The 141,579-nt window shown below is 48.5% G+C and overlaps 4 protein-coding genes and 3 long non-coding RNA genes across 10 annotated transcripts; 4 read left to right on the forward strand and 3 right to left on the reverse strand.

Annotated features, from left to right (window-relative positions):
* Positions 1-160: 160 nt before the first annotated feature.
* Positions 161-2,180, forward strand: LOC142069354 (peroxisomal membrane protein 2-like). Its single transcript, XM_075120179.1, has 3 exons — positions 161-575; positions 1,142-1,261; positions 1,713-2,180. Exons 1-3 carry the CDS (start codon positions 381-383, stop codon positions 1,782-1,784), a joined length of 387 nt encoding a protein of 128 aa, XP_074976280.1. The 5' UTR covers positions 161-380; the 3' UTR covers positions 1,785-2,180.
* Positions 2,181-10,073: 7,893 nt separating this feature from the next.
* LOC142069353 (peroxisomal membrane protein 2-like) lies at positions 10,074-12,093 on the forward strand. Its single transcript, XM_075120178.1, has 3 exons — positions 10,074-10,488; positions 11,055-11,174; positions 11,626-12,093. The coding sequence occupies exons 1-3, from the start codon at positions 10,294-10,296 to the stop codon at positions 11,695-11,697; spliced, it is 387 nt and encodes a 128-aa protein (XP_074976279.1). The 5' UTR covers positions 10,074-10,293; the 3' UTR covers positions 11,698-12,093.
* Positions 12,094-19,796: 7,703 nt separating this feature from the next.
* LOC142069355 (peroxisomal membrane protein 2-like) lies at positions 19,797-21,817 on the forward strand. Its single transcript, XM_075120180.1, has 3 exons — positions 19,797-20,212; positions 20,779-20,898; positions 21,350-21,817. Exons 1-3 carry the CDS (start codon positions 20,018-20,020, stop codon positions 21,419-21,421), a joined length of 387 nt encoding a protein of 128 aa, XP_074976281.1. The 5' UTR covers positions 19,797-20,017; the 3' UTR covers positions 21,422-21,817.
* Positions 21,818-24,983: 3,166 nt separating this feature from the next.
* On the reverse strand, positions 24,984-36,114 carry LOC142069356 (uncharacterized). The gene is made up of 4 exons (XR_012665146.1): positions 35,968-36,114; positions 31,399-31,540; positions 28,790-28,831; positions 24,984-25,208 (listed from the first exon to the last, which is right to left on the reverse strand). It is a non-coding gene; the product is annotated as an uncharacterized LOC142069356 (long non-coding RNA).
* Positions 36,115-51,550: 15,436 nt separating this feature from the next.
* On the reverse strand, positions 51,551-84,834 carry LOC125622874 (caspase recruitment domain-containing protein 8-like). Of its 4 annotated transcripts, XM_048821418.2 has the most exons (12): positions 82,601-84,834; positions 81,720-81,816; positions 79,698-79,721; positions 79,126-79,218; positions 77,823-77,899; positions 63,247-63,308; positions 62,944-63,164; positions 61,385-61,644; positions 59,944-60,069; positions 59,509-59,650; positions 57,737-57,778; positions 51,551-51,928 (listed from the first exon to the last, which is right to left on the reverse strand). In XM_048821418.2, the coding sequence occupies exons 1-12, from the start codon at positions 82,640-82,642 to the stop codon at positions 51,657-51,659; spliced, it is 1,458 nt and encodes a 485-aa protein (XP_048677375.1). In that variant the 5' UTR covers positions 82,643-84,834; the 3' UTR covers positions 51,551-51,656. The 4 variants fall into 4 exon arrangements, with proteins under 4 accessions (XP_048677375.1, XP_048677374.2, XP_048677373.2 ...); XM_048821417.2 differs by lacking the exon at positions 82,601-84,834 and having other exon boundaries at positions 59,509-59,647; positions 81,720-82,423; XM_048821416.2 differs by lacking the exon at positions 82,601-84,834 and having other exon boundaries at positions 81,720-82,420.
* A 4,454-nt stretch (positions 84,835-89,288) lies between these two features.
* Positions 89,289-95,973, forward strand: LOC125622876 (uncharacterized). The gene is made up of 2 exons (XR_012665147.1): positions 89,289-91,121; positions 93,542-95,973. It is a non-coding gene; the product is annotated as an uncharacterized LOC125622876 (long non-coding RNA).
* Positions 95,974-102,465: 6,492 nt separating this feature from the next.
* Positions 102,466-108,511, reverse strand: LOC142069358 (uncharacterized). The gene is made up of 3 exons (XR_012665149.1): positions 107,889-108,511; positions 104,344-104,372; positions 102,466-103,917 (listed from the first exon to the last, which is right to left on the reverse strand). It is a non-coding gene; the product is annotated as an uncharacterized LOC142069358 (long non-coding RNA).
* Between the last annotated feature and the right edge of the window lie 33,068 nt (positions 108,512-141,579).

A 141,579-nucleotide genomic window follows, 5' to 3' on the forward strand; every position in this document is an offset into this window, starting at 1 on the left:
GACATGCACTTCCTCTGTCCCCAACACCCTCCTCTCCTGGAGGGGTGTGAGAAGCAGGATACGCTGCTTTGCAAAGTGCTTCCCCCCTCACTGTTATGGCACCATTAGCATCTCTCTCTGGAGCAAGAGAAAGGATGGTCTGGTTAGAGCAGTAGCACAGTACTTCCTGCCACAGACTTCCTTTGTGACCTTGGGCAAGTCACTTGTCTCTCGGGACCTCAGTTCCCATCTGTACAAATGGGATAAGAGCCCTGCACACAGGGGTGGTGTGAGGATAAACACATTTAAGATTGTGAGGTGCTCAGATACTTTGGTAATGGGGCCAGCTAAGAACCTAAGCTGGAGCTGGATGGAAGCCTGGGGAAGGCTGGAGGACAGTGATGAAGCACAGTCATGCCCTCTGGTTTGCCAGGTTCCTGTTCACAGGGCCACTCAGTCACTATTTCTACCTGTACCTGGAGCAGCTGATCCCATCGAATGTCCCTTTTGCCATGGTCAAGAGGCTTCTGCTGGACCGTCTGGTTGTTGCTCCACCCTTCCTGCTGCTCTTCTTCTTCGTCATGAACCTGCTGGAGGTAGGTGCCTATCTCCAGTGTGTGCTGAAGTCAGGCTGTAGGGTTTGGTGTGTGGTTCTGGATACTGCTACAGATAGCTAAGTTAGACGTAACTGTGTGTTTATGTGCCTGGACGGAATCTAGCTCCTGGTCACCGATGATCTAGGACAGGCCCTGTTGGTCAGAGCAGGGGACCTTCTTACTTTGCTGCTGTCTTCCTGTGAGCTCTGAAATAGCTCACTCAGCTGCTTTGAGCCTTGGCTTGCCCTGCTATACAGTGGGGATGCTCGTGTTTAACATCAGCCTGGGGTTTGTGATCTCCTGAGCGTGCTGCATGGCCGGTTGCTCTGTTCCCCTCTGCTGGAATGGCCAGCTTTGGCTAGTGTGATACACCTCTGGCACATCGTGTGCACCTGGGTCTCACAGGTGGTGAGTGCTTCTCTCTGGCTGCGCTCTGTTAGGATCTGTGTCTTTGTAACCCCTTTGCCCACATGGCTTAGGGCTCTGTAAGGGCGAGAGTCGGGGCCTCTTCCTCTGGAGTTTAGGCCTGGCCTCCCTGGCCATCACCGGTGTTCCTTGTGTTCCAGGGGAAGGATCTGTCTGCGTTTGCTGAGAAGATAAAGAGTGGTTACTGGGTAGCACTCAAAATGAACTGGAAAGTGTGGACCCCAGTCCAGTTCATTAATGTCAATTACGTCCCTATGCAGGTAAGTCTCTGCCTGCTCACATGATGTCCTTGCCTGGGAATTCTGACCACTCTTGCAGCCCTACATCCAGGTTTATAGCGTGGGCTTTTTTCCCCACTAGTATAATGTCCAGGGTCCCCTTATTGATCGCCCTAAGATCCCCTTCCTTTAATATTTCTGTCCTCCATGCTAGCAACCCCCACAGTTGCTCTTGTGCCTGAATCTGTTACTGCTCCTCAGCTAGTTGCAGAGCTGAGGGCCCCATTGCCCGCAATCAGTTGTTCAGGTGTGAAGGACTGCACAAATCCAGACAGACGCTGACACTTTTGTCAGTAAGACACAGGCACTCACATCTGTATCCAAAGGGGGTGTCGCGTCCCAGTGCAGTAAGTGACCCAGTTCTGTCCCAGGAACTGCAGTTAGGGGACTGTCAGCCCCAGGCCGGTCTGTATCTTGACACTTCTCTCCACAGTTTCGGGTGTTGTTTGGAAACCTCGTTTCTCTCTTCTGGTTTGCCTACCTGGCCTCCATCAAGAAGCGATAGCATCACAGCTGTAATTTTGGGCTGGCCTGCATCGCCTGTTGAGGCGATTGCCGTTGGTGCTCTGAAAGTCCGCAGCCCCCGCTTCGATCTGGGAGCATCTGCAAGAACTGACACCACTGCAAATCCTCTGGGATTCAACACTGTGCATGCTGCCCTAGTGCCGACAGTGCCTGCAACAATGAGTAAGGCGCCTATCCCTGACCAGGAGCCCTGGGCACTCTCCTAATACAAATAATACTTTGATTCTTTTCTGACTAAGACCTTGAATTAACTGCTTTCTAATGGTGCTTAACAATAACCATAAAATCAACTGGTAGGATAAGAAACCAGCACAAAGTGTTCTGGGTCTTTTACTCTTCATTTTTGAGTATAATAAAATTGCTGTTTCACTCCTTTCTTGCAAAGTTTTATCTTTACTCTGGTGATTTGCTGGTTATGTTGGAGATCTGTGACAGATCCATGCAGAAGTGGACAGTCTTCTTAGTTGCAGGAAGGAATAAGATAAATCTCATATGCAATAGAGAGACAAAGGAAAATACAGGTCCCCTACGTAGCGGGAAGGAGAGCTAATAACTGACTCCATCAAAAAGGCTGATGTGCTTAATGCTTATTTTGCTTCAGTCTTGACTGAAAAGGTTAATGGTGACCAGCTACTCAATACATTAATATTAGCAACAAGGAGGAAGGAATGCAAGCCAAAATACGGAAAGACCAGGTTAAAGCATATTTAAGTAAGTTGGATGTGTTCAAGTTGGCAGAGCCTGATGAAATTCATCCTAGGGTATTTAAGGAACTAACTGCAAAAATCTCAGAACTATTAGCAATTATCTTCGAGAACTCCTGGAGGATGGGTAAGATGCCAGAGGACTGGAGAAGGGCCAACGCAGTACCTATCTTTAAAAGGGAACAGAGGACCTGGGGAGTTATAGACCTGTCAGCCTAACTTCAATAGCTGCAAAGATACGGGGACAAATTATTTAACAGTCAATTTGCAAGTGGTCCCACATGACATTCTCATAAGCAAACTAGGGAAACGTGGTCTAGATGAAATTAGTAAAAAATTGTTGACAAAGCAATAGCACCTGGCAGGCTCTACAAGGATACTAAAGGCTGATCTACACTATGGGGGGAGATGGATCTAAGTTACGTAACTTCAGCTACGTGAATAACGTAGCTGAAGTCAGTGTACTTAGATCTACTTACCGTGGTGTCTTCACTGTGGTGTGTCAACGGGAGATGCTCTTCCGTTGATTCCCCTTGCGCTTCTCGTTGAGGTGGAGTACTGGAGTTGACGCTAGAGCAATCAGTGGTCGATTTATCGCGTTTATACTAGACACGATAAATCGACCCCCACTGGATCGATTGCTGCCCGTCGATCCGGCCATTAGTGTAGACATGCCCTAAGACATGTATGCCCATGACAATGGATGCAGCTCAGTCAGACTTTCCACTGCCCCTAGGCTGGATGAAGGGTTAAGGTGAGGGATCCCAATATTTATAGACTGGGATAAACAATTTACGTATTTCTGTACGCGTTTCTTGACATGTTTACCTCCCCTTGTATTTTCCTCCTGATGTTCCAGACAAAACATTTCTATTCGCCACCTGGCTTTGTACTTTCACTCCTGATGTTTCAGACAAAATATCACCATTCATCACTTTTGTCACACCATTTTATCGTCTGCTAGCTTGGGGTGTTCTTGTGCTGGCCTGCTGGGATGTGTTTACGTATCCGGTGTGTTTTAGCTATGCCAGCAACACTGGTGCCGAGTTCGTGTACCGGACACTGGCCTGCAGGGGAGCATCTGCTTTCGACAGGGCCTGACTTGCTCAGAGCGTAACTTCTGCTGACTTTGGTTCAGGCCTCAGGCCTTGCACCAGGCCCATGCTTCAGGCTCTTTCTTTCTTCTACAGTGCCCTTAAACAATTCCCAATTGTCATTCACATTTTTCTGATTGACTTTTTTTCTCCCAGCTGATTTGGCTCATAATTGTTTTCAGCTTTGTGAAACTGGCCCTTTTGAAGCACCATCATTGGTCTGGACTTTATTCTGTTTGTACATTGTAAGTGTGATCAAGTCATGATCACTTGTATGTAAGTTACCATTAATTTTTAGTTCTGTGATCAGTCCCTCTTTATCTGTCAAGATGAGGTCTAATATAGAATTCCCCTGTGCTGGGGGCCACACTTCCTTAGTTGCACAGGTTTGAGTTCAGCCTGGCCCCTAAGGACCAGTCTGGGGTGGGAGATCAGCAAAGGAGGCACTTCCTGTGTTGAGGCTTTGAGCTGCTGGGAACCAGCTGAAGAGTTCTTGTTAGGGGGCAAGGATGGTGTCAGGGCTGATTCCCCTCTCTGGCACTTGGAGTGTCGAAGGTGGGGGCCTGCAAGGATTCTAAAAATTAATACTGGCCACTCCAGGCTGGTATTAAACTCCCAAGGTTACAGCTTCTCTCTGACCTTGGATGGGTAGATGCTGCCACCACCCAAGTGCAAAAACCCCTTTGAGAACCCAGGAAGGTGCATTTGGGGATTCCTTCCTGTGCGGCACCCTCAAGCCCTTTCACTTCCCCTCCGGGGAAGAGCTGAGAAAGAAAACAAAGGAAATCAGCTGTTGCCACCAGCTAATTAAACAACGTGCACAAACCTCTTAGGACACAAAATCCAATCCTGTTCTTAAAAAAGATCAATTTTCTTACAAACAAAAAGAAAGAAAATACATTTGAAAACTCGGGCTATTGCTAGTTTTTAAAAACCCACTTACAAGAATTAAGCATCAAGAATAACCTTCTTGAGGTCCAGCTTAAAGGTTACAAGCAAAACAAAAGAATTTGGGGTTAGCACAGAGGAGTCCACAAGGCATAAAGAAATAAATAGAGATAAACCTAATCACGTCTTCCTAGACATTCCTGATCTACTTACATATCTGGGGTTTCAAATTAGTAGTTTCTAGGTATGATTCAGATGATTTTCATACCTGGCCCAAGCTTCGTACAGCATAGTTCCAGCCCTGGCTCTGCTTCTCCCTGAGAACAACAGACAGACAAAGGGGACGTTTTTTTCCCAATTTTAAAAAGTTCTAGCCTTCCCATTGACTCTTTTGGTCAGGTGCCCACTCCCTTCCTTTTACCTATGCAGGGAGACTTTTTAACTCTTTACAGGTAAAGCAAGTAGCTAACTGGCTGGCTGGATGTCCATAAAAGGGAGCTATCCCCCCTTAATTTATCACAGATGGTTTATCGGTGAAGGCTCTGGACTAGGAGTCAGGGCTGCTCTTAGTTGGGCCTGGTTGCGGCAGGCCCCCGGGGCCGTTGTGAGTGGGGTCAGAGAGTCAGCTATTATGGGGAATCCCCAGCTTGAATGGTCAGCCAGCTTTCCAGCTCCTTTGCACTGCTAGTGTGGCACAGAGTGGTGAGACGTAGGCCCAGCGGCTGTGTCAGAAGGCTTGAAAAGCTCACGTGATGTAAATCATATTGCTCCGTGATGCCTGACAATGGCACGGCCAGGAGAACAGTGGCAGTTAGCAGAATCTCCAGGCCCTAGCTGGATTGCTCCAAGTCCTGTACAAGGTAAGGGTCCGTCTCTCTGAGAGTCTGGTAGAGTTCTTCTTGGGCCCGAGCTCCTTTCCTCTCAACCAGTTGCAGTAAGGCATCGTTCATCATTCGACTTGTCTGTTCACTTCTCACCTCTTCCTCTCCTTCACTGCTAAGTAGCTGGGCCACCCGTAAGCGCACCAGCACAGGCTGGATCTGTCCCATTCGATCACTGTGCTTCCCCACAAAGGCTGCACCTAATGGAGACACCAGCCCTGTATTACTCTGCTGCACATGGGAGATAAAACCCTGCGTTAGTCTTCCTCCCCTGTGCCATTCTGGGTTGCAGGGACTTGCTCCCACCCCGTACATGAGACTCTTCTAGCCCAAAGCACACAGCCTTTGCAGAAAGGTTATAAAGTCACTTACAGTTGCATATGGTAGGTAAGGGACTCCTCCATTTTGACTTCAGACACTGACAAAGGGTTGCTGAACAACCCTGAGGTTCTGGTGCAACAGCCAACACTGCTACACATTCCAGGCCCTCCCAGCAGCCTCTCCCATGGTGGGGTGCAGCTAGCGATGTGATCATTAATGAGCAGGGGAATGTTTATGATGTACACCATGAATCATAAAAAGAAAAGGAGTACTTGTGGCACCTTAGAGACTAACGAATTTATTTGAGCATGAGCTTTCGTGAGCTACAGCTCACACGAAAGCTCATGCTCAAATAAATTCGTTAGTCTCTAAGGTGCCACAAGTACTCCTTTTCTTTTTGCGAATACAGACTAACACGGCTGTTCCTCTGAAACCATGAATCATAGAATATCAGGGTTGGAAGGGACCTCAGGAGGTCATCTAGTCCAACCCCCTGCTCAAAGCAGGGCCAATCTCCAATTTTCTCCCCAGATCCCTAAATGGTCCCTTCAAGGATTGAGCTCACAACGCTGGGTTTAGCAGGCCAATGCTCAAACCACTGAGCTATTCCTCCCCCCAAACCATGAAACCAGTTCTTAGCAGGGGCATCGTTAAATTGCAGACTAGTCTCCCTAGCGGAGGAAAGATTGTACAGTGGTTCAGGCACTAGCCTGAGACCTGGGTTCAAGTCCTTGCTCTGCCAGAGATTCCTGGCATGGCCTTGGGCAAGTCACTCAGCCTCTCTACACCTCCGTGCCATCTGTACAACGGCGATCCTAGCTCTGCCCTGCTTCACAGGAGTGTTGGAGGATAAATACAGTAAAGATTGTGAGGGGCTCCGGTTCTAAGGTCATATGAGTAATGAAGCTAGCTAGCTAGGGGACTGGTGACATGTCACCGCACTGCACACAGCGCTGCAGAATGGTAAATGCAAGAAGCAAACCAAAAAATGTCAGGGTTTGAAAATAAACCCAAGGCCAGAGAGTTCCAGAGTGTCTATAAATCCGGTTCCCATTTGCTAACTGGCCAATATCTGCTCTCCCATTCACCACTGTAAGCCCAGGGTCACCCCACTGAGGAGAACTGAGTTATTCCAGATTCATGCCAGCGTGACTGATAACCTAATGTGACAGAAATCAGGGGAAGTCTTACCATTGGTTTTCATGGGATTTGGACTGGGCCCTGTGTGATGTTGCACTCCATATGCTTTATGGAAATATACTTATGAATATGACATAACTGGAATATGTTTTACGCTAAATACCCCATGTATGGTGTCATTAGAAAGCTTGTAATCTACTAAGTGTGTTCATCCTACTCGGTTGCAAGTATTATTTCTATATCTGGAGTTAGGAGAATATGATATAGACTTGTATCAATGATGTAAACATATTAAGTGGAGGCCATTAAGGGTGCTCCAGAAACAATCAGTTGTAAATGGCCTTAGTTACTTGAAAGCCTTCCTGTGTACGTGTGGGCCAGCCCATAGGGAATAGAGACTAGGGGTCTTACAGTGACATGTGACCATGTCACCTGATAATGAAATGCATCTTAAATCTGGTACTTTTCCATTTAGAAGGAGGGGTGGGGACCCAGAGAGACAAAAGATTCCCACCTTATGCCAAAGATATAAAAAGGGGTGGAGCAGGACAAAGGCTGCCAGTCATGAGAAAACCCCTGCTTACCACCAGAGATGTCTGCTGGATCTTACAAAGGCTGTACCAGGTGAAAGGATTGGGCCCAGATTAGGAAGGAGTCTAGTCTGTGAAAGAAGCTTATTGGAACATCTCTGAGGGTGAGATATTATCTGTAATCAGTTTCTTAATGTATTAAGCTTAGACTTGCATGTTTTTGATTTATTTTGCTTAGTGACTTACTTTGTTCTGTCTGGTTTCAGAGTAGCAGCCATGTTAGTCTGTATTCGTAAAAAGAAAAAGAGTACTTGTGGCACCTTAGAGACTAACAAATTTATTGCTCATATAAATTTGTTAGTCTCTAAGGTGCTACAAGTACTCCTTTTCTTTTTGTTCTGTCTGTTATGACTTGAAACCATTTAAATCCTACTTTTTATACTTAATAAAATCACTTTTGTTTATTAATAAACCCAGAGTAAGTGATCAATACCTGGGGGAGCTAACAGCTGTGCATATCTCTCTATCAAAGTATTATAGAAGGTGGACAATTTATGAATTTACCCTGTATAAGCTTTATACAGAGTAAAACGGATTTATTTGGGGTTTGGATCCCACTGGGAGCTGGGTGTCTGGGTGCTGGAGACAGGTGCCGAGTGGTTTTTAGTTAAGTCTCCAGCTTTGGGGACGTGGACCAGACCCTAGGTCTGTGTTGCAGCAGGTTAGTGTGCCTGGCTCAATAAGGCAGGGTTCTGGAATCCCAAGCTGGCAGGGAAAATGGGCTCAGAGGTAATTTCAGCACATCAGGTGACAGTCCCAAGGGGGGTCTCTGTGACCGAACCCGTCACAAAGTAGTGTAATGCAATCTCTTTGTCGGGGCGGGGATTCAGTGGAATGGGGGCAGAGCAGGGGTGGGAAGAGGTGGGGTGGGGGTGGAGCATGGGTGGGAAGAGACGGGGCAGGGGTTTGGAGGAAGGGGTGGAGCGGGAGCAGGGTGAGGGGCGGAGCGGGAAGAGACAGGGCGGGCTGGGGCTGCATCGCTCACTGCTGCCAGTGCCAGACCCCCCGCTACCTCCCCAGGCCGTCCTGGAGCCCGGGTTCCCCTGAAGCGCAGGGCTCTCCAAAGCGTGGGGCTCAGGGTGGTTGCCTCGATCTGTCCTATGGATGGGACGGCTCTGAAAATATAAGCCCAAACGTTGGTGGAGCCAGGCCCATGTTCCTGAATATTGGCGCATGGGGACCACAGGCCCATATAACTTGCCGCCTCTGAGCAAGCTTGTCACAGCCAGCCCTGTTAGGGGTTGGGTGGGCAGGGGCGGAAAGGTTGTTTTAATTGCAGAAACCAATTTCTAAGTCATGTATTTTCTAGCTCTCCCAGTCCTGACTGATACAACAAAAGCAATTCAACAGGTCAGAATAAAGGGTATGGTAGCACACATGGCAGAGTTAAGGTTAGGATTGGGTAATTATCAAGAACTTTGAACACTTTGTTTTTTTTAATAATCTTAAAACTTTAACTTAGAATTTTTTGGCTTTCAGGTTTTTTGGTTTTTTTACAACTCTTGACATTCTGATAAGATTTCAGCAGAGCACTGGGAATTGATATGTCTTTGCAACCTTAACTCTAGCTTACAGGGATTTTGGTCAGAGAGTCGTCACAGCGATGGAGAAGGTGACCTAGTAGGTCTTTTTCCATCTCCAGTGTCTGTGTGTCAAGCAGGAGGACTGGATGTGCCAACAGAATGGATTCAGACTATGGAAACTCAAAGCTCTGTAAAAATCAGACTGACCTGTGAGCGTTTGGGAGGACAAAGCAGAAAGACTAACATCCCCTAGAAGAGAAAAGAAAGGAATCAGTCAAGCAGCCAGTTGATTCTCTCATTTGTGGGAGGCCTGGATAACACTGGAGACTATCAGAGGCTAAGGGCAATCTGAGAGGCTCTGCATTCCAAGAGCCCCTTGGCTAGCCAGGTGTCTGACCTGTCACTAAAGCTGTACTGGATAGCTCCCTTCACACACAGAATCTTCAAAGAGTTGGTTAATTTCCTGAAGATAATTTCTGGAATCTCAGGAGGAACCAGCATCAAAATATTCTGGGGGTGTTGCAGACCATGCCTCTGGAGTAGTGGTTCTCAACCAGGGGTACATGTATTTCTGGGGGTACGCAGATGTTTTCCAGGGGCACATCAACTCAGCTAGATATTTGCCTAGATTTACAACAGGCTACATGAAAAGCACTAGTGAAGTCAGTACAACCTAAAATTTCATACAGACAATGACTCGTTTATACTGCTATACATACGATACGCTGAAATGTAAGTACAATATTTATATTCCAATTGATTTATTTTATAATTATATGGTAAAATGAGCAAGTCAGCAATTTTTCAGTAATAGTGTGCTAGGACACTTTTGTATTTGTATGTCTGATTTTGTAAGCAAGTAGTTTTTAAGGGAGGTGAAACTTGGGGGTATGTTAGACAAATCTGAAAGGAATACAGTAGTCTGGAAGGGTTGAGAGCCACTGTTCCAGATCACCCCATGGGGTGGGGACATGCACTTCCTCTGTCCCCAACACCCTCCTCTCCTGGAGGGGTGTGAGAAGCAGGATACGCTGCTTTGCAAAGTGCTTCCCCCCTCACTGTTATGGCACCATTAGCATCTCTCTCTGGAGCAAGAGAAAGGATGGTCTGGTTAGAGCAGTAGCACAGTACTTCCTGCCACAGACTTCCTTTGTGACCTTGGGCAAGTCACTTGTCTCTCGGGACCTCAGTTCCCATCTGTACAAATGGGATAAGAGCCCTGCACACAGGGGTGGTGTGAGGATAAACACATTTAAGATTGTGAGGTGCTCAGATACTTTGGTAATGGGGCCAGCTAAGAACCTAAGCTGGAGCTGGATGGAAGCCTGGGGAAGGCTGGAGGACAGTGATGAAGCACAGTCATGCCCTCTGGTTTGCCAGGTTCCTGTTCACAGGGCCACTCAGTCACTATTTCTACCTGTACCTGGAGCAGCTGATCCCATCGAATGTCCCTTTTGCCATGGTCAAGAGGCTTCTGCTGGACCGTCTGGTTGTTGCTCCACCCTTCCTGCTGCTCTTCTTCTTCGTCATGAACCTGCTGGAGGTAGGTGCCTATCTCCAGTGTGTGCTGAAGTCAGGCTGTAGGGTTTGGTGTGTGGTTCTGGATACTGCTACAGATAGCTAAGTTAGACGTAACTGTGTGTTTATGTGCCTGGACGGAATCTAGCTCCTGGTCACCGATGATCTAGGACAGGCCCTGTTGGTCAGAGCAGGGGACCTTCTTACTTTGCTGCTGTCTTCCTGTGAGCTCTGAAATAGCTCACTCAGCTGCTTTGAGCCTTGGCTTGCCCTGCTATACAGTGGGGATGCTCGTGTTTAACATCAGCCTGGGGTTTGTGATCTCCTGAGCGTGCTGCATGGCCGGTTGCTCTGTTCCCCTCTGCTGGAATGGCCAGCTTTGGCTAGTGTGATACACCTCTGGCACATCGTGTGCACCTGGGTCTCACAGGTGGTGAGTGCTTCTCTCTGGCTGCGCTCTGTTAGGATCTGTGTCTTTGTAACCCCTTTGCCCACATGGCTTAGGGCTCTGTAAGGGCGAGAGTCGGGGCCTCTTCCTCTGGAGTTTAGGCCTGGCCTCCCTGGCCATCACCGGTGTTCCTTGTGTTCCAGGGGAAGGATCTGTCTGCGTTTGCTGAGAAGATAAAGAGTGGTTACTGGGTAGCACTCAAAATGAACTGGAAAGTGTGGACCCCAGTCCAGTTCATTAATGTCAATTACGTCCCTATGCAGGTAAGTCTCTGCCTGCTCACATGATGTCCTTGCCTGGGAATTCTGACCACTCTTGCAGCCCTACATCCAGGTTTATAGCGTGGGCTTTTTTCCCCACTAGTATAATGTCCAGGGTCCCCTTATTGATCGCCCTAAGATCCCCTTCCTTTAATATTTCTGTCCTCCATGCTAGCAACCCCCACAGTTGCTCTTGTGCCTGAATCTGTTACTGCTCCTCAGCTAGTTGCAGAGCTGAGGGCCCCATTGCCCGCAATCAGTTGTTCAGGTGTGAAGGACTGCACAAATCCAGACAGACGCTGACACTTTTGTCAGTAAGACACAGGCACTCACATCTGTATCCAAAGGGGGTGTCGCGTCCCAGTGCAGTAAGTGACCCAGTTCTGTCCCAGGAACTGCAGTTAGGGGACTGTCAGCCCCAGGCCGGTCTGTATCTTGACACTTCTCTCCACAGTTTCGGGTGTTGTTTGGAAACCTCGTTTCTCTCTTCTGGTTTGCCTACCTGGCCTCCATCAAGAAGCGATAGCATCACAGCTGTAATTTTGGGCTGGCCTGCATCGCCTGTTGAGGCGATTGCCGTTGGTGCTCTGAAAGTCCGCAGCCCCCGCTTCGATCTGGGAGCATCTGCAAGAACTGACACCACTGCAAATCCTCTGGGATTCAACACTGTGCATGCTGCCCTAGTGCCGACAGTGCCTGCAACAATGAGTAAGGCGCCTATCCCTGACCAGGAGCCCTGGGCACTCTCCTAATACAAATAATACTTTGATTCTTTTCTGACTAAGACCTTGAATTAACTGCTTTCTAATGGTGCTTAACAATAACCATAAAATCAACTGGTAGGATAAGAAACCAGCACAAAGTGTTCTGGGTCTTTTACTCTTCATTTTTGAGTATAATAAAATTGCTGTTTCACTCCTTTCTTGCAAAGTTTTATCTTTACTCTGGTGATTTGCTGGTTATGTTGGAGATCTGTGACAGATCCATGCAGAAGTGGACAGTCTTCTTAGTTGCAGGAAGGAATAAGATAAATCTCATATGCAATAGAGAGACAAAGGAAAATACAGGTCCCCTACGTAGCGGGAAGGAGAGCTAATAACTGACTCCATCAAAAAGGCTGATGTGCTTAATGCTTATTTTGCTTCAGTCTTGACTGAAAAGGTTAATGGTGACCAGCTACTCAATACATTAATATTAGCAACAAGGAGGAAGGAATGCAAGCCAAAATACGGAAAGACCAGGTTAAAGCATATTTAAGTAAGTTGGATGTGTTCAAGTTGGCAGAGCCTGATGAAATTCATCCTAGGGTATTTAAGGAACTAACTGCAAAAATCTCAGAACTATTAGCAATTATCTTCGAGAACTCCTGGAGGATGGGTAAGATGCCAGAGGACTGGAGAAGGGCCAACGCAGTACCTATCTTTAAAAGGGAACAGAGGACCTGGGGAGTTATAGACCTGTCAGCCTAACTTCAATAGCTGCAAAGATACGGGGACAAATTATTTAACAGTCAATTTGCAAGTGGTCCCACATGACATTCTCATAAGCAAACTAGGGAAACGTGGTCTAGATGAAATTAGTAAAAAATTGTTGACAAAGCAATAGCACCTGGCAGGCTCTACAAGGATACTAAAGGCTGATCTACACTATGGGGGGAGATGGATCTAAGTTACGTAACTTCAGCTACGTGAATAACGTAGCTGAAGTCAGTGTACTTAGATCTACTTACCGTGGTGTCTTCACTGTGGTGTGTCAACGGGAGATGCTCTTCCGTTGATTCCCCTTGCGCTTCTCGTTGAGGTGGAGTACTGGAGTTGACGCTAGAGCAATCAGTGGTCGATTTATCGCGTTTATACTAGACACGATAAATCGACCCCCACTGGATCGATTGCTGCCCGTCGATCCGGCCATTAGTGTAGACATGCCCTAAGACATGTATGCCCATGACAATGGATGCAGCTCAGTCAGACTTTCCACTGCCCCTAGGCTGGATGAAGGGTTAAGGTGAGGGATCCCAATATTTATAGACTGGGATAAACAATTTACGTATTTCTGTACGCGTTTCTTGACATGTTTACCTCCCCTTGTATTTTCCTCCTGATGTTCCAGACAAAACATTTCTATTCGCCACCTGGCTTTGTACTTTCACTCCTGATGTTTCAGACAAAATATCACCATTCATCACTTTTGTCACACCATTTTATCGTCTGCTAGCTTGGGGTGTTCTTGTGCTGGCCTGCTGGGATGTGTTTACGTATCCGGTGTGTTTTAGCTATGCCAGCAACACTGGTGCCGAGTTCGTGTACCGGACACTGGCCTGCAGGGGAGCATCTGCTTTCGACAGGGCCTGACTTGCTCAGAGCGTAACTTCTGCTGACTTTGGTTCAGGCCTCAGGCCTTGCACCAGGCCCATGCTTCAGGCTCTTTCTTTCTTCTACAGTGCCCTTAAACAATTCCCAATTGTCATTCACATTTTTCTGATTGACTTTTTTTCTCCCAGCTGATTTGGCTCATAATTGTTTTCAGCTTTGTGAAACTGGCCCTTTTGAAGCACCATCATTGGTCTGGACTTTATTCTGTTTGTACATTGTAAGTGTGATCAAGTCATGATCACTTGTATGTAAGTTACCATTAATTTTTAGTTCTGTGATCAGTCCCTCTTTATCTGTCAAGATGAGGTCTAATATAGAATTCCCCTGTGCTGGGGGCCACACTTCCTTAGTTGCACAGGTTTGAGTTCAGCCTGGCCCCTAAGGACCAGTCTGGGGTGGGAGATCAGCAAAGGAGGCACTTCCTGTGTTGAGGCTTTGAGCTGCTGGGAACCAGCTGAAGAGTTCTTGTTAGGGGGCAAGGATGGTGTCAGGGCTGATTCCCCTCTCTGGCACTTGGAGTGTCGAAGGTGGGGGCCTGCAAGGATTCTAAAAATTAATACTGGCCACTCCAGGCTGGTATTAAACTCCCAAGGTTACAGCTTCTCTCTGACCTTGGATGGGTAGATGCTGCCACCACCCAAGTGCAAAAACCCCTTTGAGAACCCAGGAAGGTGCATTTGGGGATTCCTTCCTGTGCGGCACCCTCAAGCCCTTTCACTTCCCCTCCGGGGAAGAGCTGAGAAAGAAAACAAAGGAAATCAGCTGTTGCCACCAGCTAATTAAACAACGTGCACAAACCTCTTAGGACACAAAATCCAATCCTGTTCTTAAAAAAGATCAATTTTCTTACAAACAAAAAGAAAGAAAATACATTTGAAAACTCGGGCTATTGCTAGTTTTTAAAAACCCACTTACAAGAATTAAGCATCAAGAATAACCTTCTTGAGGTCCAGCTTAAAGGTTACAAGCAAAACAAAAGAATTTGGGGTTAGCACAGAGGAGTCCACAAGGCATAAAGAAATAAATAGAGATAAACCTAATCACGTCTTCCTAGACATTCCTGATCTACTTACATATCTGGGGTTTCAAATTAGTAGTTTCTAGGTATGATTCAGATGATTTTCATACCTGGCCCAAGCTTCGTACAGCATAGTTCCAGCCCTGGCTCTGCTTCTCCCTGAGAACAACAGACAGACAAAGGGGACGTTTTTTTCCCAATTTTAAAAAGTTCTAGCCTTCCCATTGACTCTTTTGGTCAGGTGCCCACTCCCTTCCTTTTACCTATGCAGGGAGACTTTTTAACTCTTTACAGGTAAAGCAAGTAGCTAACTGGCTGGCTGGATGTCCATAAAAGGGAGCTATCCCCCCTTAATTTATCACAGATGGTTTATCGGTGAAGGCTCTGGACTAGGAGTCAGGGCTGCTCTTAGTTGGGCCTGGTTGCGGCAGGCCCCCGGGGCCGTTGTGAGTGGGGTCAGAGAGTCAGCTATTATGGGGAATCCCCAGCTTGAATGGTCAGCCAGCTTTCCAGCTCCTTTGCACTGCTAGTGTGGCACAGAGTGGTGAGACGTAGGCCCAGCGGCTGTGTCAGAAGGCTTGAAAAGCTCACGTGATGTAAATCATATTGCTCCGTGATGCCTGACAATGGCACGGCCAGGAGAACAGTGGCAGTTAGCAGAATCTCCAGGCCCTAGCTGGATTGCTCCAAGTCCTGTACAAGGTAAGGGTCCGTCTCTCTGAGAGTCTGGTAGAGTTCTTCTTGGGCCCGAGCTCCTTTCCTCTCAACCAGTTGCAGTAAGGCATCGTTCATCATTCGACTTGTCTGTTCACTTCTCACCTCTTCCTCTCCTTCACTGCTAAGTAGCTGGGCCACCCGTAAGCGCACCAGCACAGGCTGGATCTGTCCCATTCGATCACTGTGCTTCCCCACAAAGGCTGCACCTAATGGAGACACCAGCCCTGTATTACTCTGCTGCACATGGGAGATAAAACCCTGCGTTAGTCTTCCTCCCCTGTGCCATTCTGGGTTGCAGGGACTTGCTCCCACCCCGTACATGAGACTCTTCTAGCCCAAAGCACACAGCCTTTGCAGAAAGGTTATAAAGTCACTTACAGTTGCATATGGTAGGTAAGGGACTCCTCCATTTTGACTTCAGACACTGACAAAGGGTTGCTGAACAACCCTGAGGTTCTGGTGCAACAGCCAACACTGCTACACATTCCAGGCCCTCCCAGCAGCCTCTCCCATGGTGGGGTGCAGCTAGCGATGTGATCATTAATGAGCAGGGGAATGTTTATGATGTACACCATGAATCATAGAATATCAGGGTTGGAAGGGACCTCAGGAGGTCATCTAGTCCAACCCCCTGCTCAAAGCAGGGCCAATCTCCAATTTTCTCCCCAGATCCCTAAATGGTCCCTTCAAGGATTGAGCTCACAACGCTGGGTTTAGCAGGCCAATGCTCAAACCACTGAGCTATTCCTCCCCCCAAACCATGAAACCAGTTCTTAGCAGGGGCATCGTTAAATTGCAGACTAGTCTCCCTAGCGGAGGAAAGATTGTACAGTGGTTCAGGCACTAGCCTGAGACCTGGGTTCAAGTCCTTGCTCTGCCAGAGATTCCTGGCATGGCCTTGGGCAAGTCACTCAGCCTCTCTACACCTCCGTGCCATCTGTACAACGGCGATCCTAGCTCTGCCCTGCTTCACAGGAGTGTTGGAGGATAAATACAGTAAAGATTGTGAGGGGCTCCGGTTCTAAGGTCATATGAGTAATGAAGCTAGCTAGCTAGGGGACTGGTGACATGTCACCGCACTGCACACAGCGCTGCAGAATGGTAAATGCAAGAAGCAAACCAAAAAATGTCAGGGTTTGAAAATAAACCCAAGGCCAGAGAGTTCCAGAGTGTCTATAAATCCGGTTCCCATTTGCTAACTGGCCAATATCTGCTCTCCCATTCACCACTGTAAGCCCAGGGTCACCCCACTGAGGAGAACTGAGTTATTCCAGATTCATGCCAGCGTGACTGATAACCTAATGTGACAGAAATCAGGGGAAGTCTTACCATTGGTTTTCATGGGATTTGGACTGGGCCCTGTGTGATGTTGCACTCCATATGCTTTATGGAAATATACTTATGAATATGACATAACTGGAATATGTTTTACGCTAAATACCCCATGTATGGTGTCATTAGAAAGCTTGTAATCTACTAAGTGTGTTCATCCTACTCGGTTGCAAGTATTATTTCTATATCTGGAGTTAGGAGAATATGATATAGACTTGTATCAATGATGTAAACATATTAAGTGGAGGCCATTAAGGGTGCTCCAGAAACAATCAGTTGTAAATGGCCTTAGTTACTTGAAAGCCTTCCTGTGTACGTGTGGGCCAGCCCATAGGGAATAGAGACTAGGGGTCTTACAGTGACATGTGACCATGTCACCTGATAATGAAATGCATCTTAAATCTGGTACTTTTCCATTTAGAAGGAGGGGTGGGGACCCAGAGAGACAAAAGATTCCCACCTTATGCCAAAGATATAAAAAGGGGTGGAGCAGGACAAAGGCTGCCAGTCATGAGAAAACCCCTGCTTACCACCAGAGATGTCTGCTGGATCTTACAAAGGCTGTACCAGGTGAAAGGATTGGGCCCAGATTAGGAAGGAGTCTAGTCTGTGAAAGAAGCTTATTGGAACATCTCTGAGGGTGAGATATTATCTGTAATCAGTTTCTTAATGTATTAAGCTTAGACTTGCATGTTTTTGATTTATTTTGCTTAGTGACTTACTTTGTTCTGTCTGGTTTCAGAGTAGCAGCCATGTTAGTCTGTATTCGTAAAAAGAAAAAGAGTACTTGTGGCACCTTAGAGACTAACAAATTTATTGCTCATATAAATTTGTTAGTCTCTAAGGTGCTACAAGTACTCCTTTTCTTTTTGTTCTGTCTGTTATGACTTGAAACCATTTAAATCCTACTTTTTATACTTAATAAAATCACTTTTGTTTATTAATAAACCCAGAGTAAGTGATCAATACCTGGGGGAGCTAACAGCTGTGCATATCTCTCTATCAAAGTATTATAGAAGGTGGACAATTTATGAATTTACCCTGTATAAGCTTTATACAGAGTAAAACGGATTTATTTGGGGTTTGGATCCCACTGGGAGCTGGGTGTCTGGGTGCTGGAGACAGGTGCCGAGTGGTTTTTAGTTAAGTCTCCAGCTTTGGGGACGTGGACCAGACCCTAGGTCTGTGTTGCAGCAGGTTAGTGTGCCTGGCTCAATAAGGCAGGGTTCTGGAATCCCAAGCTGGCAGGGAAAATGGGCTCAGAGGTAATTTCAGCACATCAGGTGACAGTCCCAAGGGGGGTCTCTGTGACCGAACCCGTCACAAAGTAGTGTAATGCAATCTCTTTGTCGGGGCGGGGATTCAGTGGAATGGGGGCAGAGCAGGGGTGGGAAGAGGTGGGGTGGGGGTGGAGCATGGGTGGGAAGAGACGGGGCAGGGGTTTGGAGGAAGGGGTGGAGCGGGAGCAGGGTGAGGGGCGGAGCGGGAAGAGACAGGGCGGGCTGGGGCTGCATCGCTCACTGCTGCCAGTGCCAGACCCCCCGCTACCTCCCCAGGCCGTCCTGGAGCCCGGGTTCCCCTGAAGCGCAGGGCTCTCCAAAGCGTGGGGCTCAGGGTGGTTGCCTCGATCTGTCCTATGGATGGGACGGCTCTGAAAATATAAGCCCAAACGTTGGTGGAGCCAGGCCCATGTTCCTGAATATTGGCGCATGGGGACCACAGGCCCATATAACTTGCCGCCTCTGAGCAAGCTTGTCACAGCCAGCCCTGTTAGGGGTTGGGTGGGCAGGGGCGGAAAGGTTGTTTTAATTGCAGAAACCAATTTCTAAGTCATGTATTTTCTAGCTCTCCCAGTCCTGACTGATACAACAAAAGCAATTCAACAGGTCAGAATAAAGGGTATGGTAGCACACATGGCAGAGTTAAGGTTAGGATTGGGTAATTATCAAGAACTTTGAACACTTTGTTTTTTTTAATAATCTTAAAACTTTAACTTAGAATTTTTTGGCTTTCAGGTTTTTTGGTTTTTTTACAACTCTTGACATTCTGATAAGATTTCAGCAGAGCACTGGGAATTGATATGTCTTTGCAACCTTAACTCTAGCTTACAGGGATTTTGGTCAGAGAGTCGTCACAGCGATGGAGAAGGTGACCTAGTAGGTCTTTTTCCATCTCCAGTGTCTGTGTGTCAAGCAGGAGGACTGGATGTGCCAACAGAATGGATTCAGACTATGGAAACTCAAAGCTCTGTAAAAATCAGACTGACCTGTGAGCGTTTGGGAGGACAAAGCAGAAAGACTAACATCCCCTAGAAGAGAAAAGAAAGGAATCAGTCAAGCAGCCAGTTGATTCTCTCATTTGTGGGAGGCCTGGATAACACTGGAGACTATCAGAGGCTAAGGGCAATCTGAGAGGCTCTGCATTCCAAGAGCCCCTTGGCTAGCCAGGTGTCTGACCTGTCACTAAAGCTGTACTGGATAGCTCCCTTCACACACAGAATCTTCAAAGAGTTGGTTAATTTCCTGAAGATAATTTCTGGAATCTCAGGAGGAACCAGCATCAAAATATTCTGGGGGTGTTGCAGACCATGCCTCTGGAGTAGTGGTTCTCAACCAGGGGTACATGTATTTCTGGGGGTACGCAGATGTTTTCCAGGGGCACATCAACTCAGCTAGATATTTGCCTAGATTTACAACAGGCTACATGAAAAGCACTAGTGAAGTCAGTACAACCTAAAATTTCATACAGACAATGACTCGTTTATACTGCTATACATACGATACGCTGAAATGTAAGTACAATATTTATATTCCAATTGATTTATTTTATAATTATATGGTAAAATGAGCAAGTCAGCAATTTTTCAGTAATAGTGTGCTAGGACACTTTTGTATTTGTATGTCTGATTTTGTAAGCAAGTAGTTTTTAAGGGAGGTGAAACTTGGGGGTATGTTAGACAAATCTGAAAGGAATACAGTAGTCTGGAAGGGTTGAGAGCCACTGTTCCAGATCACCCCATGGGGTGGGGACATGCACTTCCTCTGTCCCCAACACCCTCCTCTCCTGGAGGGGTGTGAGAAGCAGGATACGCTGCTTTGCAAAGTGCTTCCCCCCTCACTGTTATGGCACCATTAGCATCTCTCTCTGGAGCAAGAGAAAGGATGGTCTGGTTAGAGCAGTAGCACAGTACTTCCTGCCACAGACTTCCTTTGTGACCTTGGGCAAGTCACTTGTCTCTCGGGACCTCAGTTCCCATCTGTACAAATGGGATAAGAGCCCTGCACACAGGGGTGGTGTGAGGATAAACACATTTAAGATTGTGAGGTGCTCAGATACTTTGGTAATGGGGCCAGCTAAGAACCTAAGCTGGAGCTGGATGGAAGCCTGGGGAAGGCTGGAGGACAGTGATGAAGCACAGTCATGCCCTCTGGTTTGCCAGGTTCCTGTTCACAGGGCCACTCAGTCACTATTTCTACCTGTACCTGGAGCAGCTGATCCCATCGAATGTCCCTTTTGCCATGGTCAAGAGGCTTCTGCTGGACCGTCTGGTTGTTGCTCCACCCTTCCTGCTGCTCTTCTTCTTCGTCATGAACCTGCTGGAGGTAGGTGCCTATCTCCAGTGTGTGCTGAAGTCAGGCTGTAGGGTTTGGTGTGTGGTTCTGGATACTGCTACAGATAGCTAAGTTAGACGTAACTGTGTGTTTATGTGCCTGGACGGAATCTAGCTCCTGGTCACCGATGATCTAGGACAGGCCCTGTTGGTCAGAGCAGGGGACCTTCTTACTTTGCTGCTGTCTTCCTGTGAGCTCTGAAATAGCTCACTCAGCTGCTTTGAGCCTTGGCTTGCCCTGCTATACAGTGGGGATGCTCGTGTTTAACATCAGCCTGGGGTTTGTGATCTCCTGAGCGTGCTGCATGGCCGGTTGCTCTGTTCCCCTCTGCTGGAATGGCCAGCTTTGGCTAGTGTGATACACCTCTGGCACATCGTGTGCACCTGGGTCTCACAGGTGGTGAGTGCTTCTCTCTGGCTGCGCTCTGTTAGGATCTGTGTCTTTGTAACCCCTTTGCCCACATGGCTTAGGGCTCTGTAAGGGCGAGAGTCGGGGCCTCTTCCTCTGGAGTTTAGGCCTGGCCTCCCTGGCCATCACCGGTGTTCCTTGTGTTCCAGGGGAAGGATCTGTCTGCGTTTGCTGAGAAGATAAAGAGTGGTTACTGGGTAGCACTCAAAATGAACTGGAAAGTGTGGACCCCAGTCCAGTTCATTAATGTCAATTACGTCCCTATGCAGGTAAGTCTCTGCCTGCTCACATGATGTCCTTGCCTGGGAATTCTGACCACTCTTGCAGCCCTACATCCAGGTTTATAGCGTGGGCTTTTTTCCCCACTAGTATAATGTCCAGGGTCCCCTTATTGATCGCCCTAAGATCCCCTTCCTTTAATATTTCTGTCCTCCATGCTAGCAACCCCCACAGTTGCTCTTGTGCCTGAATCTGTTACTGCTCCTCAGCTAGTTGCAGAGCTGAGGGCCCCATTGCCCGCAATCAGTTGTTCAGGTGTGAAGGACTGCACAAATCCAGACAGACGCTGACACTTTTGTCAGTAAGACACAGGCACTCACATCTGTATCCAAAGGGGGTGTCGCGTCCCAGTGCAGTAAGTGACCCAGTTCTGTCCCAGGAACTGCAGTTAGGGGACTGTCAGCCCCAGGCCGGTCTGTATCTTGACACTTCTCTCCACAGTTTCGGGTGTTGTTTGGAAACCTCGTTTCTCTCTTCTGGTTTGCCTACCTGGCCTCCATCAAGAAGCGATAGCATCACAGCTGTAATTTTGGGCTGGCCTGCATCGCCTGTTGAGGCGATTGCCGTTGGTGCTCTGAAAGTCCGCAGCCCCCGCTTCGATCTGGGAGCATCTGCAAGAACTGACACCACTGCAAATCCTCTGGGATTCAACACTGTGCATGCTGCCCTAGTGCCGACAGTGCCTGCAACAATGAGTAAGGCGCCTATCCCTGACCAGGAGCCCTGGGCACTCTCCTAATACAAATAATACTTTGATTCTTTTCTGACTAAGACCTTGAATTAACTGCTTTCTAATGGTGCTTAACAATAACCATAAAATCAACTGGTAGGATAAGAAACCAGCACAAAGTGTTCTGGGTCTTTTACTCTTCATTTTTGAGTATAATAAAATTGCTGTTTCACTCCTTTCTTGCAAAGTTTTATCTTTACTCTGGTGATTTGCTGGTTATGTTGGAGATCTGTGACAGATCCATGCAGAAGTGGACAGTCTTCTTAGTTGCAGGAAGGAATAAGATAAATCTCATATGCAATAGAGAGACAAAGGAAAATACAGGTCCCCTACGTAGCGGGAAGGAGAGCTAATAACTGACTCCATCAAAAAGGCTGATGTGCTTAATGCTTATTTTGCTTCAGTCTTGACTGAAAAGGTTAATGGTGACCAGCTACTCAATACATTAATATTAGCAACAAGGAGGAAGGAATGCAAGCCAAAATACGGAAAGACCAGGTTAAAGCATATTTAAGTAAGTTGGATGTGTTCAAGTTGGCAGAGCCTGATGAAATTCATCCTAGGGTATTTAAGGAACTAACTGCAAAAATCTCAGAACTATTAGCAATTATCTTCGAGAACTCCTGGAGGATGGGTAAGATGCCAGAGGACTGGAGAAGGGCCAACGCAGTACCTATCTTTAAAAGGGAACAGAGGACCTGGGGAGTTATAGACCTGTCAGCCTAACTTCAATAGCTGCAAAGATACGGGGACAAATTATTTAACAGTCAATTTGCAAGTGGTCCCACATGACATTCTCATAAGCAAACTAGGGAAACGTGGTCTAGATGAAATTAGTAAAAAATTGTTGACAAAGCAATAGCACCTGGCAGGCTCTACAAGGATACTAAAGGCTGATCTACACTATGGGGGGAGATGGATCTAAGTTACGTAACTTCAGCTACGTGAATAACGTAGCTGAAGTCAGTGTACTTAGATCTACTTACCGTGGTGTCTTCACTGTGGTGTGTCAACGGGAGATGCTCTTCCGTTGATTCCCCTTGCGCTTCTCGTTGAGGTGGAGTACTGGAGTTGACGCTAGAGCAATCAGTGGTCGATTTATCGCGTTTATACTAGACACGATAAATCGACCCCCACTGGATCGATTGCTGCCCGTCGATCCGGCCATTAGTGTAGACATGCCCTAAGACATGTATGCCCATGACAATGGATGCAGCTCAGTCAGACTTTCCACTGCCCCTAGGCTGGATGAAGGGTTAAGGTGAGGGATCCCAATATTTATAGACTGGGATAAACAATTTACGTATTTCTGTACGCGTTTCTTGACATGTTTACCTCCCCTTGTATTTTCCTCCTGATGTTCCAGACAAAACATTTCTATTCGCCACCTGGCTTTGTACTTTCACTCCTGATGTTTCAGACAAAATATCACCATTCATCACTTTTGTCACACCATTTTATCGTCTGCTAGCTTGGGGTGTTCTTGTGCTGGCCTGCTGGGATGTGTTTACGTATCCGGTGTGTTTTAGCTATGCCAGCAACACTGGTGCCGAGTTCGTGTACCGGACACTGGCCTGCAGGGGAGCATCTGCTTTCGACAGGGCCTGACTTGCTCAGAGCGTAACTTCTGCTGACTTTGGTTCAGGCCTCAGGCCTTGCACCAGGCCCATGCTTCAGGCTCTTTCTTTCTTCTACAGTGCCCTTAAACAATTCCCAATTGTCATTCACATTTTTCTGATTGACTTTTTTTCTCCCAGCTGATTTGGCTCATAATTGTTTTCAGCTTTGTGAAACTGGCCCTTTTGAAGCACCATCATTGGTCTGGACTTTATTCTGTTTGTACATTGTAAGTGTGATCAAGTCATGATCACTTGTATGTAAGTTACCATTAATTTTTAGTTCTGTGATCAGTCCCTCTTTATCTGTCAAGATGAGGTCTAATATAGAATTCCCCTGTGCTGGGGGCCACACTTCCTTAGTTGCACAGGTTTGAGTTCAGCCTGGCCCCTAAGGACCAGTCTGGGGTGGGAGATCAGCAAAGGAGGCACTTCCTGTGTTGAGGCTTTGAGCTGCTGGGAACCAGCTGAAGAGTTCTTGTTAGGGGGCAAGGATGGTGTCAGGGCTGATTCCCCTCTCTGGCACTTGGAGTGTCGAAGGTGGGGGCCTGCAAGGATTCTAAAAATTAATACTGGCCACTCCAGGCTGGTATTAAACTCCCAAGGTTACAGCTTCTCTCTGACCTTGGATGGGTAGATGCTGCCACCACCCAAGTGCAAAAACCCCTTTGAGAACCCAGGAAGGTGCATTTGGGGATTCCTTCCTGTGCGGCACCCTCAAGCCCTTTCACTTCCCCTCCGGGGAAGAGCTGAGAAAGAAAACAAAGGAAATCAGCTGTTGCCACCAGCTAATTAAACAACGTGCACAAACCTCTTAGGACACAAAATCCAATCCTGTTCTTAAAAAAGATCAATTTTCTTACAAACAAAAAGAAAGAAAATACATTTGAAAACTCGGGCTATTGCTAGTTTTTAAAAACCCACTTACAAGAATTAAGCATCAAGAATAACCTTCTTGAGGTCCAGCTTAAAGGTTACAAGCAAAACAAAAGAATTTGGGGTTAGCACAGAGGAGTCCACAAGGCATAAAGAAATAAATAGAGATAAACCTAATCACGTCTTCCTAGACATTCCTGATCTACTTACATATCTGGGGTTTCAAATTAGTAGTTTCTAGGTATGATTCAGATGATTTTCATACCTGGCCCAAGCTTCGTACAGCATAGTTCCAGCCCTGGCTCTGCTTCTCCCTGAGAACAACAGACAGACAAAGGGGACGTTTTTTTCCCAATTTTAAAAAGTTCTAGCCTTCCCATTGACTCTTTTGGTCAGGTGCCCACTCCCTTCCTTTTACCTATGCAGGGAGACTTTTTAACTCTTTACAGGTAAAGCAAGTAGCTAACTGGCTGGCTGGATGTCCATAAAAGGGAGCTATCCCCCCTTAATTTATCACAGATGGTTTATCGGTGAAGGCTCTGGACTAGGAGTCAGGGCTGCTCTTAGTTGGGCCTGGTTGCGGCAGGCCCCCGGGGCCGTTGTGAGTGGGGTCAGAGAGTCAGCTATTATGGGGAATCCCCAGCTTGAATGGTCAGCCAGCTTTCCAGCTCCTTTGCACTGCTAGTGTGGCACAGAGTGGTGAGACGTAGGCCCAGCGGCTGTGTCAGAAGGCTTGAAAAGCTCACGTGATGTAAATCATATTGCTCCGTGATGCCTGACAATGGCACGGCCAGGAGAACAGTGGCAGTTAGCAGAATCTCCAGGCCCTAGCTGGATTGCTCCAAGTCCTGTACAAGGTAAGGGTCCGTCTCTCTGAGAGTCTGGTAGAGTTCTTCTTGGGCCCGAGCTCCTTTCCTCTCAACCAGTTGCAGTAAGGCATCGTTCATCATTCGACTTGTCTGTTCACTTCTCACCTCTTCCTCTCCTTCACTGCTAAGTAGCTGGGCCACCCGTAAGCGCACCAGCACAGGCTGGATCTGTCCCATTCGATCACTGTGCTTCCCCACAAAGGCTGCACCTAATGGAGACACCAGCCCTGTATTACTCTGCTGCACATGGGAGATAAAACCCTGCGTTAGTCTTCCTCCCCTGTGCCATTCTGGGTTGCAGGGACTTGCTCCCACCCCGTACATGAGACTCTTCTAGCCCAAAGCACACAGCCTTTGCAGAAAGGTTATAAAGTCACTTACAGTTGCATATGGTAGGTAAGGGACTCCTCCATTTTGACTTCAGACACTGACAAAGGGTTGCTGAACAACCCTGAGGTTCTGGTGCAACAGCCAACACTGCTACACATTCCAGGCCCTCCCAGCAGCCTCTCCCATGGTGGGGTGCAGCTAGCGATGTGATCATTAATGAGCAGGGGAATGTTTATGATGTACACCATGAATCATAAAAAGAAAAGGAGTACTTGTGGCACCTTAGAGACTAACGAATTTATTTGAGCATGAGCTTTCGTGAGCTACAGCTCACACGAAAGCTCATGCTCAAATAAATTCGTTAGTCTCTAAGGTGCCACAAGTACTCCTTTTCTTTTTGCGAATACAGACTAACACGGCTGTTCCTCTGAAACCATGAATCATAGAATATCAGGGTTGGAAGGGACCTCAGGAGGTCATCTAGTCCAACCCCCTGCTCAAAGCAGGGCCAATCTCCAATTTTCTCCCCAGATCCCTAAATGGTCCCTTCAAGGATTGAGCTCACAACGCTGGGTTTAGCAGGCCAATGCTCAAACCACTGAGCTATTCCTCCCCCCAAACCATGAAACCAGTTCTTAGCAGGGGCATCGTTAAATTGCAGACTAGTCTCCCTAGCGGAGGAAAGATTGTACAGTGGTTCAGGCACTAGCCTGAGACCTGGGTTCAAGTCCTTGCTCTGCCAGAGATTCCTGGCATGGCCTTGGGCAAGTCACTCAGCCTCTCTACACCTCCGTGCCATCTGTACAACGGCGATCCTAGCTCTGCCCTGCTTCACAGGAGTGTTGGAGGATAAATACAGTAAAGATTGTGAGGGGCTCCGGTTCTAAGGTCATATGAGTAATGAAGCTAGCTAGCTAGGGGACTGGTGACATGTCACCGCACTGCACACAGCGCTGCAGAATGGTAAATGCAAGAAGCAAACCAAAAAATGTCAGGGTTTGAAAATAAACCCAAGGCCAGAGAGTTCCAGAGTGTCTATAAATCCGGTTCCCATTTGCTAACTGGCCAATATCTGCTCTCCCATTCACCACTGTAAGCCCAGGGTCACCCCACTGAGGAGAACTGAGTTATTCCAGATTCATGCCAGCGTGACTGATAACCTAATGTGACAGAAATCAGGGGAAGTCTTACCATTGGTTTTCATGGGATTTGGACTGGGCCCTGTGTGATGTTGCACTCCATATGCTTTATGGAAATATGCTTATGAATATGACATAACTGGAATATGTTTTACGCTAAATACCCCATGTATGGTGTCATTAGAAAGCTTGTAATCTACTAAGTGTGTTCATCCTACTCGGTTGCAAGTATTATTTCTATATCTGGAGTTAGGAGAATATGATATAGACTTGTATCAATGATGTAAACATATTAAGTGGAGGCCATTAAGGGTGCTCCAGAAACAATCAGTTGTAAATGGCCTTAGTTACTTGAAAGCCTTCCTGTGTACGTGTGGGCCAGCCCATAGGGAATAGAGACTAGGGGTCTTACAGTGACATGTGACCATGTCACCTGATAATGAAATGCATCTTAAATCTGGTACTTTTCCATTTAGAAGGAGGGGTGGGGACCCAGAGAGACAAAAGATTCCCACCTTATGCCAAAGATATAAAAAGGGGTGGAGCAGGACAAAGGCTGCCAGTCATGAGAAAACCCCTGCTTACCACCAGAGATGTCTGCTGGATCTTACAAAGGCTGTACCAGGTGAAAGGATTGGGCCCAGATTAGGAAGGAGTCTAGTCTGTGAAAGAAGCTTATTGGAACATCTCTGAGGGTGAGATATTATCTGTAATCAGTTTCTTAATGTATTAAGCTTAGACTTGCATGTTTTTGATTTATTTTGCTTAGTGACTTACTTTGTTCTGTCTGGTTTCAGAGTAGCAGCCATGTTAGTCTGTATTCGTAAAAAGAAAAAGAGTACTTGTGGCACCTTAGAGACTAACAAATTTATTGCTCATATAAATTTGTTAGTCTCTAAGGTGCTACAAGTACTCCTTTTCTTTTTGTTCTGTCTGTTATGACTTGAAACCATTTAAATCCTACTTTTTATACTTAATAAAATCACTTTTGTTTATTAATAAACCCAGAGTAAGTGATCAATACCTGGGGGAGCTAACAGCTGTGCATATCTCTCTATCAAAGTATTATAGAAGGTGGACAATTTATGAATTTACCCTGTATAAGCTTTATACAGAGTAAAACGGATTTATTTGGGGTTTGGATCCCACTGGGAGCTGGGTGTCTGGGTGCTGGAGACAGGTGCCGAGTGGTTTTTAGTTAAGTCTCCAGCTTTGGGGACGTGGACCAGACCCTAGGTCTGTGTTGCAGCAGGTTAGTGTGCCTGGCTCAATAAGGCAGGGTTCTGGAATCCCAAGCTGGCAGGGAAAATGGGCTCAGAGGTAATTTCAGCACATCAGGTGACAGTCCCAAGGGGGGTCTCTGTGACCGAACCCGTCACAAAGTAGTGTAATGCAATCTCTTTGTCGGGGCGGGGATTCAGTGGAATGGGGGCAGAGCAGGGGTGGGAAGAGGTGGGGTGGGGGTGGAGCATGGGTGGGAAGAGACGGGGCAGGGGTTTGGAGGAAGGGGTGGAGCGGGAGCAGGGTGAGGGGCGGAGCGGGAAGAGACAGGGCGGGCTGGGGCTGCATCGCTCACTGCTGCCAGTGCCAGACCCCCCGCTACCTCCCCAGGCCGTCCTGGAGCCCGGGTTCCCCTGAAGCGCAGGGCTCTCCAAAGCGTGGGGCTCAGGGTGGTTGCCTCGATCTGTCCTATGGATGGGACGGCTCTGAAAATATAAGCCCAAACGTTGGTGGAGCCAGGCCCATGTTCCTGAATATTGGCGCATGGGGACCACAGGCCCATATAACTTGCCGCCTCTGAGCAAGCTTGTCACAGCCAGCCCTGTTAGGGGTTGGGTGGGCAGGGGCGGAAAGGTTGTTTTAATTGCAGAAACCAATTTCTAAGTCATGTATTTTCTAGCTCTCCCAGTCCTGACTGATACAACAAAAGCAATTCAACAGGTCAGAATAAAGGGTATGGTAGCACACATGGCAGAGTTAAGGTTAGGATTGGGTAATTATCAAGAACTTTGAACACTTTGTTTTTTTTAATAATCTTAAAACTTTAACTTAGAATTTTTTGGCTTTCAGGTTTTTTGGTTTTTTTACAACTCTTGACATTCTGATAAGATTTCAGCAGAGCACTGGGAATTGATATGTCTTTGCAACCTTAACTCTAGCTTACAGGGATTTTGGTCAGAGAGTCGTCACAGCGATGGAGAAGGTGACCTAGTAGGTCTTTTTCCATCTCCAGTGTCTGTGTGTCAAGCAGGAGGACTGGATGTGCCAACAGAATGGATTCAGACTATGGAAACTCAAAGCTCTGTAAAAATCAGACTGACCTGTGAGCGTTTGGGAGGACAAAGCAGAAAGACTAACATCCCCTAGAAGAGAAAAGAAAGGAATCAGTCAAGCAGCCAGTTGATTCTCTCATTTGTGGGAGGCCTGGATAACACTGGAGACTATCAGAGGCTAAGGGCAATCTGAGAGGCTCTGCATTCCAAGAGCCCCTTGGCTAGCCAGGTGTCTGACCTGTCACTAAAGCTGTACTGGATAGCTCCCTTCACACACAGAATCTTCAAAGAGTTGGTTAATTTCCTGAAGATAATTTCTGGAATCTCAGGAGGAACCAGCATCAAAATATTCTGGGGGTGTTGCAGACCATGCCTCTGGAGTAGTGGTTCTCAACCAGGGGTACATGTATTTCTGGGGGTACGCAGATGTTTTCCAGGGGCACATCAACTCAGCTAGATATTTGCCTAGATTTACAACAGGCTACATGAAAAGCACTAGTGAAGTCAGTACAACCTAAAATTTCATACAGACAATGACTCGTTTATACTGCTATACATACGATACGCTGAAATGTAAGTACAATATTTATATTCCAATTGATTTATTTTATAATTATATGGTAAAATGAGCAAGTCAGCAATTTTTCAGTAATAGTGTGCTAGGACACTTTTGTATTTGTATGTCTGATTTTGTAAGCAAGTAGTTTTTAAGGGAGGTGAAACTTGGGGGTATGTTAGACAAATCTGAAAGGAATACAGTAGTCTGGAAGGGTTGAGAGCCACTGTTCCAGATCACCCCATGGGGTGGGGACATGCACTTCCTCTGTCCCCAACACCCTTCTCTGGCTGCAAGTGTTACTATAATATTGGTCTGCCAAAGGACAATGGGCGGGGAATGTCCCTCTGGCTATGAGTCTCAGGGGTAGTTCCCCTGTTTCTGGGGCTTATCAGTAGTCTAAATGGAAAAGAGAACAATATAACCATCGCATTGTCTCTGTCAGCCTAAATTCACCCGCTGTCCTTGTAAGGTGAATGGAGTAACAGTCTCTGAGCAAGAGCTGGGTGGTAACGCCTTGTCAGTCTGAGGGGTCCAGGCTCAAAGAGAAAAACAAAAACCCCAAAGTTAAAAGGTCCCTCTACTTTTCTAGAGAGTCTAGGCAGCAGGATCCCCAGCTGCTCCTCTAGTGGGCAGTCCCTGCTTGGGCCAGGGGTTTGGGAGCTTTGCTGTGGAGCTCTGTTTCGCTCCGAGTGCCAACTCCCACTGCCCAAGGAGCCAGCCTTCTCCAGGCCGCAGAGGCCTCACAGGTGTATCGGGTTTGAGCTGAGTGTGCGCAGAGAAGCTCATTAATCCCCTCCTAGGTTGCATGGGAACTTGCCCCATCACAGGGATTTAGGACTTAACCATTATTCTGGGGGATACTAGAGCATCCTGTGAAATAAGTTACCCTCTCTCTGGGGGTGCAAGGTGGTGCTGTTTAGAGCTCGCTGGACTAACTTCCTTAGGGAGGATGCAAAGTGTGTGAGAGTCTCTTCACACTAACTGTACGATATTGAGAGGGTCAGCAGCTCTTGGCAGAGATACATAGAGATTAGGAACACAAAATCTTGTCTTACATTCTCAGCTGAATTTAACTGGAAGCCTTAATGAGTGCGGTCTCTCCAGATGTTTGAGCAGAGAATTCGTCCCCTCTTAACATCGCTCATCGCACATCAGCCACAAACACAGTGCTCTTCTCTTTGCAATTTTCGGTGACACTTTCCATCCCTAACAGTGTGTTTTCTTTCTCTCTTTTCTCATCCTATCCTGTCCTTTGAGTGCCTGTTCAGTGTGTGATACAAGTCTCTGAATTCCCTGCCTGGCATCACTTGCTAGTCGATGCTTTCTCTCCATTGAGTTAAAAAAGTGATGGAGAGTAGAATGGATGATTTTGGATTTTTTTAAAATGGGCCATGTACCGTAAAAGCTGGATATTTCTCTTATCTCTGCCTGTAGTGTGGAACTGCACTTTCCCCCTTGCACTGTGATGTGTATCCTGGTTATTTTATTTTAATTGGAAATTGAATTTAAAAGGTCAGATGCATTGCTATGTATGCACTGGGAACCTAGGAGACCAGCCGTGCAACACCCCCCCCACAGTTGGTTCCTCCCTCCCTCTCTCCTTTGGGAGGTCTTCACATTAAACTCAGGGATGGGACCTGACAAAATTAGGATTCCCTTTCGGGCTCCTTTTCCTTAGTGACAGACTGCTGCCCACATCTGCCCTCCCTGCAGGGACCGCAGCTGATCCCCACCACAGAGCAAGCATGGCTCCCCTCAATGGGTGCTGATCTCTGTGTTGGAGAATAAACTGCCCTGGTTAGAGGGGAAGGGGATTTAGTGGTGTTTGATCCACAGGATTCAGTTCAATTGAATAAGATTATTTGCCTCAGCGATGGAGATTGCAAATCTCTGACAGCTGATTTAGGGCCCCAGCCAAAATCCAATGAAGTCAATAGAAAGTCTCCCACAGATGTTAATGGGCTTTGGGTCGGGGCCTCTGTACCTTTCCCAGATCACTGTGCTTCCGGCATCAGCATGATTCACAATAACCACCCCATCTCCCCTGAAGTTCTGCTCAAAATGTCATCCACATGGAACTACCATCTGCTGATCCTACCTGGCCTCACCAAGGCCTACCAGACCAAGCTGCCATCATCTTGACCATTCACATGGAGCCTGATTTCCTTCTCCATCACCCTGGTGTAGATCTCAATATATGACTGCTGCTCCACTGGGCTCCAATAGCAGAAGTGCAGTTGCTGAAGCAAAGAGAGAAGGGGTTGGGAGAATCTCCCTCCTCAGCCAAGAGCAGGAATGAACAATCACATGCACCAGACCACATCTCCTCCCCAGAACAGCGAGAGAATTGCCAGGGGAACATACAGCTGCCAGGACTCGTAAGGGTCTGTCCGAGCTGAAGTACAGCCATGGCAGGGCACCTGGTTACAATGTGGTTGTTCTAGAAACTGTTAAAGCCAGGTTCCAATTGTTACAATAGATGGGATTCAACAGTAAATAGTAAAAGGTTCTACAGTCATATAAATAAGAAGAAAACAAAGAAAGAAGTGGGACCGCTAAACACTGAGGATAGAGTGGAGGTTAAGGATAATCTAGGCGTGGCCCAATATCTAAACAAATACTTTGCCTCAGTCTTTAATAAGGCTAATAGGATCTTAGGGATAATGGTAGCATGACAAATGGGAATGAGGATATGGAGGTAGACATTACCACATCCGAGGTAGAAGCGAAACTTGAACAGCTTAATGGGACTAAATCGGGGGGCCCAGATAATCTTCATCCAAGAATATTAAAGGAATTGGCACATGAAATTGCAAGCCCATTAGCAAGACTTTTTAATGAATCTGTAAACTCAGGGGTTGTACCATATGACTGGAGAATTGCTAACATAGTTCCTATCTTTAAGAAAGGAAAAAAAAGTGATCCAGGTAACTACAGGTCTGTTAGTTTGACATCTGTAGTATGCAAGGTCTTGGAAAAAAATTTGAAGGAGAAAATAGTTAAGGACATTGACGTCAATTGTAAATGGGACAAAATAAGACGTGGTTTTACAAAAGGTAGATCGTGCCAAACCAACCTGATCTCCTTCTTTGAGAAAGTAACAGACTTTTTAGACAAAGGAAATGCAGTGGATCTAATTTGCCTAGATTTCAGTATGGCTTTTGATATGATGCCACACGGGAAATTATTAGTTAAATTGGAAAAGATGGGGATCCATATGAAAATTGAAAAGTGGATAAGGAATTGGTTAAAAGGGAGACTACAGCGGGTCATAATGAAAGGTGAACTGTCAGGCTGGAGGGAGGTTACCAGTGGAGTTCCTTAGGGATTGATTTTGGGACCAATCTTATTTAATCTTTTTATTACTGACCTCAACACAAAAAGTGGGAGTGTGCTAATAAAGTTTGTGGACGATACAAAGCTGGGAGGTATTGCCAATTTAGAGAAGGACCGGGATGATATACAGGAGGATCTGGATGACCTTGTAAACTGGAGTAATAGTAATAGGATGAAATTTAATAATGAGAAGTGTAAAGTCATGCATTTAGGGATTAAGAAGAAGAATTTTAGTTATAAGCTGGGGACGCATCAATTAGAAGTGAAGGAGAAGGACCTTGGAGTATTGGTTGACCACAGGATGACTATGAGCCGCCAATGTGATATGGCCGTAAAAAAGGCTAATGTGGTCTTGGGATGCATCAGGCGAGGTATTTCCAGTAGGGATAAGGAGGTGTTAGTACCTTTATACAAGGCACTGGTGAGACCTCACCTGGAATACTGTGTGCAGTTCTGGTCTCCCATGTTTAAGAAGGATGAATTCGAACTGGAACAGGTACAGAGAAGGGCTACTAGGATGATCTGAGGAATGGAAAACCTGTCTTATGAAAGGAGACTCAAGGAGCTTGGCTTGTTTAGCCTAACCAAAAGAAGGCTGAGGGGAGATATGATTGCTCTCTATAAATATATCAGAGGGATAAATACCAGGGAGGGAGAGGAATTATTTAAGCTCAGTACCAATGTGGACACAAGAACAAATGGATATAAACTGGCCGTCGGGAAGTTTAGACTTGAAATTAGACAAAGGTTTCTAACCATCAGAGGAGTGAAGTTTTGGAATAGCCTTCCAAGGGAAGCAGTGGGGACAAAAGACCTATCTGGCTTCAAGATTAAACTCGATAAGTTTATGGAGGAGATGGTATGATGGGATAACATGATTTTGGCAATTAATTGATCTTTAACTATTCATGGTAAATAGGCCCAATGGCCTGTGATGGGATGTTAGATGGGGTGGGATCTGAGTTACTACAGAGAATTCTTTTCTGGGTATCTGGCTGGTGAATCTTGCCCACATGCTCAGGGTTCAGCTGATCGCCATATTTGGGGTTGGGAAGGAATTTTCCTCCAGGGCAGATTGGAAGAGACCCTGGGGGTTTTTTCACCTTCCTCTGCAGCATGGGGCACGGGTCACTTGCTGGAGGATTCTCTGCACGTTGAAGTCTTTAAACCATGATTTGAGGACTTCAATAGCTCAGACATAGGTGAGAGGTTTATTGCAGGAGTGGGTGGGTGAGTTTCTGTGGCCTGCATTGTGCAGGAGGTCAGACTAGATGATCATAATGGTCCCTTCTGACCTTAATATCTATCTATGAGTCTATGCGTGTCCCTGAGCTGTGCCAAAGCCTTGGACAATTTAGGGCTGCTGTACAATTCAGGGATATGGTTAAGATCATGTCTACACTGCAAAATAGAACCAGGCTTTAACTGTGTCAGGAAGAAACTTTTGTAACCAGTTCATGATATGGTAGCACTTGTATAGTAGGTGGGCCCTGACCGAGTACCTTCAGGAAATCACAAATCTCAGTATCAAAGGGTTAGACACGAGATATGACATGTGCCAAAGCCTCTGAAAGGCCAGCTGCTGCAGTTAGTCTGGGACCGAATGTAAAGGTCTATATGAAACCCAGCAGAGAAACACAGAACATCTCCCAGAGCTGATAGAGGGACACCCACAGCTGACTGTAGGGTCTGATCTCTGTCCAATGCTCCAGATAAAAGTGAACCCCACCTAGGTCCCTGTCAATATAGCTTTGGGACAAATTCCTTCTTGATCCCTGTGTGGGGTATACAAACCCCACACTGGGAAGGAAGGGGTTAAAGGACAATACTGGGCCCAGCTAGCCCCGCCCTGCCCCTCCAGCCCTGCAGAGCATGCTCCAGCTGGAGACAGGGTTGAAAAGGGAGCAGCCCGGGTCAGAAGAGGAAGGCTGGGACAGGGAGGAATGCAGACATGCTGGAGGCTCATGCAAAGATGTCAGAGACGCCTCCCTGACACCTCCAGGACTGTGTGCTGAGCCTGGTTGGGGCTGACAGTTTGGTTTCCCTTTTATATTTTCTTTCTCCTTGTCTGGGACCAGAAGTGGAGAGAGCAGTGGTAGGAAGCGATGCAGGGATGGTAACACAGGGGGTCCCCAACCCTCCTTGCTGCTGAGCCTCCTGGGTCAGAGCCCAGTGGAGTGGCTGGGCCCGGGCTCCCCTACCTCTACCCCACCCCCAGCTAAGTGGACACTAAGTACTAGGCCACCCAGCCCACTGATGACCCTACTACAATCCCAAACCTAATCAATTTAACCCTGTTCCTGGGGACAAGAATCACCAGTTAAGTATCTGATCCCATTAATACCTCACAACACAAATGACTGTCCCTGTTTACTCTGAATACTAGTAAGGTGGATTCTGACAGCAGCTCTGGGACAGAGAATCCCAGTGTTTCCTGCCTTAGTGCTAGCCCAGGACAGTCCCACTTTCTGTCGGGGTTATCTCAAGATCTGATGGCCCGGACACCTGGTACCAAGACCCAAAGTACAGAGGGTCAGTCTGAGGAGGCTTGGGCACATGCCTTGACTTCCAGTTAATTTTGTCTTCTTCAATGGCCTGTCAATTTAAAGCATTGTCATTTCTGAGAAGTATGAACAGGGATCATTGAACTGCAGCCAGCTCTCCGTTCACACAAAGCATCAGAAAGGGAAAAGACTACAGTCCACATAGCCCTTTGGTGAGTCTGTGTTACAAGTCCCCCACCATGGGGTATTACACACACACCAGTGGGCTACAGCCATATCTATTAACCCTCACACCTCCCAGTGTGTGACACAAGCAATTAAAATGGGTGAAACGTGACCGCAGTGTGGAAAAGCTGGGATTTCTTCTGTCAAGTTATAATTGACCATACGTTTTTAAACTATGAAACTGGTTTTTAAGGATGTTCTTACTCTGTGAATTAAACAATCCAGTTAAAAAAAATGGAAAAAGACTCCATCAGGTGCAGCCATAATGATCCCCACTGGGTCATCAGCAGGATTTGACCCTCTCGACCTTTCGCTCAAATATGACAGCGATGGGTGGCAGTATTGAACCCTCAGTGAGAGAGATTTCAGATCCCCTGCACAGACCACTACCACTGTTAGAGATGTTTTCTGGTTTCCTTAGTGGCAGTGGCTGGCAGGCAGGCCTCTCCCTTTCCCTCTCTGAGCAATGCATGGTGCTTGGCTTTTCAGTACTTTGCTTAGCTGTTTCAGTGTATTTATGTGGCTCATTTTCACTCTAACAGCTGGGCAGAGCCCAGCCATCTTGGCAGTGGGAGTGCTATATAAATCGGATTGTGTTTTACCTTACTCAGTGAGTGGTCGTTGGGTATCAGGTAGAGGTGGAGAGTTACATCTGCAGCACTGAGTGTCCAGTAGATCAGCACAAGGGAATGGATGGGAATAAATTTTATGGCCGAACGTATCTTTCTCCAAAGCACGCCGAGCTGGGAGAAGCTGGGATTCCCCAGTACAGCAAAGAAATTATTAATTCTAGTTGTCTGGGGTGTCACCCAGAAGCACAGCACAAGTTTGAAATCCAAGACAGTATAGAGTCAATATTTATAACTTTAAATACAAAAATGATACATGCACCCAGATAGCATAATCATAACCAGCAAACCATAACCTTGTCTTGGACACCGTATATGACCCCCTTTATAGAAGATTTGGTGCCACGACAGGACCTTGGTTGCAACAATGAACTATATGGTCCCAGTTTGTCAGTAACATCACACACCTCCCCTGCTTTAAATGAATCTAGATAATTGTGGGGCCCGTAACTCCAGGACCATCGTCTCAGCAGCCTTCCGGAGAGGACCCATATCTCTATTACCCCTCTATTCAATTGATTCCTTCCTTGATTCCAACATCAGCCATAGCTCCTGGGGCTACATGACTGAAAGTCCTGAAAAGTTGCAGGGCATCTGGAGTGGACCTAAAGGCCTGAGGTTTGGGCAGGTCTGGCTCCCAATAGCCCCTCACCCAAACACAGACAGGAGACAACATGGGGGTGGTTTTCCCTGCCCTTTGGGGCATTTCCATTGATAATGCTATGTCCCTTTAAGGCCACCATACTGCTGTAATTCAGAAATCCAGGTGGAGGATCCTCTGTGCATCTATTCTAATCAGGGCTCATACTGTGCTCATCACCACCTGAGCACCTTCCAGTGAGAGAGAAACAAGCAACTGGCTAATGGAACTTTCTTCCTTCTACGCCGAAGGAAGAAAGTAAAATTTCAAAAAGAGAGAAACGCTGATGGGCCTGTGCACTTATCAGTGCAGTGTGCTGAGCACATGGGTCAGACAGGGTGAGGGGTGTGGTGGTTCATGGCTACTGCAGGAATTGGTTCTACTGAATTGACCTGGCTCCCAAGCATGCTCTGGCTTCTGCACAAACAAGCTTCACCCTTGCAATGTGCAATTTGGTTGTGCCAAAGGAGCAGAGTGGTCGATGGTGCTTGATGTCCTTCACCTATTCTGGAGTACTGTCTGGAGTACTGTCATGGATGGTTATAAACTGTTCAGGAAGGACAGGCAGGGCAGAAAAGGTGGGGGAGTAGCACTGTATGTAAGGGAGCAGTATGACTGCTCAGAGCTCCGGTACGAAACTGCAGAAAAACCTGAGTGTCTCTGGATTAAGTTTAGAAGTGTGTGCAACAAGAGTGATGTAGTGGTGGGAGTCTGCTATAGACCACCGGACCAGGGGGATGAGGTAGATGAGGCTTTCTTCCGGCAGCTCACGGAAGCTACTGGATCGCATGCCCTGATTCTCATGGGTGACTTTAATTTTCCTGATATCTGCTGGGAGAGCAATACAGCGGTGCATAGACAATCCAGGAAGTTTTTGGAAAGCGTAGGGGACAATTTCCTGGCGCAAGTGCTCGAGGAGCCAACTAGGGGGGGCGCTTTTCTTGACCTGCTGCTCACAAACCGGGTAGAATTAGTGGGGGAAGCAAAAGTGGATGGGAATCTGGGGGGCAGTGACCATGAGTTGGTTGAGTTCAGGATCCTGACACAGGGAAGAAAGGTAAGCAGCACGATACGGACCCTGGACTTCAGGAAAGCAGACTTCGACTCCCTCAGGGAACGGATGGCCAGGATCCCCTGGGGGACTAACTTGAAGGGGAAAGGAGTCCAGGAGAGCTGGCTGTATTTCAAGGAATCCCTGTTGAGGTTACAGGGACAAACCATCCCGATGAGTCGAAAGAATAGTAAATATGGCAGGCGACCAGCTTGGCTTAATGGTGAAATCTTAGCGGATCTTAAACATAAAAAAGAAGCTTACAAGAAGTGGAAGGTTGGACATATGACCAGGGAAGAGTATAAAAATATTGCTAGGGCATGTAGGAATGTTATCAGGAGGGCCAAATCGCACCTGGAGCTGCAGCTAGCCAGAGATGTCAAGAGTAACAAGAAGGGTTTCTTCAGGTATGTTGGCAACAAGAAGAAAGCCAAGGAATGTGTGGGCCCCTTACTGAATGAGGGAGGCAAACTAGTGACAGAGGATGTGGAAAAAGCTAATGTACTCAATGCTTTTTTTGCCTCTGTTTTCACTAACAAGGTCAGCTCCCAGACTGCTACGCTGGGCATCACAAAATGGGGAAGAGATGGCCAGCCCTCTGTGGAGATAGAGGTGGTTAGGGACTTTTTAGAAAAGCTGGACGTGCACAAGTCCATGGGGCCGGACGAGTTGCATCCGAGAGTGCTGAAGGAACTGGCGGCTGTGATTGCAGAGCCATTGGCCATTATCTTTGAAAACTCGTGGCGAACCGGGGAAGTCCCGGATGACTGGAAAAAGGCTAATGTAGTGCCAATCTTTAAAAAAGGGAAGAAGGAGGATCCTGGGAACTACAGGCCAGTCAGCCTCACTTCAGTCCCTGGAAAAATCATGGAGCAGGTCCTCAAAGAATCAATCCTGAAGCACTTGCATGAGAGGAAAGTGATCAGGAACAGCCAGCATGGATTCACCAAGGGAAGGTCATGCCTGACTAATCTAATCGCCTTCTATGATGAGATTACTGGTTCTGTGGATGAAGGGAAAGCAATGGATGTATTGTTTCTTGACTTTAGCAAAGCTTTTGACACAGTCTCCCACAGTATTCTTGTCAGCAAGTTGAGGAAGTATGGGCTGGATGAATGCACTACAAGGTGGGTAGAAAGCTGGCTAGATTGTCGGGCTCAACGGGTAGTGATCAATGGCTCCATGTCTAGTTGGCAGCCGGTATCAAGTGGAGTGCCCCAAGGGTCGGTCCTGGGGCCGGTTTTGTTCAATATCTTCATAAATGATCTGGAGGATGGTGTGGATTGCACTCTCAGCAAATTTGCGGATGATACTAAACTGGGAGGAGTGGTAGATACACTGGAGGGGAGGGATAGGATACAGAAGGACCTAGACAAATTGGAGGATTGGGCCAAAAGAAATCTGATGAGGTTCAATAAGGATAAGTGCAGGGTCCTGCACTTAGGATGGAAGAACCCAATGCACAGCTACAGACTAGGGACCGAATGGCTAGGCAGCAGTTCTGCGGAAAAGGACCTAGGGGTGACAGTGGACGAGAAGCTGGATATGAGTCAGCAGTGTGCCCTTGTTGCCAAGAAGGCCAATGGCATTTTGGGATGTATAAGTAGGGGCATAGCGAGCAGATCGAGGGACGTGATCGTTCCCCTCTATTCGACATTGGTGAGGCCTCATCTGGAGTACTGTGTCCAGTTTTGGGCCCCACACTTCAAGAAGGATGTGGATAATTTGGAGAGAGTCCAGCGAAGGGCAACAAAAATGATTAGGGGTCTGGAACATATGAGTTATGAGGAGAGGCTGAGGGAGCTGGGATTGTTTAGCCTGCAGAAGAGAAGAATGAGGGGGGATTTGATAGCTGTTTTCAACTACCTGAAAGGGGGTTCCAAAGAGGATGGCTCTAGACTGTTCTCAATGGTATCAGATGACAGAACGAGGAGTAATGGTCTCAAGTTACAGTGGGGGAGGTTTAGATTGGATATTAGGAAAAACTTTTTCACTATGAGGGTGGTGAAACACTGGAATGCGTTACCTAGGGAGGTGGTAGAATCTCCTTCCTTAGAGGTTTTTAAGGTCAGGCTTGACAAAGCCCTGGCTGGGATGATTTAACTGGGAATTGGTCCTGCTTTGAGCAGGGGGTTGGACTAGATGACCTTCTGGGGTCCCTTCCAACCCTTATATTCTATGATTCTATGATTCTATGATTCTATTCGAAGCCATGACCATTTAGCACCTTTAAAATAAGGAGATCTTACACTCGACAGGGCATTGTGTCAGAAGACAATGGATTGAGTGTAGCACAGGCGTGATGTGCTTTTGAAATCCCATGTTGCTAAGCATTCTGTACCAGCTGTTGTAGCTTTTAGGCGCAGGTAGACAGCACTGCTCTAGTCCAGGGGGAAAATGTGACTGTTTGGGTATCTGCCTGTACAGTTTATGAATTCTGTGTGAGTTTATGAACTCTCAAAAAGAAAAGGAGTACTTGTGGCACCTTAGAGACTAACCAATTTATTTGAGCATGAGCTTTCATGAGCTACAGCTCACTTCATCGGATGCATACTGTGGAAACTGCAGCAGACTTTATATACACACAGAGAATATGAAACAATACCTCCTCCCACCCCACTGTCCTGCTGGTAATAACTTATCTAAAGTGCTCATCAGGTTGGGCCATTTCCAGCACAAATCCAGGTTTTCTCACCCTCCACCCCCCCACACAAATTCACTCTCCGAAGCCCTTGAGGAATTCCACCATGATTTCAACAATTTCCATCCCACCACCAACCTCAGCCTGGTCCAGTCCACATGAGAGATCCACTTCCTGGACACTACAGTGCTAATAAACAATGGTCACATAAACACCACCCTATACCGGAAACCTACTGACCGCTATTCCTACCTGCATGCCTCCAGCTTTCACCCTGACCACACCACACAATCCATCGTCTACAGCCAAGCTCTGCGATACAACCGCATTTGCTCCAACCCCTCAGACAGAGACAAACACCTACAAGATCTCTGTCAAGCTTTCTTACAACTACAATACCCACCTGCGGAAGTAAAGAAACAGATTGATAGAGCCAGAAGAGTTCCCAGAAGTTACCTACTACAGGACAGGCCTAACAAAGAAAATAACAGAACGCCACTAGCCGTCACCTTCAGCCCCCAACTAAAACCCCTCCAACGCATTATTAAGGATCTACAACCTATCCTAAAGGATGACCCAACACTCTCACAAATCTTGGGAGATAGGCCAGTCCTTGCCTACAGACAGCCCCGCAACCTGAAGCAAATACTCACCAACAACCACATACCACACAACAGAACCACTAACCCAGGAACTTACCCTTGCAACAAAGCCCGTTGCCAATTGTGCCCACATATCTATTCAGGGGACACCATCACAGGGCCTAATAACATCAGCCACACTATCAGAGGCTCGTTCACCTGCACATCCACCAATGTGATATATGCCATCATGTGCCAGCAATGCCCCTCTGCCATTTACATTGGTCAAACTGGACAGTCTCTACGTAAAAGAATAAATGGACACAAATCAGATGTCAAGAATTATAACATTCATAAACCAGTCGGAGAACACTTCAATCTCTCTGGTCACGCAATCACAGACATGAAGGTCGCTATCTTAAAACAAAAAAACTTCAAATCCAGACTCCAGCGAGAAACTGCTGAATTGGAATTCATTTGCAAATTGGATACTATTAATTTAGGCTTAAATAGAGACTGGGAGTGGCTAAGTCATTATGCAAGGTAGCCTATTTCCCCTTGTTTTTTCCTACCCCCCCCCCCCAGATGTTCTGGTTTTACTTGGATTTAAACTTGGAGAGTGGTCAGTTTAGATGAGCTATTACCAGCAGGAGAGTGAGTTTGTGTGTGTATGGGGGTGGGAGGGGTGTGTGAGAAAACCTGGATTTGTGCTGGAAATGGCCCACCTTGATTATCATGCACATTGTAGGGAGAGTGGTCACTTTGGATGAGCTATTACCAGCAGGATAGTGAGTTTGTGTGTGTGGTTTTTGGGAGGGGGGTGAGGGGGTGAGAGAACCTGGATTTGTGCAGGAAATGGCCCAACTTGATTATCATGCACATTGTGTAAAGAGTTGTCACTTTGGATGGGCTATCACCAGCAGGAGAGTGAATTTGTGTGGGGGGGTGGAGGGTGAGAAAACCTGGATTTGTGCTGGAAATGGCCCAACCTGATGATCACTTTAGATAAGCTATTACCAGCAGGACAGTGGGGTGGGAGGAGGTATTGTTTCATATTCTCTGTGTGTATATAAAGTCTGCTGCAGTTTCCACGGTATGCATCCGATGAAGTGAGCTGTAGCTCACGAAAGCTCATGCTCAAATAAATTGGTTAGTCTCTAAGGTGCCACAAGTACTCATTTTCTTTTTGCGAATACAGACTAACACGGCTGTTACTCTGAAACCTGTCTTTATGAACTCTGTATCTTTACCAAGCTGCAAACTGCATTTTGAATATGCAGCCCTTTGCATTCGCTGTGGTCCATTTGCCTCCATGTTGGGCTGAAATTGTAAAGGCTGGTGGGGAAAGATTAACAAGAGGGTCCTTGACTTAAAATGCTTGACCATTGAAATGTAATTGCTCTAAACAATAGCGTGCCCCACCTACCCCCATCAGAAGCAGGGCCGGATTAACTTTTTGTGGGCCTGGCACCAAACATATTTGTGGGCTCCCCTTGGGATTGAAGGGGCCAGGGGCAAGAGCACAGCAGGCAGGGTGCATTTGATTTAAATCATGATTTAAATCACTAGTCAGGAAGACTCTATTTAATCATAGAATCATAGAAAATTAGGGTTGGAAGGGACCTCAGGAGGTCATCTAGTCCAACCCCCTGCTCAAAGCAGGACCAACACCAACTAAATCATCCCAGTCAGGGCTTTGTCAAGCTTGACCTTAAAAAACTCTAAAGATGGAGATTCCACCACCTCCCTAAGGAACCCATTCCAGTGCTTCACCACCCTCCTAGTGAAATAGTGTTTCCTAATATCCAACCTAGACCTCCCCACTGCAACTTGAGACCATTGCTCCTTGTTCTGTCATCTGCCACCACTGAGAACAGCCAAGCTCCATCCTCTTTAGAACCCCCCTTCAGGTAATGGAAGGCTTCTATCAAATCCCCCCTCACTCTTCTCTTCTGCAGACTAAATAACCCCAGTTCCCTCAGCCTCTCCTTGTAAGTCATGTGCCCCAGCCCCCTAATTATTTTCTTTGCCCTCCGCTGGACTCTCTCCAATTTGTCCACATCCTTTTTGTAGTGGGAGGACCAAAACTGGACACAGTACTCCAGATGTGACCTCACCAGTGCCAAATAGAGGGGAATAATCACTTCCCTCGATCTGCTGGCAATGCTCCTGCTAATACAGCCCAATATGCCATTAGCTTTCTTGGCAACAAGGACACACAGCTGACTCATATCCAGCTTCTTGTCCACTGTAATCCCCAGGTTCTTTCTGCAGAACTGGGCTGAAGGATGCTCAGTGGGTTTCTCAGGGCTTTGGCCTGTATCTGTCAGTGAAGAATCTGCCTCCTTACCTCCCTCTTCTTCAGGAAAGAGTTGCAGATGTCTCCTGTTCCTCCAAAATGTATGCCCTGCAGGAGTTTGTACTTCATCTGATAGTGGGGCGACCATGAATCACTACTGGCCTCTGTGCCTGGCAAGAACTATCATGAATACATACTGCATTGCTGGGCTTCAACAGCTCCAACACACTAGAGCTGCTGTCATGATATATCTTTTGCTTACACTTACAATGTTCCTTATGGACACCTAAGTCAGTATTGCCATTAGGGTTCACAACTAAGTTAGGGAGTCTTGTTCTCAACTTCCTGCCCAACAATGTCTCTGCAGGTGACAGCCCACGATTCACTGATGCTGCTCTGTACCTGAGTCAGCGGTCTTTTTCAAAAGTCTTTTCACAATTTTCACGCCATTCACTACAAAACGGTTGGCTTGAGAATACCTGGGACTGGAAGTTACCTGCTTAAGCCCATACACTGCAGCCAATTATTTAAATTCATGTCTATCAAACTGTGGACCATTATCAGACATAATCACTTCATGGATTCCATGGCTGGAAAATATGGGTTTCATGCACATTATAACATTTTGATGTGGTATTTTCTAATGAAACAACCTTTGGAGAATGAGAATCATAATCATAGAATCATAGAGTCATAGAATATCAGGGTTGGAAGGGACCCCAGAAGGTCATCTAGTCCAACCCCCTGCTCGAAGCAGGACCAATTCCCAGTTAAATCATCCCAGCCAGGGCTTTGTCAAGCCTGACCTTAAAAACCTCTAAGGAAGGAGATTCTACCACCTCCCTAGGTAACGCATTCCAGTGTTTCACCACCCTCTTAGTGAAAAAGTTTTTCCTAATATCCGATCTAAACCTCCCCCACTGCAACTTGAGACCATTACTCCTCGTTCTGTCATCTGCTACCATTCAGAACAGTCTAGAGCCATCCTCTTTGGAACCCCCTTTCAGGTAGTTGAAAGCAGCTATCAAATCCCCCCTCATTCTTCTCTTCTGCAGACTAAACAATCCCAGCTCCCTCAGCCTCTCCTCATAAGTCATGTGTTCTAGACCCCTAATCATTTTTGTTGCCCTTCGCTGGACTCTCTCCAATTTATCCACATCCTTCTTGTAGTGTGGGGCCCAAAACTGGACACAGTACTCCAGATGAGGCCTCACCAATGTCGAATAGAGGGGAACGATCACGTCCCTTGATCTGCTCGCTCCAAAATCCAAACATAGACTTTACTGCATATGTAACTAAATCCACACCAACGTTGGACCATGCCCTTATCTGTTCATTGTATACCAGCATAGGCTCTTCTTTTCTGTTTAGGTTGGTACTGTTGACATGTTTCACACATTTTAACAGTTTTCTCCATCTCATTGTTCATTTGTGGCCAATACAGTATCTCTCCAGCTCTGCGGTTACATTTCTCCATGCCCAAGTGGCCTTCGTGTATTCTTGTGAGCATGTCAGCCTGTAACATCTTAGGCACTATTATTATTCTATTTTCTCTAAACACTGCACTATCAATGAGAGACAGTTCTGCTTTGAACTGGAAATGTGGACTTGATACATGATGTCCTGTCCACCCTGTGGTAATAGCCTTGATCACCCTCTGTAAAGTCTAGTCATTAGCTATAGTCCCAGCAAATTCATTCCACATCCTTTCTGAGCAGGGACAATTCTTTATCAAGTAGACATGCACTCTGTCTGACTTCACCTCTACTCCAGTTTGATCAAATGGTCTGGACAATGTGTGTGTATGAAGGTACTGAGAGATACCATTCCTCTGTGGTCAGAGGCCAGCACCTGGCTGGCTGATTAGCCCCGTCCACGGCACCTAGGGAAAAGAGCTGGCAATTAATTGGCTGATTCTCATAAAAGAGGGCAGCAGGATTTGGAGGGAGGGGGTCAGCAACACTTCCTAGAAAGCTGAGGGGTCACTGGTTTGGAGCAACTATATTATCGAAGCTCTAAGGGAAGAGGCAGGAACGTTTGGGTTGCTGAGCTTAGTGGTGTGACGGGCAGACTTGGGGAAGTGACTATTCAGCATGTGCAGGCTCTGAGGGAAGAGGCAGTGAAGTTTGATTTGTTTGTTAAAAAGCCTTGAAATAAATTAAAATAATACCTAACTCTGCTGGAAACTGCTTCCCTGGAGTCTGTGAGAGCTTCGATACAATGACCCCAGGGGGTGAGCTGGCTCAGCAAGAGCAACGCCTGGCTGGGTAGGAGGTGTGTCCTATAAGATAGGCCCCAATTCTTTACAGTGTGCTACCACATGCTTGGGCATGTAGGAATGTTATCAGGAGGGCCAAATCGCACCTGGAGCTGCAGCTAGCAAGAGATGTCAAGAGTAACAAGAAGGGTTTCTTCAGGTATGTTGGCAACAAGAAGAAAGCCAAGGAAAGTGTGGGCCCCTTACTGAATGAGGGAGGCAACCTAGTGACAGAGGATGTGGAAAAAGCTAATGTACTCAATGCTTTTTTTGCCTCCGTCTTCACAAACAATGTCAGCTCCCAGACTGCCGCACTGGGCAACACAACATGGGGAGTAGGTGGCCAGCCCTCTGTGGAGAAAGAGGTGGTTAGGGACTATTTAGAAAAGCTGGACGTGCACAAGTCCATGGGGCCAGATGTGTTGCATCTGAGAGTGCTAAAGGAGTTGGAGGCTGTGATTGCAGAGCCATTGGCCATTATCTTTGAAAACTCATGGCGATCAGGGGAAGTCCCGGACGACTGGAAAAAGGCTAATGTAGTGCCCATCTTTAAAAAAGGGAAGAAGGAGGATCCTGGGAACTACAGGCTAGTCAGCCTCACCTCAGTCCACGGAAAAATCATGGAGCAGGTTCTCAAGGAATCAATCCTGAGGCACTTACACGAGAGGAAAGTGATCAGGAGCAGTCAGCATGGATTCACCAAGGGAAGGTCATGCCTGACTAATCTAATCGCCTTCTATGATGAGATTACTGGTTCTGTGGATGAAGGGAAAGCAGTGGATGTATTGTTTCTTGACTTTAGCAAAGCTTTTGACACGGTCTCCCACAGTATTCTTGTCAGCAAGTTAAAGAAGTATGGGCTGGATGAATGTACAATAAGGTGGGTAGAAAGTTGGCTAGATTGTCAGGCTCAATGGGTAGTGATCCATGGCTCCATGTCTAGTTGGCAGCCGGTATCAAGTGGAGTGCCCCAAGGGTCAGTCCTGGAGCCGGTTTTGTTCAATATCTTCATAAATGATCTGGAGGATGGTGTAGATTGCACTCTCAGCAAATTTGCAGATGATACTAAACTAGGAGGAGTGGTAGATACGGTGGCAGGTAGGGTTAGGATACAGAGGGACCTAGACAAATTGGAGGATTGGGCCAAAAGAAATCTGATGAGGTTCAACAAGGATAAGTGCAGAGTCCTGCACTTAGGACAGAAGAATCTCATGCACCGCTACAGACTAGGGACCGAATGGCTAGGCAGCAGTTCTGCGGAAAAGGACCTAGGGGTGACAGTGGACGAGAAGCTGGATATGAGTCAGCAGTGTGCCCTTGTTGCCAAGAAGGCCAATGGCATTTTGGGATGTATAAGTAGGGGCATAGCCAGCAGATCGAGGGACGTGATCGTTCCCCTCTATTTGACATTGGCGAGGCCTCATCTGGAGTACTGTGTCCAGTTCTGGGCCCCACACTACAAGAAGGATGTGGAAAAATTGGAGAGAGTCCAGTGAAGGGCAACAAAAATGATTAGGGGTCTGGAACACATGACTTATGAGGAGAGGCTGAGGGAACTGGGATTGTTTAGTCTGCAGAAGAGAAGAATGAGGGGGGATTTGATAGCTGCTTTCAACTACCTGAGAGGTGGTTCCAAAGAGGATGGTTCTAGACTATTCTCAGTGGTAGAAGAGGACAGGACAAGGAGTAAAGGTCTCAAGTTACAGTGCGGGAGGTTTAGGTTGGATATTAGGAAAAACTTTTTCACTAGGAGGGTGGTGAAACACTGGAATGTGTTACCTAGGGAGATGGTAGAATCTCCTTCCTTAGAAGTTTTTAAGGTCAGGCTTGACGAAGCCCTGGCTGGGATGATTTAATTGGGGATTGGTCCTGCTTTGAGCAGGGGGTTGGACTAGATGACCTTGTGAGGTCCCTTCCAACCCTGATATTCTATGATTCAAATTCTATGATTCTACCTACTCTTTTCCTTGTTTTTAGACTATTTCTAAATCAGACAATTGGATCTGAAAACCAGTCATTGTAACCTGGGCAGAGTGTCCACTAGCCCTTCTTTGCCATTGATATCACAGGCTTATGGTCTATTTCTGCAACAACTCGTCTTCCATAAATGAACGAACGATCTTTGTATTACAACCATGTACCAGGGCTAAAGCTTCCTTTTCAATTTGGGCATAATGGCATTCTGTTTTTGTAAGACTGCTGGATGCATATGCCACCAGTCTCCAGGTGGTGCTCATATTTTGTAGCAATGGTTTTCTACATAAAAGTGCATTCTTGCTGGTTGTTATAACCTTAACACATATTCTTCACAACTCAGAGATAGATGTAGGTTTCATTTTTATACATTTTTAAACAGTGATTTCTTTTGAAAACTTTTCAGATGAGTTTTACAGCTATATCAGAAAATAAATGATTGTTTTATTATTTCATTTATGAAAGATAATTGAAGCAGATATTTAGGAAGTCATTGGGAAGTGAACTATCTCCAGTTCAACAGGTTAAACAATAATATTTGGAGGATTTTTTTGCCAGGCTGTATTAGGAGAACATCACCAGACGGACATTTAAATTGTTTTATTTAACTAAAACAACAACGTTAAGTATTCTGGATTTTCTTTTCTTCAACAGCAAACATAATATTTTAACAAAAAAGCTTATGTCCCTCGCTTCTCACATTTATCTCCAGACTTCTTCTACTTGTCCAGATCTATTCCGCCCCCAACAATCTTCTATTCATTGAACTTTTTGAAACTTTTCACTTTTAAAGAGAGGTAAGAGATTGACTCTGTGTACACAAATTTGCAGAGGGACAATAGAGTTGAGGTCTGTTATTTCTCACCTCTCTATATTTATTTATTTAAAAACATTTTTGCTGTTAAGAAGCATGTTACCTCTGGAGACACAAATCCACAGTTTGAGAACTGCAAAACTAAGCATTTCTGATGGTATCTTCTAGACTGAGCACTGAGTCCCACTGAGTAGATAGAAAGATTAACCTAAATAATCTACACAGAAGCCCCTAGCACCCCATAAGATTGGGTCCCTAATCCACGAACTATTAGAACTCATTTACAAAACTTTTCTTAAAGATTACATGAATATATTGTCTCACAGTATAGAATTAGAATTTATAATCCCTATTCCATGATGAGATACTTTTAATTAAGATAGGTTTTTTCCTCAAAAATCCGATTTAAATAAAAATCCGATTTTTTGATTGTTTTTTAAAAGTCATTGATTTTTATCCACCCTGACAGCGGGGCACAGTGCAGGGGAAGGATTGGTCTCCAGCTGGAGTGAGGCAGGGGCCAGGGGCAAGAGCACAGTGGGACATGGGGGGGAGGATTAGTCCCTGCTGACTGGAGCAAGACAGAGGCCGGGGGCAAAAGTACAGTGGGGCGGGAGCTAGGGTTGGTCCCTGAAGCACGGGAGGGGCCGGGGGTAAACTGCAAGCGCAGCAGGCTAGGGAGGGGGTAAGAAGGATCCCCCCCACACCTGCCAACATAGAGTGGGTACCTATCTTCTCCCTGGTTCTAGCCCATTCTCTTAGTCTCTCTCTGCACTGAGATGAGGGTGGGGGTGCATTGAGCACAGGGCTGGAGGTGCAGGGTCTGGGAGGGAGTTAGGGGGCAGGAGCAGGCTGGGGTGTAGGATCTGGCCAGGAACTAGGGTGAGGGAGGGGGCTCAGGGCTGGGGCAGGAGGTTGGGGTGTGGAGTGCTTACCTGGGGCAGCTCCCATTTGGTGCTCAGGTTGGGGGTGGGGATGTGGGGGGGTGCAGGAGTCAGGACTGGGGGCTGGGTGTGTGTGAGGGGGGTGCAGGAGTCAGGGCGTGGGGTGTGGGGGGACTGGGTATGTGTGGGGGGTGCAGGAGTCAGGACAGAGGGCTGGGGGTGTGGGCTGGGGTTGTGGGGGTGCTCCCTGCCCTGAGCAGCTCACAGCAGGGGGCTGGAAGGGTATGCCCCGATTCCACCCCCTTCCCCAAGGCCCCGGCCCTGCCCCTTCTCCGCCTCCTTCCCCGAGCGGCGAGCGCTGCGGCTCTGCTCCTCCCACTCTCTTGCACCGGCAAACAGCTGTTCGGCAGCAGGGGAATCGCAGGGAGGGGTAGGGGCGGGAACATGGCACGCTGGGGGAAGAGGTGGGGGAGGAGCTTGCCTGCCGGCGGAGCCTGCCCTGCTGCAGCAGGAGCCGGCAGGACCAAGCTCCTGCCCGCGGCCCCTGCAGGAGAGAGCAGGGGGCGGAGAAGAGCAGGCCAGGCTGGGGTGCCTTTGCAGCGTGGGCCCAGCGCCATGGTAAATCCGGTACTGACAGAAGAACTGGTTTAGCAGAGCAGTTGTCTTGCCAGGGGGCCTTTGGTCATGTGTTGAGGCTGGCAGGATGTCACCTGACAGAGATGAGTAAAATTTATACACAGGGAGGAGCTGATCTTCCTGGGGTCTTTGGTTCCTCACTAGCTCAAGAGGAGAGGGAGCAGCCACCCAACATGGAGAACTCTGATGAGGCGGGGGACACCCTACCTGCCTTCCGTCCTGAGCCTAGGTGGCCCCCAAGACTTCTAAGGGAAGGGTGAGCTAGGGAGGGGCATTGTGTGTAGGATAGTTGGTGTGTCTAAGTGATTTGTACTCTTTGTGCTTTATCTGTTGGGTATAAAACAGCAATTGTGTTAGGTGATTGTCCAAGTGTCTGTGTGTTTGCTTCACAACTGCCTGTATGCCGCTGAGAGAGAGAGAAAGTGTAAACCAGAAGCTTCCCGCCTTGGGGTGGAGTTCTGGGAAGAGGGTGTGTTTAAGTACAGGGGAGTCTGAAGGGTCAACACTGAGGCCAGAGGCGAGGCAGCTGGAGAGCAGGATCCAGTTCTGAGAAGGGAGCGTTAGACGGCAGATCTGCATGGCAGCAGCATGCCTACAGACCCCAAGACTGGGGCAGTGGCTGGACTCTGTTCAGGCTCTGGAGGCTTAAAACACCCCGGGATTCAGGGAGAGAGGGTTGGATTCCCTCACAGCAGAGCAGGGGGTGACTGGAAGGGGCAGCCCAATCGGAGCTGTGACAGAAGGTAATACAGGCGTGTGGCATTGATACCAGGTTATCTTGGGATTCCCTAGGACAAGAAAGCCCTGCCCTCTACAAGGTGAGGCTTCTCGGTATGAGGGTACCCCCACAGAGCATCCAGGGGTTACACTTTAGATGTAGGAGGGACAGACTCTGCTAACATTAATTTTAGGATGATTTTCTTACTGTAAACTAAACAGAAGAGGGATAGATATGTTTTTTGTGAAAGCTCTCCGGGGGAGACAGCCAGGCCTTAAAGGCCACAGGACAAACCCATCAAGGTGCAGCAAAGTGGCCATTAAAACACTCAGACAATAGTCCCAACCATCACCAGTGGCCTAGCCTAGTACCCCTCCGAGCTGGATGGGCTGGGTTTGGAGAGGAGCCAGCAGGATCTCTCCAGAGACGAAGGAGGACTGTGAAATAGGAAACTGAGTCTCTCCTTGGGTAAAAGGCCGTTTGCTCTACTGAAGAGTGACACTCTGAAAGGCATGGGGATGGTCCCACACAGCAGGGTGGGTGCTGAAAGACTTCTGGGCCAGACCAAGGAGGTCAGCTCTAGCCTAGGTTCTCTGGGGCAGGACATGGACAGAAGGCTAATCTGTCAGCTGGATCATGTCAGAACTTTCCTTGTCTTCCTCCTTTTCTGCAACGGAACAGGAAAAACACTTTTCTAAAATTTCAGCTAACATTTGGATATGAAAAAAATTATTTTTGTTTTTTTAAAAAATGTTCCTCTCTTTCATTCCAAATAGAGCTTGTTTAACTGAGAGATCTGCTGTATGTTTGAAAAGATTCAACCCGTTCTTCTGTCTCTGAGGAGAAAATGTGCAGAAACCTTGCACAAAGGGGTCTACAAGGTACTGATGGCCAGGAGCCTAAGACCCCTATTTTGTCTAGAGGGTAGAGGACAGAAGGATCTGCTCCCCCAGACTGTGAGTAGGACAAGATGAGAGCAGGTAGATCCCAAGAAGAAATGCTGAGAGACCAAGGAAGAGTGAGGTAGAGGTGGCCTAAAGGACACAGTGATGAAAAGCTCCTCGTATCAAACCAGCTTTATGTTGCTGCGTAAGTAACAAAGGTAAGACTATGTTCACACCCCAGACTGGCAGGAGCACAGGTAGCTGTTAGCGGGATCTCCAGGCCCTAGCTGGATTGCTCCAAGTCCTGTACAAGGTAAGGGTCAGTCTCTTTGAGACTCTGGTAGAGTTCTTCTTGGGCCTGAGCTCCTTTCCTCTCAACCAGCTGCAGTAAGGCATCGTTCATCACCTTTCGTCTGTTCTGCATACTAAGCAGCTCCTCTTCTTCATCACTGTTCATTGCCTCTATGTCCCGTAAGCGCGCCAGGATGGGATAGATCAATCCCATTCGGTTACGGAGCTCCTCCCGGTGCTTCTTCACAAAGGACACGCCTTGAGCTGAAGGAGACACCAGCCCTGCATTACTCTTCTGGGTACGGGAGGTACAACACTGGGTTATTACAGTCCCACTAAATTACCCCATGTCATTGTGGGGTGCAACAGCTTGCCCTGTACTGTAGGGCTGTTCTAGCTCAAAGTGTGGGGTCAGTTGCATGAAGTCATTCATGTTGGAATAGGGGGGTTTGTAAAGACCCATCCACGCTAACACCTGCAAGGGGCTGAGGCTCTGATGCAACAGCCCGCACTGCTACACATTCCAGACCATCCCACCAGCCTGTCCCGGGGGTATAGCGAGGGATAAGGAGATGACACTGAGGAAAGGAAAGCTTGGGATGGACCTCAGGAGAACAACTCTCAACAGTGACGTACAGAGGGATCCTTTTGTGAGGATGGGGTGGAATCTGTGCATCACTGCACTGGACAAAGGCAAACTTGAAGGTCTTTCTCCATGTCTAGTGTCTATGCTTCAAGCAGGAGGACCGGGCGTGTTAGAGAAGAAATGGAATCCAACTAAAGCTTGTCAACATTTTTCAAACTTTTTTCCAAGTGTTTTTTTTTAAATAAAAATTCAGTTTTTATTCTGAAATTGTCCGTTTTTTTTCAACAACCTCCTTCCCCCTTGAAATTAACAATCCAAAGGGTTTTCCCCCTTTGGTATTTTACTCATCCCCTCCCCACCCCCTGCCTTCCCTTCACTCAGCACCTATTTCTAATTTTCAAAAAAAAAAAGGAGTACTTGTGGCACCTTAGAGACTAACCAATTTATTTGAGCATGAGCTTTCGTGAGCTACAGCTCACTTCATCAGATGTATACCGTGGAAACTGCAGCAGACTTTATATACACACAGAGAATATGAAACAATACCTCCTCCCACCCCACTGTCCTGCTGGTAATATCTTATCTAAAATGATCAACAGGTGGGCCATTTCCAGCACAAATCCAGGTTTTCTCACCCTCCACCCCCCCACACAAATTCACTCTCCTGCTGGTGCTAGCCCATCCAAAGTGACAACTCTTTACATAATCAAGTCGGGCTATTTCCTGCATAGATCAAGGTTTTCTCACATCCCCCCCACCCCCATACACACACAAACTCACTCTCCTGCTGGTAATAGCTCATCTAAACTGACCACTCTCCAAGTTTAAATCCAAGTTAAACCAGAACATCTGGGGGGGGGGGGTAGGAAAAAACAAGAGGAAACAGGCTACCTTGCATAATGACTTAGCCACTCCCAGTCTCTATTTAAGCCTAAATTAATAGTATCCAATTTGCAAATGAATTCCAATTCAGCAGTTTCTCGCTGGAGTCTGGATTTGAAGTTTTTTTGTTTTAAGATAGCGACCTTCATGTCTGTGATTGCGTGACCAGAGAGATTGAAGTGTTCTCCGACTGGTTTATGAATGTTATAATTCTTGACATCTGATTTGTGTCCATTTATTCTTTTACGTAGAGACTGTCCAGTTTGACCAATGTACATGGCAGAGGGGCATTGCTGGCACATGATGGCATATATCACATTGGTGGATGTGCAGGTGAACGAGCCTCTGATAGTGTGGCTGATGTTATTAGGCCCTGTGATGGTGTCCCCTGAATAGATATGTGGGCACAATTGGCAACGGGCTTTGTTGCAAGGATAAGTTCCTGGGTTAGTGGTTCTGTTGTGTGGTATGTGGTTGTTGGTGAGTATTTGCTTCAGGTTGCGGGGCTGTCTGTAGGCAAGGACTGGCCTGTCTCCCAAGACTTGTGAGAGTGTTGGGTCATCCTTTAGGATAGGTTGTAGATCCTTAATAATGCGTTGGAGGGGTTTTAGTTGGGGGCTGAAGGTGACCGCTAGTGGCGTTCTGTTATTTTCTTTGTTAGGCCTGTCCTGTAGTAGGTAACTTCTGGGAACTCTTCTTGCTCTATCAATCTGTTTCTTTACTTCTGCAGGTGGGTATTGTAGTTGTAAGAAAGCTTGACAGAGATCTTGTAGGTGTTTGTCTCTGTCTGAGGGGTTGGAGCAAATGCGGTTGTATCGCAGAGCTTGGCTGTAGACGATGGATCGTGTGGTGTGGTCAGGGTGAAAGCTGGAGGCATGCAGGTAGGAATAGCGGTCAGTAGGTTTCCGGTATAGGGTGGTGTTTATGTGGCCATTGTTTATTAGCACTGTAGTGTCCAGGAAGTGGATCTCTTGTGTGGACTGGACCAGGCTGAGGTTGGTGGTGGGATGGAAATTGTTGAAATCATGGTGGAATTCCTCAAGGGCTTCTTTTCCATGGGTCCAGATGATGAAGATGTCATCAATATAGCGCAAGTAGAGTAGGGGCTTTAGGGGACGGGAGCTGAGGAAGCGTTGTTCTAAATCAGCCATAAAAATGTTGGCATACTGTGGGGCCATGCGGGTACCCATAGCAGTGCCGCTGATCTGAAGGTATACATTGTCCCCAAATGTGAAATAGTTATGGGTAAGGACAAAGTCACAAAGTTCAGCCACCAGGTTAGCCGTGACATTATCGGGGATAGTGTTCTTGACGGCTTGTAGTCCATCTTTGTGTGGAATGTTGGTGTAGAGGGCTTCTACATCCATAGTAGCCAGGATGGTGTTATCAGGAAGATCACCGATGGATTGAAGTTTCCTCAGGAAGTCAGTGGTGTCTCGAAGGTAGCTGGGAGTGCTGGTAGCGTAGGGCCTGAGGAGGGAGTCTACATAGCCAGACAATCCTGCTGTCAGGGTGCCAATGCCTGAGATGATGGGGCGCCCAGGATTGTTTCTGAGGCTGTGGATGGCATTGCGTTCCGCATGGCTGAGGTTATGGGGCAAGTGATGCTGCTTTTCCACAATTTCAGCCCGTGCACTTCGGCGGAAGCACTCTATGTAGAAGTCCAGTCTGCTGTTTCGACCTTCAGGAGGAGTCCATCTAGAATCCCTCTTTCTGTAGTGTTGGCAGGGAGACCTCTGTGGATTAGTATGTTGTTCAGAGGTATTTTGGAAATATTCCTTGAGACGGAGACGGAGACGGAGACGTCTCAAGGAATATTTCCAAAATACCTCTGAACAACATACTAATCCACAGAGGTCTCCCTGCCAACACTACAGAAAGAGGGATTCTAGATGGACTCCTCCTGAAGGTCGAAACAGCAGACTGGACTTCTACATAGAGTGCTTCCGCCGACGTGCACGGGCTGAAATTGTGGAAAAGCAGCATCACTTGCCCCATAACCTCAGCCATGCGGAACGCAATGCCATCCACAGCCTCAGAAACAACTCTGACATCATAATCAAAAAGGCTGACAAAGGAGGTGCTGTTGTCATCATGAATAGGTCGGAATATGAACAAGAGGCTGCTCGGCAGCTCTCCAACACGAGTTTCTACAAGCCATTACCCTATGATCCCACTGAGAGTTACCAAAAGCAACTACAGCATTTGCTCAAGAAACTTCCTGAAAAAGCACAAGATCAAATCCGCACAGACACACCCCTGGAACCCCGACCTGGGATATTCTATCTACTACCCAAGATCCATAAACCTGGAAATCCTGGGCGCCCCATCATCTCAGGCATTGGCACCCTGACAGCAGGATTGTCTGGCTATGTAGACTCCCTCCTCAGGCCCTACGCTACCAGCACTCCCAGCTACCTTCGAGACACCACTGACTTCCTGAGGAAACTTCAATCCATCGGTGATCTTTCTGATAACACCATCCTGGCCACGATGGATGTAGAAGCCCTCTACACCAACATTCCACACAAAGATGGACTACAAGCCGTCAAGAACACTATCCCCGATAATGTCACGGCTAACCTGGTGGCTGAACTTTGTGACTTTGTCCTTACCCATAACTATTTCACATTTGGGGACAATGTATACCTTCAGATCAGCGGCACTGCTATGGGTACCCGCATGGCCCCACAGTATGCCAACATTTTTATGGCTGATTTAGAACAACGCTTCCTCAGCTCCCGTCCCCTAAAGCCCCTACTCTACTTGCGCTATATTGATGACATCTTCATCATCTGGACCCATGGAAAAGAAGCCCTTGAGGAATTCCACCATGATTTCAACAATTTCCATCCCACCACCAACCTCAGCCTGGTCCAGTCCACACAAGAGATCCACTTCCTGGACACTACAGTGCTAATAAACAATGGCCACATAAACACCACCCTATACCGGAAACCTACTGACCGCTATTCCTACCTGCATGCCTCCAGCTTTCACCCTGACCACACCACACGATCCATCGTCTACAGCCAAGCTCTGCGATACAACCGCATTTGCTCCAACCCCTCAGACAGAGACAAACACCTACAAGATCTCTGTCAAGCTTTCTTACAACTACAATACCCACCTGCAGAAGTAAAGAAACAGATTGATAGAGCAAGAAGAGTTCCCAGAAGTTACCTACTACAGGACAGGCCTAACAAAGAAAATAACAGAACGCCACTAGCGGTCACCTTCAGCCCCCAACTAAAACCCCTCCAACGCATTATTAAGGATCTACAACCTATCCTAAAGGATGACCCAACACTCTCACAAGTCTTGGGAGACAGGCCAGTCCTTGCCTACAGACAGCCCCGCAACCTGAAGCAAATACTCACCAACAACCACATACCACACAACAGAACCACTAACCCAGGAACTTATCCTTGCAACAAAGCCCGTTGCCAATTGTGCCCACATATCTATTCAGGGGACACCATCACAGGGCCTAATAACATCAGCCACACTATCAGAGGCTCGTTCACCTGCACATCCACCAATGTGATATATGCCATCATGTGCCAGCAATGCCCCTCTGCCATGTACATTGGTCAAACTGGACAGTCTCTACGTAAAAGAATAAATGGACACAAATCAGATGTCAAGAATTATAACATTCATAAACCAGTCGGAGAACACTTCAATCTCTCTGGTCACGCAATCACAGACATGAAGGTCGCTATCTTAAAACAAAAAAACTTCAAATCCAGACTCCAGCGAGAAACTGCTGAATTGGAATTCATTTGCAAATTGGATACTATTAATTTAGGCTTAAATAGAGACTGGGAGTGGCTAAGTCATTATGCAAGGTAGCCTGTTTCCTCTTGTTTTTTCCTACCCCCCCCCCCAGATGTTCTGGTTTAACTTGGATTTAAACTTGGAGAGTGGTCAGTTTAGATGAGCTATTACCAGCAGGAGAGTGAGTTTGTGTGTGTATGGGGGTGGGGGGGATGTGAGAAAACCTTGATCTATGCAGGAAATAGCCCGACTTGATTATGTAAAGAGTTGTCACTTTGGATGGGCTAGCACCAGCAGGAGAGTGAATTTGTGTGGGGGGGTGGAGGGTGAGAAAACCTGGATTTGTGCTGGAAATGGCCCACCTGTTGATCATTTTAGATAAGCTATTACCAGCAGGACAGTGGGGTGGGAGGAGGTATTGTTTCATATTCTCTGTGTGTATATAAAGTCTGCTGCAGTTTCCACGGTAAACATCTGATGAAGTGAGCTGTAGCTCACGAAAGCTCATGCTCAAATAAATTGGTTAGTCTCTAAGGTGCCACAAGTACTCCTTTTCTTTTTGCGAATACAGACTAACACGGCTGTTCCTCTGAAACCTATTTCTAATTTTGCCACTGAAAAACATGTGGGGGGAGGGGAGGGAGAGGAAGGGGTAATACTGGACAGCTTTAAAGTTTGGGGATTCCAGGTTGAAGAAAATCAGAAAATTTTCATGTAAATGTTTGAAGAAAACCCCTAGAATTAATTGTTTTTTCATTGAACAAACTGTATTCTGACCAGCTTGAGATTGAGGAAACTGAAAGCTCTGTTAAAATAATACTGACCTGTGAGTGTTTGGGAGGATGCTGCAGGAATTTTAACGTCCCCTAAAAGAGAAAGGGAAGGGATCAGTCAAACATCCTGTCACTTCCCTCATTAGCAGGAGGGGCCAGCAATATTAAAGACCATCAGAGGCAAAGGGCAATCAGAGAAGCTCTGCATTCCCAGAGACCTTCTCCTCCTTTGCTAGCAGGTGTCTCAGCCTTCTCTAAAGTTATACTGGAGTTTTTCCACCTCACAAGGAATCTTGAAATACTTGAAGATAATTTCTGAAATTTCCAGAGGAGCCATAATCAAAGATCCTAAAAGTGCATTTAAACCACAGGACTTTTTTCAGTGGATTAAGATTTTTGCCATGGATAATGAAGATGGCAGAGCTGAGACACCTGATTTAATGTACATCTCCTGCCTCTGTCTGCCCCCAACACACCTAACTTCGATACCTGGGAAGTTCTCATGATTCAACAACCAGTTTGCACCGAGAGGATAATAGGTTTATAAGGGACAGCCAGCATGGATTTGCAAAGAACAAATGCCAAACCAACCTAATTTCCTTCTTTGACAGGGTAACTGATTTAGTGGATAGAGGGGAAGCAGCAGATATGCCATATCTTGATTTTAATAAGGCTTTTAACACAGTCCCTCATGACATTCTCATAAGCAAATTAGGGAAATGCAGTCTAAATTAAATTACTATAAAGTGAGTGCACAAGTGGTTGAAAGAGAATACTCAAAGAGTAGTTATCAGTGGTTTGCTGTCAAACTGGGAGGGCATATCTAGTGTGGTTATACAGGCGTCTGTCCTGGGACTAGTCAATATTTTCATTCATGACTTGTATAATGGATTGGAGAGTATGTTGATAACATTTGCAGATGACACCAAGCTGGGATGGGTTGCAAGAACTTTGGAGGACAGATTTAGAATTCAGAACCACTTTGACAAATTGGAGAATTGGTCTGAAATCAACAAAATGAAATTCAATAAAAACAAGTGCAAAGTACTCCACGTAGGAAGCAAAAATGAAATGAGACCTATATAATGGGGAATAACTGGCTAGGTGGTAGCACTGCCGAAAAGCATCTGGGGTTATAGTGGATTGCAAATTGAATATGAGGCAACAATGGGATGCAGTGCCAGTTGCAAAAAAGGCTAATAGCGTTCTGGGATGTATTAACATGAGTGTTGTAGCACTGATGAGGCCTCGGCTGGAGCACTGTGCCCAGTTCTGGGCACCACACTTGAAGAAAGCTGTGGGCAAATTGGAGAGAGTCCAGAGGAGAGCAACAAAAATGATAAAGGTTTAGAAAACTTCACCTGTGAGGAAGGTTAAAAACTGGGACTGGTTAGTCTGGAGAAAAGACGACCGATGGGGTAACCTGATAACAGTCTTCAGATATGTGAAGGGCTGTTACAAAGAGCACAGGGATCAATTGTTCTCCATGTCCGCTGAAGGTAGGACAAGAAGTAATTGGCTTAATCTGCAGCAAGGGAGATTTAGGTTAGACATTAGGAAAAACTTTCTAACTATAAGGGTAGCTAAGCTCTGGAACAGGCTTCCAAGGGAGGTTGCCCATCATTGGAGGCCATTAGGAACAGGTTGGACAAACATCTGACAGGATTGGTCTAGGTTTACTTGGGCCTGCCTCAGCACAGGGAGCTGCACTTGATGACCTCTCAAGGTCTCTTCCAGCCCGACATTTCAGCGATTCTATGAGCTTCAGTCACCACGACCAGCTGCCCAGAAGTTCTGCTTCAATGTCTTACATGTGATCCTACCTGGCCTCAAAAACGTCTTCCAAACCAATTTCCCATCTTTTCTGTCTTTCATGTGAAGCTTGATTTCCTTCTCCATATCCATCATGTAGAGCTCAATATATGACTGCTGGTCTGCAGGGCTTCTATAGCAGAGCTCCAGCTGCTGGAGTAAAGATAAAATGGCTTATGAGAGTCTCCCACCTCCGGCAGGAGCAGGAGTGAACGATGCTCATTGTTTGCTGTGTCCATTGTGGTCTCTTGGCTTATACTTAGATTGGAAGCTCTTTGGGGCAGGTCCATCTTTTTGTTCTGTGTTTGTACAGCACCTGGCATAAAGGGGTCCTGGGTGACAACTGGGTCTCCTAGGCACTACCACCATACAACTAATGCATAATAATAATTAATTGTTCAGCTCGTTTTGATGCCTCAGTGGAAGTAGAGGACAATTCTACTTACGTCAGGTGTTATCTTTAGCTCTGATGTACCAGACACCTCATACTGAGATCCAAAGTACAGCGCATTGGTCTGAGGAGGTTTGGGAATGTGCTTTGACTCCAACTTCGTTTCTTCTTCTTCAATGGCCTGTAAATTTCAAGCATTGTCATTTCTGAGAGATACAAACAGGAACCCCTGACAAACAGCTCTGCCTTCATTCAGAGCATCTTCAGTCGGAGAGGGAAAAGGCCTGTTGGGTCACCTTGTCCATTCCCCAGCCAAAGCAGGCACCTTCCCTACACTACGTTCTGCTGGGATCTGGTCCAGCCCAGCCAAAAATAATGCAGGTTTGGGGCTGTCACCATTTCCTGGCTGGGAACCTCTTTGAGAGCCTACCAGACCTCACTCTCAGGATGTGTTTCCTCAGACAAACCTGATCACCACTGAAAAGATGGAGGCCTCTGCTTCTGCTTAAAAATACGATGTGATCAAGTAAGGAAAGACTCTCACAATACATACAGACAAGGGAGCAGAGAGAAGGTTGCAAACAGCAATCTTAATTCTGGCATTCTCCAATGATGATTGACTTTGCAACCTTAACATTGTTCTTTTAATGTGTGTGTATTTTCCATCGTGATAACAGGCTATAGGATCTACAGACAATGTGGGGTGGCTCCTGGGGTTCTTACAGTGATCATGTGGTCGCAGCCACTGTAGCTAATGTTGAGTTCTAGCTGCCAACCTAATTCCCTCATTCCCTCGCTCAGAGTTTTCATTTTAACCTGGACTCTCCCGTGCCCCAAGGTGACATTTTGTAAAGAAGATTTTTCACTGCTCGGAAGCTCAGTTATACATGGAATATCCCAAGGTGGGGAATGAGACTCTGGAGAGAACAGCACCTCTTAGTGGGTGCTGGGGGGACCTGTCCTTTAGCTTCAGGAATCACTATGCTGCTGAGTGGTGTGGATATCACACCACGGCAAGCCCGGCCCTGAGCTATTCCTACCTGTCTGCTGCTGCAGACGGTGCCCCGTGAAGCTTGGTCACACCAACAATATAGTTCTCTTCATTTTTGCCTCCTGCTTGAGCCTCCCACGACAGATGAGGTATCTGTGCTGTGAGACCCCCTATCCATTGGGGTCCCACCCACATGCCTCCTGTTAGCTAGTGCTGTGCATCCCTCGGGAGCTCAACTCTCTCTCCCTGGGTACGTGCCCCAGCCCATCACGCACCACTATTAAAAACACAAGAAAACCTGGCTGCTGAGGTGCCTTCTATTTCAGTGACAGTCAGCGTGTAGGCCTCTGCCCTCTCCTCTCTGAATGATGCCGTGCTGCCTGGCATTTCACTGTGTACTTGGCTGTTTGGGTGTATTGATGTGGTTCATTCTCACTCTATGGTCATGCAGTGTCCCAGCAATCTTGGTGTTGGGCTCACTGTAGAAATAGGATTGTTGTTTTACCTTCTTGAGTGAGTGGTCATTGGGTATCAGGTAGAGATGGAGAGTTATGTCTGCAGCCCTGAGTGCCCGGTAGATCAGCACAAGGGAATGGACGGGAATAAATGTTATGGTCGAACGTATCTTTCTCCAAAGCACGCCGAGCTGGGAGAAGCTGGGATTCTCCAGGACAACACGGAAGACATAGATTCTCGCTGGAGTTTCCAGGGTCATGTGGCCAGCTTCAAAATGGGCGATTTTGCATGAACTTAAATCCCCTCCGTCTGCAGATGGGATAGCGAGGAGAATGAGATTGAAACACCCTGAGCTGGCAGCACCTGTACAATGACTTACACCAACACACAACAGCCATCCCAGATGCCTTACAAGTATAAACAACTGCAGGCCGTGCGCAGCCCTGCCATCGAATCGGGTGCAGAGAGACGGATGGAGTGAGGAGAAAGGGAAGAGAAGCAACAAAAGGGAGGGGGAGGAAGAACAGACTGTGAAAAAGCCAGGTGAGGGCTGGGAGAAGGGTACCCAGGGAAGGGGTCACTCGGGAGGCTTAAGAGACAGGAGAGATAACAAAAGCACAGCAAGAAGGAAACCAAACTATTTGCCCCCTGAATAGGAGAGAGAAGGGGAAGCTGTGGGTCTGGGCACAGGGCAGAGGCAGGGCATGGCCAGCGAGGGGAGATCAGGAGAGCTGGAGGAAGGAAGCACGGAAGCAGCTGGGAGGGCTCCTGGATATCACACAGAAGAGTTCCCCTGAAGGGAACCACCGGCCCAGGGAGTGATGGCGGGAAATGAAGCTTGCGAGATCCAGACAGGAAAATGGAGAGGTGGAAGGCCAGGGAAGGGAGAACCAGGGACAGGGACACAATGGCCTGAATCTCCTGTGGGCTTTCTCCCCAGCCCAGCCTGCCTGCTGGGTGTGTACTGGGCATGGAACCACTTCCTGCTGTCTTCCCCCAGCCCCCTGACACACAGAACCCCGGGGGTCTGCCACAGGCTCCCCCCATTCCCCTCCTCTGCTGCCCAGGGGGTCCTTGCACTCCTGTGTGACTGGCACTTGTCTGACGCTCAGGTGTTGGAGGATCTACCCACCATCCCCTGCAGGGGAGCCACACTCTCGTCAGGGTGCGGGATCTACACCCGAACTGGGCCGGACTGTGCTTGGCCCTGCACAGCGAGGAGGAGGAGAGAGAGGCAACCAGGAGCCTTCCTCTCGGCTGCCTGCTCCCCAGAGCAGGGCCAGGCAGAGTCCCTGCTTGTGCTTCTGTTTCTCACAGACCAGGGTGACAAGCCCTGGCAGCACAGACGGACCTCCCCCCACCCTAGGGGACCACTGGAGGATGTGCCTCAAAACCCACACTCGCCAGTGGAGCCGAGCTGGAGCAGGAGCCAGGCGGGGAGCGGAGAGCACAGTGCAGAGGCCCCTGGGCCCCGCACTCCCACAGTGCTCCAGGAGTTGCTGCTGCAGCTAGACCCCCCCAGCCCCACTGGCTGCAGACTGTGGCTCAAAGCCTCCATCAGCCCCTGACTCCAGCATCTAGCCCAGTGATGCCCCGTTTCTGCCCTACCTGCAAGGCACACGAAGTGGGGGAGGTGCACGGCTCGCACCGTGTCGGGCTCTGCCCTGATGTGGAACAGGGGGCCGGCAACCATCCACTCCTGCCTGGCAGATGGGCTCAGACTCTCCGCCCAGGAGCCATATTCATACTCGACGGTCACTGCTGCGCTCACCTCAAAGCCAAGCCCCGTTTCGGAGCAGTGGAAGGAGCCAGCACTGGGGATGCGAGCTCTGGGGGGTACAATGAAAACGCAGAGGTCAGGCTTGGACAGGGCTTCTAGGGCCACATCCTGCAGCACCCTGGAGCTCCTACCTGTAGACAGTCTTGTTCTCCTCTGTGCCTGGAACAATCTCTGGCGTTACCTCTGGAAGGATCTGAAAGACAGCGAGTTCCAGTAACTAGGGGCTTCATAACGGTTACTTCTTGTGACACGTGCACTCTGCCAGTTACGGTAACGCACTGAGTTCCCTGTCCCATCGCTGCAGAGCCTGGCAATGTGTTAACCAGCTGGATTCTGCTTGTCCCAGAAGCCCCATGTGACATTTCTCTGCCGCTAGATGCTCCCAGGCTGGCGGCTGGCTCAACAAGAGGGGAGGGTCTCACAGCCCAGGCTGAAGTCCCAGTCCAAACATCTGCACTGCTATTTTTAGCCCCAAAGCCCGAGCCCCATGAGCCCGAGTCAGCTGACCTTGCTCTGAGAGTCGGTGCCGTGGGTTTTTGATCACAGTGTAGACGTATCCTTAGGATGTATTTTGACAGGTTTCAGAGTAACAGCCATGTTAGTCTGTATTCGCAAAAAGAAAAGGAGTACTTGTGGCACCTTAGAGACTAACCAATTTATTTGAGCATGAGCTTTCGTGAGCTACAGCTCACTTCATCGGAAAGCTTATGCTCAAATAAATTGGTTAGTCTCTAAGGTGCCACAAGTACTCCTTTTCTTTAAGGTAGAAGAGATGTCCAACAATCCAGCCTGAGTGAGGCCTGAGCGTAATCTAGGGCAGGTAAATGTTAGATGGACACTGGAAGGGCTGATGGGGAATTGGAGAAGAATTACCGAAGACAACAACCAACAAGAAATCCTTGAAGATGCTTGAAAGCAGGAAGCCTGTGACAGTCCAGTGAGTCACCAAAGTATCAGGAAGTTGGAGCAATGCTGGACCTTGGAACAGTAAGAGAAACCGTGGAGAAATTGAATTAATTCCTTGCATCACCCTTCTCCAGAAGGTTTTGTCTGAGAGTTCTGAAGAAATAGAAGAAAAAATTGGCCAAGCTGCTAACAAAAATATGGGATCTATTATTTATTAATACACAGGAAACTTGGTTGTGAAACAAAGGAACAGCTCCACAACCTTGAAAAAAGGGGGCCGAGCGTATCATTTCCTTGCTGTTGTGGGTTTATGTCAAGTGTGTTATGTGCGTAGCAGACTTCAAAGCTTCACAATCAAGATTTTTATGTATTAATTTCCTAGGTTGTTGCAGTATTTGAACAGGGGTAAGGGGGAGACTTCTGGAGATGGTTTCAACCAATGGATGGATGGATGCATAGATGGGTGCCAGAGCTGTGCCACGGAAGTTCAGGAGCTGCTGCTGAAGATGGTGAAAATACTGAATAGCTGCTCCTCAAGTGGGCGCCATGTGTTCTGTGCACTGAATAAGGCAGAGGTTCGGTGGAAAGAATAGTATGTGATCATGGAATTGAAGACTGTATCATAATGGACGTGCACAAGGGGGGTGAATTACGTTTGCACAGACAACCTTATTTCTGGCATTTCCTAAGTAGCTCCAAAGGCCGAGGTGCTAGAGCTGTTCAAAGAAAAGGTCGCCAGAATTTTTTAACATTGGCAAAACAACATATATTCCCCTAGCCTTGTTCTCTGATATGGTTGAACCATTAAAAAAAAGAATTCAGCCTGAGGCAAACACAGGGGATGGAAAATTTCAGACCAAACGGTTAAGGTTTGGCACATTTCTAAGCTGTAACGGGGTATTACAATGGGAAGTTTTAGGCAACCTTAATACTGGATTGAGTTATCAGCCCTGCCTATCGCACTGATTGCTATAGAGAAGCTAGATCAGGAACTTCTGCTCTCTCTGTCTCATAACACAAGAAGAAGGGACATTGCGAACAGCAGAGCAGCTAACAAAAGGAGTTTGCCTGGGATCTGCCTGAGAGGAGGTACGTTAAGGGCTGCATTAAGGAGGCTGTGTTGGTGAGTATCTGAGTGTTTGTTGTGAGGACAGTGTGACTGTGTGCTGTGTGCTTGATTGGTTGTTTGAAAAGGGCGGGAACTGGGTGTGCTTTGTTCCAGGTGAGCCTTAAGTGGGCCTGACTGCATAAAAAGCCAGTCAGTTGCGAACCAGCTGAACAGCGAACAGCAGAGCAGCTAACAAAAGGAGTTTGCCTGGGAGTTCGCCTGGGGAGGGCCCACTGAGGCTTACATCTTGCCGGATTCTCTGAGTAATTACTACAACTCCTGAGGAAGCTCGTAGAAGGAAGGTAATATGGATGGGGGGTATTCAACTGTTGTGACCGGCACTGGATGTGCTATGTTTGTCTTTCTTCCACAGGACAGATGCGACTTTGTCTGTACAAAGTGCAAGCTGGTCTCCATACTGGAAGAGAAGGTTCAAGGTCTGGAGCAACAGGTATTGACCTTGCGTTGCATAAGAGAAACTGAAGATTTCCTGGACGGATGTCAGGATAGGCTTCTACGGGCACAAGGTTCTGAAGATTCAGAGCAGGCTGCACATTGGGGACGGAAGGATGGTGAAGAAATTTGGCATCATATGACCTCCAGAAGAAAAAAGGGGAACGTCCATGTACCAGCAGGCCAGATACAGGTAATTAACCATTTTCATGTTATCTCCACATGTACTAATGCGGAGAGTGGACCAGATGATACGTCTGAGGGAAGGGAGCAGAAAGAGACTCCGATTGAAAGGCATGAGATGCACTGTCCTAGGGTTGGGGGTTCCACGACCACCGCTCCCAAGAGAAGGAGGCGGGTGGTGGTGGTCGGGGACTCTCTCCTCAGGGGGACTGAGTCATCTATCTGCCGCCCTGACCGGGAAAACCGAGAAGTCTGCTGCTTGCCAGGAGCTAGGATTCACGATGTGATGGAGAGACTGCCGAGACTCATCAAGCCCTCGGATTGCTACCCCTTCCTGCTTCTCCACGTGGGCACCAAAGATACTGCCAAGAATGACCTTGAGCAGATCACTGCGGACTACGTGGCTCTGGGAAGAAGGATAAAGGAGTTTGAGGTGCAAGTGGTGTTCTCGTCCATCCTCCCCGTGGAAGGAAAAGGCCGGGGTAGGGACCGTCGAATCGTGGAAGTCAACGAATGGCTACGCAGGTGGTGTCAGAGAGAAGGCTTTGGATTCTTTGACCACGGGATGGTGTTCCAAGAAGGAGGAGTGCTAGGCAGAGACGGGCTCCACCTAACAAAGAGAGGGAAGAGCATCTTCGCAAGCAGGCTGGCTAACCTAGTGAGGAGGGCTTTAAACTAGGTTCACCGGGGGAAGGAGACCAAAGCCCTGAGGTAAGTGGGGAAGTGGGATACCGGGAGGAGGCACGAGCAGGAGCGCGTGACAGGGGAGGGCTCCTGCCTCATACTGAGAAAGAGGGGCGATCAGCAGGTTACCTCAAGTGCCTATATACAAATGCACGAAGCCTGGGAAACAAGCAGGGAGAACTGGAAGTCCTGGCACAGTCAAGGAATTATGATGTGATTGGAATAACACAGACTTGGTGGGATAACTCACATGACTGGAGTACTGTCATGGATGGATATAAGCTGTTCAGGAAGGACAGGCAGGGCAGAAAAGGTGGGGGAGTTGCACTGTATGTAAGGGAGCAGTATGACTGCTCAGAGCTCAAGTATGAAACTGCAGAAAAACCTGAGAGTCTCTGGATTAACTTTAGAAGTGTGAGCAACAAGGGTGATGTCGTGGTGGGAGTCTACTATAGACCACCGGACCAGGGGGATGAGGTGGACGAGGCTTTCTTCCGGCAACTCGCAGAAGTTACTAGATCGCAGGCCCTGGTTCTCATGGGAGACTTCAATCACCCTGATATCTGCTGGGAGAGCAATACAGCGGTGCACAGGCAATCCAGGAAGTTTTTGGAAAATGTAGGGGACAATTTCCTGGTGCAAGTGCTGGAGGAACCAACTAAGGGCAGAGCTCTTCTTGACCTGCTGCTCACAAACCGGGAAGAATTAGTAGGGGAAGCAAAACTGGATGGGAACCTGGGAGGCAATGACCATGAGATGGTCAAGTTCAGGATCCTGACACAGGGAAGAAAGGAGAGCAGCAGAATACAGACCCTGGACTTCAGAAAAGCAGACTTTGACTCCCTCAGGGAACTGATGTGCAAGATCCCCTGGGAGAATAACATGACGGGGAAAGGAGTCCAGGAGAACTGGCTGTATTTTAAAGAATCCTTATTGAGGTTCCAGGGACAAACCATCCCAATGTGTAGAAAGAATAGTAAATATGGCAGGCGACCAGCTTGGCTTAACAGTGAAATCCTTGCTGCTCTTAAATACAAAAAAGAAGCTTACAAGAAGTGGAAGATTGGACAAATGACCAGGGATGAGTATAAAAATATTGTTCGGGCTTGCAGGAGTGAAATCAGGAAGGCCAAATCACACCTGGAGTTGCAGCTAGCAAGAGATGTTAAGAGTAACAAGAAGGGTTTCTTCAGGTATGTTAACAACAAGAAGAAAGTCAAGGAAAGTGTGGGCCCCTTACTGAATGTGGGAGGCAACCTCGTGACAGAGGATGTGGAAAAAGCTAATGTACTCAATGCTTTTTTTGCCTCTGTCTTCACGAACAAGGTCAGCTCCCAGACTATTGCACTGGCCAGCACAGCATGGGGAGGAGGTGACCAGCCCTCTGTGGAGAAAGAAGTGGTTGGGGACTATTTAGAAAAGCTGGATGAGCACAAGTCCATAGGGCCAGATGCGTTGCATCCGAGAGTGCTAAAGGAGTTGGCGGATGTGATTGCAGAGCCATTGGCCATTATCTTTGAAAACTCATGGCGATCGGGGGAGGTCCCAGATGACTGGAAAAAGGCTAATGTAGTGCCCATCTTTCAAAAGGGGAAGAAGGAGGATCCTGGGAACTACAGGCCAGTCAGCCTCACCTCAGTCCACGGAAAAATCATGGAGCAGGTTCTCAAGGAATCAATCCTGAGGCACTTACACGAGACGAAAGTGATCAGGAGCAGTCACCAAGGGCAAGTCATGCCTGACTAATCTAATTGCCTTCTATGACGAGATAACTGGCTCTGTGGATGAAGGGAAAGCTGTGGACGTGTTGTTCCTTGACTTTAGCAAAGCTTTTGACACGGTCTCCCACAGTATTCTTGCCATCAAGTTAAAGAAGTATGGGCTGGATGAATGCACTATAAGGTGGGTAGAAAGTTGGCTAGATTGTCGGGCTCAACGGGTAGTGATCAATGGCTCCATGTCTAGTTGGCAGCCGGTATCAAATGGAGTGCCCCAAGGGTCGGTCCTGGGGCCGGTTTTGTTCAATATCTTCATAAATGATCTGGAGGATGGTGTGGATTGCACCCTCAGCAAGTTTGCAGATGACACTAAACTGGGAGGAGTGGTAGATACGCTGGAGGGTAGGGATAGGATACAGAGGGACCTAGACAAATTGGAGGATTGGGCCAAAAGAAAACTGATGAGGTTCAACAAGGACAAATGCAGAGTCCTGCACTTAGGACGGAAGAATCCAATGCACTGCTACAGACTAGGGACCGAATGGCTAGGCAGCAGTTCTGCGGAAAAGGACCTAGGGGTGACAGTGGACGAGAAGTTGGATATGAGTCAACAGTGTGCCCTTGTTGCCAAGAAGGCCAATGGCATTTTGGGATGTATAAGTAGGGGCATTGCCAGCAGATCGAGGGACGTGATTGTTCCCCTCTATTCGACGTTGGTGAGGCCTCATCTGGAGTACTGTGTCCAGTTTTGGGCCCCACACTACAAGAAGGATGTGGAAAAATTGGAAAGAGTCCAGCGGAGGGCAACAAAAATGATTAGGGGTCTGGAACACATGACTTATGAGGAGAGGCTGAGGGAACTGGGGATGTTTAGTCTTCAGAAGAGAAGAATGAGGGGGGATTTGATAGCTGCTTTCAACTACCTGAAAGGGGGTTCCAAAGAGGATGGCTCTAGACTGTTCTCAGTGGTAGCAGATGACAGAACAAGGAGTAATGGTCTCAAGTTGCAGTGGGGGAGGTTTAGGTTGGATATTAGGAAAAACATTTTCACGACGAGGGTGGTGAAACACTGGAATGTGTTACCTAGGGAGGTGGTGGAATCTCCTTCCCCAGAAGTTTTTAAGGTCAGGCTTGACAAAGCCCTGGCTGGGATGATTTAGTCGGGGATCGGTCCTGCTTTGAGCAGGGGGTTGGATTAGATGACCTCCTGAGGTCCCTTCCAACCCTGATATTCTATGATTCAATGAAGTTTAAAATGTAGCAAATTCAAGGCTGATAAAAGGAAAGACTTTTTCACACAGTGAGTGGTTAGCTTGTGAAACTCCCTGGAACAGGAAGTCACTGAGAACAAAAACTTAACGGGATTCAAATATGGTGTGCACATTTATATGGCTATCAAGAATATCCAGAGCTGTCATAATGAATGACAACAAAACCAAAAAAACTTCAAAAACAGTCTCCAAGGAGAGACTGCTGAATTGGAATTAATTTGCAAATTGTATACAATTAACTTAAGCTTGAATAGAGACTGGAAGTGGTTGAGTCATTATACAAAGTAAAACTATTTCCCCGTGTTTATTCCTCCCCCACCCCCACTGTTCCTCAGATGTTCTTGTTAACTCCTGGAAATGTGCTGGAAATGGCCCACCTTGATTATCACTTCAAAAGGTTTTCTCTCCCGCCACCCCACTCTCCTGCTGGTAATAGCTCATCTTAAGTGATCACTCTCCTTACAGTGTGTATGATAAACACCCATTTTTTCATGGTCTGTGTGTATATAAATCTCCTCACTGTATTTTCCACTTTATGCATCCGATGAAGTGAGCTGTAGCTCACAAAAGCTTATGCTCAAATACATTGGTTAGTCTCTAAGGTGCCATAAGTCCTCCTTTTCTTTTTGCGAATACAGACTAACATGGCTGCTCCTCTGAAACCTAACGAAAATCTTGTCTGCTCTGTCGGTCCCAGGATATTAGAGAGATAAGGTGGGAGAGGTAATATCTTTTATTGGACCAACTTCTGTTGGTGAGAAAGACAAGTTTCAAGCTACACAACTCTTCTTCATGTCTGGGACAAGAACTCAGAGATAACAGCTAAAAAGAAAGTGGAACAGATTGTTTAGCATAAGTACTTAGCACATATTGTAAGGGACCATTCCAGGTAGAGTGACCCGTCAACACCTATGCAGTCATAGGACAAAAGAGGGGGGTTAATGGGTTACAAATTGTTGTAATGAGCCATAAAGCCAGTGTCTCTGTTCGGTCCATGATTTTTAGCTTGTTTCAAAGTACTCAATTTAAGCTCCCAGGTTCCTCTTTTGAAAGGGTCGTGCAGGTTTCCTTTGAGGATGAGGACTGAGAGGTCAGCTATGGAACATTCGCTTTGTGAAAAGTGTTTGCCCACAGGTCATGTGGTGTTTTTGTCTTTTATCATTTCATCACTCAATCATCATCATTTTATCAAGACTACCCCTCACTGGAGCTGAATTGTCTGTACTCTAACCAAAATGACTAGTTAAGGAGGCCAGCCAACAACTCTCCGACACCATAAAGAAGACCCCACACCAAAATTTATCCAGGAATTTGAAGATATAATCAAACTCTTCTCCTAACAACTTGAAGAGAAACTCTACAAACTTATCCCCCAAGAACCCACCCCAGGACCTTCTACAAGCTTCCCAAGATACACAAACAAGCAGGGGCAGCGAGTTATATGGGTCTGTGGTGCCCGTGCTCCAGCAATATTCAGGGCCTGGGGGCCCGGGTCCACCAATGTTCGGGGCCGGGTCTCTCCCTCAGCCCCGCCTGTCACCCTCAGAACCTCCCCCAGCCCCACCTCCTGCCCCATGCACCTGTCCCGGAGCGTCCCTGCCTGCGCCCTGGGCAGCGGGTAGCTGCCCTGTCACTGCGCTCCCTCGCTGGCCACTGCCATGGCCAGCTACAAAAGGGAGTGGCTCCAGAGGCAGGCTGTGGAGGTTGGGTGGAGGTTCAGAGGAGCCTTGGTCTTGCTTTGAGCAGGGGGTGGGACTAGACGACCTCCTGAGGTCCCTTCCAACCCTGAGATTCCAGGATTCTGTGAGTGAGTGAGTGACTGCAGCAGCTCAGGGAGCCCCAGGTGGCTGCTCAGCTGCTCTGGGCCTTTTCTGTCCTTTCGTCTCCTCCGCTTTTCTTTTCTTTTGCTAGTTTCCCTTGTGTGTGGCTATAGCCAGGGCACTCTGACACCCCCCACCCCACGCTTTCTCCTCCCCATCTCCACTTCGGGGCAGGGAGAAACAGGCTGCAAACAACTTCACTGCTTCTCCTCCCCCCCTTCCACTCCCACTGAGCCACCTGCTTTCCCCTCTGTCTCCCTGGGTGCAATGTGGCCTCCTGCTGCCCCATGGCCAGCCAGACTCCTCGCTGCACCTCCCGCACATGAGCGGCTCCTTTCAGGGCTTTTCCCGGGGTGCAGCGTGACGTCTCTCCCTGCCCCCAACTCTCTCCGGAGTTGAGGGTGGGGAAAGGTTTGTTGATTGTCAGTTTTCCCTCTGAACTCTTGTCACGCTTGTTTTTGAATGAGGGTTTCTTGCTCCGGGGAAGTGTAACCCCCGGGACCTGAGAGGGGCCCTTGGAGCACTTGCAGTGACAGTGGTGCGGGTTGAGTGTCCTGCTGGAGGGAGGGGGGGCTCTTCCCCCGGAGCTCGCTGCTGCTGGTGGGGAGAGGGCTGGGGGGAGTCCTCCTCTCTGGCCCCAGCCCCGGGACAGCCTGCCTGCATCCCAAACTCCTCATCCTTGGACCCACCCCGCAACCCTCACGCCTGCACCCCAACCCTCTGCCCTAGCCCTGAGCCCCTCCCACACCCCAAAACCCTCATCCCCAGCCCCACCCCACAGCCCAAACCCCCAGCCAGAGCCCTCACTTCCCTGCACCCCAACCCTCTGCCCTAGCCCTGAGCCTCTCCCACACCACAAATCGTTCATCCCCAGCCAGCGCCCTCATCCCCCCCACACTTCAACCCTCTGCCCTAGCCCTGAGCCCCCTCCTGAACCCCTCATCCCTGGCCCCCCCGCAACCCTCACCTCTGCACCCCAACCCTCTGCCCTAGCCCTGAGCCTCTCCCACACCCCAAACCGCTCATCCCCAGCCCCACCCCAGAGCCCTCATCCCCCCACACCCCAACCCTCTGCCCTAGCCCTGAGCCCCCTCCCAGACCCCAAACCCCTCATCCCCAGCCCCACCCCAGAGCCCTCACCACCAGCCAGAACCCTCACCCCCCCCACAACTCCACATTGTGCAATATAGGGTACCTGTTAAACACTTACTGTTTCCAGTCCATTTTTACATTATTTTAAAAAATATATATCGGCTTACAAGGCAGGTGTTGGGGGTGGAGGGGTGGAACTTGGACCCGTTCTGGGCACCACCAAAAATTATACAAACCCGCTGCCCCTGCAAACAAGGGAACCCAGGCAGACCCATCATATCTGGCCACGGCACTCTTACTCTTCGGGGGGCTGGGGCACATGACTTACGAGGAGAGGCTGAGGGAACTGGGCTTGTTTAGTCTGCAGAAGAGAAGAGTGAGGGGGGGTTTGATAGCAGCCTTCAACTACCTGAAGGGGGGTTCCAAAGAGGATGGAGCTTGGCTGTTCTCAGTGGTGGCAGATGACAGAATGAGGAGTAATGGTCTCAAGTTGCAATGGGGGAGGTCTAGGTTGGATATTAGGAAACACTATTTCACCAAGAGGGTGGTGAAGCACTGGAATGGGTTACCTAGGGAGGTGGTGGAATCTCTATCCTTAGAGGTTTTTAAGGCCTGGCTTGACAAAGCCCTGGCTGGGATGATTTAGTTGGGGATTGGTCCTGCTTTGAGCAGGGGATTGGACTAGATGACCTCCTGAGGTCTCTTCCAACCCTGATATTCTATGATTCTGTGAAAGAATATCAGGACTCAGAGGAGCCAACCTCAAACCATTCACCACACAAAGAGCCAGCTTCCTCCAGGACACAACCGACTTCCTCCACAAACTCAGCAACATTAACAGTCTCCCTCAGAACAGCAGCCTTGCCACCATGGAAGTCACTTCCCTATAAACCAACATCCCTTGGAATGACAGCCTAGCTGCCTGCCTCAAATTTCTACATGACAATGGACAGCCCTCAGAGATCCACCCCAAACACATCACCAGATTCATCCATTTCATCCTCCCCCAGAACAATTTTACATTCCACAGCAAACACTGTACAAACCATGGGAACAGCCATGGTGTGAGGATGGCTCCCCAATATGCCAATCTCTTCATGCATTTCTGGACAAAGGCATCACAGAACCAAAGACAGACCTAAGACACATCAATGATATTTTCATCCTCTGGTCAGACAACTTAAACTCCCTAATAGATTTCCACCACAACTTCAACAACCACCACCCCTCCATTAAACTCTCTCTGGAACAGCTCCACACCAGCATCATCTTCCTGGACATCACGATCAGCTTCAGCAATGGAACCCTACAGACAACTGTATACCCCCGGATCACTGCACCTACCTTCATAGATCCGGTAATCTGCTGCAACACACCAAGATATGTGTTATCTACAGCAGGCATTCAGATACCACAGAATATGAGCAGAGGAGAAAGTCTGGGATATACACCTTAATACACTCAAAAGCACCTTCACCAAAGAAGCACATTCCACCAGAGAAGTAGATCACATCATGGAATGGACCCAAATACCCACCCAAATACCCCAAGAGAACCTGCTTCAACACAGCAATAAAACCTCCTCCAACTGCATACCCCTAGCTGTCACCTATCCAGGGCCGTCCTTAGGCATACGCAGCATACGCAGCTGCGTAGGGCACCAAGAAATTTGGGGTACCAAATTGCCCCAAATTTCATGGTGCCCTAGGTAGATGCATGCTGCATACACGGCAGCACCAGCCCTGGCGACCAGCCCTATCCCCCGGCCGACCCCCCTGCGGGCTGTGCCCACTGCAAGGGGCAGGGCCATCCCTGGCGGGGCGGGCCCGGACAACTCCCTCCGCCCCACCTTTTTCCCTTCCCCCCTCCTCTGCCCCCAGCCCGCCCCCATTTCACCTCTTCCCCCAGTGACCCCACACTCACTGGCAGCGGCGGGAAGTGGTGCAACCTGGCCCCAGCCCGCTCCCCTCTGCCAGCTCCCAGCTACGGCGCTCTGCTTCCCACCGCCGGTGAGTGCGGGGAGGTTGGGGAAAGGACGCCCCCCGCACTCACCGGCGGCGGGAAGTGGAGCGACGATGCCTCAGCCGTGTCGCTCGGGGGGTGTTTGTGTGTTGAGGCGGAGCAACCCGGTGAGTGTATGTGGGGGATCCCTTCCCCCAGTCCCCCTCCCCTGAGCGACATGGCTGGGGCCAGGGCGAGGGAAGCGGAGCGGGCTGCTCCCGGCCCCCCACTAATCTCCCAGGCCACTCTGGGCCTGTGGGACCCCCAAAAGTGCCCCCCACAGCTCCTGCCTCCCAGACCCTGGGGTGAGGGCTTAGGGCCACACACAGCCCCCCCTGCAGGGGGGCTGCGTAGGGCACCCAAATGGCTAGGGATGGCCCTGCCTATGACCCCACACTGAAAACCATGCGGGGTATCATCAAATAACGACAACTCATACTTGATGGGGACCCCATCCTGAAAGAAATCTTTCCGGAACCCCTACTTCTAACCTTCAAACCACCCCCCCCACTTCTCCAGGCTCATCCTCAGAAGCAAGTTCCCCACAGACCAGGACACGCCAACTCAAAGTGGCAACAGACCCTGCCAGAACAACAGCTGCAAAACCTGCAGACATCTCCACTGCTTCAATGATCAACAACCCACACAACACACCTTTCAAGATCCATATGATTGGCATGTGTAGGATCCAGCATGTGGTGTACCTCATCCAGTGCACTAAATGCCCCAATAACCGCTCTGTGGGTGACACTAGACAGTCACTGCACTCTGGAGAGAACTTACACAGGAAAACGATAAAAGACAAAAACATCCTCTCACCTGTGGGATCACTCTATATCTGATCTATCCGTCCTCGTCCTCAAAGGAAACCTGCACAACACTTTCAAAAGACGAGCCTGGGAGCTTAAATTCATAACTCTGCTGGACACTAAAAATCATGGACTGAACAGACACTGGATTTATGGCTCATTACAACAATCTGTAACCCACTAAAACCCCCACTTTTATCCAATCACTGCGGAGGTGTTAACGGGCCACTCCACCTTGAAGGATCCCTTACAATAGGTGCTAAATACTTATGGCTCAACAATCTGTTCCACCTTCTTTTTAACTGGTTTCAGAGTAACAGCCCTGTTAGTCTGTATTCGCAAAAAGAAAAGGAGGACTTGTGGCACCTTAGAGACTAACCAATTTATTTGAGCATGAGCTTTCATGAGCTACAGCTCACTTCATCGGATGCATACCATGGAAACTGCAGCAGACTTTATATACACACAGAGAATATGAAACAATACCTCCTCCCACCCCACTGTCCTGCTGGTAATAGCTTATCTAAAGTGATCATCAGGTTGGGCCATTTCCAGCACAAATCCAGGTTTTCTCACCCTCCACCCCCCCACACAAATTCACTCTCCTGCTGGTGATAGCCCATCCAAAGTGACAACTCTTTACACAATGTGCATGATAATCAAGTTGGGCCATTTCCTGCACAAATCCAGGTTCTCTCACCCCCTCATCCCCCTCCCAAAAACCACACACACAAACTCACTATCCTGCTGGTAATAGCTCATCCAAAGTGACCACTCTCCCTACAATGTGCATGATAATCAAGGTGGGCCATTTCCAGCACAAATCCAGGTTTTCTCACACACCCCTCCCACCCCCATACACACACAAACTCACTCTCCTGCTGGTAATAGCTCATCCAAACTGACCACTCTCCAAGTTTAAATCCAAGTAAAACCAGAACATCTGGGGGGGGGGGAGGAAAAAACAAGGGGAAATAGGCTACCTTGCATAATGACTTAGCCACTCCCAGTCTCTATTTAAGCCTAAATTAATAGTATCCAATTTGCAAATGAATTCCAATTCAGCAGTTTCTCGCTGGAGTCTGGATTTGAAGTTTTTTTGTTTTAAGATAGCGACCTTCATGTCTGTGATTGCGTGACCAGAGAGATTGAAGTGTTCTCCGACTGGTTTATGAATGTTATAATTCTTGACATCTGATTTGTGTCCATTTATTCTTTTACGTAGAGACTGTCCAGTTTGACCAATGTACATGGCAGAGGGGCATTGCTGGCACATGATGGCATATATCACATTGGTGGATGTGCAGGTGAACGAGCCTCTGATAGTGTGGCTGATGTTATTAGGCCCTGTGATGGTGTTCCCTGAATAGATATGTGGGCACAGTTGGCAACAGGCTTTGTTGCAAGGATAAGTTCCTGGGTTAGTGGTTCTGTTGTGTGGTATGTGGTTGTTGGTGAGTATTTGCTTCAGGTTGCGGGGCTGTCTGTAGGCAAGGACTGGCCTGTCTCCCAAGATTTGTGAGAGTGTTGGGTAATCCTTTAGGATAGGTTGTAGATCCTTAATAATGGCTAAGTCATTATGCAAGGTAGCCTATTTCCCCTTGTTTTTTCCTACCCCCCCCCCCCCCAGATGTTCTGATTTAACTTGGATTTAAACTTGGAGAGTGGTCAGTTTGGATGAGCTATTACCAGCAGGAGAGTGAGTTTGTGTGTGTATGGGGGTGGGGGGGTGAGAAAACCTGGATTTGTGCTGGAAATGGCCCACCTTGATTATCATGCACATTGTAGGGAGAGTGGTCACTTTGGATGAGCTATTACCAGCAGGATAGTGAGTTTGTGTGTGTGGTTTTTGGGAGGGGGTGAGAGAACCTGGATTTGTGCAGGAAATGGCCCAACTTGATTATCATGCACATTGTGTAGAGAGTTGTCACTTTGGATGGGCTATCACCAGCAGGAGAGTGAATTTGTGTGTGGGGGGGTGGAGGGTGAGAAAACCTGGATTTGTGCTGGAAATGGCCCAACCTGATGATCACTTTAGATAAGCTATTACCAGCAGGACAGGGGGGTGGGAGGAGGTATTGTTTCATATTCTCTGTGTGTATATAAAGTCTGCTGCAGTTTCCACGGTATGCATCCGATGAAGTGAGCTGTAGCTCACGAAAGCTCATGCTCAAATAAATTGGTTAGTCTCTAAGGTGCCACAAGTACTCCTTTTCTTCTTTTTAACTGTTACCCTGCTCTGAGTTCTTTGCCCAGACCTGAAGAAGAGCTCTGTGCGTAGCTTGATAGCTTGTCTCTCTCACCAGCAGAAGCTGGTCCAATAAAAGATATTACCTCCCCCACCGTGTCTTTCGAATAAAAATATTGGCAGGGATATTAAACCTTGTGCTTCAGGGCTTAGACCAATCTCTCACGGTTAGGGACCAGGATGCGTCCTAATGTGGGGGCAGATTACCCCACAACTGCCTCCTGTGGGGTTCTTCCTCCTTCCTCAGAAGCACCTGGCAGTGGCCATGCTCAGAGACAGGATCACTCAGGTCTGATCCAGGTTGGCAATTCCTGTTCTCCTGACCTCTATTATTGTCACATTTCCTTTGTGTCCCGCAGTGGGAACTGTTAAACTAACTGACATGTCTTTGACTGTGAGAAAACAGCCCCTTACCACTCCGAAACACCTGTTGCATTTTCCCTTTAACACGACAGAGTATCGAAACGAAGCCACTGCTCTTCTTGCTTGTCCTAGAGAGGGAACACAGATAACATCACATATTGAAAACTGTGTCTGTCGGGTGATATTTGTGTTTCTAGAGCCAGTATAAGGCCGTGGCGTTCACACTCTGGGTGCTGGAGCTCAGCACAGCACAGGGCTCCCCACCCTGAGCTGGCAGAATTTTCTTAGAACAGGTTTTACATGCAGAGTGGGGTGTCTGTTAGGGCAGACTGGGGTTGCAGGCACTCAGGGCTCCCCCACAACCAGTGCGCCTGCCCCACTCCCCATGAGCTCGTTCTGCTGGGAGAGGCTGGAGTCGGATTTGGGCTGGGATGCTCCGGGTCAATGCCCCAGTCCCTTCCCTTGTGGTGGAATCTTGTGCTTCAGAATCAAACTTTTCATTTAAATTAGAAAATCAAGCCTCTAGCCCCCGTGGTTACAAAGATCAACTTCAAAACATGGCCCAGGTGAACCCGACGCCGTGATGTCTGCCTGAGTCTGCCCACAGCCTGAAACAACAGCTCTGAGAGGGGCAGGAGTTCCATGTTCACATTCACAGGAAGGGGGGCAAACGGTGAAGCTCTCAAGATGACAATTTAAAGGGTTGACACCAATAACCGTTTCACAGCTCAGGAGAGGAGAGGGACAAGCATACAAGGAAGAGCTGCACAAACTATGCGACTGGAAGACCATTTTAGTCTCACAGCTGGGTGGGTTTTGGTTGTGGGAAGCAGCGCTGGAAAGTGGGGGGTCATGGCCCCCTCCTTTTAAAAGTGAGAAGGTCACGCCCCCCTTTTTAACATGGGCTTGTAGTTTGGCTGGGCAATACCGCCCACTTTTCCCCAAACTACGCCATGTTAAAAAGTGGGGGGACATGTCCCCCTGATACCACCCAGTTCCAGCACCTGTTGCCCCCCCCCCACTTCTACAAAGATTCTGGTGCTCTTGGTTGTGGGTGGAGGATGGTAGAATATCACAGTCTACCCTCACCTCGCAATGAACCCTGGAAGTAGGAGAGGGCTCCCCACAGCCAGTGTTTCTACCACCCTTCTGTCTGGGAGAGGCTGGGACTGGAGTACCTGAGGGCTCCCTCACAGCCAAAGCTTCTGCAGCACCTCCTACTGGGAGAGCCTGGTACTGCAATCACAGGAGGCTGCTCTGGAGCTCCTGTCATATTCTCTTGCTAGCATTTCATTGTTTTCTCTGGAGGTTTTATTTCTGCATCGCCCAATTATAATTTCTTGAGGCCCCTTACGTGTTTGTTCCTCAAGTTCTGCTTTGTCTGGAGATGACGAATGTGGCTGGGCTTCCTCTCTGCATTGTGCAGTTCCAGCAGGAAAGTCGCGGACTGGAATGACAGGGAAACCACGATCACTTGAGATCATGTTCTGGGAAATAACTCGCCACAGACTGGACACCCAGAGAGCAGTTTGCACCCTAGCACCCAGCGTTTCTGTTGGTAACGCCAGCGCCATCCCCGATCCCACCCCATAACTCCTCTGCCCTCCCACAGCTTAACATTGTATTGCCTTTCTGCTGCACTAACGTCACCGTCAGGGCTTGGTCTAGGATGCTGTCTCCATTTGATAGATGGGGAAGCGAGTAGAGGTGAGACGCAGTGACACACCGAAGGCCATACTGCAATCACTGGCAGAGTGGGGAAGAGAGCCCATTTCTTGACTCTGTATTCAGTCCTCTAGATTAGAACAAAGCCAGGCTTCCTCAATCTGTCCCTGCAGACCCAGGATCCAGCCTGTTGCTCTCTGCCCAAGCAGCTGTTTTAAAGGGAAAACATTTCAAGTGGAAAAATACAGCGGCTCTTCTTACCTGGAAAACCACCACCACCGCGCACTGCAAAACAAACATCAGAGAGTGAGATAAGGACCCTCAGCCCCCTGAAGAGAAGTATCCCCCTCCCACCTTTTCCCCACTGTCCCAGTCCTGCTCTCAGCCCCTTTAGAAAGAAGCCTTTTGCTGTCATATTATGTCCCAGATGGCTGTCCCCCTCTCCTCCACTGAATGGTGCTGGGACTCTGCTATTTCTAGCCTGCTGGGACAGCAGGGTGAGACCCGTAAAATTATTACCCTGCAGATTTGCTGGTCTCTTATTGGATAGAAAGACTATGGGGTGGGCTGCTGCCTGTTAGATGTGAAAACAGTATCTAAGCTCCTCCTACTAGAGAACAAACCCCGCCCTTCCCTTGGTAGAACTCGAGTGTCTATTCAATCCCACCGTCTCCTTATACCCCAAGCAGTATAATCCATTGGCTCTTCATTCAGCAATCCTGTTATGCTTTCTTTCGGTTCAGCTGATCCGTCCTCTTTGTAAAGGCCGTCACCAGCCCCTCATAAGGACAACATCACCCAGCTTCCCCCTGTGACACTGCACCCCATAATGCTTTATATAAATATGCTTATGAGTGTAAACATGACATAACTGGAATATGTTTATGCTAGATATGCCATGTGACATATCTTTGCAAAGGTTCTGATCTACTGAATATATCCATCCTTTTGTATGCATGTATTGTTTTTATATCTGAAGTTATGAGCATTGGCTCTATGCTTGTATTTAAAGTGTTTGCTGTAGGAAGCACATAACGCAGATTTTGTCAACATAGTGTGAAGCGATTATTAAAGTAATTGGGAGTCTTTAACTAACAATGGACTTTGGACGTCAATCCACATCTGAGATTTCCTGGGATTTCAAACTAACATGTAAAAAATGGCGTCGGCTTGCAAAAAGCAGAATCATTCATAGACATGTGACTTGCCCAGGTGGCTACAGACTCCACCTTGTCGCTGTGATGTTGCACAAGAGAGACTATAAAAGGCCCTGGAAACCCCTCCATTTTGTCTTAAATCCTACTTTATACAGAGTAAAACGGATTTATTTGGGGTTTGGATCCCATTGGGAACTGGGTATCTGGGTGTTGGAGACAGGAGCACTTCTTAAGCCATTTTCAGTTAAGTCTGCAGTTTTTGGGGGACGTGGTTCAGACCTGGGTCTGTGTTTGCAGCAGGCTAGTGTGTCTGGCTCAACAAGACAGGGTACTGAAGTCCCAAGCTGCCAGGGAAAGCAGGCTCAGAGGTAGTCTCAGCACATTAGGTGGCAGTCCCAAGGGGGTTTCTGTGATCTAACCGGTCACACCCCCCCAGCCCCCAATCACCCACTCTCCTGGCCACCTGTAGCGGGCCAGTTAGCCCACTCCTGAAAAAGAAGGAGAAAGGGTACGCTGATTGGGAAAGCAGCCACAGCTGGGGCCGTGCCCCAATCAGGCCACAGCTAGCCCTATAAAAGGGCTGGAAGAGTCCTCTCTCCAGCCTTGACAGGAGAAGGACTAGGCTGCCTAGGGCCAGGCCAGAAGATCTGGGGAGCTCCAGCCTGGCAAATCCCCAGGCTGCAGGCCTTGCTAAAGGCCAAACAGGTACTGGGGTTGCAGAGGCTATAGCCAGGGGTTAGGAGGAGGCAGCTGGTCCGACACTCCCCTCCAGCCCCCTTGCCAATGATGAGTGGCCTTTTACAGACTGCAGTCTGCCCCAGTGAGTGGGGGCTAGATAATGACTGGCAGTAGCCACTGAGGCAAGGTGGGGATTGAGGGTTGGGGGTTCCCCTGGGAGGGTACTGAGGAGGGCAGAACTCCAGGGTAAGGGGCACTGGGGTCTGGGAGGGAAACTGGGGCCTGAGGCAGTTGAATCACTGGCCAGCAGAGGGTGCTCTGAGCTGGAATTGAGCTAATTCCTGGGATAACCAGCAGGAGGTGCCGCATGGGTGAGTCTTCACTTTGCTACATCATCCCATCCAGTCCTATCTCCTGGACTCTTTTCCCATCATTGCCCAGCACTTACAGCGTAGCAGCAGATCGATAGTGCCGTGATTGGTCACCCCTTGGTGCTGCAGACTCCTGGCATCTTCCAGCTGTCTGCCTCCGAATATCAGTCTAATCTGGTCAACAGTGCCATCAAAAATACCATGTTCAATCAGCTTCCTCTTCAGATCCGCCACGGTGTCATCCCAACACACATCCAGGGCACTCTTTGTGCCAGTTAACTCTTTAATAAAGATTGTGCCGTGTGCCCCGTCCGTGGCTGCAGAGCTCTGAGTGGGTCTGTGCTCCATAATGTCTGAGCCCTGCGTTATGGAGATGCACAGACCCGGAGAGTGGATTCCTCTGAGCCCCCCCTTCTTTCTCTGGATTTAGGGATCTTCTCTGCCCCCAGCAGAGCTCCAACTCCCAGGGACTCTGTCTGAAGCAAGCCGTCGGCTGGCCGGCCTTTCCTGCCAGGCCCCAGCTCAGCTCTCGGCTGCTTCCGGAGAAACTGAAACTCCCAGCTGGCCAGGAGCCCAGGCCTCGGAGCCTGGCGGGTGTTTCTGCGGCTGCGCTGTGCAGGGCTCCCAGGGGGATTGTGGCTTCAAACAAAACCCGGGGGCTGCTGGCATTTTCTCCTGTGTTGCGTAGCCCCCGTTTTTGTAATCCGCCCCATGTAGGCCCCTCTTCATTTCCCCCACTTCTCATGTTAACCCTCCCTTATGTCTTGCCTCTGCTCCTCTCTCCTGCTTCCTAGAGGTTGTCGGGTTCTCTCTTCTCTCCCTGCTCCTCTCCTCTGGCCTGCAGAAGCTGAGAAGTAATTTCCTTCCTCTTCCCCCTCCCTGAAATCCCCCCCCCCCCCGCCGTTCTGGTCCTCCCCTCCTCCAATGTTCTTCCCCCTTCATCTCCCCCAGGTCTTACCTTTGTTCTCAGTCCCCCTCCCTCCTTCCACCGGTGTCTCATCACTGGCCCGAGGGCAATGTCCGGTGGTGGTGTTGTAGCAGCGTGAGGGTTGAAGGATATTGGAGTGACCGGGGTGGGGACGCTGTTAATCTCTTGTATTGGACCAAGGGGGTGGGGACGCTGTTAATCTCTTGTATTGGACCAACTCCCGTTGGTGTGAGAGACAAGCTTTTGAGATCACAGATTCAGGTCTGGGAAAGGTACTGAGGGGGTCACAGCTAAACACAAGTTCAGACAGTTCAGGGGAAGGGACCTTTTCCCCTTTTGCTCCTCTCCCGAATTGGAGAATTTGCTCCTCTCTCTCCTTCCCCCACCTGAGGGACCCCTTCTCCACCCTGGGCAGCTGGGAGGCTGAGCTCTCAGGGCCACTGACAGGGAGACAGTGGGGGGCCCTGGGGGAGGGGTGGCTGCAGGAGCCTGGCTGCCTGTACCCGCTGCCCCCCAGTTCCTGTGATCAGGACCCTGGCTGCACTCAGCCACGCCAGGCCCAGAGGCTTCTCTTTAATTACCTTTGTGATCCCAATACCCCAAGGGCGTTCGCAGTGCAGCAGCTGCAGTGCCCTGTAGAGAGCCAGTGCCCCTGGTGCCTGGGCTCCTGCGGGAGCTTGCAGTGATAGTGAGGCAGGAAAGAAGAAAGGTCTCGTGTCTAAAACATCAATTAAATTTAAGCTGTGGCTGCAAACAGTAAAATGCCTTAATATCTAGGTGGTGTTTGCAGGGTGTTCCTGCAGGGCAGAGTTAAGGCTGTCAGGCTGCATTTCCAGAGTTTAACACATCTGGATTCCTTTAAAGTTCCACCTTGACTCTGAATTTCCATGTTTATAAGGCCTGTTTGCAGATAATTGCAACATCTCTGTAAGGTATTTTACCTTAAATTGCTAACATGTGCTCTCAGCGTTTATTGCATTTTAACATTATTTTTCTCTGGGATTAGGGGAAATGCTTCAAAAATAACACTGCACAGAAATACACCAATTGCACTAAGGTTTCTCCAAGCTTGAGAGACTTCTCTCAGCTGACAGCCCCCTGGCCCCCAGAAATCCAGGGTTCTGTCTGCCATTTGGGAACAAAATGACAAACAATATATTTAAATCAGGAAAATGCACCTCCCCTGCTTTAAATGAATCTAGACAATTGTGGGGCCCGTAATTCCAGGACCATTGTCTCAGCAGCCTGTCCAGAGAGGACCCATAACTCTATTACCCCTCTATTCAATATCGCTTCCTTGATTCCAACACCCCATAGCCCCTGGGGCTACATGACTGAAAGACCTGAGAAGTTGCAGGGCATCTGGAGGGGACCTAAAGGCCTGAGGTTTGGGCAGGTCTGGCTCCCAATAGCCCCTCACCCAAACACAGACAGGAGACAACATGTGGGTGGTTTTCCCTGACCTTTGGGGCATTTCCATTGATGATGCTGTGGCCCTTTAAGGCCACCATACTGCTGTAATTTGGAAATCCAGGTGGAGGATCCTCTGTGCATGTGTTGAGGCTGGCAGGATGTCACCTGACAGAGGTGACTAAAATTTATACACAGGGAGGAGCTGATCTTCCTGGGGTCTTTGGTTCCTCACTAGCTCGAGGAGAGGGAGCAGCCACCCAACATGGAGAACTCTGAGGCGGGGGACACCCTACCTGCCTTCCGTCCTGAGCCCAGGTGTCCCCCAAGACTTCTAAGGGAAGGGTGAGCTAGGGAGGGGCATTGTGTGTAGGATAGTTGGTGTGTCTAAGTGATTTGTACTCTTTGTGCTTTATCTGTTGGGTATAAAACAGCAATTGTGTTAGGTGCTTGTCCAAGTGTCTGTGTGTTTGCTTCACAACTGCCTGTATGCCGCTGAGAGAGAGAGAAAGTGTAAACCAGAAGCTTCCCGCCTTGGGGTGGAGTTCTGGGAAGAGGGTGTGTTTAAGTACAGGGGAGTCTGAAGGGTCAACACTGAGGCCAGGGGCGAGGCAGCTGGAGAGCAGGATCCAGTTCTGAGAAGGGAGCGTTAGATGGCAGATCTGCATGGCAGCAGCATGCCTACAGACCCCAAGACTGGGGCAGTGGCTGGACTCTGTTCAGGCTCTGGAGGTTTAAAACACCCCGGGATTCAGGGAGAGAGGCTTGGATTCCCTCACAGCAGAGCAGGGGGTGACTGGAAGGGGCAGCCCAATCGGAGCTGTGACAGAAGGTAACACAGGTGTGTAGCATTGATACCAGGTTATCTTGGGATTCCCTAGGACAAGAAAGCCCGGCCCTCTACAAGGTGGGGTATCCCCACAGAGCATCCAGGGGTTACACTTTAGATGTAGGAGGGACAGACTCTGCTCAATTTAATTCTTGGAATGATTTTCTTACTGTAACCCAAACAGAAGAGGGGTAGATATGTTTTCTGTGAAAGCTCTCGGGGGAGCAGGAAGGAGACAGCCAGGCCTTAAAGGCCACAGGACAAACCCATCAAGGTGCAGCAAAGTGGCCATTAAAACACTCAGACAATAGCCCCAACCATCACCAGTGGCCTAGCCCAGTACCCCTCCGAGCTGGATGGGCTGGGTTTGGAGAGGAGCCAGCAGGATCTCTCTAGAGACAAAGGAGGACTGTGAAATAGGAAACTGAGTCTCTCCTTGGGTAAAAGGCCGTTTGCTCTACTGAAGAGTGACACTCTGAAAGGCATGGGGATGGTCCCACACAAGAGGGTGGGTGCTGAAAGACTTCTGGGCCAGACCAAGGAGGTCAGCTATAGCCTAGGTTCTCTGGGGCAAGACATGGACAGAAGGCTAATCTGTCAGCTGGATCATGTCAGAACTTTCCTTGTCTTCCTCCTTTTCTGCAACGGAACAGGAAAAACACTTTTCTAAAATTTCAGCTCTCATTTGGATATGAGAAAAAATGATTTATATTTATTTAAAAATGTTCCTCTTTCATTCCAAATAGAGCTTGTTTAACTGAGATCTGCTGTATGTTTGGAAAGATTCAACCCATTCTTCTGTCTCTGGGGAGAAAACGTGCAGAAACCTTGCACAAAGGGGTCTACAAGGTACTGATGGCCAGGAGCCTAAGACCCCTATTTTGTCTAGAGGGTAGAGGACAGAAGGATCTGCTCCCCCAGACTGTGAGTAGGACAAGATGAGAGCAGGTAGATCCCAAGAAGAAATGCTGAGAGACCAAGGAAGAGTGAGAGGTAGAGGTGGCCTAAAGGACACAGTAATGAAAAGCTGCTCATATCAGAATAGCTTTATGTTGCTGCATAAGTAACAAAGATAAGAATAAAAACAACAAGAACAAAGCCTGTGCCTATGGGAAGGGGCGGTTCAGGCAGGAAAGCAGGATCAGGCCCAGACAAGCAGGCAGGCAACAGAGTGAGAAATTAACTCTGCAGAGGCTGGAGGGAATTAAGCAGTTGAACCTTGTGCAAATGTTAACAGAATGCATCGGAATGCATCCGATGAAGTGAGCTGTAGCTCACAAAAGCTTATGCTCAAATTTTTTAGTCTCTAAGGTGCCACAAGTACTCCTTTTCTTTTTGCAAATACAGACTAACACAGCTGCTACTCTGAAACAAAGTCTTATAGAAAAAGAATTATTGGTTTCTTTGCAGCCATTCTGAAGGAAAAATGGGCCCTTTTCCAAAAGAATGTTTTCCAAAAGTCTGGCAAAAAGACAGTCTGCTTTGAATCATTTGACTGAACAATTTAGTCAAATTTGCCAAAAGAATATAAGGGGTTTCTATTGGAACTTACCTGACCCCAAATATATACCAATGTAATCTATGTACAGCTGTGTAAACATTAAAGCAGTGTAAGGGATGTGAAGGAGAGTATGTTTGTGTGTATAGATATACTGTTTCAGAGGAACAGCCGTGTTAGTCTGTATTCGCAAAAAGAAAAGGAGGACTTGTGGCACCTTAGAGACTAACCAATTTATTTGAGCATGAGCTTTCGTGAGCTACAGCTCACTTCATCGGATGCATACCATGGAAACTGCAGCAGACTTTATATACACACAGAGAATATGAAACAATACCTCCTCCCACCCCACTGTCCTGCTGGTAACAGCTTATCTAAAGTGATCAACAGGTGGGCCATTTCCAGCACAAATCCAGGTTTTCTCACCCTCCACACCCCCCCCCCCCCCCCAAATTCACTCTCCTGCTGGTGCTAGCCCATCCAAAGTGACAACTCTTTACATAATCAAGTCGGGCTATTTCCTGCATAAATCCAGGTTTTCTTACATCCCCCCCCAGCCCCATACACACACAAACTCACTCTCCTGCTGGTAATAGCTCATCTAAACTGACCACTCTCCAAGTTTAAATCCAAGTTAAACCAGAACATCGGGGGGGAGGGTAGGAAAAAACAAGAGGAAACAGGCTACCTTGCATAATGACTTAGCCACTCCCAGTCTCTATTTAAGCCTAAATTAATAGTATCCAATTTGCAAATGAATTCCAATTCAGCAGTTTCAATTAAACTGAGCCTTAAGGTGGCTCTGAGTAATCAGACTGTCACTTTGATAAAGGTTCATAGAAACTGTGTGAGCACAAAATAAACTGTTACACATTCAGTAAAAATTGATATGGCTAATGTTATAGAAGTTAAACTATGAAAGGAATGTGTATTTTTCCCAGGACATGTGCAAAGAAATGCAAACAAAACATGCTACTTAACTAAAATCCTATTAGGGCTCTAAAAGGAGCCACAGTAGATTGTTTTCTTCTTCAGATCACTGTTTTGGAAGCAGAAGTTGAAAGTGAAAAGAAATCAACTCAGGTGGAAGCTGACTGTGTATTTGCAAGAATTGGCCAGGACCTGTCACACCACTGGTGGGAAGTGGTGTTGGGATGGTCCCCCACTGGCACAGGCATCCTGAATTCAGCCCTACACAGCCCTACACCCCATCAAGTAATCTTGGGGTGCCAAGTAGTAGTGGTTTTTGTTACCAGCCTAATGACATGCTGGATATGGTGCAAAATCCGGCAATTGCAAGTCCCCCAACAGATGAGTCAGTGGTTACTGCCACCGGCACTTGTACCCCCGGGTAAGGAACATGCCAAACTTGCCACCCCTCCCTCAACTGGGAAAGGAGGCTAAGGCGATAGCTTGTCAGTTGCTACGCTGGTTTGCTAAGTAAGTTTGCTCCGTCTCGGCTGAGAGCCTTGAGCTTTTGTTGGATCTCAACTCAGGTGCATCCAGAAAGGGGGTGACAGCGATCATGTAAAGGCCCCCTTGTGGAAAAGGTGACCTTTAAGGAGGGGAAACTGTACAGGGAGCCTTTGGCAAACCAGTAAAGTGCCTGAAACTACTATGGCTTTTTACTAAAAGCAGCCAAGTCGTCAGGCTTAGCTTAACCAAGGCAGGAGGGGAAGGGGTTTTTTGGGTGCCACAGAGGGCAGCTTGACCCCACTGATACATGCATCTAAGAGCAGGATGTGCCCCAGGAATGTCTATTGGGGCCTCAAGGCTGCAAACTCTGGAAAAACCCATACCTGGTTAATCAATCAGAAGGAGCCTCTTGCTTGCCCATTGGAACTGCTTGCTTAACAAGTTTTCTTTAAGGGACATGTCATTCTATTACTAATGTATAAATAAGGGGGAAAAAGTTTGAGGTAGGGGGACTCTTCAGGACTGGAGTGTCTCTCTCTTTGGATGCATCTTATGTTTCCCAGTGGCCGCTGTGCCACTCAAGAGCCACACTCAGCTTTGGTAATTTTACTAACCTCTTGCGGACATGTGTATAAGTGCTTGAGACTAAAGTTTAGCTTTAAGTGAAAGCACTCTTGTGTTGTCCTGTTTGTGCCAGCCGTCTATCAGTCAGACAGCCGTGCCTCCCCTGATTTATTTCCTGACACCACCTCGCACAGAGTAAAAGTTACCAAGAGCTTTGGGTTGAAAGAACCCCGGGGAACACTTCTGCTCAAAAATAGATGTGATCAAGTAAGGAAAGACTCTCTCAATACATACAGAAAAGGGAGCAGAGAGAAGGTTGCAAACTGCAATCTTAATTTGCAAAAAGAAAAGGTGTACTTGTGGCACCTTAGAGACTAACAAATTTATTTGAGCATAAGCTTTCTTGAGCTATAGCTACCATGTCAAGGTTCCTTCCCCACTCTGAACTCTAGGGTACAGATGTGGGGACCTGCATGAAAAACCCCCTAAGCTTATTTTTACTAGCTTAGGTTAAAACTTCCCCAAGGTACAAACTATTTTACCTTTTGCCCTTGGCCTTTATTGCTGCCACTACCAAGCATCTAACAGATTATATAAACAGGGAAAAAGCATGCTTGGAAACATCTCCCCCCACCAAACCCTACACCCCCTTTCCTGGGGAACGCTTGATAAAAATCCTCACCAATTTGCTTTTTCATTGTTCTTAAGATCCAAGGGTTTGGGTCTGTGTTCACCTATGCAATCAGGTTCTTAAAAAGAATTTTAATTGAGGGAAAAAAAACAATCACCTCTGTAAAATCAGGATGGTAAATACCTTACAGGGTAATCAGATTCAAAACATAGAGAATTCCTCTAGGCAAAACCTTAAGTTACAAAAAGACACAAACAGGAATACACACTGAATGCATCTGATGAAGTGAGCTGTAGCTCATGAAAGCTTATGCTCAAATAAATTGGTTAGTCTCTAAGGTGCCACAAGTACTCCTTTTCTTTTTGCAAATACAGACTAACATGGCTGCTACTCTGAAACCAATCTTAATTCTGGCATTCTCCAATTAGCGGGAGATTGACTTTGCAACCTTAACACTGTTCTTTTAATGTGTGTGTTTTCCATAGTAATAACAGGCTATAGGATCTACAGACAATGTGGGGTGGCTCCTGGGGTTCTTGCAGTGATCATGTGGTCGCAGCCACTATAGCTAATGTTGAGTTCTAGCTGCCAACCTAATCCCCTCATTCCCTCGCTCAGTTTTCATTTTAACCTGGACTCTCTTGTGCTCCAGCGTGACATTTTGTAAAGAAGATTTTTCACTGCTCGGAAGCTCAGTTATACATGGAATATCCCAGGGTGGGGAATGTGGCTGCTGGAGAGAACAGCACCTCTTAGGGGTGCTGAGGGGACCTGGCCTTTAGCTTCAGGAATCACTATGCTGCTGAGTGGTGTGGATATCACACCACGGCAAGCCTGGCCCTGAGCTATTCCTACCTGTCCGCTGCTGCAGATGGTGCCCCGTGAAGCTTGGTCACACCAACAATATAGTTCTCTTCATTTTTGCCTCCTGCTTGAGCCTCCCACGACAGATGAGGTATCTGTGCTGTGAGACCCCCCTATCCATTGGGGTCCCACCCACATGCCTCCTGTTAGCTAGTGCTGTGCATCCCTCGGGAGCTCAACTCTCTCTCCCTGGGTACGTGCCCCAGCCCATCACGCACCACTATTAAAAACACAAGAAAACCTGGCTGCTGAGGTGCCTTCTATTTCAGTGACAGTCAGCGTGTAGGCCTTTGCCCTCTCCTCTCTGAACGATGCCATGCTGCCTGGTGTTTCACTGTGTGCTTGGCTGTTTGGGTGTATTGATGTGGTTCATTCTCACTCTATGGTCGTGCAGTGTCCCAGCAATCTTGGTGTTGGGCTCACTGTAGAAATAGGATTGTTGTTTTACCTTCTTGAGTGAGTGGTCATTGGGTATCAGGTAGAGGTGGAGAGTTATGTCTGCAGCCCTGAGTGCCCGGTAGATCAGTGTTGGGGACACTGGGGCATGGCCACTAGGTAACTCGAGGGGATGGAAGACCACGAGTGTCGATGAAGCCCCCTCGCACTAGGCCCAAGTGTCCTTGGCCCCCCCGCCTGGAGGCACACACAGCAGTTATGCTGAGAATCTGCAACAGTATGTTGCAGAGTCAGACTGCCTGAAACTAAGCAAGGCCAAACAGGGGAGATATGGAAGAACAATGCTGAATAAAGCAGCTTTATGTATAGTTTAACAAATGATACAGAGAATCAGGGAACTAGCTGGGAACTGGATTGGCTGGCTATATGGATACTTGGGGCAGCTTGCTATTGAATAAGTATGCTGGGAAAAAGGATGTATAAAAGCCTGTGTAACTTCCTGCTCGGTGTGCAGGATTTGAGATTTTATTCTCCCTGTACCTTTTTGCAGCTGCAAATAAACTTTTCTGCTTCTCCACCCCATTGTGATTATTGGGTGTAGCACACCGGGTAACGAACCAACTCAAGCTGTTGTTCAGCCTCTCGGCACTGGGTGCCGGCAACAGCTTTTGGCGTCCCTGGGTGGGCGACGAGGCTGCAATTTAGCCTTGCCCGGACCCCTCCTGGAGGTCGAGGATTGCGGAGAGAACCGACGCCCAGCGCGCACTGGTGAGTTCATCGGGGGCCTCGGAGGAGACGCGATTTGATCGACCCCAGAGAGCACAACGGTGCAACGCACTCATATAGTGGAGAAGCTGTTGTGGACGGCGGTGAAGAATCGGTCCCTTAGACATGGGGGAGGAGCAGCTGCAGGCCATGGTGAAGAACCGGTCCCTTGGATAAAGTAGGAACCTTTTAAAATCCGGATTATATGCTCTGTTGGAACCTGGGGATGCCCAGAGTTACCCTGTAGGTATGGGACAGGGACAGGGCTCAGAGGTTAGGGCACGGTGTACGCCCCTAGAGTGCATTCTAGCAAACTGGAAGGTATTTGGTGCGGATCCGATGACTAAGAGCCAATTAAAACGATTCTGTACAGTTGACTGGCCTCAATATCAACTAGAGGACCAGGAGTGGTGGCCACCAGGAGGGTCAATTAATTACAACACGATCCTTCAGTTACTCCTGTTCTGTCAGAGAACAAGGAAATGGAATGAACATATGTATGCGCATTTGTCTCTGACTTTATGTACTCGACCAGATATTTTACAGCGCTGTAATCTGACTCCGACTGGTTCGGTAGTAGCTAATGTTAGTCCCCAGACCCCCACCTCCACTGTAATGGCAGAGCCGGTGTCCCCTTCGGCCCCCACACCCTCACCTTATAAGGGTAGGATGCCTCGGGTTACAGAGATTGCCCCCTCGGTGGGACTCTATCCTTTGCTTACCGAGACTGTTGTGGCTTGCCCAGGGGCAGATGGACGTCAGGCTACCACTATGCAAGTTTAAACCCATGTGCCATTCAATCCAATAGACTTAGCAGCTTTTAAAACACAGGCTAGGGAATTCTCAACAAACCCAAACAGGTTTATTTCAGTCTTTGAGGGGTGCCTCAGTAGTCACAAGCCGATTGAGACGACTGTAATATCCTCCTGAGAACCCTGTTGTCTGAGGTGGAGAGGGATCAGGTTACAGCTAAGGCAAGGGGAGCGTCAGCGTTCAAGCAAAAAAAAAGAGAGGAATCTATCTGTCAAGTTCCTCTCCAAATAATTGTAAGCGGCTCAGGGCATTTCTGGGTATGGCAGGCTTTTGCAGGATATGGATCCCAGAGTTTGGACTGTGGGCTAAACCCCTGTACGACTGTAAAAGGAGTGGATCTACCCCTTCTATTGGACCCCAGAGGCTGATAGGGCATTTAAAATCCTGAAAAGAAAATTGATGGAAGCCCCAGCTCTGGACCTGCCGGATCTCTCTAACCGTTTCAGTTGTATGTACATGAACGAAGGGGGGTGGCCCTAGGAGTGCTTACACAGCTGTTAGGAGCATGGAGACGTCCCGTGGCTTATTTTTCTAAGCAATTGGATCAGGTTGCAAAGGGTTGGCCAGCATGTTTACGGGTGGTCACAGCTACTGCCCTATTGCTTGAGGAAGCGGAGAAGCTAACATTGGGAGGGGTTATGCAAATCTATACTCCCCACATGGTCCGAACCTTATTGGATGCAAAGGGAGGGCTTTGGCTCACCCAGGCTCGGATTGCTCGGTACCAGGCTAAGCTGTTAGAGAACTCTGAAGTCACCTTACAGCCTTGCCCCTCCCTTAACCCAGCCACTCTCTTGCCAGAAACAGAGGAACAGAAACATGACTGTTTAGAGATCATAGATGTCCAGTACTCCAGCCATCTGGATTTAAAGGAGGTACCCCTCCCAAATGCAGATTGAGTGGTACACTGATGGTAGCAGTACTGTAATAAATGGGCAAAGGAGGGCGGGTTATGCTGTTGTGAAAGGAGGGATGGCTCCATTCCCCAGAAGGGAAGGTCCTCTTACCAAAGGGCCTAATCCAGCCAGTGCTGCAGAAACTACATCAAACCACTCATGCTGGCAGGGAAGCACTTATCCAACTAATGGGAAAATACTTTATCACTTCCGGACTCCGACCCCTGGCTGCCCAGGTACAAGCGGACTGCTTAGTCTGCCAAAAGAATAACCCCCGACCGGGACATCCTGTGCCACCAGCTGCCCTAGAACCCACTCCGGGCCCCGGACAAGTGTGGCAAATAGACTTTACTGAGTTTCCCCGGACCCAAGGGTTCAAATATCTCCTTGTCATAGTGGATCGGTTCAGCGGATGGCCAGAAGCCTTCCCATGCCGTAACTGCACTGCCAGAACAGTGGCCCTCAAGTTTAAGGAGATCGTTCCTCGCTTTGGACTCCCCCTGTGGATGGAATCTGACAATGGGACACACTTCACGTCAAAAATCATTCAAAGCATCTCACATGCCTTACAGATCCCCTGGAAACTCCATATTACCCTGGAGACCGCAAGCCAGTGGTGTAGTGGAGCATACCAATCAGACCCTTAAATGGCATCTCTCAAAAGTGTGCCAAGAAGCCTCACTGCGATGGCCTGATGCTTTGCCCCTCGTCATACTCCGTATCCGCATTCTCCCAAAGGGTAGATTAGGGCTCAGTCCCTTTAAAATTATGTTTGAAAGGGCATGGCCTATGAATGGCACCCCGGTTCTGTCAGGGAAATGGGAATTGGGTAATGGTTTTTGTCACAGAACATTTGTTCCCTGTCTGCTGTTCTCTTGTCTCTTCACAGGTATACCAAGGATTCCCAGCCTCTCCCCTTGGACACTCCCGTCCACTCCTTACAGCCCAGTGACTCTGTACTTGTTCGCACCTGGAAAGACAAGCCTCTCCAGGAAAAGTGGAAAGGACCCTATAGCGTCCTGCTGATCTCCCATACAGCGGCAAAGATCGAGGGACACAAGAACTGGATCCATCACTCTCGTCTGAAGGCAGTAACCGCCCCCTCGTCAGCAGGACAGTGGACCGTCCAACCTGCTGACTCCTCATCTAGTGACGATCTCAGGCTAAAACTACTGTTTAAAAGACACAAATAGCGGGCACTTTAATGCTAAAATGGGCCCACCCAGGTACTGGAGACCCTGGGTTGGGAAGACTCTGGCCATAATTAATTGGGTAACATTGTTATTCTCTGTATTGGTATTTCCAAACTGTGCATATCGGGAGCATAACTCCTTTGTTTTGCTTGCGCACCATGTTGCTACTTTAACAAACCAGACTGATTGCTGGGTATGTGCTCCAACTCCACTATCCCCCAAAACGAGAATGCCCCTTGACATGCTGCCCTTGACCCTAGCAAAATTAGCCACCACCAAAGAGCAGGAAAGAATGGACTCGCCGTTCTGGAATAAGACCTCTTTACAGCAGGCCACCTATCAGGACCAGGAGTATTCAGTTGCCGTACGCACTGAGGAAGTATTATGTTTTACCCGAAACCAATCTGATCACTATGGGCATTCTGTGGGAAAAAGCTCCTGTGTTATTACACAGTGGGCTGATGGGTATTGGATAAAGACCAACAGGGGAGGCCAACAGAGTGTGGGTGTAATGGTTCCTCCCCTTTTAGGGAAACACTTACAAATAATCTTACCACAAAAAAAGGGGTTTGGAAATGTAACTTGCTGTCCAGTTAATATCTCCAATGTAGCAAGCCAATGGTGCGTTTGTAGTGGTCCCTATGGCGAGTGTAATTTGAACAGCACAATTAGAAATGCCCCCACTTGTACCCAATCAGGAGGATGGGATGCCCCCTTAGGGGCATATAAATTGTTTAAAAAAGCAGCCAAAGCAGCCTTGAATATTCCAGGAATCCCCTTAAACAGTCCTTACTGGGCCCTACAGGGTCACTATTTTGTATGTGGCCGAAAGGCTTACAAGGTGCTGCCAGCCAACTGGACAGGTAGCTGTTATATAGCTCATGGAGTTCCTCATCTTTCCATAACTGCCACACTGCCCAAAGGAAAGATTAGAAATGCCCGAGACACCTCTGTTGAGTCATGAGAAAAGACCCTGCGGCGACTGACTAAGGCATTGGAGGGCAATATGAAGAATCCCCTCACAACCGAGAAGCTTGTAGGGTGCTCTGTACTGGGAATAGCGACACTGTTTACTGGGCCAGCCATGGCATGCATAGGCTGCTATACTGTAAGGCTGCAGATGGTACTTAAGAAGGTGGCCTTAGAGTTAAAAAACTCGGTTAGTAATTTAGGGTCAGCAGTAAAAACTTTAAATAAAGAGGTACAGCAGCTCAGGACGTTTTCCCTCCAAAACAGGCTGGCTTTGGACTATCTCTTGGCATCCCAAGGAGGGGTTTGTGCCCTCATCGGGCCCCGATCTTGTGTATATGTAAATGATAGCAGTTATAAAATCTATAAAGAGGTGGTACAGGCTGAGGCCCATGCCCGAGCCAGAGCACAGGTTGCCTATACTGCCCCCAAGAGCGATTGGTTGCAAACCTTGTTTTCAGGCTGGGGTTTGTCGTCTTGGCTTGGTGGTTTATTTAGCCTGCTATTGAAAATTCTCTTTCCTGTATTGCTTGTATTACTGGTATTATGCTGTGCAGTATCATGTGTCAGGGCCCTTTTGCAAAAGTTAATGTCATTCTCTTCAGGGCTATCACAAAGTGCTTATGCAAAGTCATATTGTAAAGAAATAAGTAGCCCAAGTGAGAAAACTCAGAGCCAAGGCTGTTGAGTGTTCTCAAAGGGGGGAGTTGTTGGGGACACTGGGGCATGGCCACTAGGTAACTCGAGGGGATGGAAGACCACGAGTGTCGATGAAGCCCCCTCGCACTAGGCCCAGGTGTCCTTGGCCCCCCCTCCTGCCTGGAGGCACTCGCAGCAGTTATGCTGAGAATCTGCAACAGTATGTTGCAGAGTCAGACTGCCTGAAACTAAGCAAGGCCAAACAGGGGAGATATGGAAGAACAATGCTGAATAAAGCCGCTTTATGTATAGTTTAACAAATGATACAGAGAATCAGGGAACTGGCTGGGAACTGGATTGGCTGGCTATATGGATACTTGGGGCAGCTTGCTATTGGATAAGTATGCTGGGAAAAAGGATGTATAAAAGCCTGTGTAACTTCCTGCTCGGTGTGCAGGATTTGAGATTTTATTCTCCCTGTACATTTTTGCAGCTGCAGATAAACTTTTCTGCTTCTCCACCCCGTTGTGATTATTGGGTGTAGCACACTGGGTAACGAACCAACTCAAGCTGTTGTTCAGCCTCTCGGCACTGGGTGCCGGCAACATCAGCACAAGGGAATGGATGGGAATAAATGTTATGGTCGAACGTATCTTTCTCCAAAGCACGCCGAGCTGGGAGAAGCTGGGATTCTCCAGGACAGCATGGAAGACATGGACTCTCGCTGGAGTTTCCACGGTTACGTGGCCAGCTTCAAAATGGGCGATTTTGCATGAACTTAAATCCCCTCCATCTGCAGATGGGATAGTGAGGAGAATGAGATTGAAACACCCTGAGCTGGCAGCACCTGTACAATGACTTACACCAACACACAACAGCCATCCCAGACGCCTTACAGGTATAAACAACCGCAGGCCATGCGCAGCCCTGCCATCGACTCAGCTGCAGAGACGGATGGAGTGAGGAGAAGGGGAAGGGAAGCAACGAGAGGGAGGGGAGGAAGAACAGACTGTGAGAAAGCCAGCTGAGACAGGGCTGTCCGTAAATATTGTGGTGCTGTGTGCATCCCCCTGCCCCAAAGGGGGAGCTGGCCCCAGGCCTCCACAGGGGGTGGGGCTGTGCCCAAGGTCTGTGGGGTGGGGGGGCAGGAGCAGGCTTGGGGGGCAGAGGAGAAGCCACCCCCCAGTATGAGCCGGTGGAGCAGAGCGGGTTGGGCCGTGTTGCTCCACTTCCTGCCGCCTGGTGAGTGCACGGCAGGCCAGACCCCTGCTGCAGTCCCCTGGGATGTAGCTCCGGGGAAGGGGTGGAGTGGAGGTGGGGCTGGAGCGGAGCAGGGGTGGGGGCTATGGGGAAGGGGTGGAGTGTGCATGGCGCGGGAGCGGAGGCAGCTTTCCTGGCCGACTCAGCCAGCCGGGGATCAGGCTGGCCCCTGGAGCAGCAGGCAGCTGCATAGGGCACCAGGAAATTTGCGGCAATTTGCTGCCCCAAATTTCCTGGTGCCTAGTTTGCATATGGTTAAGGATGGCCCTGGGGTGAGGGCTGGGAGAAGGGTACCCACGGAAGGGGTCATAGGGGAGGCTTAAGAGACAGGAGGGATAACAAAAGCACAGCGAGAAGGCAACCAAAGGGAGGGAATCGAAACAAGTGACGCTGCCCCCTGAGTAGGAGAGACAAGGGGAAGCCATGGGTCTGGGCACAGGGCATGGCCAGCGAGAGGAGAGCTGGAGAGCTGGAGGAAGGAAGCACGGAAGCAGCTGGGAGGGCTCCTAGATATCACACACAAGAGTTCCCCTGAAGGGAACCACCGGCCCAGGGAGTGATGGCAGGAAATGAAGCTTGTGAGATCCAGACAGGAAAATGGAGAGGTGGAGGGCCAGGGAAGGGAGAACCAAGGGCAGGGACACAGTGGACGAAATCTCTTGGCCTTCTCCCCAGCCCAGCCTGCCTGCTGGGTGTGCACTGGGCATGATACCCTCCTGCTGTCTTCCCCCAGCCCCTCCCACACAGAACCTGGGGGTCTGCCACAGGCTCCCCCCATCCCCCTCCTCTTCTGCCCCAGGGGGTCCTTGCACTCCCGTGTGACAGGCACTTGTCTGACCCTCAGGTGTTGGAGGGTCACCCACCATCCCCTGCAGGGGAGCCACACTCTCGTCAGGGTGGGGGATCTACACCTGAACTGGGCTGGACTGTTCCTGGCCCTGCACGGCGAGGAGGAGGAGGGAGAGGCAACCAGGAGCCTTCCTCTCAGCTGCCTGTTCCCCGGAGCAGGGTCAGGACAGTCCCCCCTTGTGGTGGAGCCGAGCTGGAGCAGGAGCCAGGCGGGGAGCGGAGAGCACAGTGCAGAGGCCCCTGGGCCCCGCACTCCCACAGTGCTCCAGGAGTTGCTGCTGGAGCTAGACCCTCCCAGCCCCACTGGCTGCAGACTGTGGCTCAAAGCCTCCATCAGCCCCTGACTCCAGCATCTAGCCCAGTGATGCCCCGTTTCTGCCCTACCTGCAAGGCACACGAAGTGGGGGAGGTGCACGGCTCGCACCGTGTCGGGCTCTGCCCTGATGTGGAACAGGGGGCTGGCGACCATCCACTCCTGCCTGGCAGATGGGCTCAGACTCTCTGCCCGGGAGCCGTATTCATACTCGACGGTCACTGCTGCGCTCACCTCAAAGCCAAGCCCCGTTTCGGAGCAGTGGAAGGAGCCAGCGCTGGGGATGTGAGCTCTGGGGGGGGGGCACAATGAAAATGCAGAGGTCAGGCTTGGACACGGCTTCTAGGGCCACATCCTGTAGCACCCTGGAGCTCCTACCTGTAGTCTTGTTCTCCTCTGTGCCTAGAACAGTATCAGGCATTACCTCTGGAAGGATCTAAAAGACAGCGAGTTCCAGTAACTAGGGGCTTCATAACGGTTACTCATCGTGACAATGGAACATCTGGTGCTGGTCACTGTCAGAGACAGGATACTGGGCCAGGTGGAGCTTGGCTCTGACCATTCTGGCAATCTCTATGTTGCAACCATGGATGATTGTATTCTTGCCCGCAAGTTAAAGAAGTATCGGCTGGATGAATGGACTATAAGGTGGATAGAAAGCTGGCTAGATTTTCGGGCTCAACGGGTAGCGATCAATGGCTGTCCCCCACCCCCACCTCCACTTCTCTCTGCACAGGATCTCACCGATTTCTTCTAAGAGAAAATTGACAAAATACTGCGTGGCCTTCCTCCTCCCCTCTTCTCCTCCTCCTCCTCACTCTCTCCTCCTTCTCCCCTGTCATGGACGCAGAAGTTTCCCATCTTCTGTCCTCCTCTAACCCCTCCACTTGTTCCAGTGACCCCATCCCAGCTCCTGATCTCTTGCGTGTCCACCCTCATGCCCTCCCTTCATAGAATCATAGAATATCAGGGTTCGATGGGACCTCAGGAGGTCAGCCTTGGTGGGGGGAGGGATAGCTCAGTGGTTTGAACATTGGCCTGCTAAATCCAGGGTTGTGAGTTCAATCCTTGAGGAGGCCATTTAGGGATCTGGGGCAAAAATTGGGGATTGGTCCTGCTTTGAGCAGGGGGTTGGACTAGATGACCTTCTGAGGTCCCTTCCAACCATGATATTCTATGAAACGCCTGCTCAAAGCAGGACCAATCCCCCACTTAATCATCCCAGCCAGGGCTTTGTCAAGCCTGACCTTAAAAACTTCTAAGGAAGGAGATTCTATGATGATTCTATGATGAGATTCCACCACCTGCCTAGGTAACCCATTCCAGTGCTTCACCACCCTCCTAGTGAAAAAGTTTTTCCTAATATCCAACCTAAACCTCCCCCACTGCAACTTGAGACCATTACTCCTTGTTCTGTCATCAGCTACCACTGAGAATAGTCTAGATCCATCCTCTTTGGAACCCCCTTTCAGGTAGTTGAAAGCAGCTATCAAATCCCCCCTCATTCTTCTCTTCTGCAGACTAAATAATCCCAGTTCCCTCAGCCTCTCCTCATAAGTCATGTGCTCCAGTCCCCTAATCATTTTTGTTGCCCTCCACTGGACTCTTTCCAATTTTTCCACATCCTTCTTATAGTGTGGAGCCCAAAACTGGACACAGTACTCCAGATGAGGCCTCACCAATGCCAAATAGAGGGGAATGATCACGTCCCTCGATCTGCTGGCAATGCTCCTACTTATACAGCCCAAAATGCTGTTCGCCTTCTTGGCAACAAGGGCACACTGTTGACTCATATCCAGCTTCTCGTCCACTGTCACCCCTAGGTCCTTTTCTGCCGAACTGCTGCTGAGCCATTTGGTCCCTAGTCTGTAGCGGTGTATGGGATTCTTCCATCCCAAGTGCAGGACTCTGCACTTGTCCTTGTTGAACCTCATCAGATTTCTTTTGGCCCAAGCCTCTAATTTATCTAGGTCCCTCTGTATCCTATCCCTACCCTCCAGCGTATTTACCACTCCTCCCAGTTTAGTGTCATCTGCAAACTTGCTGAGGGTGCAATCCACGTAATCCTTCAGATCATTAATGAAGATATTAATGAAAACCAGCCCCACAACCGACCCTTGGGGCACCCCACTTGATACTGGCTGCCAATTAGACATGGAGCCATTGATCACTACCCGTTGAGCCCGACAATCTAGCCAACTTTCTATCCACCTTATAGTCCATTCATCCAGCACATACTTCTTTAACTTGCTGGCAAGAATACTGTGGGAGACCATGTCAAAAGTTTTTCTAAAGTCAAGGAACAAGACGTCCACTTCTTTCCCCTCATCCACAGACCAGTTATCTCATCATAGAAGGCAGTTAGGTTAGTCAGGCATGACTTGCCCCTGGTGAATCCATGCTGACTGTTCCTGATCACTTTCCTCTCCTCTAAGTGCTTCAGAATTGATTCCTTGAGGACCTGCTCCATGATTTTTCCAGGGACTGAGGTGAGGCTGACTGGCCTGTAGTTCCCAGGATCCTCCTTCTTCCCTTTTTTAAAGATGGGCACTACATTAGCCTTTTTCCAGTCGTTCGGGACTTCCCCCGATTGCCATGAGTTTTCAAAGATAATGGCCAATGGCTCTGCAATCACATCTGCCAACTCCTTAGCACTCTCGGATGCAGCGCATCCGGCCCCATGGACTTGTGCTCGTCCTTGCTCGTCTCCTTAGCCTCTCACTCTCCTCTAACACTCTCCCCTCACAGTCCGAACATGCTTCAGTTCCTCCCATCTTAATAACGCACCCTTGACCCTGCTTGTCTCTCCAGCTACTGCCCCATCTCTCTTCTCCATTCCATCCCCAAGTTCACTGAACATGCGCTTTACAATCTCTGTCTGGAGTTCCTCTTCTCCAGTTCCTCCTTGGGCCCTGTCCAGGCCAATGTCCACCCTGGCACTCCATTGCAATCACCCTCGCCCAAGTCTCTGATGTCCTCTTCCTAATCAAAGCTCAGAACCAGTGCCCCAGCCTCAGCCTTCTTGATCTGTCAGCTGCCTTTGACCATGCTCTTCTTCTTGAAATCTTGTCCTCCCTGGGCTTCCATGACTCTGTCCTCTCCTGGTTCTCCTCCTGCCTCTCTATTCGCTCCTTCAACATGTCTTACATCACACATAAGCTGCTTGTGTTCACTCTCAAGGCCTTTCATGGCCTTGCGGAGATCAAGGAAGAAGGTGGCAATGCCTCAGGGCCCTATTTCACCCTGGGGTGTTCACTACTTCCCACCACCCAACACAGATGTAATGAGGTTAAATGGTGTCCGTACAGAATAAGCAAGAACTATTAGTTATTCCTCAAGAAAAGCTTTTAATATACTATTATAACATTATATATACTACTATAACTATACGACTATAATAACAGCATAAACAAAACAAGAAAAGAAAAACCAAAGACCAACACTGAATAAGAATTGATACAAAAGGCAGATTATACTGAAGACAAGCACAAGTATAAGTAATATCGTGGACCATTTGCGAGTTCCTGAACAGTGGCTCTACATATGCTGGTCCTGGGAAGTTATAATAAAAGCCCCGAAGACAAGCATAAGTAAAACTATTGTTCACCAGCCCTATATTCCTGGTGTTTTTAAAGGCAACATAAAGCTGATGAACGACAGCGCTACATGCATTTGCCAGGACTATGTAAAAAACAAGCAACAACACATGCAAAGCTATTATGCATCAGCCATCTACTGTTGATTTTATACTATGGTATCGATACGACTATGATCAATTCAGCTTGAGCAACCAGACTTTTTTACTCCATAGACTTACCCTGCATTCGTCCGAAAAATACGTTACTCTTCAGTCGGCCGTTTTCCGCACTGGCCAGGTACAGACAGTCGAGAAGTGAACAACCCTTCGGTTCAGGGGGTGTGGGTCAGGTACGACCGATGACACACACACACTCTCGTGCCTTTGCCTTTTTATCTGGTCTGACAGCCGTGTTTTAGAACAGACCAACCAATCAGGGTAGGCCACATCGTTTATGTGGTTGCCCTCATTGTATAATTGATGCATAATTAATTTTTAGGCCTATGTATTTTCTGTAGCCAATCAGATTTTGAATGTGGGTAATTTTGGATTGATAAATACCTAGGAGTCAGCATAAATCGCTATCTGGTCGCCTCGTTTCCTGACCACAAGTCACAAGCATAAGCTTTATTTTTCCAAGGCTTGTATTTTGCAGAATATGAAAGTTTGAGGCCTAACATTTGCAATGCTTCTATTTTGTTCAAGCTTGACATGACACTTGTTCAATTTATTCACAGGCCTGTCCCCCCTGAACCTCTCATCTCTCATTCACTCTCAAGCTGCCGCCTCCCCACCTCTGCTTGGCCACCCTCCAGCGCCCACTTGAGCCATTTTCAAACCAGCATCTTTGTGCTCCCTCCCCTGCTGCCCCTCACGCTTGAGAACAGGGGCGTTATTTCAGAAAAATTTTGCGGGAGGGGGCACAAAGTAAGTTGTGTCAGCATCCCCTGTTCCGCCTGCCCGCTTGAGGCTGTTGCTACCTGTGGCGGGGGGGGGGGGGGGGGGGGGGGGAGGAGGCAGCAGGTTGGTCCCATCCTGGACGGGGCTGTGCCAGTCCTATCCCCGGGGAAAGAGTGGGTGGAAGGCTAGTGGGGGTGGGTGTTTCACTGATGGCCAGGCTGGGGCAGGAATCAGGGCCCGTGTTCAGCTCTGGTCCAGGCCACTGCAACTGCTTACTGTTCGGCCAGCGGGGAGAAAGGGCCAGTACTGACAATGTGGCAATTAGGAGCCCTGGCCCAGCTTGCCCAAGAGCAGCCCTCACAGGCCCAAGGGAGACACAGCTGGGCCACCTAGGTACAACCATAACACACCTAATAACATACAGTGCCTAGCACACTGGGTCCTGGACAATGGCTGTAGCTCCGAGCTGCTACCATAATACAAATGAATAAGAATAAAAATAATAACAACATAGATGACACCATATATTTAAAGTGCATCTATCCAGTGGTATTTATTTTTTATAGAGCTGGTATAAGGCCGTGGCATTCAAACCCTGGGCACTGAAGCTCAGCACAGCACAGGGCTCCCCACCCTGAGCTGGCAGGATTTCCTTAGAACAGGTTTACATGCAGAATGGGGTGTCTGTTAGGACAGGCTGGGGTTGCAGTCACTCGGAGCTCCCCCGCAGCCAGTGCTCCTGCCCCACTCCCCATGAGCTCGTCCTGCTGGGAGAGGCTGGAGTTGGATTTGGGTCGATGCCCCCGTCCCTTCCCTTGTGGTGGAATCTTGTGTTTCAACACAGAAGTTTTTTTCATTTATAAAAGAAAATCAAGCCTGTAGCCCCCGTGGTTACAAAGATCAACTTCAAAATGTGACCCAAGTGAACCTGATGCTGTGATGTCTGTCTGAGTCTGCAGACAGCTGGAAACAACAGCTCTTAGGGCTGGGGATTCCAAGTTTACATTCACAGGAAAGGGGGGTTAACGCTGAATCTCTGAAGGTGACCATTTAAAGGGTCGACACCGATAACCATTTCACAGCTCAGGAGAGGAGAGGGACAAGCATACAAGGAAGAGCTGCACAATCTATGCAAGTGGCAGCCCACTTTAGTCTCACAGCTGGGTGGGTTTTGGTTGTGGATGGAGGATGGTAGAAGATCACATTTCCTCTCCGCCCCCATGAAGCCTGGAGGTAGCAGGGGGCTCCCCACAGCCAGTGTTTCTACCACCCTTCTGTCTGGGAGAGGCTGGGACTGGAGTACCTGGGGGCTCCCTGACAGTCAGTGCTCCTGCAGCACCACCTACCGGGAGAGGCTGGTACTGTACTAGCAGTGGGATGCTCTGGAGCTCCTGTCATATTCTCTTGCTAGCATTTCATTGTTTTCTCTGGAGGGTTTTATTCCTGCATCTCCTGACTTGTAATTTCTTGCAGCCCCTTATGTGTTTTTTCCTCAGGTTCTGCCTTGTCTGGAGATGACGAATGTGGCTGGGCTTCCTCTCTGCCTTGTGCAGGAAAGTCGCGGACTGGAGTGACAGGGAAACCACAATCATCCGAGATCATGTTCTGGGAAATAACCCGCCACAGACTGGACACCCAGAGAGCAGTTTGCACCCTAGCACCCAGCGTTTCTGTTGGTAACGCCAGCGCCATCCCCGATCCCACCCCATAACTCCTCTGCCCTCCCACAGCTTAACATTGTATTGCCTTTCTGCTGCACTAACGTCACCGTCAGGGCTTGGTCTAGGATGCTGTCTCCATCTGATAGATGGGGAAGCAAGTAGAGGTGAGAGGCAGTGACATACCCAGGCCATACTGCAAATCCTCTAAAGCACCGCCAGCCTTCCTCAGTCTGTCCCTCCAGACCCAGGATCCAGCCTGTTGCTCTCTCCCCGAGCAGCTGTTTTAAAGGGAAAACATTCAAAGTGGAAAAAACCAGCATCTCTCCTTACCTAGAGGAAGGGAGCTTAGATCACCACCACTGCAAAACAAACATCAGAGGGTGAGACCAGGACCCTCATCCCCCTGAGGAGAAGTTTCCCTCTCCCACCGTTTCCCCATTCTCCCAGTCCCAGTCCTGCTCTCAGCCCCTTTAGAAAGAAGCCTTTTGCTTCCATGTTATGTTGCAGAGGTCTGTGTGCCTCTCCCCACTGAATGGTGCTGGGGCTCTGCTAAATAGTGGTAGCAGAGTGAGGCCCTGTAGCACTATTACCCTGCAGATTTGCTGCTCTCTGACAGGATAGAAAGCAGACTATGGTGTGGGCTGCTGCCTGTTAGAGATGAAAACAGTATCTAAGCTCCTCCCACTGGTGAACAAACCCCGCCCCTCCCTAGGTGGAAGTAGAGTGTCTATTCAATTCCATTGCCTCCTTATACACCTATCTATAATGTGTAGGGGAAACAGCTGTGTGATGATGGGGAACTTTAATTTGAGCAACATATGCTGAAGGTCTCATGCTGTGAGTACTAAAACATGCTTGGGATTTATAAACATTATACATGACAATTTTCTAATACAACAAGTGTTGCAGCCAACGCAGGGGAATTCTACATTAGACCTTGTCCTAACAGATTAAGAAGAACTGATCAGAGAACTAAAAATTTAATGGTAGATTATGTACAAGTGATCATGATCTGATCACATTTATAATGTTCAAGCAGAATAAAGTCCAGACCAGTAATATATAAACTTGCTGCTTTAATAGGGCCAATTTCTCAAAGCTGAAAACAGTTATGAGCCAGATCAGCTGGGAGGAAGAATTTAATTAGAAAAATGTGAATGATTATTGGGAATCATTTAAGAGCACCTTACTAGATGCTCAAAAAGCCACGACCTAGAAAATAGGCCATACTGGTTTAAATAACCAACCTTGTTTAGAGGGGATGTGAAGGCAGATATACAAAATAAATATATATATATAACAAACGGAACAAAGGGGAAGTTGATAGTAATAAATATAAATCAGAAGTCAGGAATTGTAAAAAATTGATAAGGGAAGAAAAAGGACACAAGGCGAAATCTATGGCCAGCAGAGATAAGGACAATAAAAAGGAGTTTTTAAAATACATTAAGAACAAAAAGAATCCTGACAATGGTGTTAGTCCATTACAAGATGAAAACTGTAGAATTATCTATAATAACGGAGAAAAAAAGGAAGTGTTCAATAAATATTTTTGTTCCATATTTGGGGGGAAAACAGATAATATAGTCTCATCATATGGTGGTCATAATACTGTTACATTTCTCTGGTATCTTGGGAAGATGTTAAACAGAAGCTATTAAAATTAGATACTTTTAAATCAGCAGGTCCAGATAACTCGCATCCATGAGTTTTAAATGAGCCGGCTGAGGCGGAACTCACTGGACCATTAATTCTGATTTTCAATAAGTCTTGAAGCAGGGGAGAAGCTCCAGAAGACTGGAAGACCACTAATGTTGTGCCAATTTTTAAAAAGGGTAAACGAGATGACCTGAATAATTATAGGCCTGTCAGCCTGACATCGATCCTGGCCTAGATAATGGAGCAGCTGATACGGGACTTGACTGATAAAGAATTAAAGGAGTTTAATTAAATTAATGCAAATCAAGGTGTGTTTATGGAAAATAGATCCTTTCAAACTAACTTGATATATTTTTTGGATGAGATTACAAATTAGGTTGATAAAGGTAACAGTGCTGGCATAATATACTGAGACATCTGTAAGGTATTTGACTTGGTACCGCATGATATTTTGATTAAAAATCTAGAATGATATAAAATTAACACGGCACATATTAAATGGATTAAAAACTGGCTAAATGATAGGTCTCAAAATGCAGTTGTAAATGGGGAATTGTCATCAAGCGGGTGTGTTTCCAGTGAGGGATTGGTTCTTGGCCCTACTCTATTGATCATTTTGCTCAATAACCTGGACGAAAACAAAAAATCATCGCTGATAAAGTTTTCTGATGATACAAAAATTGGGGGAGTGGACAGGTCACTGATACAGAGCCATCTGGATCACTTGGTAAGCTGGTGCAGCAAAATGTAAATGTAAACACCTAGGACCAAAGAATGTAGGCCTTGCTTGCAGAATGGGGGACTCTATCCTGGGAAATAATGACTGGAAAAAGATTTGGGGCTCATGGTGGACAATCAGCTGAACATAAGCTCCCAATCTGTGGCCAGAAGGGCCAATGCGATCCTGGGATGCATAAACAGGGAATCCCAGGTAGGAGCAGAGAGGTTATTTTACCTCTGTGTTTGTCACCGGTGTGACCACTGCTAGGATCCTGTGCCCAGTTCTGGTGCCCACCATTCGAGAAAGAGGTTGATAAATTGGAGAATGTTGAGAGAAGAGCTACGAGAATGGTTAAAGGATTGGAAAACCTGCCGGGGCAAGGATCTCACTGTAGGTAGTTTAACAAACAGAAGGTAAAGGGGAGATCTGATTACAATTTATAAGTACCTACATGGTGTGGAAGTAGATAAAGGGAATTTGGATGCAGGCCTCTATATTGAGCAGGAGTCAGGCTAACTCTAGCTTTAATAACGCGAGATTTGTAGAAGCAGGGATAGTGCGAAGTGAGTGGAAAACAACTGTGAAAGAGGCTGTTGTGACCTTGTATTAGATAAGAATAGAATGCAGACTATAAGAGAAATGGTAAGAAAAATAAGATCTCATGAAGGAATATGTATAAACGATATGCAGTTGTTGCTTATTATTGTCTGTAATAAAGGTATAAATACTTGCTCTAATTGTTTATCTTTGAGAGACCTGCCTAGGTGGGGGAAACCCTGTGTCCGAGTGCACTCTCTCCCTCTGTGCAATTGCTTGAGGTAATAAAGTGTATCTGATTTGCTGCACCCAACCTGAGAGTGAGAACTGTGTTTTTCTCCGACAATTTGAGGGCTTGTCTGGGATGGCAATGCCCGCTAAGACAATGGCAGCTGCTACGGATCATTCCCCTTTGAACCCCATGGTACCACAATAGAGGTAAGAGACCTTTTGAAAGCTCTATTGGGGTATCGGAGGAGGACTGCCCATGAGGCTATCTGTCCCTTTTGGGCTTACGCCATCCGAACTTATTGATTGTGCAGCAAGATCAGCTACAGAGCGGTGCTGGGGAACTGTTTTGCCACCCCCAATAAGGTTAGTCTGATGTGGTGCTGGGGACTTAGTTTTGCCACCCCCAATAAGGTTAATGTACCAGTACTGGGGGGTTGTTACCGCCTCACATAAGGGAAAGGTTGTATTAAGTCTGGACATAAGGTAAAGATGCATCGTGGTACGCAGGAACAGAGGCCTTGGTGTGGGTGTGTGTGTATAAGTGTGAATGAGGGTCGCCAGAAGACTCCCAGAACGCCCTGCGAAGCCAAAGGCTCATGACCGGGGCTGTCCCTAACGCAAGCCCAGTGTACTGCACCTCAGTGGATCAGTAAAAGATCCTGACTAGGGGGCTGTCTCAGCACAGCATCACCCTGTGAGCAGCCTGCCTGGGTCTAGAGTTGTGTACCTCTATCCGTCTTGTCCCTTTCCGCCACGCTTATGAGCCACTGACTGGTCTGACCAGCTCACCGGAAGCAATCAGAGTAAGCGGCGCCATCTCTCTGAGACTAGACGACGGTCTTTGCTGAAGGCAGGTGTAGGAAGGTCGTGGACATCCTCGATAAATCTTTCCTGTGTGAGTGATTCGAGCGGAAGAGATATTCTTATCTTATCAGCTCCCTGCTGTGTGTCTAGAAAACGGGTGGGGGACAGTCTAAATATTCCCCCATATCGCCTAAGGGTACCCCAGCATATCACATGTACGTACATTATGGTCCTAGGACCTGCAGGTATTTGGAAAATTGGAATCTTTACATGCGTGATAATCCCGCTAAACAATTCCCACTAGAAGGTACCTTCAATTTCAATAAAATCATACACCTCAGAGGAAGCCACAAAGAGACTCCATGAGTCTCGGGTTTGGAGTCTAAAGGACTCCCAGGAAAAATTAAAAACTCAAGTACAGGCATTAAAACAAAATGTAAAGCATCCGGATGCCTCCCAAATTATTTTTTGTTTACCCCTCGGCTTCTTTATATTCCCAATTAGTTAAGGCTGAAGTCAAGGAAGGAAAGGAACGGGTTAATCTGAAAAGTTAGCTTGGCCTAGAGATAAGAAGAAAGCTGCTTTGCGTTCAAGGTCAAGAATCGACACAGACCATGCCAACCACAAAAAAACCCACCTGCTTTTAGCCCCAGCTGGCTGTGAAGAAAATATAGACAAAGGTAAAACAAAGGCAAATAAGTTGCAGGAGATTACATTTGCGAAGGTTGGCCACCCACTGAGACCCAATAGTCTGCCTTTGCAACCCTGGAGCTGGTGTGGTTTGGAGATGCTAAAGAAGCCACAGGCAGCCGGCCTGGACTGGAATACCTCCCAAAAGTGGAAGCAAGTTGGAAATTTTTACAGCTTATCTCTGGACAATCTGTGCACAGGATAACCTCCCATCCATCTCTTTCTCTCCGTCTCTCCTACCCCCTGGGCCCGGCCAGCCCAGGAAGCATGTTTGTGAGTATAAAAGCAGGTCAAGGTTTGAGCATTAACGTTTTTTCTTCCCTTGAGTGCTGTTATTTTATTATTTTATTAATTAATGCTTTAAATTCAGTCACATGGTATGTTCTCTTCATCTCCGTGCTACGATCCTGTCGTCTTAGCCTGATCAACTGAGGCACAGGCAAATTGGTAATGAAAATCCGTCACGGTTTTGATGGAAAAGTGAGGATGGGGAGAACCCTGCAGAGTGTACACAATCTCTCTCTTTTGCCCATGATATTTTACATTTGCTTTGTTTGGCACAGTTGGTATTACATGTTAAGAATTGCATGATTAAAGGTGAGTCCCACTCTCAGCCACAGTAGGTCTGAGAACCGGAGAGGGGTTTAGCATTCCTGTCTCCACCCCGGTCGGTGATGACAGAGCGCAACTGGATGTAGTCCTGGTTGTAGAAGTCCAGGTTGGTGGAGGGGAGGACTCGGGGAGTCTCGCTCCACGCATATAAAGCTTGGTGCATACAACCTTAACCGTAGCATGCCTGGGGTACAAAGAGGAGTTGGGGTAAGGAAAGAGATGTGTACCTGACAGCTAGAATTGATCAATTAAAAGTATAGATTATGAACCAAGCAGCAACTCAAACCTACGCCCAGGACAAGCTGTAAGCCTTCAGAAGACTTCCAGGCAGAAAAGGAAGCACTGGCTAAGCAAGTATCAGTCCTTCAGAGACTTGTCAAAATTTAACCATTTGTGCTCAGCATATGCCGTAACAGCAGTGTGTCTGCCATAAGAGGAAATTAAATAGTTAAAATGCCAATTGGCTGTGTGTTCTGTCCAGGAGACAAACCTCACGGGTGAGGACTAGGGTAGCCCTTGTGAGTGAGAATATTTAAGAGAAGAGACCAGGAGGGCTGGGGGCTAGTTAAGAAGCCAACCCTCCTTGTTAAATTGGTAGTGGGACAAAGCTGGTGCCCATGGAAGGGACAGTTCAGAGAGAAAAACAGGATCGGGCCCAAGTGGGCAGGCAACAGATAGAGAGACTGGAAAACAGGTTGGAAACTTGGAGGGCATAGTGAAAAAAGAGGAGTAAATAATTACCGGAATGGGAAACTTAAATCCTGGAATAATACTTGGAATGGTAAAATCTGAGTTGATTGGGTGTTGTTTTGGGAGAAGAATCTTTAAGCTGTAGATAGCTTTGGATCCAAAAGCAAGCTGGAAAGCATCTGGTTTAATGTAAATTACTTAACTGATAAGGTAGAAGCCACTGAAACCTGGGTTGCCTATGAAACAAATACAAGAAAATATGGGTAATTCCTCTGTTTGCCTACAATTAACAAGGGTATTTGTATAAAAAGGAAATATTTTAAGCAATGACTGACTACCCAGAAGGGGTAGATCTATGTTCTTTTTGTCTTTCAGAAAATCAGAGAAAACTGATGCCAGCTGAAAAGCAATTCAACATATCATGAATTTACTGGCACAATAGGAATTATGTTCTGTGTTCTATGTCCTGTCTTGTGGTGTTTGTCTTGTGGCCAGAATTGCTGTGTTTAATTTTTCATAGGACAGTTTAGTTTAAAACTAAATAGAAGGGTTAAATCAAAAGGCAGATACTTGTTTAATTCAACTTGGAATACAAAGTGTTTGGATAATATCAGGAAAATGTGATATACTAAAGTTTAATACATTTGTTTAAGTAAGAAAAGGAAATTTCATTGGCCAGATCTTTTAATTGAAAAAATTGTTAAAATTTGCACACCAACAGTCTTTGGAAGCAAGGACATGAAAGATTAACCCACTCCCCATATTACACATGGAATCCTTCTGGCTACCTCAAATTTCTAGCCAGGGGGCTGGGGAGGGAGGAAAGCTATTGGACACCAGAGGTTGTACCAAGTGGACTCCTCAAAAGAGGGTGTGCTTGTTCTGGCTTGTTGCTCCAAAGCTCTGTAATAAAGTCATTTTACTAGAAGGGTGTATGTGGCATACATTGAACCATAAGACTAAAGTGCTGTATAATGGGCAATGTATATGTGTTCATTTTTGAACAAAGGTGTGTGAGTGGAAAGTGAAAGTTTCCTTTATAGGTTAATATAAGCCAAGAAGGGGAGAAGAAAAAGAATGGAGGACGAGTTAATTCAATGCAGGCTTGGTCCAAAGATAAGATGCTGGCCCACTCAAGGACACTGCTCACAGCTAGGATTTGGCTGACCACCAAGAAAGAGTGGGGCTTGAACGTGCCCAAGCAGCTGTGAGATCTGCAAAGCACTGCCAGACATTAATGAAACGTGTTAGGTCTCTGTATTTACAGGTGAAAGAAGTCCTGCTCCAAGGATCCTGAGCAAACCTGCCATTTGTTAAAACCAGGTGACTGGGTCTACATAAAGGTCCATTAAGGAAAGACTACTCTGGCCCCACGCTGGAAAGGCCCTTATTACGTCCTGCTAACTACCAACCCTGCTGTGAAGTGCCAAGGACTGACTGCCTGGACCCATGCTTCTTACTGCAAAAAGACCCCTCCACCTCGAGATGACTTTACTTTGACTACTGATCAGCCTGTCCCTCCTTCTGGGTTTTTTCTTTCCTCCTTTTGGACAGCACGGGAAAAGACAAGTGTCATAAATATAAAGGGAAGGGTAAACCCCTTTAAAATCCCTCCTGGCCAGAGGAAAAATCCTCTCACCTGTAAAGGGTTAAGAAGCTAAAGGTAACCTCGCGGGCACCTGACCAAAATGATCAATGAAGAGACAAGATACTTTCAAAAGCTGGGAGGAGGGAGAAAAACAAAGGGTCTGTGTCTGTCTGTGTGATGCTTTTGCCGGGGACAGAACAGGAATGGAGTCTTAGAACTTAGTAAGTAATCTAGCTAGGTATGTGTTAGTTTATGATTTCTTTAAATGGCTGAGAAAATAGCTGTGCTGAATAGAATGAATATTCCTGTCTGTGTGTCTTTTTTGTAACTTAAGGTTTTGCCTAGAGGGATTCTCTATGTTTTGAATCTAATTACCCTGTAAGGTATTTACCATCCTGATTTTACAGAGGTGATTCTTTTTTACTTCTATTAAAAATCTTCTTGTAAGGAAACTGAATATTTTTTCATTGTTCTAAGATCCAAGGGTTTGGGTCTGTGGTCACCTATGCAAATTGGTGAGGATTTTTACCAAACCTTCCCCAGGAAGTGGGGTGCAAGGGTTGGGAGGATTTTGGGGGGAAAGACGTTTCCAAACTACGTTTTTTCAGGAACCCAGATAAAGTTTGGTGGTGGCAGTGGAAGTCCGAGGGCAAAGGGTAAAATAGTTTGTACCTTGGGGAAGTTTTAACCTAAGCTGGTAAAAGTAAGCTTAGGAGGTTTTCATGCAGGTCCCCACATCTGTACCCTAGAGTTCAGAGTGGGGAAGGAACCTTGACAACAAGTAACCTCTAGTAACCTCTCCCTTGTCCACTGACAGAACTAACCTGCATTCAGTATTTGCTAAAGAAACCAAAGCTCTACAGGGTGATGTGCTAGTAACCTCTCCCCTGTATAATGCAAAACCACGACTGTTCCAAGAGAGAAGAAGGAATGCCTGCCCTGCTAAAACCACCAAGATCCAAGGATTGCTGACTACAAAAGACATTGAGAATTGGCCTTGGTGGCAAAGACAGAGCATTGTACATTGGCAGGGAGGGAGTTGCGGGATGTATTCTTGGGAATGTGGAGTGAAGTGGTGGGGTGGGTTTATTTCAGGGGCTGGAATCTGTGCTTATGGGCAAGCACCATCAGAATGCACTGGCCTCCCTAATTGTCTTCCAGATGATGAATACCAAAAAACACCTTACAGCCACGAACATTACTCCCACCATCCCCTCCGCCTTTGCCAAGACTCCTGTAAGTTACCCAAATACAGATGATACTGAATATTCTAATGAAACCTAAGTGATTTATTGAAATTTTGTTCAGAAAATTTATTTTTTAAGGTTCAGAATAGTTCATATGAGAGAACAACTGAATGGAAAACAAATGGATCAGTGGAAATAGAAATATATGATATCACTACAGATGAACCCCAAGAATCAGAAATTGAGATTAGTGGGTTCTGTAGCAAAGTAGATATGATGGTCGTTCCTGGAGTCTGCAAAATGTTAGATGAAAGAGGCCCTCATTGTTATTTGGTCACCCAATTAGTGAATAACCAAACATATACCCAAAGAGTTTGTTCTGTCACTGGAAATTTTACCTGTACTGAAATTATTCCAGTAACTAATAATTTAACCTGTACCATATTGCAATATACGCCCTTTTATGCTGTTAGTATAGATATTCAGGTCTGTCTGTAAAGGCCCATACTCTAAGAATTTAGGTGTATTCTTATCACTTGGCTAGTTAGAGAGAGATAAAAGAAAGAATCAAAATCACTGTCTGCCGGTGTAAGGGCCTTCTCTTACTGTGATAGTCTGAGGCCCTGTTCTTCATAGAATCATAGAATATCAGAGTTGGAAGGGACCTCAGGAGGTCATCTAGTCCAACCCCCTGCTCAAAGCAGGACCAATCCCCAATTAAATCATCACAGCCAGGACTTTGTCAAGCCTGACCTTAAAAACTTCTAAGGAAGGAGATTCTACCATCTCCCTAGATAACGCATTCCAGTGTTTCACCACCCTCCTAGTGAAAGAGTTTTTCCTAATATCCAACCTAAACCTCCCGCACTGCAACTCGAGACCGTTACTCCTTGTCCTGTCATCTTCTACCACTGAGAATACTCTAGAACCATCCTCTTTGGAACCCCCTTTCAGGTAGTTGAAAGCAGCTATCAAATCCCCCCTCATTCTTCTCTTCTGCAGGCTAAACAATCCCAGCTCCCTCAGCCTCTCCTCATAAGTCATGTGTTCTAGACCCCTAATCATTTTTGTTGCCCTTCGCTGGACTCTCTCCAATTTATCCACATCCTTCTTGAAGTGTGGGGCCCAAAACTGGACACAGTACTCCAGATGAGGCCTCACCAATGTCGAATAGAGGGGAACGATCACATCCCTCGATCTGCTCGCTATGCCCCTACTTATACATCCCAAAATGCCATTGGCCTTCTTGGCAACAAGGGCACACTGCTGACTCATATCCAGCTTCTCGTCCACTGTCACCCCTAGGTCCTTTTCCGCAGAACTGCTGCCTAGCCATTCGGTCCCTAGTCTGTAGCTGTGCATTGGGTTCTTCCGTCCTAAGTGCAGGACCCTGCACTTATCCTTATTGAACCTCATCAGATTTCTTTTGGCCCAATCCTCCAATTTGTCTAGGTCCTTCTGTATCCTATCCCTCCCCTCCAGCGTATCTACCACTCCTCCCAGTTTAGTATCATCCGCAAATTTGCTGAGAGTGCAATCCACACCATCCTCCAGATCATTTATGAAGATATTGAACAAAACCGGCCCCAGGACCGACCTTTGGGGCACTCCACTTGATACCGGCTGCCAACTAGACATGGAGCCATTGATAACTACCCGTTGAGCCCGACAATCTAGCCAGCTTTCTACCCACCTTATAGTGCATTCTTCCAGCCCATACTTCCTTAACTTGCTGACAAGAATACTGTGGGAGACCGTGTCAAAAGCTTTGCTAAAGTCAAGAAACAATACATCCACTGCTTTCCCTTCATCCACAGAACCAGTAATCTCATCATACAAGGCGATTAGATTAGTCAGGCATGACCGTCCCTTGGTGAATCCATGCTGGCTGTTCCTGATCACTTTCCTCTCATGCAAGTGCTTCAAGATTGATTCTTTGAGGACCTGCTCCATGATTTTTCCAGGGACTGAGGTGAGGCTGACTGGCCTGTAGTTCCCAGGATCCTCCTTCTTCCCTTTTTTAAAGATTGGCACTACATTAGCCTTTTTCCAGTCATCCGGGACTTCCCCCGTTCGCCACGAGTTTTCAAAGATAATGGCCAATGGCTCTGCAATCACAGCCGCCAATTCCTTCAGCACTCTCGGATGCAACTTGTCCGGCCCCATGGACTTGTGCACGTCCAGCTTTTCTAAATAGTCCCTAACCACCTCTATCTCCACAGAGGGCTGGCCATCTCTTCCCCATGTAAGTGCTTCTCATGTAAGTGCTTCATGATAGATTCCTTGAGGACTTGCTCCATGATTTTTCCGGGGACTGAGGTGAGGCTGACTGGCCTGTAGTTCCCAGGATCCTCCTTCTTCCCTTTTTTAAAGATGGGCACTACATTAGCCTTTTTCCAGTCATCCGGGACTTCCCCCGTTCGCCACGAGTTTTCAAAGATAATGGCCAATGGCTCTGCAATCACATCTGCCAATTCATTTAGCACTCTCGGATGCAACGCATCCGGCCCCATGGACTTGTGCACGTCCAGCTTTTCTAAATAGTCCCTAACCACCTCTTTCTTCACAGAGGGCTGGCCACCTACTCCCCATGCTGTGTTGCCCAGCGCAGCAGTCTGGGAGCTGACCTTGTTCATGAAGACAGAGGCAAAGAAAGCATTGAGTACATTAGCTTTTTCCACATCCTCTGTCACTAGGTTGCCTCCCTCATTCAGTAAGGGGCCCACACTTTCCTTGGCTTTCTTCTTGTTGCCAACATACCTGAAGAAACCCTTCTTGTTACTCTTAACATCTCTTGCTAGCTGCAGCTCCAGGTGTGATTTGGCCCTCCTGATTTCATTCCTACATGCCCGAGCAATATTTTTATACTGTTCCCTGGTCATTTTTCCAATCTTACACTTCTTGTAAGCTTCTTTTTTATGTTTAAGATCCGCAAGGATTTCACCGTTAAACCAAGCTGGTCGCCTGCCATATTTACTATTCTTTCTACACATCGGGATGGTTTGTCCCTGGAACCTCAATAGGGATTCCTTGAAATACAGCCAGCTCTCCTGGACTCCTTTCCCCCTCATGTTATTCCCCCAGGGGATCCTACCCATTGGTTTCTTGAGGGAGTTGAAGTCTGCTTTCCTGAAGTCCAGGGTCCGTATTCTGCTGCTTACCTTTCTTCCTTGTGTCAGGATCCTGAACTCGGCCAACTCATGGTCACTGCCTCCCAGATTCCCATCCACTTTTGCTTCCCCTATGAATTCTTCCCGGTTTGTGAGCAGCAGGTCAAGAAAAGCTCACCCCCTAGTTGGCTCCTCCAGCACTTGCACCAGGAAATTGTCCCCTACACTTTCCAAAAACTTCCTGGATTGTCTGAGCACCGCTGTAGTGCTCTCCCAGCAGATATCAGGATGATTAAAGTCACCCACGAGAACCAGGGAGTGCGATCTAGTAGCTTCTGCGAGTTGCCGGAAGAAAGCCTCGTCCACCCCATCCCCCGGTCCGGTGGTCTATAGCAGACTCCCACCACTACATCACTCTTGTTGCTCACACTTCTAAACTTAATCCAGAGACACTCAGGTTTTTCTGCAGTTTTCTACCGGAGCTCTGAGCAGTCATACTGCTCCCTTACATACAGTGCTACTCCCCCACCTTTTCTGCCCTGCCTGTCCTTCCTGAACAGTTTATAACCATCCATGACAGTACTCCAGTCATGTGAGTTATCCCACCAAGTCTCTGTTATTCCAATCACGTCATAATTCCTTGACATCACCAGGACATCCAGTTCTCCCTGCTTGTATCCAAGGCTTTGTGCATTTGTATATAGGCACTTGAGTTAACCTGCTGATCGCCCCTCATTCTCAGTATGAGGTAGGAGCCCTCCCCTCACAGACGTTGCTGCCTGTGCTTCCTCCCGGTATCCCGCTTTCCCACTTACCTCAGGCTACTTACCTCTTACCATTTATCTCTTAGGCTAAGGCCTTTGGCTAAGCAACAGGCAGCCATAAACTGGGAAGCGACTGGTCACATCCTCACATTCCAAACTAGTCACATTGAAAGAAGGTGCTATTGGGCTGTTAGGAATACAATCCTGTCCTGATAATGCCCATTGCCTCCAGAGAAAGGGAAGTGCCTAGAAGATGTAAAAGGAAACTTAGTTTGATAGCATCCTGTCTGGCAAGAACTCACCTATCCATAGCTGGGATGTGAAATCCTCACTTCTGTATTGTTTTGTCATTATAGTTCCTACTTTGCTATTGTTTGTCTGTATAATCTCTGTCTGGTTCTGTGATTGTTCCTGTCTGCTGTATAATTAATTTTGCTGGGTGTAAACTAATTAAGGTGGTGGGATATAATTGGTTACATAATCATGTTACAATATTTTAGGATGGGTTAGTTAAATTTCAGGAAAATGATTGGTTAAGGTATAGCTAAGCAGAACTCAAGTTTTACTACATAGTCTGCAGTCAATCAGGAAGTGAGGGGGTGGGTGTGTGGGTGGGGGAGATGGGAAGTGGGAATGGGGGTAAGGAAATTGGAATCATGTTTGGCTAAAGGGGGAGATGGGAAGAGGGAATGGGGGTAAGGAAATTGGAATCATGTTTTGCTAAGAGCAGGAATGGGAACAGGGACATCAAGTGTAAGGCTCTGTGGTGTCAGAGCTGGGAATGAGGATACTAAGGAAGGAAACTCGAATTATGCTTGCTGGAAGTTCACCCCAATAAACATTGAATTGTTTGCACCTTTGGACTTCGGGTATTGTTGCTCTCTGTTCATGCGAGAAGGACCAGGGAAGGAAGCGGGTGTAGGAATAAGCCCCCTAACATATGCCATTGATGCTAATGCCTCTCAGAAGTATATGAAAGTGTTTAGACAACAGATGTGGTATAGTACTGTACCAGAAAGAGATGTAGTAGGATACTGATGGTCTGTGATTAATGCTACATTAGGGACTATAAAATTCACACTGCCCTTGTCCAGTTTTCAGATTACCTCTACATATTGTGGCAAAATACCTTGTTCGCCTCAGTAGGCTCAGTCCTTTTTAGCCTTGGAGACTCGAGTTTGGGGCAAGGCGAATCCTTATAGGTGGCCCAGGGTCCTGCTACTCCTCTCCTCAGTCAGTCCCTTGTGCTTGTTTTCCTTCCCTTCTGGGGAGTGAGTGCAGCCTCCCTACTGGGAAGGTCTGGTGTCTTGCTGCAAACAGCCTACTGGCAGCTTCGCTGCTCCTCTCACTCCCTCACTCTCTACCTCCTTCCACCCAGGGGAGGGTTTAAAAAGGTCCCAAGTAGTTGGAGTCAGCTGAACCTAATTGGTTCCCTAGCAACCCCTTTTCCCCCTGGTTCTCTCTCCTCAGAGGATAGGGAGGGGCCTTTTAATCCCCTGGAACTAATTACTACCCCCCTTTTGTAGCTGTTTGTCCTGGGTTTACCACAATATCCAAATTGCTCAAGAGGGGCTGCCATTAGGTTAACACAACAAAGGGCCTGGGTTTCCTCTAGAAAGAAGAGGGACTTAGCTGGATCCCTATGGGATGGGGCCAATAGTGCAGCAGGAATTTGCAATATTTATAGAAACCAAGAACATGAAGAGAAATTACGACAATTGGAAAAAAAACACTGGTCTTATAATCGGAGCACAACTAACCCAGATTCAGGCTGGACTGGGTGAATTATGTGTTATCTCCGCCCTTAGTTTGATGACCCAGAAGCTGTTAACAGAGATGGTACTGAACATCACTGAGGCTGGGAAGGCATTGCAGTGGGATCTCGCTTGCTCAGAAATCCAGGATTTCCTGAATGACCAGCTGATGGCCATTCAGAGTGATCTCCAGCGTCAGGCCTGGCCTACTGCCCTTACAGACACTTCAGGAGTATCATCTGATCTGTGGCCATGGAGACCCACTTGGAGATTTTCTGGGTGGAGGTGCAAACGTTTGCAGTGTTTCTTCCAAGCATACGGACTGGTTGGAGGGATGTGGGCTCCCACATGCCATATCCTGCTGGGTCCGTGGGGAGGATGCATGACTGGGTAATTCACCGAGACGTTTGGGAATTTAGATTACCTGGTATGCCTAATCGATTTTTAGTCAGTGCACCTGGAATAACACCCGACATTTGGATAGGAATAGGGAGTCAATGGACATTCAGTGTGTACTTAAACTGAAGCCAGGGGAAGTTGTCACTGTTCATGACAACATTTGTTGGGAGGGTATGGGACAAGGATCTACCCTGACAGGACAGGTTTCAGAGTAGCAGCCGTGTTAGTCTGTATTCGCAAAAAGAAAAGGAGTACTTGTGGCACCTTAGAGACTAACCAATTTATTTAAGCATTGATGCATCCGATGAAGTGAGCTGTGGCTCATGAAAGCTTATTCTCAAATAAATTGGTTAGTCTCTAAGGTGCCACAAGTACTCCTGACAGGACACCAACTCTTCCAAGCTAATGATAGCTGTGTGCATGTCGAGGCCACCATGTTACAAGATATTCATTTTAATCTCACCACTGCTGCAGGCCTGTGGATAGAATTTTTCAATCAGCCCTTAGGTTTCAGATACCCTGTAACTGGACCACCCTAATACTTGATCGATTCCAAAATTTCCTTTCACTCCTGCCAGGGATTCAGAAAATTTCTGAGTTACAAGGGCAACTTCATATGCTTCAAAATATATATATCAAGTTGAAAAGTATGCCTTTCATACCGCTTATAGAGTGTCACCTTCTGTACAAAGTGTGATGTATAGTGTTTTGCGACGAAACCTGTGCAACAACCCCATGAGAGTATTATTGTGGGCATGTTATTGCTTGTATTGTTCTTTGGTTTAGGGTTATGTTATTGTTGTTGGAAAGGATGTAATAATAATCATACCGTTCGTGTCCATACTAACCATGCATTGTCACTGTATCCAATTAAACCCCCTAAGGTTGAAGTATTTGATGCAGAGTTTGAAATACAAAATTTAATGAAAATGGAAGTTTAAAATTGACAGTTGTGCTGGAAGCATAAAAGGGGGGGAGTGCGGAAGTAGATAAAGGGAATTTGGATGCAGGCCTCTATATTGAGCAGGAGTCAGGCTAGCTCTAGCTTTAATAACATGAGATTTGTAGAAGCAGGGATAGTGCGACGTGAGTGGAAAACAACTGTGAAAGAGGCTGTTGTGACCGTGTATGAGATAAGAATAGAATGCAGACTATAAGAGAAATGGTAAGAAAAATAAGATCTCATGAAGGAATATGTATAAATGATATGCAGTTGTTGCTTATTATTGTCTGTAATAAAGGTATAAATACTTGCTCTAATTGTTTATCTTTAAGAGACCTCTCTGCCTCTGTGCAATTGCTTGAGGTAATAAAGTGTATCTGATTTGCTGCACCCAACCTGAGAGTCAGAACTGCGATTTTCTCTGACAATTGAGAACAAATATTTGATAATGGGCTCTTCAATCTAGCAGAGAATGGTACAACACAACCCAATGGCTGGAAACTGAAGCTAGACTAATGCAGACTGGAAATAAGGCACAATTTTATAACAGTGAGAATAATTAACTGTCAAAACAATTTACCAAGGGTGGCGGTGGATTCTCCATCACAGACAATTTTAAATCCAAGATTGGCTGTTGGCTGTTTCTAAAAGCTCCGCCCTAGGCATTATTGTGGGGCAGTTCGACAGCCTGTGAGCTACGGGAGGTCAGACACCAGACAATGGTCCATTCTGGCCTTGGAATCTATCCCTGGGAACCAACTCCTGGCATGTGGGAAGAGGGGTTTTCCTTCTTCCTCCCCTGGCTTATGGGAGCTGCACCTTTCTGCCTCCTCCGGGATGGGGGCGCTCTGCATTCCTTTCCATTCTCTCCCCTCCCTCCATGCAGATGAGGCAAGGCCCAGGTTCCTCTCCTTCCCTCCTGCCCAATGACTGCATGTTCTGGCAGCTGTTTTACACATGGGTAGGCTGTCCAGACATGGCCGCCCACCCACCTCTAGGAGCAGGGTGCAAGGAGGTGACCCTTCTCCTTTCCTGCAGCCCCTCCTCCCGCCCATTCCATTCCCCTACCCCACCCACACAGAGCACCATCAGGTTGGGTGGCTTTTATTTGGCAAAACAACAAATCTAAGAAAGAACAAAAGTAAAGTCTCCTGGGTAAGCAAGTGCCAATTGGAGCACCCCTGCCTGGCAGTACCAGGATTACCATGGTGCCAGTGGCTCTGTGGCAGCGGGCCCACACTCAGAAGGGGCCCATAATGCTCGCTTCCTCCCCTCTCGGTTAGTGGAGCAGCATCCTGGTTACTGCAGCGCCCAGCCTCCAGCCCCAGAGAACACCTTACCCCCCCACCCCTTGGCCAGCCACCCCCCTCCCCGGGATATGATACACTGTACCGGGGCCCTTATACATTTTATCCCCCCTGCCATGTCCAGAGAGAGGCAACAATGTTCCAGACCAACTCTCACCCTCTGCTGGCAGGGATCCAGCCTGGGAGCTGGGAGCCTAAGGTACCCCGGGAGCTGTAGTTCCTTGGCCAACTCCCTGCCTGGAAAGCTGGCCCTGGAACAGGAAAGGAACTACATGTCCCAGCATTCCCTTGGCTGCTATCAACCAGAAAGGGAGGAGACGCTGCCAGGGCTGTTGAGACCTAATGCACGGAGCTTGCTGTGAATGGGGAGCTGGCTGCTAGAAGGGGGTGGTGCTGTGAGCGGGGAACTATGCACAAGGAGTAAAAGACTTCCCCAGATTGGATTAGGGATGCTAGTGGCCTCGGCTGGCAGCCCCCAAAGAAGGAATTGCATGGAATGAATGGACAATGTGCCTCTATCTGAAGCCAAGCAAGGGTATGTGGACCCCACCAGGAGAAGTTAAAATGATAAGTAAGGAAGGGAAGGCTCTACTAAAGGACCTGGACAGTTTTAGATACCAGGCACGCAGGAGGATTTGACTCAGTTTCCACTTCTGAGCCATGGAAGCAGAAATTGGCTTTTCCTTTCCAGATTTATCTAATATTCACAAAGGGAATCTAGCACCTGCCTTCCAGATTTGAACACCCTCAAAGTTCAGGAGCGCTCAAGTTCAATTTGGGCTGCTCTCTGTTACTTCATTTCTCCCAAGTCAAATACTGATCCACTGTAATTTTCTGTAGAAAAAGTAGGATAAAATTGAGCAACAAATGCTGGCACCTTCCAAATGCTATCTAGGCCCAGAATTGCTATTTTCAACAACCATTACCCTTTTTTTAGTTTTGTTTCCTGTAAAAACATAAAAGAAGATGAGAGTAATATTGCATTGGCAAGTTATCCACAGAAACTAAGAGTGCAACAAAAGAACAGCAAAGGCACCTCACCTTTTCCTCATTATGTGGGATTGTCTTACAATATGGATCCCGATACCCTCCAATCACACAACTGAAAATTGTTCCACTCTACTGCCATTCTGTAACCATGCAGGAACCAGTCCTGTGTTCTGTGCACATCCAAAAGTCCTACTGAATTCAGAAGTGCCTTGCTTTTGTAACCACACCGCCGGATATTTGCAGCCCTTGTAAGCGAAGCAGGTTTACATGGAGGAAAGAGGCGGGGGCCTCTCAGGGAATGTTATGCATTTCAGAAAGTGTTGATTATTCCGTAAGTCATGGGAGACCCTCCCTGTCTACAGTATTAAACCAGGGCAGCGTAGTTTTAGAATACACCATGCTCCTAGAAGCAAAGGACCCTCATCCAGACTCTACACACAGCCCATCAAAGACAATGAAAAGACTCCCACTGATTTCAACAGGCTTTGGGTGGAACTGGTTATACACTGGGGTAACTCCACTGTCTTCATAGGTTCTCGGTCCCACTGCGGAGGGGGGCAGTGTGAGCTTGTTACAGAGCTGCTGCTCAGGGATAGGGAGCCTCCCGGTGCCCCAGCCTCCAAAATTATCCTGGCTGCACCTTCTGCATGACTATGTGCTAACTGAAGGTTCATGGGAATTGGGGAGCCCTGCTGCAGGTGATGGGCATCTCAGGTACTTAAAGCCATATGTAAGGGGACTATTGTCCCTTACATCCGGAGCCGGGTGTGGTGAGCAGTTGGGGAGAGCGAGGGGGAACGACGCTGGGCAGCAGGCCCAGCGCAGGGAAACACCCCCAGACTTGGAGGGAGATTGTAACCCCAACAGGGTGGGGGTGACGCTGGGAAGAAGGGTCCTACCACCTAAAGCCTGAGGGCATGTGACCACCGCCAGAGCAAGTGTCCGACCCGCAGCATCGCTGAGAAGGAGGCCTGTGACGTGTGAGGAACAGACTGAACTTCCCTTACATTCCAGAGACGCTGGTTGTGATGTCCCCGTGCCACAGAGCTGGGTGACGTGTTTTCCTTTAACCTTTCCCATTTTTTCCTTATTTTTTTAAAAAATTGATTGCTGTTCAATAAATTGTATTTGCTTTGAACTGTATGTAATGATCAGTGGGTCAGGGAAGCATCCAGTGCAGAGAGAATGCTCTGGAGTGGGGACACCCTAGCCCCTGCCCTAAGTGACCATGACAAGGCTAGGGGTCGAGCCCCCCAGGAATCCTGAGCCCATCCTTGTTGCGGTTACGCGGACTCTGCCACACAGGAGAGTGAAAGGGGAGCCCTTGAAGTCAGGCAGGCCTCTGGGTAAAGGAAGTGGGAGCGAAGACTCAGATCCTTTCGCTAGGGGTAGTGTATAAGCCAGGAAAGTTTCACCGGGGTAGTGTATAAGCCAGGAAAGTTCCCCAGAATAGTGGGACCAGGGCTGTCTTTAGGATTTATGGTGCCCTAGGCGGGATTATTAAACTGGTGCCCCATGCCTGACTTGCTCTTAGCAACACAAGCATAAGCTTACAGTATTGGAAAACTTGCCACATATACTTTATTAAAAACAGTTTAAACTAATTAAGCACACTGTAATGCTGGTGGACTAGCACTAAAGAAGTAGCACTATAGAAAAAATTCTGATTTATTGACAGAATGATGCAAATAATATTTTTTAAATTTGTCAACATTTTATTGGAAATTCATATGAAGAGGTATTGAAACAAGGATTTGTTTTTAATTAAAAACAATCTTTCTGGCTTTTTTGGCTGCAAAATCAGTAATAATGTCATCGTATGACAAAGACAAAGTGATGTCTTGTCTGATTGCAAGAATAGCAAGACCAATCAATCTTTCCTGACTCATTGTAGAGCGGAGATAGTTTTTAATGAGCTTTAGTTTTGAGAAACTCCGTTCTCCTGATGCTACTGTTACAGGAATTGTCAGTAGACTACGAGTGGCAATGTACACATTAGGATATATGTCAACAAGTTTGCTGGTATGAATAAACTGAATCATAGAATCATAGAATATAAGGGTTGGAAGGGACCCCAGAAGGTCATCTAGTCCAACCCCCTGCTCGAAGCAGGACCAATTCCCAGTTAAATCATCCCAGCCAGGGCTTTGTCAAGCCTGACCTTAAAAATCTCTAAGGAAGGAGATTCTACCACCTCCCTAGGTAACGCATTCCAGTGTTTCACCACCCTCTTAGTGAAAAAGTTTTTCCTAATATCCAATCTAAACCTCCCCCACTGCAACTTGAGACCATTACTCCTCGTTCTGTCATCTGATACCATTGAGAACAGTCTAGAGCCATCCTCTTTGGAACCCCCTTTCAGGTAGTTGAAAGCAGCTATCAAATCCCCCCTCATTCTTCTCTTCTGCAGGCTAAACAATCCCAGCTCCCTCAGCCTCTCCTCATAACTCATGTGTTCCAGACCCCTAATCATTTTTGTTGCCCTTCGCTGGACTCTCTCCAATTTATCCACATCCTTCTTGAAGTGTGGGGCCCAAAACTGGACACAGTACTCCAGATGAGGCCTCACCAATGTCGAATAGAGGGGAACGATCACATCCCTCGATCTGCTCGCTATGCCCCTACTTATACATCCCAAAATGCCATTGGCCTTCTTGGCAACAAGGGCACACTGCTGACTCATATCCAGCTTCTCATCCACTGTCACCCCTAGGTCCTTTTCTGCAGAACTGCTGCCTAGCCATTCGGTCCCTGAACAATGTCCATCATCGATTTTGCATGTGGCAACATTGATGACAATGTACTCAATTCTTCATACAGTTCAAGTCCATTTAAATCAGAACTATCACCGTGCTTCAGGAGGCTCTCTAGGTTCTTGCACTTTGTCACTAGCTGCTCTTGTTTTCCTATTTCGTTGAATTTAGTTGTGTCATACAAAAATCCAAACTGTTCATGGTGTGCTCGTAAGGTATTAAACCTTTCATCAATGGCAGATATTGCTTTATCCATCACAACATTAAAAAATTCAACCTCAGATTTCTGTTCTGGATTGTCTATGGGCTCATCTGCTCCTTCATATTCTGCTTGCCATTTTTTCCTTGAAACTCATGTCACATTCGGACATGGAAATTTTGGTTCTACACCAAGTGCCCGTGCAAGCTCTCTTGCTGTAACCTGTGCTTCTTTGAATCCATTTTCTCTGTATTTCACTAAAAAGTCTCGTGTGTTGTTTAGTGAGGTAAGTGTTGAATCAAGCTGCATCATTGGACTCTGCATTATTTTGCTTACGCTTGAGATTTTAACAAGAATGTCACACCAGATTACGACAGATGTTAGAAACTTGAAGCTGGATATTTCAGAGGCCAAGCCTGTGCTTCACTTTTAGCTTTTGGATCTCTGGCTTCTTCCGAAATAGCAACCAGTGATTCGTACACTTCCTCAGATTGATATCTCAACATTTTTGCACTTTTTACTCCGGTTTCCCAGCGTGTCTCAGATAGAGGCTTAACAGTAATACCATTGACATGTGCTTTGAATATTTGCCATCGTTGAGTGGAAGCTGAAAAGAGCACGTAAATGCATTGTAGCAAACCAAAAAAAGAAATAGCTTCTACAGAAGACTTGGCCATATCACACAAAATCAAATTAAGGCTGTGGCATGCACATGGAACAAAAAAGGCTCGTGGATTTTCTGCCAGCAATCTAGCTTGCACGCCAGAAATGCATCCTCTCATATTGGCACCATTATCATAGCCTTGTCCTCTGACGTTCATTACGGACAATCCCATTCATTTTAAAAAGAAAAGGAGTACTTGTGGCACCTTAGAGACTAACCAATTTATTTGAGCATAAGCTTTCGTGAGCTACAGCTCACTTCATAGGATGCACATGTGATGCATCCGATGAAGTGAGCTGTAGCTCACGAAAGCTTATGCTCAAATAAATTGGTTAGTCTCTAAGGTGCCACAAGTACTTCTTTTCTTTTTGCGAATACAGACTAACACGGCTGTTACTCTGAAACCTGCCATTCATTTTAGTTCATCAAGGAGAGCTTGAAGAAGTCCAAAACCTGTAGTGTCTTCTACTTCTAAAAATGTGATAAACGATTCCTTAATTGTAATCTGTGCTGAATCACTAATGTCGACAAATCTCACTACTAACAACATCTGTTCTTGATGACTTATGTCCAGAGTACAAGCTAGAATTACAGCAAAATATTTTGCCAGAGTAACCAATGAAACAATTTTGTCTCTTACTTTATCACTCATTAGCAAGATCAGTTCATTTTCAATTCTTGGTCCCAAATAGTGGTCATGTATTTCATTTTCAGTTATTCTTCAGAGGTGTTCACTCATCACTGCGTCAAATTTTTCCAGCAGTTGTACAAGGCCCAAAAAATTGCCATTTTTGGGCTGGAATAATTTCTCAATGCTTCCTCTAAAAGCAAGATTGTTTGTTGATAGATATTCAACAATAGATCATAGACGTTTAAGAACATGACACCAATATTTCTTCTCTCACTCCAGCAATCTTTGATTTTGGGCATCAAGAGTTGTCTGATTTTTTACGCTTATGCTCAGCTCACACCATTTGTGCTGTGACAGGGTCAGGCCAGATGGCTATAGGAGAATAATTTTTTTTTTTAAAGCAAAAGATGTTTTTATTTGCATAACACACTTACAAAGTAAAAACAGCAGCATATGCAATGTGTAACACAGCAACCAGTCACAATTGTTTTCTCATTAGCTTCAGGGGAGGGAAGTGTTCAAGCTTGCCTGGGCCCAGAGCGGGGGGCTTCCTCAACTCTCGTGGTCTTCCATCCTTCAGAGTTACCTGGTGGCCCAGAGCGAGGGGGCTTCATCGACTCTCAAGGTCTGCCACCCCCTCGAGTTACCTGGTGCCACGCCCAGTGTCACCAACAATTCCTCCTCTGAAAGCACCCAACAAGAGGGGCAGGCTGTGGGGTGGACAAGCCGGGGGGGGCACATGCACCCACGTGTGAAAGGACCCCTCTAAGGTGGTGGTGTCTGCAGCCGCAATGGCTGGAGCTGGGGTCCCTTACTCTCTCCCCCAATCATAGGGTCAGACAAAGGGACCCGGACAGGGACACCGAGCAGAGAACCTCAGACAGTGCCCACCACTCCTCAAAAGCATCAAGGGAGTTGGTGGACGCCACCCAGAGTAACTCCGCCTGGATACGTGAACGGACCGAGAATCGGAAAATGGCCCCACAGTCACAGGAAACTCCATCGGCCAACCTCCTCTTTCTGGTTTTATAGATGGCCGTTTTAGCCAGGGCCAGGAGGAGGTTAACTAGGAGATCCCGCGACTTTGTGAGGCCATGGATGGGGAGTGCATAAATAAAAAGGTGAGGGGAAAAATGCAACCAAAAACGTAATAGGAGATTTGTGAGGAGCTGGAACAGGGGCTGCAGCCTGGTGCACTCCAAATATATGTGTACCAGGGTTTCCCTCACACCACAAAAGGGACAAGTATCTGGGATGGGGGTGAACCGCACCAAGTACGTGCCCATGCTCACAGGTCCGTGAAGGAGTCGCCAACTGATGTCCCCGACAGGCCTCGGAACCAAGGTGGAATATAGGCTGGCCCACCGGGGCTGCTCACCCTCCAAAGGTGGCAGAAGGTCTCGCCACTTTGTGTCGGGGCGGGACACTAGGGTGAGGGAGTGAAGGGTGTGGAGCACAAGCGTGTATAGATGTTTCCTTGGCATGGTTTGGAAGCATACCGGCTGCAGTTCATGCAGCCGGGTCGCAGTGAAGGGGTGAGGGGGTCAATTGGGTCTGTGGGGCAGGGGTCCAATTAAAAGGTCCGGCGGGCCTGGGATAGAGGGGGGCGGGGCGTGCCCTCGAGCAGGACCCGGTTGAGGTAAGCTTGAGCAGCGGGCGCCAAAGCGGCCTTTGCCTCCTGAAGTATGCGCCGGGGGGTACAAGGTCTGGAGAGCCCCATGCGCCGGGCGAGCATCAGGAGATCCAGCCAGTCTCCCCGGTTGTAGTCCAGGAGGTCTCCGACTCTTGTGACTTCTGCCAGGATCAAGCTCTGGCGCACTGAGTGGGACTCCGCCACCTGCACACGGAGCTGAGGGTTGTGTAGCAGGGGCTCCGCGAGCAGATCTACCCCCTCGGTGGCCGCCACGGACCTGGTCATTAAAAACAGTTTCCAAGTCCGGAGGAGGTCCTGGTAGAAGACCAGCAGCCCCGAGAGGTCTCGTGGAAGACCTCCCGGATGGAGATAAAAGAGCTGCCGGTCATATCGGAGCCCTCGGATGCGGCGCAGGATGGCATGCGCCAGTGTGCTCCATGCTGAACTGCCTGCACCATAGAGGAGCCTCTGTAGGGCCTGGAGGCGGAAGACATGGACCTGAATGTGCAGACACTTCAGGCCCTGTCCTCCTTCCTTCAGGGGTAGATGAAGAACCCCTACAGGGGCCCAGTGCGTTCCTGACCAAAAGAACCCCAGAATCGATGTCCGGAGGTTGGTCAGGAAACCCGGGGCTGGGACCAGGGTGTTGAGCCAGTACCAGAGCGTGGACAGGACTAGTTGATTAAGCACCAGCACTCTCCCATGAAGGGAGAGACATCGGAGTAGTCCTGTCCATTTCCAGAGCCGCTCTATCACCCTGCCCTCTACATTTTCCCAGTTCTCCAGCAGAGAGGGATGCGTGGCAGAAAGGTAAACTCCGAGGTAGAGCAGCGGACCTGTGCTTCACCGGATGGTCTGAACCATGGGTGGGAGGGAGCTTGCCTGCCGCCAGTCTCCTACCGCCAAGCCAGAGCTCTTGACCCAGTTGACCCGGGTGGAGGAGGCTGCCGAATAGATGGCCTGGCAAGCCTCCACCCGCGCCAAGTCGCCGGGGTCCTGGATCACGAGGAGCACGTCATCAGCGTACGCCAACAGGACCAGCTGCAGCTCCGGCTCCCGCAGCACCAACCCTGTCAGCCTCCTGCGGAGGAGACAGAGGAAGGGCTCGATTGCCAGAGTGTACAGCTGGCCCGAGAGGGGGTACCCCTGCTGTACTCCTCGCCCGAAGCTGACCGGTTCGGTCAGGGTCCAGTTGAGCTTAACCAGACACTCTGCGGAAGCATACAGCACCCGGAGAAAACCCACAAACTGGGGTCCAAAGCCAAATGCCTGCAGAGTGCTCAGGAGGTACCCGTGGTCCACCCTATTGAATGCCTTCTCCTGATCTAGGGACAGGAGGGCGAACGACAGACCATCTCTACGCCCGAGTTCCAAAAGGTCCCGAACCAGAAATAGGTTATCAAAGATACTGCGGTCTGGGACGGTATAGGTCTGGTCTGGGTAGATCACGTCCGCCAGCACAGACCCTAGCCGCAGTGAGATTGCTTTCACTACGATTTTGTAGTCCGTGCTGAGGAGCGAGACGGGATGCCAATTTCGTAAATTGCGGAGGTCTCCCTTCTTCGGCAATAAGGCGAGCACAGCTCGCCTGCACAAAAGAGGGAGGACCCCGCTCTGCAGAGTCTCGGTCCAGACGGTGACTAGGTCTGGGCCAAGGACGTCCCAAAACACGCGGTAGAACTCCACGGTCAGCCCGTCCATGCCTGGAGACTTATTACAGTGGGCATACGATGGAGGGCTTCCGAGAACTCGGCCAGAGTGAGAGGCAGCTCTAGCCGGTCTTGGTCGCTCACGCTGACCATAGGGAGCTCCTCCCAAAGCACTCTGCAAGCGCTATGGTCGGTCAGATCCGGGGAGAAAAGACTTGCGTAGAAGGCTCGGGCCCTCCCAACATCTCCGCCGGTTCCGTGAGGGGGTGCCGTCTTCTGCAAGGAGGCAGGTGATGTGTTTCTTGGCCCCCTCATTTTCTCCAGGGCATAGAAGAAGCGGGAGCCGCAATCCATCTCTCGAAGGAGGCGGATGCAGGATTGAACAAAGGCGCCCTGGGCCCACTGGTCCTCGAGGGCCCGGAGCTCCTCCCGCTTCTCTCGGCATGCTCCACAGAGGAACAGGTCCTTGGGGATGGCGGCCAGATGCCTCTCCAGCTCTAAGACCTCTCATTCCAACTGCTCTATTGCCACATTTCTCTGTCAGCTGGTGCCCCGGGTGTAGTCATGGCAGAAAAGCTGGGCACGCACCTTCCCCAGGTCCCACCATCACAATGCCGAGGAAAAGGCACGCCGCTGCCCTCGCCAGGCCAGCCAGAATTCCCGGAAGGACGCCATGAAGCCCTCATCCTCCAACAGGCTGTTGTTAAAATGCCAATAGGCTGGCTCTGGCCTCTCTGCACAGAGGGAGGCTGTCATGGTGGCTAGGTGATTGTCAGAAAATGGGGCCAGCCGAATGCTCGAGGAGTGGACTCGTGAGAGATGGAAGCGTGATAAATAAATGCGGTCCAACCGAGAGTGGCTCAACCGATGGGCTTCCACCCGGACAAAGGTGAATGTGGAAGTGTCATCCGGGTGGTGGTCACGCCATATGTCCACTAGGGAGTGATGTTCAGCTATCTCCCTGAGGGTGTCTGCGGCGGCCAGACTCTGCTCGGTCCCCAAGCGGTCTCGCTCCTCAAAGGTGGTATTAAAATCCCCTCCCAGGACCAGGCACTCATGAGAATCTAAGGTGCCGAGGTAGGCGGATGCCTGCTGATAGAATTGCAGCCGCTCCGGGCCCGATGTTGGGGCATAGACGTTAACAAGGTTAACCACGAGTCCCTCTATACGGACCCGGAGATGCAGCAGGCGACCCGGCACGGCCTCGGCGACCCCTAGCACCTCGGGCCGTAGGTCAGGGAGAACAGGGTAGCCACTCCAGCCTGCCAAACCGTGGAATGGCTAAAGTAGACCCTGTCTCCCCACTCCAGCCGCCAATTGTCTTCGGCGGTCAGATCCGTATGGGTCTCCTGCAGGAAAATCACAGAGTACCCTCCCTCCCGAAGGAAGAAGAGCACCTGGGACCTGTGGAGAGCCATCCTACAACCGCAGGTGTTCAACGTTGCTATGGTGAGAGGTGTCATGGGGAGGGCCGGGGGGGATCCTCACTGGCAGGGACGCTCGCATCCCCCAGCAGGTCGCGCAACAGTCCTTGACCCATCCCGTAGGTGAGTAATTGGTCACGGAAGATGCGGACCCGCCAGTAGGCCGCGGCATCCTGCTTCCCCATCCCTTTACCTTCCACCATGAGGGCCCTTGTGGCCTGGAAGATTTGAAAAAAATCCCCCCATCGCTGGAGAGCAAGCTGTATCTTGTTGCGGGAGCCACGGACATCCTCTAAAAACTTCCGCAGCTCTCATCGCAGCTCATGGGAGGGTGGGGTTACGTTTTCCCGGTTGTTCCCCGGCGGGGCCCTTGGTGCAGCCCCGTGGCCCACTAAAATGGGCAAGCAGGGTGCGGACCCTCGACCGGGTGCCTGATGGGCTGGAGCTTCTAGGCCCGCCTCAAGCCCTGGGGCGATAGGGGGCGGTGGAGGGAAAATAGCAGCCCCTAATGGGTCGGGGCAGGAGAATGCAAAGGCCGCTCCCTGGGGGTCATCAGTTGGAAAAGGGAAGGAGACAGTCCCAAGGGTGGCGATAACATCGCAGGAGGTAGACTGGATAGGGGTAGGGGCAGGGGCAGAGGCGAGGTTCTGGGTTTCGGGAGGCAAGCAGCTGGATGGTGGCGCCTCCCGATCAGGCTCAAGAGTTAAGGGGGTGGGGAGGGAGCTCTCAGTGATACCAGATGCGGGCTCTATGGTGGATTTAGCGGCCACGGCATCAGGAGGTGGATTATCTTTTGTTGGGCCCCCGCCCGGGAAGGAAGTCGATTGCTTCGCACCAACGGGCGGTGCCCCTGGTGACTCGTGTCCTGGCCGCGTGGTGCCTGCCGTCACCTGAGCAGGCTCGGTGGTCGTCAGCGGGGTGCCATCAGCAGCCGGGTCGATGGAGGAGTCCAGGGGCTCCTCGGAGGTGGGAGCAGAAGCAGCAGTTGGGGGAGGGAGCATGGGGAAAAGAGGGGTGGAGTGAGGTCGCCCAAATGAGGTTTGCTGGCAAAAGGTCGTCCTCCTCCCCCTGGGCGACCGGGGTCAGATCTAGGGCCTTGATCTCCTCGAACATGGAGGAGAGGACACTTTCCGTCGCCCCGGGGTTCTCCCCGCTGGCACCCACCACGACTGTTGCCTCGGGGTTCATGGGGGCTTCGGGTACTGTCAGGACAGAAGGGGCTTCCTCGAGGGTCTTGGAGGGGAGGGTCTCCCGTGGAGGGGAGACACTACCTTCCGGTGCTACCACGTCTTTCCCGGCTGACACCGGTGGATGGGATGCACTTGTGGGCAAAGCGGAAAGTTTGGCATCGGTGCCCCCCTTCCTGGTCTTCCGGGGGGCCTCCATCTCAGGTAGATGAGGCTGAGCTCGAGCGTTCCGCTTGCCTCGCTTCCCCTGGACTAGGGCCCAGCCCTCCATGGCATCATCTGGGGGCTGGTTAGCAGGGGTCGTGTCAGGGGGTAAAGGCGATGGCTCAGGGACTTGGGGGGGGGGGGGGGGACGACGGTGGGGCGGCATAAGGGAGGGAGGATTCTCCCTGGGGCAGGCTCTCTCCCATGCCTGGTGGTATCTCTGCCACACCCTCCTCCATAGGCCCCGCCAGATTGTCAGCAGCAAGGGCGGGGCTCTCCTGCTCGTCTGGGCATTGTAGGGGAGGTGCTCCTTGGGCCTGAGCGGGAGAAGTGGTGGTCCGAAGAGGAGGGGGGGCGGGTTCAGGTATCGGGCGGCTGGGGGCGTCGGCAATGACGGGGCCGATATCCTGCCGGGTCTCGGGGATCCCAGGTGCCCCTCCCTGCCGGGCTAAGGGGCAATCCCTCCGGACATGCCCTGACACCCGGCAGACATAGCACAGGGCTTCCCCCGTGGAGAAATACACCTGGTAACGGGCCCCCTAGTGGGGACTAGGAAGGGCCCCTCGAGTGCCTCTCTGTCACGCGCTGCCGACGGCAGTAGAAGCTGCACTTGCTGGCGGAAGGAAAAGATGTGACGGAGGGTGGGGTCCTTGCAGCCCAACGGGAGAGGACTGATGACAGAAACAGGTTTCCCCAGGGTGGAAAGGGCAGGTAACAGGGCAGCATTGGGGAGAAAAAGAGGGACAGAGGTCAGGACCAGGCGGACACCCAGGTCATAGAATCATAGAATATCAGGGTTGGAAGGGACCACAGAAGGTCATCTAGTCCAACCCCCTGCTCGAAGCAGGACCAATTCCCAGTTAAATCATCCCAGCCAGGGCTTTGTCAAGCCTGACCTTAAAAACCTCTAAGGAAGGAGGTTCTACCACCTCCCTAGGTAACGCATTCCAGTGTTTCACCACCCTCCTAGTGAAAGAGTTTTTCCTAATATCCAGTCTAAACCTCCCCCACTGCAACTTGAGACCATTACTCCTCGTTCTGTCATCTGCTACCATTGAGAACAGTCTAGAGCCATCCTCTTTGGAACCCCCTTTCAGGTAGTTGAAAGCAGCTATCAAATCCCCCCTCATTCTTCTCTTCTGCAGGCTAAACAATCCCAGCTCCCTCAGCCTCTCCTCATAAGTCATGTGTTCTAGACCCCTAATCATTTTTGTTGCCCTTTGCTGGACTCTCTCCAATTTATCCACATCCTTCTTGTAGTGTGGGGCCCAAAACTGGACACAGTACTCCAGATGAGGCCTCACCAATGTCGAATAGAGGGGAACGATCACATCCCTCGATCTGCTCGCTATGCCCCTACTTATACATCCCAAAATGCCATTGGCGTTCTTGGCAACAAGGGCACACTGCTGACTCATATCCAGCTTCTCGTCCACTGTCACCCCTAGGTCCTTTTCCGCAGAACTGCTGCCTAGCCATTCGGTCCCTAGTCTGTAGCGGTGCATTGGATTCTTCAGTCCTAAGTGCAGGACCCTGCACTTATCCTTATTGAACCTCATCAGATTTCTTTTGGCCCAATCCTCCAATTTGTCTAGGTCCTTCTGTATCCTATCCCTCCCCTCCAGCGTATCTACCACTCCTCCCAGTTTAGTATCATCCACAAATTTGCTGAGAGTGCAATCCACACCATCCTCCAGATCATTTATGAAGATATTGAACAAAACCGGCCCCAGGACCGACCCTTGGGGCACTCCACTTGATACCGGCTGCCAACTAGACATGGAGCCATTGATCACTACCCGTTGAGCCCGACAATCTAGCCAGCTTTCTACCCACCTTATAGTGCATTCATCCAGCCCATACTTCCTTAACTTGCTGACAAGAATACTGTGGGAGACCGTGTCAAAAGCTTTGCTAAAGTCAAGAAACAATACATCCACTGCTTTCCTTTCATCCACAGAACCAGTAATCTCATCATAAAAGGCGATTAGATTAGTCAGGCATGACTGTCCCTTGGTGAATCCATGCTGGCTGTTCCTGATCACTTTCCTCTCATGCAAGTGCTTCAGGATTGATTCTTTGAGGATCTGCTCCATGATTTTTCCAGGGACTGAGGTGAGGCTGACTGGCCTGTAGTTCCCAGGATCCTCCTTCTTCCCTTTTTTAAAGATTGGCACTACATTAGCCTTTTTCCAGTCATCCGGGACTTCCCTGGTTCGCCACGAGTTTTCAAAGGTCCTCTAGCGGTTCTAGGGAGACAAACACCCCCCCACCACCAAGCCCCTCTCCACCGCCTCCTGGGCGGCAGCCTCCGATGCTAAGAAGAAGACAACCTTCCCATACATTTTGGAGGCCGCCACAATGGCTGAGGGCCCCACCACCCTCGCCAACGCCCGCATGTAGGTCTCCACATGGGGCAAGGCGGGCACCAGGAGGCATCGGACACCATGCTTCCTTGTCATGGTGGGGAAGGGGCCCTGGCCGCTGTTGACGGTGGCGGAGGTGGTGGGCGGGAGAGATGATGAGGCGGCAGGCGGGGTGGCCACCACCGCCCGGGTATACGTCCTGGGGGGTGAGGGAGGGACGCCCGCAGAGCTGGTGGAGGGGGCAGCGGGGAGGGACGCCGTGGTCAGTGGCAGGGCTGCAGCAGTGGGGGTGGCCCCTGCCATGGAGGGCCTGGTGGTTTTAGCGGGGCCCTTCCCCTTCTTCTTGCCCTGGCCTTTCCCACCAGCTGGTGGGGCTCCCCTAGAGTCTGGGGAGGCGGTGGGCATGGCAGCGGCGGAGGTCACCCTGGTGCCCTCCATTGCCGATGCCCCAGTGGGGGCGGTGGCAGGTGGTTAACAGGAGTTGGGGTCAGGTAAAAAGGGACAGGCTGTGGGATGGCCAGTTCGGGGGGGGGGGGGGGGGCACATGAACCACCGTACACTTGTCCAGAGAGTCCTGTTTGGTTGGCTGGTGCTTCTGGCCCACACGGTGGAATCAGGGCGAGCAGCTAAGTCCAGAGGCAGATGTTAAACAGCCAGCAATGACGATGGAGGGGGCAGTGATGAGGATAGTAGTGTGGGGGTTGGGAGGACACAGATGGATCGGGGGGCAGCTCCGTGCCACACCCCCTGTGTCCCTACAAACACAGTCACGACACAGTCAATGCCTCCCCCCACACGAGAGTTTGAAAGTTACTCAGTCTTGGGCCCCCTCCACGGCGATTTGTAAATTCCCCGGGCGGTGTTCCTCCGGTAGACGGCTGTTTCCCTTCCTTGTCCGGGCTTTCTTTTTTGCAGCTCCAACATTCCAGGGATGCCGGAGCAGGTGATAAGAAATTCTCTCAGCTGGAGACGGGTCCACAAACAAACAGCAAGCGGCTGGGTCTGGGGGTGGGTCCCTCCACTCCCCCACTCCGGGGAGTGGGTCAGCAGTCCCCCCCTCTCTCGGGGGGGGGGTTTAGCTGGAGTGGCAGCAGCGTCCGAGGGCGGGCGGGGGGGCTAACAGCTGGCCGGCAGCCGGCCAGCACTCTAGCAACAGCAGAGAAAGAAAAAAAAACAACAAAAAGAAAGGAAAGGGGGGAGAGTGTCTGGCCCGGTCGGGGGGCGGGGAAGCCGAAAGTAGGGGCAAAAAGCAAGGAAAGCCCAGGCCAGAGGGCAGCAGCAGGACAGCAGGCTAAGTAGGTCCCTTTTCCCTGGGTAAGGTAACAGGGAAGGTTCTAGAGCAATCAGGAACCTTCTGGAGACAATTAAGACAGGCTGATTCGAACACCTGCAGCCAATCAAGAAGCTGCTAGAATCAATTAAGGCAGGCTAATCAGGGCACCTGGGTTTTAAAAAGGAGCTCACTTCAGTTTGTGGTGTGCATATGAGGAGCTGGGAGGAAGAGGCACTAGGAGCTGAGAGTGAGAACGCGGACTGAGGAGTACAAGCATTATCAGACACCAGGAGGAAGGTCCTATGGTGGGGATAAAGAAGGGGTTGGGAGGAGGCCATGGGGAAGTAGCCCAAGGAATTGTAGCTGTCACACAGCTGTTCCAGGAGGCACTGTAGACAGCTGCATTCCACAGGGCCCTGGGCTGGAACCTGGAGTAGAGGGCGGGCCCGGGTTCCCCCCAAACCTCCCAACTCCTGGTCAGACCCAGGAGGAGTCGATCTGGACTGTGGGTTCATGAAAACGGCCGAGCTGAGGGCTGCTGTGAAGCTCCCAGGCGAGCAAATCGGCCAATAAGCACAAGACCCACCACGGCAGAGCAGGAACTTGGTCATGGTGCATGCTTTCAGTGTGGTGTTGTGCCTTTTCATGCTGCAGTAATATGTGACTAAGATTTTTCCAATCATTAACGCCCATTGTTGCTATCTTAAAATTGCAACTATTGAAAATCTTGCGTGGGAAACAAAACACAGCGTCCTTGCATTTAGAGTACACAAGCCACAGTCCGTTGACAATTTCACCTTTTGAAAGTCTTTGTAGTAATTGTTTTCTGTGAATTTCCTACCTCTAACATCTTTAGGATATTCAAGACCTTTTATTCTCCCAGGGCCTTTCTCAAGTATAATGGCTTGGAATTCGTTGTTTAAAGATTACGGCCATGTGCCAATGTCATCTATATCCCATACTAGTACAGTTTCAACTGTTGTAATTTACTGGTGCCTATTCTGCCTATGGCTAAGGATGGCCCTGAGCGGGACCATTTCCCCGCTTACACATAGCCTGGATTCCCTGGAGTAGGGAAGCACCTAACGACAGAGTCTGCAGCTGCCTAGAGCCAGCCCTCAGGATTGAGAGTCTCTAGTGCTGCCGTTGCAAAGTTCAAGCATGCTCAGCCTTGGCATTGCCGCCTTCCTGCAGCTAGTAGCTGCAGCTGTCTAAGGCTGGCCTTTGGCAATTGGCCCCATGACTGTAGCCAGAGGAGCTACAGGTGGCTCTGTGACTACGGGGGAACTTTAAGCTAGGAGCAGATAAAAAAACTGGAGTTAACTTCAAGAAACAGAGGCCACCAGTAGGAAAGGAATGTCAAGGGGAGCAGGGAAAGAGGAAGCAGGTCAGGCTTGCAGGGGGAGAATAGGACCAGCTGGCTGGGGAGCATGTCCAAGGTAGAAGGGAAACAAGCATGGGGAGAGGTGGTGGTGACCATGTAGTGGAATAGCATTCAGATGAGAGCAGAGGGAGAAAGGCTGGTGACTTCAGGTCCCTAGGGGCTAAGTGCTCACCGAGCCAGTGTTGGGAGAATGTTGTTTGCAAGTGGCTTGCTCAAATGGCAGGATGGGGGCTGGGGGAGGGGTTTTTCAGAACTGATCAGGTATCTATTGGCTGTGGAACTCTGAGCTGAGGCCAGGACCACATACAGTGACTGGTGACATAGGGTGGTAGTGGACACATGGCTACCAAACTTCTGCATGTGGAGAAAGATAAGTCTGGGGAGTTTCCCCTATCACTATGGAAGTTCTGCTCACTGTGGACACTGGTAAACCCACATGGGTACAGTTCAATGAGAAAAACTGGGGACTGAGGAAGCTGTGTATGGCAATACAATTAGTCTTGCAGAGATGTGTAATCAAAATAAAAATGTCTCTGAGATTCGGTACTGGGTTTACTATGGTGCCAATGTCACCACCACACCAGCCCCACGCTCAGAGGGGGCCCATAACGACTATATGGGGGCCTGCAAATATGTTTGGTGTCGGGCCCACAAAAGATTAATCCGGCCCGGCTGCCTGGGCCCATGAGTTGCTCTGGGTCTCACTGGGGGTCTCCCTGCAGCAACTATCCAGATGCTGTTAAGCTCCCTGGAGATGCGCCCCGGGCAGTATAATCCATTGGCTCTTCATTCAGCAATCCTGGTTGTGCTTTCTTTCGGTTCAGCTGATCCGTCACCTCGGTAAAGGCCGTCACCAGCCCCTCGTAAGGACAACATCACCCAGCTTCCCCCCCCCACTGATCACCCACTCTCCTGGCCACCCCATCCAGTCCCATCTCCCGCACTCCCCACCCTGCTTGCCCTCCCATCGTCACCTTGCACTTACCACGATAAACCATGTGGACAGTGCAGTAATGATCACACCATAGTGCCGCAGACTCCCGGCATCTTCCAGCTGTTTGTCTGCGAATATCAGTCTAATCTCGTCAACATCGCTGTCCTGAATGTTTTCCTCTATCAACTTCCTCTTCAGATCCTCCATGGTGTCATCCCAACGCACATCCACGGCACTCACCCTGTTGTTTGGCAGTCTAATAAGGATTATGGCCTGTGCCCTGCCAGCAGCTGCAGAGCTCTGAGTGGGTCTGTGCTCCATAATGTCTGAGCCCCACAGGGCTGTCTGTGCAGACTGTGCTCTCAGACCCGGGCAGAGGATTCCTCAGAACCCCCCCTCCCCCTCCTCTGGATTTAGGGATCTTCTCCGCTTCCAGCAGATCCCCAGCTCCCGAGGCTGGCCTGCCTTACCTCCCACCCACCCTGCTCAGAGCTCTCAGCTGCTTCCTGAGAAACTGAAACTCCCAGTTGGCCAGAAGCCCAGGCCTCGGAGCCTGGCCAGGAATTTCTGAGGCTGTGCTGCGTGGGGCTCATTTCATTCACCTTTTCCCCCAACAAAACGTGGCATTTTATGGAAACAAAAATTTTCATAGAAGTTTTTTTTTCTCTGAAATGTTCTGATTTTTTTTTTTAACAAGCTTGTTCCCCCAAAGGGTTATTTTCCCTACTTTTTTCTTTTTTCCATTGAAAAATGGGGGTAAAACAGTGAGAAAGGGGGAAAAACTAAAAAACCTCCAAGTTGGGGATGGGGGTTGTTGAAAAAGATCAGAAAATGTCCATCCTTTTCATGAAAATTTTTGAAAAATCTAACCAAAACGGAATGGTGTGTACGTACTGGTTTCTGAGCAGCCTGACTTCAGACTCCAAAAACTCAAAGCTCTGACCTATGCGTGTTTGGGAAGACGAAGCAGGAACTGGAAGTTCAATATCCCCTAAAAGAGAAACGGCAGGGATCAAACACCCAGTGAATTCTCTCCTTAGCAGTATCAAATAACAGTAGAGACCACTGGAGGCTAATGGCAATCGGAGAGACCCCACATTCCAGGAGACCCTCTCCTGCTTTGCTAGCAGGCTCCTGACCTTTCTCTACAGGAGTTTTTCCTTCTCATAAGGAATCTTGAAATACTTGGTTGATTTCCCATAGATAATTTCTGAAATCTCAAGAGAAGCCAGCACAAAAAGATTCATTTTAGGCACAGGTCTTAGCTCAGTTGATCGTTTGCCACAGACGTGAAGTCGACAGAGCTGTGACCAGTGATTTAATGCACACCTCCTGCCTGTGTCCCCAACATGAACATCACTCACCACTCTTAGCTGGCCAGACATTCTGCTTCAGTGTCTTACATGGGATTCTACCTGGCCTCACAGTAGTCCCAGATAAGGAACCATAGAAGAAGATGTCTCTCTACTGGCAAGCACTGCCGCAGTCCCAGGAAGCTGATAGCAGGGAGTGTATGGCTTCTGCTCAGTGTTAACCCCACTTCCTGGCCCCTGTCAATATGTCTTGAGAACAGGTCCTTCTTGACCCCACATTTAAGATCAATTTGACCTGTTTATGGGGGCAAGAATCACTAATTAAACACCTGACCCCATTTATACCCCACAGCACCTGTGTCTGTCCTCGTTTAACCTACCAACAGCCCCAGTGATTATGCCGCAGGGCTATTAATGCTGGTAGTGCAAGCAGGGGCCAGTCCCATTTACCACAGGTGTTATCTTTAGCTCTAATGTACCAGACACCTCACGCTGAGAGCCCCAGAACACAGCTTTGGTCTGAGGAGGTTTGGGAATGAGCTTTGACTCCCACTTCATTTCTTCTTCTTCAGTGGCCTCTACATTTCAAGTGTACCTCTCAGAAATGATGCCAGACAGGATCCCCTGGCCCGCAGCTAGCTCTGTCTTGGCTCAGAGCATCCGAAATCAGAATGGAAAAACACGTGTGGGGTCACCTTGAGGCTGCCACCATTTCCCTATTGGGAACCTCTTCCAGAACCTAACAGACCTCAGTCTCAGGAAGTGTTTCCTCAGACAAACCTGATCACCACTGAAAAGATGGAGTCCTCTGCTTCTGCTCAAGAATAAGATGTGATCATGTAATTAGAGACTGAATCTTAATGCACAGACTCAAGGGGGCTGAATTACAATTCTGCAGGCAACATTAATTCTGGCATTTCTTAACTTCTTGGTGATTGATTCTGCAACCGTAATGTTTTATTTTTAATGTAGATTGGTTTGTATGTTTGTGTGTGTATTTTCCACAGCTATAGCAGGCTATGGGATCTACAGACCATGGGGTTTGTCTGGTAGCTAACGTTGAGTTCCATCTGCCAAGCTAATTCCCTCACTCAGAGTTTTCATTTTAACCTGGACTCTCCCTTGCCCCAAGGTGACATTTTGTAAAGAAGACTTTTCACTGCTCGGAAGCTCAGTTTTTCATGGAATATCCCAGGGTGGGGAATGAGGCTGCTGGAGAGAACAGCACCTCTTAGTGGGTGCTAGGGGGACCTGTCCTTTAGCTTCAGGAATCACTATGCTGCTGAGTGGTGTGGATATCACACCACGGCAAGCCCGGCCCTGAGCTATTCCTACCTGTCTGCTGCTGCATATGGGGCCCCGTGAAGCTTGGTCACACCAACAATATAGTTCTCTTGATTTTCACTTCCTGCTTGAGCCTCCCCCAACACATGTGCTGTGAGACCCCCTATCCATTGGGGTCCCACCCACATGCCTCATGTTAGCTAGTGCTGTGCATCCCTTGGGAGCTCAACTCTCTCTCCCTGGGTACGTGCCCCAGCCCATCACGCACCACTATTAAAATCACAGGAAAACCTGGCTGCTGAGGTGCCTTCTATTTCAGTGACAGTCAGCGTGTAGGCCTCTGCCCTCTCCTTTCTGAACAATGCCGTGCTGCCTGGCGTTTCGCTATGTGCTTGGGTGTGCAGTGTTACCAGATTTTCCCGTTACTTCGGGGTACGCTCATTTATTAGGGTTACTCTTCTGGGCAGTGGGGTTCTGTAATTCTATCAATGTTATTGCTTGTGTCATGTGTGTTTTCATATGAGCTTTACTCCTCCCTTCTGCAAATCCCCCCCTAATGGAGCTATCCTGCAGGACCTAGGCTCCCCGGGCCTGGGTTCCTCCAGTCCCAAAACCAGATGAACACGCGCACACCCCCATTAACAGAGCAAGTCTGAGCAGACCCAGTCAATCAGCACTTTCA

The sequence above is a fragment of the Caretta caretta genome, chromosome 15, assembly GCF_965140235.1.
Source record: "Caretta caretta isolate rCarCar2 chromosome 15, rCarCar1.hap1, whole genome shotgun sequence".
Lineage (NCBI taxonomy): Eukaryota > Metazoa > Chordata > Testudines > Cheloniidae > Caretta > Caretta caretta.

Bases quoted from the DNA above. Each gene is read 5' to 3' on its own strand.
- LOC142069354 (XM_075120179.1), top strand. From the start codon at position 381: ATGAAGCACAGTCATGCCCTCTGGTTTGCCAGGTTCCTGTTCACAGGG. The intron at 576-1,141 runs GTAGGTGCCTAT...CTTGTGTTCCAG, and splicing joins TCGTCATGAACCTGCTGGAG to GGGAAGGATCTGTCTGCGTT. The intron at 1,262-1,712 runs GTAAGTCTCTGC...TTCTCTCCACAG, and splicing joins TCAATTACGTCCCTATGCAG to TTTCGGGTGTTGTTTGGAAA.
- LOC142069353 (XM_075120178.1), top strand. From the start codon at position 10,294: ATGAAGCACAGTCATGCCCTCTGGTTTGCCAGGTTCCTGTTCACAGGG. The intron at 10,489-11,054 runs GTAGGTGCCTAT...CTTGTGTTCCAG, and splicing joins TCGTCATGAACCTGCTGGAG to GGGAAGGATCTGTCTGCGTT. The intron at 11,175-11,625 runs GTAAGTCTCTGC...TTCTCTCCACAG, and splicing joins TCAATTACGTCCCTATGCAG to TTTCGGGTGTTGTTTGGAAA.
- LOC142069355 (XM_075120180.1), top strand. From the start codon at position 20,018: ATGAAGCACAGTCATGCCCTCTGGTTTGCCAGGTTCCTGTTCACAGGG. The intron at 20,213-20,778 runs GTAGGTGCCTAT...CTTGTGTTCCAG, and splicing joins TCGTCATGAACCTGCTGGAG to GGGAAGGATCTGTCTGCGTT. The intron at 20,899-21,349 runs GTAAGTCTCTGC...TTCTCTCCACAG, and splicing joins TCAATTACGTCCCTATGCAG to TTTCGGGTGTTGTTTGGAAA.
- LOC125622874 (XM_048821416.2), bottom strand. From the start codon at position 81,990: ATGGAGCACAGACCCACTCAGAGCTCTGCAGCCACGGACGGGGCACAC. The intron at 79,722-81,719 runs GTAAGTGCTGGG...TTTGTTTTGCAG, and splicing joins TATCGATCTGCTGCTACGCT to TGCGCGGTGGTGGTGGTTTT. The intron at 59,651-59,943 runs GTAAGTAGAATT...TCTTTACTCCAG, and splicing joins AGCTAAAGATAACACCTGAC to CAGCTGGAGCTCTGCTATAG.